Source organism: Elgaria multicarinata, chromosome 1, assembly GCF_023053635.1.
Source record: "Elgaria multicarinata webbii isolate HBS135686 ecotype San Diego chromosome 1, rElgMul1.1.pri, whole genome shotgun sequence".
Classification (NCBI taxonomy): domain Eukaryota; kingdom Metazoa; phylum Chordata; class Lepidosauria; order Squamata; family Anguidae; genus Elgaria; species Elgaria multicarinata.
The window spans coordinates 138,926,238-139,048,133 of NC_086171.1; the positions used below are offsets into that span (position 1 = coordinate 138,926,238).

At 41.6% G+C, this 121,896-nt stretch overlaps 3 protein-coding genes across 3 annotated transcripts; 2 read left to right on the top strand and 1 right to left on the bottom strand.

The window, feature by feature from the left end:
- The first annotated feature begins 52,213 nt into the window (after positions 1 to 52,213).
- DEPDC1 (DEP domain containing 1) lies at positions 52,214 to 69,582 on the top strand. Its single transcript, XM_063118051.1, has 12 exons — positions 52,214 to 52,261; positions 53,851 to 54,116; positions 55,010 to 55,160; positions 56,370 to 56,485; positions 57,620 to 57,750; positions 58,519 to 58,566; positions 59,897 to 60,037; positions 60,472 to 61,335; positions 61,852 to 62,024; positions 62,821 to 62,997; positions 64,477 to 64,662; positions 69,442 to 69,582. The coding sequence occupies exons 1-12, from the start codon at positions 52,214 to 52,216 to the stop codon at positions 69,580 to 69,582; spliced, it is 2,442 nt and encodes an 813-aa protein (XP_062974121.1).
- An 8,825-nt stretch (positions 69,583 to 78,407) lies between these two features.
- On the top strand, positions 78,408 to 95,213 carry RPE65 (retinoid isomerohydrolase RPE65). Its single transcript, XM_063137550.1, has 15 exons — positions 78,408 to 78,480; positions 79,901 to 79,983; positions 82,338 to 82,488; positions 84,412 to 84,519; positions 84,602 to 84,743; positions 87,978 to 88,125; positions 88,510 to 88,591; positions 89,640 to 89,772; positions 90,197 to 90,336; positions 91,279 to 91,408; positions 93,414 to 93,528; positions 93,674 to 93,768; positions 94,443 to 94,554; positions 94,829 to 95,023; positions 95,097 to 95,213. Exons 1-14 carry the CDS (start codon positions 78,470 to 78,472, stop codon positions 94,978 to 94,980), a joined length of 1,602 nt encoding a protein of 533 aa, XP_062993620.1. The 5' UTR covers positions 78,408 to 78,469; the 3' UTR covers positions 94,981 to 95,023; positions 95,097 to 95,213.
- Positions 95,214 to 95,688: 475 nt separating this feature from the next.
- On the bottom strand, positions 95,689 to 121,651 carry LOC134406235 (methylcrotonoyl-CoA carboxylase beta chain, mitochondrial-like). The gene is made up of 13 exons (XM_063137562.1): positions 121,620 to 121,651; positions 119,867 to 120,199; positions 118,431 to 118,627; positions 117,015 to 117,193; positions 114,767 to 114,847; positions 112,905 to 113,083; positions 111,597 to 111,789; positions 107,998 to 108,089; positions 102,131 to 102,287; positions 100,405 to 100,527; positions 98,907 to 99,055; positions 98,474 to 98,555; positions 95,689 to 96,405 (listed from the first exon to the last, which is right to left on the bottom strand). Exons 2-13 carry the CDS (start codon positions 120,193 to 120,195, stop codon positions 96,316 to 96,318), a joined length of 1,851 nt encoding a protein of 616 aa, XP_062993632.1. The 5' UTR covers positions 120,196 to 120,199; positions 121,620 to 121,651; the 3' UTR covers positions 95,689 to 96,315.
- Positions 121,652 to 121,896: the final 245 nt, after the last annotated feature.

Sequence of the window (121,896 nt, forward strand, 5' to 3'; positions counted from 1 at the left end):
TTTTTATACCGCCCAATAGCCGAAGCTCTCTGGGCGGTTCACAAAAATTAAAACCATCATAAAACTACCAACAGGTTAAAAACACAAATACAAAATACAGTATCAAAAACACAACCAGGATAAAACCACACAGCAAAATTGATATAAGATTAAAATACAGAGTTAGAACAGTAAAATTTAAATTTAAGTTAAAATTAAGTGTTAAAATACTGAGAGAATAAAAAGGCCTAAACAGCTCGTAAACTCTACCATGTCCCTTCCCAAGCCAAGGTGCACACGGTTCCTGCTAGCAGGCCAAGAAAGAGAAGACACAGATTAAGGGGGCAAGGGATAGACTATGAAAGCAGTTTTCTCGTGTATGTGTGTGTGTTGTGTTCTGTACTACACTGTACCATACTGTCTTCCACTGACTGGCATGTCAGTACATACCAAGCAAATTGTTGATAACTGAAAAAAATACTACAATTGTCCTCATATGAAATGCCTATATATTTTTGCTGATCCTGCATTAGTGCTTAAGATGGAAATCCCTTTTTCATAAAGTCTTCATCTTATTGTGTAAAGCTTAAACTTATCCACCAAATGATCAGTACACTGCATATGTAAATGCCATCAAACATCTTTAATTAAGTGTGTTTGGGGGTGTATGTGTGTGATGCTTCTCAAGGCAAGATCCCCCAGAGACATATGTGTAATTAACGTTTATGTCTATGTTTATGATATGTGATTTTATATCATGATTCATTTGTAGGAAAATATGAAAGTGAGTATTTGGAAAAGCATCAGTAATGCTCACCAGTGACAAATGTCCCTAATTCCCTGGTACATGGTTGAAGCTGTAACTGAATACCTGCCAGCGACATTTCTGAGCACATTTTTCTGCATTCTTAGCATTCATGCAGTCAGTTTTCCTATTCATGGCTGTCAATGGGAAGCATCATATCTACCCTCATTACGCAGAGTTGTGATTAAATCCCTCAATCAAAATAAAAAATGAGACTTCTGCTTTGAAGGAGCTGAATGTTGCCGTTTGATAGGTGGTTTGCTAATGCGCTTGGCTCAGAATACATTTTGGGAAAGTGTTACCCAACAGCCACCGTACAAAACAGTATACCGTAGCATAACTCTCAGATGCTTTATTATTTATGATTTCGATACTACTTTCAGTGAGCAAAATGCTTTTTATTTACGTTTTCATTTTATCCTTACAACAACCTTTTGAGAAAGATTTGACTGAGAAGCATCATCTTGTCTAAGGCCATCAAGTTAGAAATACACACCTGGATCTTTCACATTCAAATCCAACAATACCTGCAGTTTGGCACTGGTCCACAAAATCCCTTACAGTTCTTCCCATGTAGCTTTACAACAGCCCTGCAAAGTAGGCTAGCCTGACAGGTGGCCACTTGCCCAAGGAAACTAAATGAAATCAGTTCAGAAATACAAGACCCATTATAAGCCTGGAACTGCAAAATAGAAGATTTTGGTATAAGAAGTATCTTTCTTGTTTATGGCAAGTCTGTGCTATTCCAAAAATTAATCTATAGCAGGAAGATATTGCCTTTATTGTCTTACTGTTGGAGAAACCATGTTTAATATATAACACAATAGTATCTGTTCTGCTGTAGCTTTAAATTCAAAGGTTGGCATAGCAACAGATGTTCCCACATTGCTGTGTCTGCCTTCTGCTGCCATTTTGTTCAGGATCCCCGGTGACTTCAGGATTAACCGCCTCCACTATTTCGTTTCGAATAACTAAGTCAGGTTGGGAGTGGGGGTTAGAGCATGGAACACACAGCTGAAGCCTGGTATGAGCTGTGCACTTTGTATTTCGTAGCTGTTCTGCAGTTTTAAAGTATAACTATGTGCAATCCAAGCTATTTTGGGTAGCTCCAAGCTTCAGCATGAAGGCTGGCTTAGGAAACAAGCTGGGATCAGAAACTGTGGTGTGAAGTTGGCTTGTTCAGAGAATGTTCAGAGAAACCAGTACAGTTTGTCCATAATACACCAGTTAATTGAAGATGGAGTCAAATACTTCGTCTCTTCATCATGGCCATGCTGGTGGAAGGGGAGAGGGGAGAGTTCATAGATCTGAAGCTTCTTCATGTCCAAATGTAACCCTAAGGTATAGCTGGCCATTTTCTTGCTTCTCTAAGATGTTGGCTGTCCCTGAAATCATTCATTTCCTGGGTTTCATAATAGTCTTTGAAATGTGTTTTCTAGGAGCACTGATTTAACTAACTTGGCAGGAGCAGCACATTATAAATGGAACAGAACTGTGTAGGTTCCAGCATTATTAGGAGAACTCTAGTTCTAGGTACACAGAAAGCTGTAACTTAATCAGAGCCCCAGCAGGATGCAAACAAGATTAAAACTAACACTAAGCAGGGGTGGTCTGTCAGAGAGCAATCAGAATGTCATTTAAGGCCAAGGAATCAGTCCAGTTGAGGATGTGAAAATTAGGGATGTGCTCCGCTTCTAATCGGACCGGCGAATTAGAAGCGGAGCGGGGGGCTTCGCCTGCCCTTAAGGCGGAGGCGAAGAGGATTGGGGGGCCGGTGGACCGTGGCGAAGAGGATATAGGTGAAGGCGGATCCTTCGCCACGATCCGGAGCTCCGCCGGAAAGGTAAGTGGGGTTTACCGGGCCCTGCTGCTGTCGCTGTCGCCCATGCGGCGACGGCGGCAGGGCCCAGTACCCCCCCTCCTCTCCCTTACCTGCCTCCATCCGCGGTCCGTCAGCTTCTTCAATTGAGCCCGCGGTTCAACCAGGAAGTCAATTGAAGAAGCCAACGGACCGCGGACGGACGCAGGTAAGGCCCCCCTCCCCCTTGGTCCCTTACCGGGCTCTGCCGCCATCGCCGTCGGCTTGTACCTTGGCGTGCGTGTGTATCCCTGGATAAGCTATCATGGTGGCGAGTTTGAGGTTTCCAAAGTGCAAATTGACGGAGCTATCGAAAGGGGTGTGAATGGGGTGCCCGACTTTCATAAATTCCCCAAAAATCAGGGGATGATGGGACTGCCTTGAGTCTCGGCGTGCGTGTGTATCCCTGGATAAGCTATCATGGTGGCGAGTTTGAAGTTTCTAAAGTGCAAATTGACGGAGCTATCGAAAGGGATGTGAATGGGGTGCCTGATTTTCATAAACTCCCCCAAAATCAGGGGATGATGGGACTGTCTTGAGTCTTGGCATGCGTGTGTATCCCTGGATAAGCTATCATGGTGGCGAGTTTGCGGTTTTTAACGTGCAAATTGACGGAGCTATCGAAAGGGGTGTGAATGGGGTGCCCAATTTTCATAAATTCCCCAAAAATCAGGGGATGATGGGATTGCCTTGAGTCTTGGCGTGCGTGTGTATACATCCATGAGGTATCATGGTGCCAAACTTGAGGTTTCTAACTTTCACAGAAAAAAAGTTGTATACTTTTTTAGCTTAATGCAAGCCTATGGGGGGGGGGAAATGGAGCTCCGATCCGGATCCGGAGCTCCGCAGCGGAGCGAAGCGGACATAGGCGGAGCGGGGGCAGGGCGGAGCGGCCCGATCTGCAAATCGTGGATCTGGAAGAGAAGCGGAGCGGGGGGTCCGTGCACACCCCTAGTGAAAATGCACCGTTACTTCTGGAAGCAAAGAACAGGCATGATCTGGAGCAAGGTGAGGCAGAGAGTAGTGCGGCTGGAGGTTCCAGGGCCGGCCCAAGGCGTTTTGCTGCCTGAGGCAAAGGACAAGATGGCACTGCTCTTCAATGCACAGAAGCAAACTAGCTGGCAGCTGAATCTTTGTTCAACCCTGGTGATGGGATAGCATCCTTCGTCACACCTGAGTATTGTCATGGCGGAAGACTAAGAGCCCTTAGAGACTGAGGTTTCTAGTGGCAGCCATCTTAAAGAGGATCCAGAACCAGTTCCTGGATCTTTCACTCTGCCCTCTCAATCCCCATGAGGTGCCTCTGAAACGGAGGAGTGGATCTTAGACTCCTTCAGTGAGCAAGGCGGCCTTGGAGAACATTCCCCAACCAGCTCCTTACTCCCCAGACCTTCACCACCTAGAAGAAGCCATTGACTGTAGGAAAGGGCACTGGCACCACTTGAGGAGGTGGAGCGCCCAGAAGGACTCTCCTGACCTGTCTATAAAACACTGCCAGTTGCTTTCAGCCACTGCTGGAGTAAGTTGATAGATAGGACTCCAGGTGTTGGATTGCTCTCTGTGGTCCTAAACTCATTCCTGGTCTGGTACCTGTGGCGCTAACTATGCCCACCCCAGTTGCCTGTTCCATGTTGTGCCTCCTCACATGAGCCATTGCCCAAAGTTGGTGACAGAATTCGTGATGGAATATGACAAGTACAGCAGACAGGACGCATGGCACACATAGCTCTGTCTTCTTCTCGCCATCCTACAGCATCTGCTGCCTCTCGTTGTCTTGACTTTCTCTCTAATAACTCTGCTCTGGATCCCTTTCAATCTGGCTTCCGTCCTTTGCATTCCACTGAAACAGCCCTTACCAAGATCACCAATGATCTTCTTACTGCCAAGTCTAAAGGCCATTATTCCGTTCTTATTCTCCTTGATCTAACCGCAGCCTTTGACACGGTCGATCACGATCTTCTCTTAGATTCCCTCCATGACCTTGGACTCTGTGGCTCTGTCTATAACTGGTTTGCCTCCTATCTAGAGGGTCGCTCTTTCAGCGTGTCTGCTAACGGCAGCTCGTCCTCCTCTTTTCCCCTTTTAGTTGGGGTTCCTCAAGGCTCGGTGCTTGGCCCGTTGTTGTTCTCTCTATACATGCTGCCCTTGGGCAAGCTTATTCAATCTCACGGCCTCCAATATCACCTGTATGCCGATGATACACAATTATATCTTTCATCTCCAGAACTTTCTCCAGATGTTCACGATCGTATCTCAGCATGTCTTTCAGATATCTCAGCCTGGCTGCTTCATCGTCGTTTGAAACTTAACATGGCAAAGACTGAATTGCTTGTTTTTCCTCCTAAACCTTCTCCTCACCTCTCATTCTCTCTTACTGTCAACGATGTCACGCTTACTCCGGTCAAGGAAGCTCGTAGTCTTGGCTTTATATTTGACTCCTCGCTCTCCTTTACTTCTCACATCGAGGCAGTAGCTAAATCCTGTCGTTTCTTCCTATATAATATTGCCAGGATTCGACCATTTTTGTCTGTCTCTTCTGCCAAGACTCTCGTTCACGCACTGGTTATCTCTCGGCTGGACTACTGCAACCTTCTTCTCTCTGGCCTTCCTTCGTCTCACATCAGTCCGCTGGTCTCTGTCCACCACTCTGCCGCTAAGATCATCTTCCTGGCCCGCCGCTCTGACCATGTCACTCCACTTCTGAAATCTCTTCATTGGCTTCCAATTCACTCCAGAATCCAATATAAACTTCTCCTGCTGACCTTCAATGCTCTTCACGGTCTAGCTCCTGCCTATCTCTCCTCTCTCATCTCACACTATCGCCCCGCTCGGGCTCTCCGCTCCTCTGATGCCATGCTTCTCGCCTGCCCAAGGACCTCCACTTCCCTTACTCGGCTTCGTCCTTTTTCTTCTGCTGCCCCTCACGCCTGGAACGCTCTTCCAGAACACTTGAGAACTACAAACTCAATCACCGCTTTTAAAACTCAGCTAAAAACTTTTCTTTTCCCTATAGCCTTCAAATATTGAGTTTGTTCTGACTCTATACTGTTAGCTTCACCCTACCCGGTGCCTGTTTACACTTCCCTGTGCCTGTTTGCATTCTCCTTCCCTCTTTATTGTTTACTACAACTTATTAGATTGTAAGCCTATGCGGCAGGGTCTTGCTATTTACTGTGTTATCTGTACAGCACCATGTACATTGATGGTGCTATATAAATAAATAATAATAATAATAATAATAATAAGGTGTCTGCCTCACTCTGCCTAATGACAGGAACTAGAATTTCAGGCTGAAAGCAGCAAAAGGCTGGCCAATCCAGAGGCCTCTTGCTATCTATCAAAAAAAGCTGATATTTATTCCCAGCTGAGCCTGAGGAGTTTCGATATTTGAATATTCCACCGTGCTAAGCCCCACCTCAGCCCAGCTGGGCCCCCTAACTATAGTTCTATAACCTCTAACAAATCATCTACTAGAATAATGTTAACCAGAAAAATGAATTCAGCTGCTGTAAAATATGGCCCCCAAGTTATTGATCGACTCATGCGACACTAACGCTGTGCCAGCCGCACAAGCAACCAGTGCCTTTCCAAGGCCAATTGAAAGTGCTGGTTTTAAATAGTTTGGGCCCGAGCTACTTTGGTACCAGCCTCCCTGCGCTCTAAGGTCATCAACAGCGGCCTTTCGCTCCTCCCCTGCTGCCAAGGCTGGTTAGTATGAGGGGCCTTCGCCACAGCTCTGGAATCAACTTCCCTCCAGGGTTCATTAGGCCCATTCTTTGCAGGTCTTTAGGAAAGCTCTGAAGACTTGCCTATTTTCACTGGCCTTCCCTTTAGTCTGGACTGTTGGGTTTTACTGGTAGGTTTTGCTTTTTGGGTTTCATTGAAATAGGTTTTTATGGATTTAAAAAAATTGTATCTCGTATCTTGAATGCTACCTTCCTTGAGAGGATTCTATCCTTAAAGGTGGCCTAGAAGTAATTTTGGATGGATGGATAGTGGACTGGTAGTGCTTTAATGCAGAGAGATTGAAGTGTTTCACTAGCAGCATTAATCCCTACACATCTTGTTTTAAAGCATTAATGTGTACAGCATAAAGAAAAACATGTACTAAAAGAAGCAAATAACACTTCTAGACACGCAATTATGCCAACATATATGGGAAGGAAACCCCAGACCCATTCCAAGTATTTGACATTAGTGTGTGGCAAAATGTTCTTAGAGGACACATTGAAATTGTCATTTGTCTGCATAAGATATTAACCAGGTGCTTTATATAACATTGCCAACTTAGTAGACTGATCTTTTCATATTTTTGAATTTATCCCAGACATTTGCTCATCTTCATTGCAGCTATATACTTTTAGTCCTTTTAAAAACATGTAATATAAGGTCCTAAGGGAAGAATCCTTAGTATTCCAGTACAAAATAAAGCTGAGCCAAAATTATTTACTTTTAAAATTTCATTAGCACAGCCTCCCCTCTTATTTTTATGTGTTTTAAAAATTGCGTGGTCATGTTCCATGATGTTATCATTTCTTCCAGTGGTGCTCTGTGACCAGAAATACCCACCACCCACCCCAGGGAATAAAGCAGTGGGAGCAACCTCAGATACCCTATATGCTTGTTAAGTTGCAGTATTTTAATTGATTTGAATTATTGTATTGGGAAACAAAATATAAATTTTTATATTAAAAAGTGGCTTCTGGAAGAAAAGCATAAACTAGATAAGGGTCCAGCTTCCCCCCTACAGCTAGCCCATGATGCACTTTAAATTTGCCCCAACTACCTTTGCATGTACTCCAGGTATAAGGATTCACCTTGACCCAGGTTGGATTATGCCAAGTCAAATCTAGTTTCAGCCTTACAACTAGAGTGGCCATCTTTTTTCTTTTTTTTCTTTCTTTCTTTTTAAAGAGGACAGTCCTCTATTTAAGGATTTCCGGAGGACAGTTCTCTATTTTGAAGGCCTGTCCAGTCCAAGTCCAGGATAACGGTAAAGAATCTTCTGAAGGAAGAGCTGGGCCTTGGAGTTGCCCATCAACAGCACCTGGAGAGCAGACAAAGCACACTGGTCACCTGATGACACCCTTCCCTACTATAGTAAGATGTCTTGTATTTCTATTTAGATCATAATAATTATTCCTACATTTGCATCTATACACATTCATTAGCATATGAAAATGTTATGTAATTCATGCCCTCTGTTGTGGTGATTCATAAGCGGCCACCCTACTTATTTCAATACCAAAGACTGGGAGATAAGTGGAAATGAACAAAAGAAAATGGCAGAAAGCCTTAAAAGTGTGGGGTGTGGGGGGAAATTAGCATAACCTGAGTACTGCTCCAAAATTTTGTCCCTTCAAATACGCAGATTTTGATACCTAAAAGGGAGTGTAAGATTTCAAGTGGAAACATGTTGGCTCTCCACTTGAAAAGGGAAGTATGCCTCTGTCCCTCAGTGCATGGGTGAGATGGCAGTCAGCTCAAGCAGAACTAGGAATAAGGTTGTTTCTTTAGACTTCAGTCTCCTGCAGAGTGGGCAAGCAGGAACGTGGATGGGAAGGGAAGGAACGTATCACCCTTGCAGGAGAAGTTCAAGAGTCTTGTAACCAGGCATCGACTAGGCCTAGAAATATATGGTCAATTACCTTGAGCTGACAAATAAGACAAGGAAAGAATCCCTCAGGTTCTGTTCCTTGCATGTAAATTGGCCCAGCCTCAGATTTGTCTATCATTCCAACAAAACCAAATTCAAAGTAACAAGCTAAGGGATACTTACAGAGGCTGAATAAACATGCCCGATGTGTATTAACACTGCTGAGGTGTGTTTATTATTTCCCTATTGCTATTCAGTAACTGTGTAATGATTACTTTCCTATAACTTACTAAATAAGTAAGCAGGAATTGTTGCTAGGTAACAGAAGGCCCACTACATCACTGGTTTTTCAGGCACTATTTGACAAAGGGGGAAAAGCTAGAGAGTTTCACATGTTATCGTGTAGGATATGTGCAGTCGCACTTCACAGCCTTATGTTCAAACCACAAAGAATCTTGTATTTTTAAAGACGTTCATGTTGGTCGATGCTTTCATGCCCCACAGACCATTTTATTTCATCAGAGGGAGGCATAAGGTGTTATCCTGAGCTACAGGCATACTATTCCTTTAATCTTATACAAGTACAAAGTTTTCAAACTTTTTTAAAAATAATAATAATAATCAGCTATTACATCCACAAATATTCAAGTACACCTTTTTTAGTTTTTAAAAATTTGGAATATTTCTCAGTCAGTGTTTATTTCTTCTAGATGTTCCTTTTGCTTCTTAAACACAAGAAAACCAGTTCTACGTGGACATTATGGAGTACATGGATTCAGTATAGAGTGCCATCTAACTTTATTTTTTGTCCGGGATCATGTCTCTGTGAGCTTCCTCCTGTCCTGTTTTCCACCCTCTCTTCTCTGTTCCTTGTTACTATTTCCTCCATTTCAAACGTTCCCTTTTCTCATATTACCTTTTTTAAAACATACCTTTATGTCATTATTTACAATAAAAAATATTTTAAATAAATAAAGAGGTAGATAATTACAACACGACTCAACAATAACCCACCTTTGAATGACAACCCACAATTCAATGATTTAGGCTGAGTTCAGATGACACACTAATCAACGGTTGTTTCCCATTCTGTTCCTATTATCCCCCCCCCCAATCCCAGTTGATTAGCGTGTCATCTGAACTCAGACTTCGAGTTCCTTTTGATGGGGGGGAGGGGAATCACATTTCCTTACCGTTGGCTCTGAAACTGCATCTCTTCCACTTCTGTAACGAGCTCGAACTACACGGAGGGAGAGAGCAGGAAGAGAAGCGGCCACGTGACTTGTACCGTTTCAATGCAGTTTAATAGAACAATGCCCTCTAGTGGGCATTTTGTAATGGATTTTTTCTTGCACATGGCAAGAAATAGCAACATAAATCCAAAGAACTGGCTTTTCTGAGCCTATTTTTAAATCGCTAAAACTGGAAAATGGAGCAAGAGGCACACGGGAGTATCACTGCGTCATCAGAATGACCCATGAAGATCTGTGAGTGGCCAGTCACAAGCGTGCAATAAAACACTTGCCTGAAGAAGCTCTTAATGATCTACCTAGAAAAGAGTTATGCAATTTATGGCTCAACAGCAACCTACGATTCAATGACAACCCATACTCTAGTTCCATTTCTTCAGGTTCGTGATCTACCAACGAAAGAGATTAGTCTGCAGCAAAGTCTAGAAGAATTGCTTTTGAAGCCACAACATTATGGACGGTTATCTTCACAAGGGCCAGAAAAGGCCAGACATGAAGTGGGCTTACCAGCAAAGGCACTTATGTTCTTTCATACCTTCAGGTGCCTTTGAATCAAGTCACATATTCCAGCAGCAAATTTACTTGGACTTGTAATCTTCACATTTGGAGGCTGGAAATTAAAATGTACTCCTTTAAGATGCTGAATGCTACATGGTTGCTTCTGCAATCATATTAGAAGCCAGACATGTTTTAAGTCAAATGAAATCAATGAAAAGTATGTCTCTGTGTGCATGTGCATATGTGGGCATTATAATAGAAATAATGCTACTTTTAGTATCAGAAATGTGTTTTTATTATTCCTGGTGTTCCTACATATGCTACTAAAATTATTCCCTTTGCATAATGTAATGGGTGGCATTATGTAGACAAGAAAACATAGATTTTGGTGTGGTACAGATATACAAAAAGTATCCAACATAAGGCAGCAGCAACAGGAGTAAGAGAGGCTTATAGGTTGGTTGGAAGGCAGCCCTGATTACTAAATTGCCATTATAGTTGTCAGATCCCAATATGAGGTTTAACTGGTAATCCTAACAAGCCTAGGGTGGCCATATGAAAAGGAGGACAGGACTCCTCTATCTTTACCTTTATTGAAGAGGGAATTTCAGCAGGAGTCATTTGTATGCATGCAGTACCTGGTGAAATTCCCTCTTCACCACAACAGTTAAAGTTGCAGGAGCCCTGCCCTCTTTTGTATCCGATCATGTTAGGCAGGGCTCCTGCAGCTTTAACTGTTGTGGTGAACAGGGGATTTCATAAGGTGCTGCACGCATACAAATGACACCTGCTGAAATTCCCTTTTCAATACAACTGTTAGAGATACAGGAGTCCTGTCCTCCTTTCCATATGGTCACACTAAATAAGCCTGACCCAAGACATTTTGCTGCCTGAGGTGAAGGACAAGATGGTGTTCTCCCCCACTCCCAGTTCCACCTACAGAAGCCAACAAGATTGGCAGCTGAATCTTACTAGCAGTAGGATGACATCCTCCACTGTACCAGAGGACAGAGCACTATCTTAGGGCAAACAGAACTCTGCCCTCTGAAACCTTGCCCCCATCTTTATGGAGGCACTTTGGCACCACCAGGCGCCTAGCATCCGCACTTGCCTTTCCTCCTAGCATCTGTACAGGAAGGAAGGCAAGTGCAATTTTTCCTGCCTGGCGCCTCTTGAAAAGTTTTAAAAAATGGGTGGTGGTGGTGGAAAGGAACGGGGACATTCCTACCCCCTTTTTTTAAGTTAATGAGTTCTATCTGTGGAGCTCCACAGATTCATATAGGAGGGGGGAGGAAATAGGGGGAAAGGAACGAGGCAGCAGAGGAGGACGTGAGAGGGACTGAACACATCTCCTCCCTCTGGTTGCCTATTCCCCCCCCCCTTTGTTTTAATTTTATAAGTGCTATCTGCAGAGCTCCGCAGATTCATATAATTAAAAATAAAAACGGGGGGAAGGAACGAGGCAGCCAGAGGAGGACGTGAGAGGGACTGGAGACCAAGTAGCATCTCCTTCTTCTGGCTGCCCATTCCTCCCCACCCACCCCATTTCTTTTTATTATTTGTTTCTGCAGAGCTCCGCAGAGAGAGATCATAAAATTAAAAGGGGGGAGGAACGGGACTGTTCCTCTCCTCTCTCCCCCCATTTGTTTTTTTAAAGAAACATTTTTAGAGGCGTGGCACTTACCAAAAATGTTGGGGTAAGTGCCTGACTTTTTTGGAGCGGAGTTTCCAGGGTTTGCTCCCGGATCGCTTCACAATGGCGGCTGTGTCATATAGATGACTTGCCTCTAAGCAACCCAGGGGCAAACACTTGTGTAGATATGCCCCGCATTGCCACTCTGTAACATTTGCTGACCAAGACAGGAATCTATTGGCGGAGGGGACTGACTTACTTAGATATCAGCCTTTACCATTTTCATAATGCTGGGGTTTCATGTTTCTCCCTTGATCCAATCTCCTGGTTGTTTACATTGACAACAGCTAATTCCATAAGATGTTAAAACATAAGAAAAACAGACCCATGGTATAATCCGAATCTCTTTCTCAATTTGGTTGTTAACTCAGAGTAACCAGCTCTGTGCTGAAAACTGCCCTCCACATCATTCAGTGTGGTGGGGTTGCCTGTATACTATCCATACACTCGATTAAGCAAACAGATGGAAGCAAACGCGCACGAGACTAGTTCATCGTTTGCAGCCCTCTAAACTGCACCCATGTGGAACATTGTGCATGGTAATGTTTGTTATACAGCCACACGTTCACCTCTCTTTTTGTATATACAATACCTTTACCTCAGTTGTGTCCCAGATGGCTGCAAGGGGGTTGGTAGGTTTCCTCTCTCATAATACAAAGCATCCAATACATTTTCTCCTATACAAATTCACCAGTCCATAGCCTTTGCATCTAGGGGAAAAAACTCTTGTTTGTGTAGGCAGACTGAAAAGAAGGCTGTTAACTGAATCAAAAGCCATTCTAGGACCAGTCTGGTATAGTTGCTGCCATACTGCCCAATAGCCGAAGCTCTCTGGGCAGTTCACAAAAATTAAAACCATTCAAAGTCTAAAACAAGTATAAAACCATAATATAAAATACAATATAAAAGCACAACCAGGATTTATTAATACTGACTATTTGTTCTCTCTAATCAGACAGGTGATAATCTCTGTTTTGCTTCCTTCCTGTATGTGAAATCTATAATTAAAGCAGAATCTTCATTCAGCTTAACCTGATCTAAAAATAAAGAAGTTAGGGGAATGAGTGTGGGGGGATGCATATTGCAATTAGCAGCCTTTGGAATTTGAGAAGTGTATAAGTTTATCTTCAAAGTGGTTCGCATTTCAAATTATTTCAGTATTTTATTTGCAGATAACTGTTGCAGAAGACTCTACAAACGCTCGGATATCTATTTGTTTTCTTTAATTTTGGAAAATGGCAATAACAACAACAACAATAGATTTATTTATTTCCCTTTTGATCGAGGCGTAGAACATTGAATACAAAAATACTATAAAATACATAAAACTGATTAAAAATATCTAAAACTAATACATTATTAAAATAACAATCAGACATCTAAAATTCATCTGGGTAGGCCTGCCAGAAGAGATCAGTCTTTATGGCTTTCTTAAACTCAGAAAGACTATTACATTGATTAATCTCTCCTGGCAGGCCATTCCACAGTCTGGGAGCGGCAGAAGAGAAGGTCCTCTGGGTAACAGTTGTCACTCTAGTTTTGGCTCACTGGAGTAAATTCTTCCCAGAGGACCTGAGTGTCTGGGGCAGATTGTACAGGTGAATGTGATCCCACAGGTAACCTGGATCCAAACCATGTAGGGCTTTAAAGGTAATAACCAACACTTTATACTTCACCCAGAAACTAAATGTGTATGTATGAATGATTCTGTTCTTTTCAGATCTTAAAGCCTGTTTGAAGAAATTGGTTGGCTTTATTGTAAAGATATTGATTACTTGGGGTGGAGGTGGGGGCAGAATGTATACTTGATACATTTGTCCTGATACTTTAAAAGAACGGCAATATATTTCTGGTTGTTGTCTTTTAAAATATTAATCTCTCCTGGTCTATCATTTACTTCCGTAAGCTGGCATTTGGTGGTAAACCAAATAAACTGTACGACAGGGAAGAATTTGAATGCCATGCCAGCCAACCATTTGCACTGAGACACAATGATGTTATGCACATACGTTCTTCATAGATCTATATAATGGAAGCCTAAATAAATGTAAAGATAGATTTGTCAATCTTCATTACAATGGGCTAAAAGCAAAAGCCCCGAAATGATAATGGCCCTGCTGGGATTGCGTGCAGCACAATCCTAAGCATGTTTACTCAGAAGTAAGTCCTACTATTACTGCTTCCTAGTAACAGGGGCCATGGCTAGACCAGGCCTATATCCCAGGATCGTCCCGGGATCATCCCTGTGCATCCAAATGACACACAGGGGATCCCGGGAGCAGGCAGGGACGACCCCTCTATTTGCCTGGGATAATCCTTGGGTCTAGCTAAGGCCTGAATGTATGATTGCAGCTTTATAAAGCTACTTTTGCTGTCACTACAGACAAAACAAATTATGACTTTTCTTTGTATTGATGCTGTTGACACTGTTCTCGGTACTCACTCACCACAATTTGTACTAGTGTATTTATTGTTACTTAATTCCATGTTATTACTACTAACTTAATTTTAAATAAATTCCAAAAGAATACACATTAGAGAATACACCTGACTGGGAATGTCTCTTGGATGTGCTGCATACATAGAGGGTTCTTCCTGTTGGTCTTAAGAGCTAAAATTGAAGCAGACATTATTCCAATGACAACAGCATCTATCTTTGACAGGCTTTATCACAGGCCTGTCACAGTTGTGTAAAATATGTCTTAGTAAATGGCTGCTTTGTAAGCTGCTCTATTTAAATTATTCAGATGCTGTTACTATGGAAGCACAAGCTTTGTTTGTTCATATTGCACACATAGAATCTAATAGTCTTCAGTGTCCACTGAACTGTGCAAAGTCTCATTAATGGAACTTTATTGTGTGCGTACAAGGCTTCTGAATACTTTCACTGTTTTGTTTCATGTTGTTTGTTTTTGTTGGCACTTGCAGAGGTAGAGCTAGGCAATTTTAGTCCCTGGACTTCAAGGCCTTATTGGGGGCGGGGCTTTAGACCGCCATGTGAATTACTTCAGTTGGGAACATGCAACTTACATTTCTCTTTGTCTCCCAACTGCTGACCGTTCCATGCTCCACAACTGCTTCTACATTCCTGATACGTTAGATCACACACCCCACAAAAGAAACCTGTTTGCCAAAGTTCCCCCAAATTCTAGGTTTTTAAAACTTTATCAAAAATTATTCTCCAGTATCTTCTGACCATTTTGAGAGCAAGAACATTCAATTTGGTTTCTTAGTTTTCAATGTCCCATTAGTTACTGATACATGGGTGCTTTTGGCTAAACAGAAATTGACAATTTTTCAATATGGTGGCTTTTCCCCAAGCTGTTTTTTTCCGGGGTGTGTGTGTGTGTTACTTTCAATGGCCCCGTTCAGACAACACGCTAAACCATGCTGCTTAACCACAAAATGGTTAACGGAATGCCATTAACCATTTTGTAGTTAAGCAGCATGGTTTAACATGTTGTCTGAATGTGGCCAGTATGTTTATCACAGCTATTAAATGAACATACCCTTGAAGTTTAAAGGAATGCCTAGCAGTTTAAAGGAATGTGGGGTACCTCAGATGTGAATCAAAGTGCAAGCGAGGTTTACTAAATTTCACTACTTTCAAAAAACTGCACATTCAGATGCTCATCAAAGTGTGCATTCCATAGGAAGCAATGCTGCCTGTGCATCCAATATAAAGCAATAATAAAAATGTCACAGATCTACAACTCCATATTAATAATTACAATCTACAAACAGTGTAAAAGATTGTATAACTAACGTTGATACTACGGCATGTCTGTTAGTTTAAAGCATGAATTAACCTTTCAAATAAATAATCAAAATAAAAAAAGAGTCCTTTATTGGGGCGAGGGGAATCCAGGTGTGTTGGACTACAACTCCAGCTCCAGGATGCTGGGAGTTGTATTTCAACACATCTAGAAAGCACGAGGGAGGCTAATGTGCTTCTCAAACCAGACAATATCATAGCAAGTTTGGTTTTGTATCACTGAAAATCAAAGGCACTGTGCTGGCTGGGAATGCTGGGAGCACAGCTAATGAATACTGGGAGTAGTAGGACTTTTTTCTGTCTAAACATGCATGGGATTACACCCTAAGATAATTTCAGTGCAGTTACTTGGGTTGAAGTTATATTGGGATAGGGTTTAGGACCAAACAGCAACATTCAGAAACAATGTGTGCTGGAAGTTCCAGTAATGACAACGATCAACGCAGCCAGGGTGTGTATGTGTTATCATCACCACCTTGTCTTATTAGTATGTCTTGGTATAAATTGGGTGTGAAGGGCCCAGAGAAGGGAAAGGAGAGTGGAGAATACAGAAACAGGGATCCACCAGGCTCATGTCCTTCCAAGCATGTAGTTCTCTGTTCTTATTTGATAAGATGCTGCATGGCAGTAAATTGTGGGATGACAAATTTCTTGGTAACATCACCTGGCTAGATAGTTCAAGGCTGGATTAATTGCAATGCATACCAGATTTCCCATGCCTTTTGTGGGATGTGCTCTGTGGTATAAGATTTTTGAAGTTGAATATTAACACAGTTTAACAAAATTAGCAATTATTATTTAACTTCAGATCCCGGAGTAGCTCTATGTCATCTGGAGGACTAAGAGCTGAAAATGAGTTTATCAGCAGCTACTAAGATGTATGTAGAGACAACTAGGGGAAAAGCAGTGATTCCTTTGGTTTCAGACTTTTTAAAAAAGAATATGGTATACAGTTAAGATGTCAAAGCTGATCTCTTTAGTAAAGCACCATACTCATGGGCACATTTGATCAAAATAGATACTGTTTTGGAACACAAAGTTCCAAGATTGTGTTCATCTGCATGCATTTTTCCTCAGTGCTGTGAAACACTCTTTATATGTTTCGTCTGTAACTCGTCGCCTCTCTTTTTTTCCCTACATTTTTTTACAAAAAGAATTAAGCCAATTTAAATACTGATTTAAGCGAATCATAAATTCCAGCCTAAGTAACATGATTAGCAGCTCAATCCTTTGCATGTCTACTCAGAAGTAAATGCCACTGACCTAAATGGGACCTATTCCAAAGTAAGTGTGAATAGGATTTCATCCCAAGTATTTCATGGAGATTTACACATAAACATAGAGCTGTATAAATCAAATCCCTACATATGACTTATGTTTCCTTCATGTTCTGATTGCTAGATTTGCTTTTAGCCCTAAAATAACTGGGCACTCAATGAATGCACCTTCGTGCCTCCTCTTTCTGGAAATAGCACATATAATACATAAATACTTGAAAGGCAAATCAATACAGCATAACCTTATTAGGGAAGACTCCTTCTCACACATTTTAAATAGGCTGTCAAAAGTGCAGGCCTGAAGCTGCTTTCTGAATACCAATGAAAATCAGTACGTGAGCCATTTAACTGTATGTTTTTTAAAGGGTCAATTAAAAATAAAAGTACTGATAGCAGCACCATTTCTCTCTCTCTTTTATTAGGAATGCTACACATTTGTCAATTTCATTAGTCGCATCAAATATTTTGTCTTTGCCTTTTTGGCTTTAATTATTTCAGCTCTCAAACAAGATCAAATAATCATTCGCCAAAAACAATCACTGTGCTGCAGAGTGTCAGTGTTTTAAATGGTAATGTTTTATTTGCCTTTTCTTAGCCATTATCCTTGAGTATAATTGTTTTGATCACAAGACTGCATTTCATTTGTTGCTTGTTTGATTGATGGAAATGGGGCTGCAGCCCTTTCCGTCGGGTGAATAAGAATTCATCTGTACCAACCAGATAAGCTGTACAACCAGAAAGTTTGCAGCTAGCCAGAAAGTGAGTTAGGAGACTGGGCATTATGGGTATGCTGAGAGGGTCATCCCAAGCCAATGGGGGGACGGACGGACACAAAGCCTAAATATTGTTTGATATGGTTACATTAAATTTATTTAATTATATAAGTAATACATTAAAATATAATTGCATTCAAATTCATAGGTATGGGCTTGCTAATCATCCTAAATGTCAGAATAGGAAATGGCAGCACATTTTCATTTAAAAATAAATAAATCAGATTTAAGGGGGTTTATTTTGTGCTGGCAAAAGGGAGCAGGAGACGCATGGGAGATGGACGTCATCATCAAAAGGACCTGAGAACATCTATAAGTGGGGAGTAGTGAGTGTGCAATAAAACACTTGTCTGATGACACTCAATAACATTTGTTGTGGTATTTTGGATAATATGGAATAAAAAGCTGGAAATAACACTATGAGCTCCATCAGAGGGGAGGAAATCACGCTTTCCCACCATCGCTTCTCCGCCCTCACTTTTGTTGCTCAATACATAGAAGTAGATAGCAGCAAGTTCCATCTCTAAAAATAATTTGGACTTACCGGAATCTTTTCTTGTCTCAGGAAGAAGGCCAGATAGATCCTATCGTTCAAGGGATGTGAATGACGTCATGAATAAGATCATCTTCTTGTCTCACCGCTCTGACCATGTTACTCCACTGCTGAAATCTCTTTATTGGCTTCCAATTCACTTCAGAATCCAATATAAACTTCTCCTGTTGACCTACAAAGCTTTTCACTGTCTAGTTCCTTCCTATCTCTCCTCTCTCATCTCACACTATTGCCCCGCTCGTGCTCTTCGCTCCTCTGATGCCATGTTTCTTGCCTGCCCAAGGGTCTCTACTTCCCTTGCTCGGCTTCGTCTATTTTCTTCTGCTGCCCCTTATGCCTGGAACGCTCTTCCAGAACATTTGAGAACTACAAGTTCAACCGCAGCTTTTAAAGCTCAGCTAAAAACTTTTCTTTTTCCTAAAGCTTTTAAAACTTGATTTTGTTATGACTTTATACTGTTAGTTTTACCCTACCCAGTGCCTGTTTACCCTACCCTGTGCCCGTTTGCATTCTCTTCCCCTCCTTATTGTTTTATTATGATTTTATTAGAATGTAAGCCTATGGGGCAGGGTCTTGCTATTTACTGTTTACTCTGTACGGCACCATGTACATTGATGGTGCTATATAAATAAATAAATAAATAAATAAATAAATAATAATAATAATAATAATAATAATAATAATAATAATGAATAGGACCCGCAAAAATCCTTGAGTGCCCAGCAATGAGCGTGCAATAAAATGCTTGTCTGATGACACTCTATGAAGGTGGTATATGGAATGTATAATGTGTCCCAATAGTTATCAATGCACCAATACCACTATAAAGCAGTAGTGTAAATATAGCCAGATTTTTGTTAGAAAGACTATATTTGGTAAACCCAGCCTCAAGCTCATTTTTGTGAACCGCCCAGAGAGCTTCGGCTATTGGGCGGTATAAAAATGTAATAATAATAAAAAAAAGCTCTATTGGGGGGGGGGTTCTGTGTTTGTGAGCCTCGTGTGGCGCAGAGTGGTAAAGCAGCAGTTTCTGCAGCTGAAACTCTCCCCACGGCCTGAGTTCGATCCCAGCGGAAGCTGGTTTCAGGCAGCTGGCTCGGGTCGACTCAGCCTTCCATCCTTCTGAGGTCGGTAAAATGAGTACCCAGTTAGCTGGGGGAAAGGTAATCACGGCCGGGGAAGGCAACGGCAAACCACCCCGCTATAAGGCGAAAGCTGGCGTCCCTCCAAGAGTCAGTAATGACTCAGTGCTTGCACGAGAGGTTCCTTTCCTTTCCTTTCTGTGTTTGTGGATAGTTGGGTGTGGGTGTGTTACTAACATGGGTGTGTATAACAATTTGATTCCCATGTGAATGGATTTACTATTAAGGTTTCTTGATCAATACTCCCCAACAAAGAACCAATGATTTCAAAACAAATTGGGATTTGTTCTGAATAAAGTCTGTTCTGCATCCTGGCCAATAGTGTTTTGTGCAACACTGTGATAGCTTCCCTCTTGCCCAACCATATATTTCCCTGAGCAAAAGCAAAATGACCCGGTTAACATAGGTGCTTTCACAACCCGCCCATCTCTACTTCCCCCCCCCAGTCTAAAACTGTTTAAAATAATGCAGCTATTTAATTACAGCTGAGAAAACATTCGATAATCTCAATTATCCTATGGATGTGCATTAGAACTACTGAGATGATGCTATAGATTTAAAAGGTCTTATTTCTGATCAGCCTGAAATCTTCCAGCCGTGTAGATGTGCTAACTAGATAATAGATATGCTACACTGAGCTGAACACATCAGAAAAATAAATCTGGCTAGTCAGCAAACAGCTGCAGGGGATTTGCTAGGGCTTTGCAAGTTGCCCACCTCTATTCAATAGATTTATGAGATCAATGGAACTGTGAAGAGCATCTTAGTACAAAAAGGCAGCCGGGGGGGGGGGGGTCACACTTGACTCATTGACCAGGTTCTCATGATTATTGCAGGCCACTGTGGCTTGTTTAAGCCATGGTGGATTGCCAGCATGTGCCAGCTTGACTATTCAAGCTGCAATTGTGGTTAGTTATCTGAGCCCAGCATGGGTGGTTGTTGGTGTGGTTAACAAATCACCAAGAACCCATGCATGCATTGTTTTAGGGTCGTGGGTGGTTTGTTAACCATGCCAACAAGGTGCCACTTGATATTAGTCTCAGAATGCCAAAAACAAACAAACCCACCAGTGATCACCTAATGGAAGCATATTGCTTTCACAAAACACTATTGCAAACATGAAATTTCAATTAACTATACTTCATTTGGCAACATTCCCCTCAGAATGCTATCTCCTCCAGAAATGAGTACTTGACACCCATAATGGCAAAACAAAAAGAAAAGGAAGGGAGTGGAGGTGGGATTTACACTCTGCATAATCTTGATATGAATTGTTTTTAGGATCACATATGCTATAGAGAACACAATTGAGAATGCAAGCTATAGTTCACCAAAACAAAAGTAGTTCTACAAATGATGGGGGAATGAAACAGCTAAAGCTTAGGCTTTACCTCTCCTTTATCCACGATATTTACTGCCATGTTATGGAGTTAGAAGGGAGACATGGTCATGAAAGCCTGGATCATCTTCCCCACTCCATTTCGAAGTATGTACATTCATAACTCAACTTTTTCCTGAACAAGTTTGGTGTGATCATGGTTTCTGCCCTCAATTTATAGATGAGTTTCAGATAAAAAGAGGTTACTAGAACCAAGGCTATCCATGTTATATATCAAAATTGCCAAATACGTCTTCAAAAAAATATTGTTTTTTTTTAAAAAAAACCAACACTAATTATACAAATCAATGTAATTTATGCAGATTTGGGGGGGCTGTGACAATATCACAGTGCAATCCTATAGATATCTGTTCTTAAATAAGCCTCATTAAATTCAATGCAACTTATTCCAAGGTAACTGTGCTAAGCTTTCAGCCTTAATTATGTGGCAGCATTTTGACATTTTTCACAAAGGGTGCAATGGTAGCTATGAGTAGTAGTAAGGTTTGTGTGAGTGTACTAGATAGAGAAAGAGAGAGACCCACATACTTGCACACACACTCCATTCCATTAATATTTGACCTTTGAACATAAACTGTAATAAAAACTAGAAACATTTCTTTTAAAATTTGGGGGGGAATAAAATGGAGCTTTTAAAGATTCCATGTTTTCTGCCAAATATCCCATTTTATGTGAAATTCTGAGCTCAGAGAATACTATAAGATGAACAATCCTACCTTTACCACATCTGATTGCAACAGAAAAATCTGCATCATGTTTCATACTTTCCAAACCTCACGATCTTTGTTACAAATCTTGCACCCTCATGTCTACATTAAAGTGCAAATTAGGGATGAGAATCTAACCATAAAGAGCTCAGTTTATGTTTTTTAAAAAGTTGACTTCAGGAGCAGGATCCATGATGCTCTCTAAAGATCAGTGGCTTAAAAACGGGTCAAGTATGTTTAAAAATGTGACTGCAATGTGCAACTAAACACTGAAATAAAACGCACGTTTAATTTTAGTCTGTTTTGACCCACCGCATTGTTGTTGTTTTTGACAAAGATTCATTTTTATACCTCTGGGGCTGGCAATTGTCATGTATAATTTATCTTTTTCTGAAATGACACTCGTTTAAATGGTTGTACCTTGCAGAAACTGCTAGGGAATATGGATGCCTTTGGATTGACGCAGCAGCACCTGGGAAGCCAGCAACCAGCTTAGCAGTCAGACTACATAGCCTTCCATAAACTTCTGCACCTTGTGCTTATAATATTCCTTTCGTCTTCACTGATTTATTAATGCTCTGCTCACTCATAAGCATAACATCTATCTGTGGTTCACAGAGGGATAAATGAATTCTACTTTATTGGTCACTCGTGGCTTACTCAGGCATTTAAAAGCACTTCATAATGTTCAACACAAGATGTATAAAGAGGATCTATTCTAATAGTATTTATTTCACTCACTCTGCCAGACTCTATTTCTGTTTATACACACTGCTGATCTTTTATGCTTCTTGTTCTACATTTTACTCACATTTAATGCACTCTGAAATGTGAATGGTCAGGATTCTTTATTTGTTTACCTAAGGTGCTCTTACCTGTCACAGAGTAGCCTCAGATTAGCACACAAAATGTGCATCTCAGATTAACCTCGTGCCGAACAGAGATGAGGTAAAAAAATGGCCCTGTTCAGATGACACGCTAATCATAATGGTTAAGAGTTTTGAGGTAAACATTATGGCTTAGCATGATGACACATGAACCATGACTTAGTGTGCTGCGTGAGGCCTTAGCTAGACCTACCTGCTATCCCGCGACAGAGGAAGGAAGATCTTGCGTTGTGTTTAACGCGAGATCCCTCCTCCGTCTACATGTGACACGGGACAACCTCAGCAGGAGAGGCGTCGTATCTGCCATTTTTTTATTTTTTAAAGGAACGCTTGTGCGCTAAGTGTTTTTTTTTTAATTGGCTACTAGGAGGAGGGCTTTCTCCACTGTGGCACCCCGGTTGTGGAATGAGCTCCCCAGAGAGGTCCACCTGGCGTCTACACTGTACTCTTTTCGTCACCAGCTGAAGACTTTTTTATTGTCTCAGTATTTTAACACTTAATTTTAACTTAAATTTAAATGTTACTGTTCTAACTCTGTATTTTAATCTTATATCAATTTTGCTGTGTGGTTTTATCCTGGTTGTGCTTTTTATACTGTATTTTGTATTTGTGTTTTTAACCTGTTGGTTGTTTTATTATGGTTTTAATTTTTGTGAACTGCCCAGAGAGCTTCGGCTATTGGGCGGTATAAAAATGTAATAAATAAATAAATAAATAAATTAAAATTATTTTCCCTGCTCCCGCCACCCTACCCTCAATGGGCGCAGTGCACCTGAGTAATCACATGGAGCCAGGTCAATCCGCGGCACCTGGCCACACGTTCCGCGGTCTCAGGCTCAGTCTGGGACCGTGGAAAAACCGGGGCCAAAGAGAAGGGCTATATCCCGGGGCAAGGGAGGGATGATCCCTACCTGATCCCGGGATCCCCTGTGCGTCATGTGGATGCACAGGGACGATCCCGGGGTTTGCCCTGGGATAAAGCCCCATCTAGCTATGGCCTGAATCATTCTGAACCATAGCTTAGCATGTTGTCTGAACAGGCCCAATGAGAAATATCGTAAGGTCTTTTCCAGGAAACACAAGGGTGAACTAACCAATCTTCTTGGCCAAGGTTTCCTCACTGTGTACATTGTATAGATTCTACTACATTATAAACAGCAACTATGTTGAGCTAGCCTGAACCCAGTTCTACAATAGGAAAAATATTCATGCTGAGCACCATGGAGTTCCTGCTGTGTTTTACAAAGAACAACAACACATTGCTAACCCTTTGGGTTGTATCCAATATTGGTACCAGTTAGGATAGACCCATTACAATGAATGGGACTTAAGTTAGGCTAATATTGGATAGAATCCAATGGATACAATCCGAAGTCTAACAAAGTCTATGATACAGAACAAATAACAGCTAACTATCCTACTGTTACAGCTATCCCGTTTTTGTTAAAAGCTAATAGGTTTGAATATATGTTTTTATGTTTTACCTAGAAGTACGTCCCATTGAACTCAACGAGGGCGTATTTCTGAGTAGATATGTAAAGAGCTGCTTTGTTAGTGTCAAGTAACTTGCAGTCACTTAATATCTGAAAGGCAGAATGTATTTCTTCCATCAAAATTTAGTTAATTTAATGAAAATCTCTTGATTTCAAAACATTACAGAAGCTGGGAGAATCAAGAGTGTCACAAAATCCCAGGCAAATATCTATAGGATTGCATCCTTAATAAGAGCTCCTGATCTGAATGTTTCCAGATACGACAATCAACATCTAAGGCCTTGCTCTGAGTGCCTCCCCCAAGGGAGGCTGGGGGAGGAGGCAACAAGAGAGAGGGCCTTCTCAGTTGTGCTCCCCGACTATGGAATGATGGAATGAGCTCTCCACTGAGGTCCTCCTGGCGCCGACACTGTCATCTTTTTGGTGCCAGGTTAAGACTGCTCTCAATTCCCAGGCATTTAATGGCACATGATGGGCCATTTATGTCTGCCATTTTAAAATATTTTTACTGAAATTGTTTTTAGCTGTTTGCTTTAAATGTTGTATGTCAAAAACATTTTTAGACTGTTTTTATTATAATGCTATATTTTGTAATGTTGTTGTTGTATTTTTATTTTCTTAAAATGTATTGTTGTTTAGGTAGTGGTGGGACAAACCCTAAATTGGGAGAATATCCAAGTTAAGAATATTTTTATTTAGTTATTTTTAAACTACAGCATGTGTTACCTCTGTCCACTACTGCATCATTTTTCCTTCTTTACCTTGTTCTTGGAGTTATCCAAACCAATCGGGTAGTGAATGTGATTAGATTACAATGCTAGATAGCCAGTCAAATTTGGCTGCATGCCAAGAAGACTGCTTATCCTTATTTAAATTAAGTATTAGCCTATTTCTGTTCTTGTACTCTGGGTAAAGGCAATTCAGTAGCATGTATTGAGAAAGCAGATAACAATCAAATGACAAACACCAACAGAGAAGATCTCTCTTGCTTTTCTGTAGGATGTTCAACATGATGCAGAAATACATGTGGGGCATTACATAGTATGTCATTTTGCAAAGAACTTTCCCATGAAACTGATAGCCCCACAATTTATTAAGTGCAACACAGTGGTAAGTTATGAGAAGGAACTGTATAAAACAATAATATTCTCAAAAACCTCACAATCTACATCCTCAGTATTAAGAAGATTCTGGACAAACATTTCAATGCATCTCCATCCGAATCCCTTCCTGTCAGCCTAGAATACTGTTAATTCAAATCATACGTAAGCAAAACCTCTATGGCAGTGAGGGTTCAAGGCCTACGACTCAGCCTGAGCGTCCATCAAGCAGCAACTGTCAGCTTACAGCAGCACAGAGGCCTGCGAAATAATTTTTGTTTAGAAGACGGAGATCTGGGGGAACTATTAAAATAATCCTCCTCTTCTTTGCGGAATAGGGCTCGCTGTGTCATACTTGAGTGGTGTATTAAAGTTGTTAACATTCTGCAGGAAAATGCATTAAGACTTACATATCTCATTGAAGTAGTTCAAAAAATATATACAGCACTGTTAACAGCGCTGAGTTTTATACAGTTTCTATAAATAAACCTAAGAGTCATATTGCTCCCTTACAACATTAGCCACTGGAAAAAGAAGTCTTTATTTCAATTGCTCTTTATTCCAGTGCAACATCAATGCGTAGAATCAGCCATGTGTATTTATGGAGGACAGTTTCTATTTTGCACTCCTGGGCTGCAGTCTTAAACGTGCTTACTCTGGAATAAGCCCATAGCAAACTTACTTCAGAGTAAACATGCATAGGATTGTGCTGATGACTGCTCTCAAAGGACATTAATGTTTTATGTATTTTGTACCCAGAAATAGAGGCCCACTATGATGAGTTTGCCAAACATTTTGAGGATAAAATCATTTACCTTCCTGCTGACCTGAACACCACTATTGATACAGTGTCTGTTGAGTTGTCCGGTGGATTCTCTGGTTCTGTGTGGTGGGATTAGTTTCAGTTGTCAAAGCCTGAGGAGAAGGGCAAGGCACTTGCATCTGTGCGACCACAACATGCTCTCTTGACCCATGCCCATCATGGCCTCTTTAAGCTAACTGCAGGGGACTGCCTGGCTGCATCATTGTGTGGTCGTCCACTCTGCCTTGAAGGTAGTAATGGTGCAACTACTCCTGAAAAAAAAAACCTTCCCTTGATCAGATTTTTATACTAACTGTTGCAAATAGCCCTTGTTTGGCTAAGGTGCACAAGAGTTGCAAGTGCTCTTGGATGAAAGTGATTATTTTGATCCATTCCAGTCTGGGTTGAGGTGCAATTTTGGGACAGAATTCTTCACCCTGAGGGATGACCTTCTTCGGAAGAGGGAAAAGGAGCGTGCAACCCCTGTTCATTCTTCTTGGTCTCTTAGGGCTTTGCTAGACGGAGGTTTCAACCCGGGCTGACCCCAGGCTCACCTCTGTGCGTCCAGATGATGCACAGGGGATCCCGGGGTCAGCCAGGGCTGAAACCTCCTTCGGCCCGGGCTAACCTGAACCTCTTTTGGCCTGGTATTACCTGCGGCCTCGGGCTGAGCCCGAGACTGCGGGCGTCCAGCTCGTTCTGCCACTTTCCCCGGCTACCGTGCTTACTCGCGAGTAGCTGGGACAAGCGGCGGAACCCGGGCGAGGGGGGACTCATGGCTGGGGGGGAGTGGGGAGAAGGTTTTTTTTGTTTTTTAAGGGCCTTACCTAAGCAGGAGAGTTCCTGTGTCTGGCCCCTTTAAAAGAAAAAATGGCGGATGCGACGGGGCTTTGCTTTCCCCTATCGCATCCACGCCTAGCAAGGCGCAACAGCCCGTGCTACTTGTAGCATGGACTCGCCACTTCTCCCGCACGGATTAGGCGGTAGGTCTAGCAAAGCCCTTAGTGGCTTTTGATACCATTAACCACAGTATCTTCTTGGAGTAGCTCCATGAGTTGTGAGTTGGGGGCACTGTTTTACGGTGGATCAACTTTTACTTTTACTTACAGCAGGTGTAGGGCAACCTCAATCTGGGTGTAGGGCCCGGATTGCCCCCCAGACCAAGCCCAGCAGGCTGGATGAAAGCCCCACCCCTCCCATGCAGTCATAGGCACTGTGATGCCCACTTGTTTTTTTCTGTGAAGAGAGAGGCACGGAGCTCCATGCACCTCTCTGCATGGAAAACAACTCGGTTGGCATTTGCAGGAGCCGGCTCCTGCAAGCATGTCCAAGTGCCTTCTTCCTACTCTGCTCACATTCTGATCAGGGCGTGAGGAACTCAGCTGGTGTTTGCATGAGCCAATTTCTGAACACCATTGATACATGTTCTGAACTGGTGCCTGGATGGGAACTAATGAACTGAAGCTGAATCCTAACAAGAGAGAGGCCTTATGGGAGAGTTGTTCCAAAATCCAATAGTTAGGATGGAGTGGCACTCCCTCTGAAGGAACGAGTACATAGTTTGGGGGGTGCTCCAGGATCCATATTTGTCACTAGAGGCCCAGGTGACCTCAGTGGCTCAGAGCTCCCATTAGCAGCTTCAGCAGGTGCACCAACTACACCCATTCCTGGATAGGGGTAGCCCAGCCACGGTGATCCATGCACTAGTATCATCATCGTCATCATCCTTATATTATGTTGTATTTTAAAGTGAACCACTTAGGGCTTTTAATATATCAAGCAGTATAAAGATATTATTTGTAAAATAAATAAATAAATGTTAAACCCATGCCCTCATCCAGTCCATTACTGCAGCCAGGCTCTGGTCCAGCGCCCGCAGCCTCATCTGGCTCTGAAGAGAAGGGAAATTAGAGTTGTATGTCAGCTGTGTACTTACGAAAACACCCTCCGAACCTCCTAATGAGCTTGCTCAGCAGGTTCATATAGATGTTAAATACTATGGGGGATAAGTTGGAACATAGCAGGACCCTGAAGCAACATGCCCAAGCACTTTGCCAAACAGACATTTGCGACTGGCCTAAAATTATTAATATCTTTTGGGTTCAGCAACAGTTTCTTCAGGAATGGTCACACTACTGCCCCCTTTAAGGAAGCTGAGCCCACACCCTCTCATAAAGATAAGATGAATGCCTCCTAGATGCAGCCAGCTGTCCCCTCTTTGCTAGAGTTAATCAGCCATGAGGGCCACTGGTCAGACAAACATTTCCCAAGCAACAAACAAACCATATAGGCCCAGATGGTGCTTGGAACACCTCCATGGGTTGACCCGTAGCAACTGCGAAGTCCAAGTTGTGGCAGATACAGACAATTTGCCTTGCAAACATGCCAAAGGCCCAAAGCATGCCCCAGAGTGTTCCACGTCATCAGCATTACTTACAAATATGAACATTACTTACAAATATTAATATTATGATATTAACCTAGTTATTTGTTTATAAGCATATACACATTACTTAAGAGGAAAAGAGGAAGCTGCCTTATGCAGAATCAGACCCTTGGTCCATTCAGCTCAGTATTGTCAGCACTGTCTGGCACCAGCTCTCCAGGGTTTCAGGCAAGGGTTTCCCAAACATCCCTGGAGATGCCGAGGATTGAACCTGGGACCTTCTGCATACAAAGCAGGTGCTCCGCCACTGAGCAAGAGCCCTTCTACACTAATGACATCAACACCCACTGTTCAAATTCAAATGTGCTGAGAAATCTCTTTTCCGATACATCAAGATGAATCTTTTTATTTGTCCAAGATCTGGCTTGCAGGATGGAACTGCTTAGGGGTACAATCCTATGCCTTTTCAGACAGAAAAAAAGCCCTACTACTCCCAGAATAGCTGGCTGGGAAATGCTGGGAGTTGTGGGACTTTATTTCTGTCTGGGCATGCATTGGATTGTGCCCTAAATGTGACTGCAATCCATTTATTCGAAACAAAGTGAAAACAAACAAATGCAAAAAGCACCAGGAAGGAATCTACACATCGTTGTGAGGGCGCTTGCATGCGCCCCCAGTGTGCCCCCACAACGACTGTGCAGACCTAGAAAGAAGAGACAGAGGAAGAGGCAGAGGAGGAGGAGGCTGGGGAACCGGCCGCGTCCTTGCCGCCGTCGCCGCCTCCCCGCCGGCCTCCTGCTGCCGGGGGTAAGAGCCACCCAGGTCGGAGAGCTCGGCGGAAGCGGAAGCCGAGCTCTCGCCACTTCTCCCGCACGGATTAGGCGGTAGGTCTAGCAAAGCCCTTAGTGGCTTTTGATACCGTTAACCACAGTATCTTCTTGGAGTAGCTCCATGAGTTGTGAGTTGGGGGCACTGTTTTACGGTGGATCAACTTTTACTTTTACTTACAGCAGGTGTAGGGCAACCTCAATCTGGGTGTAGAGCCCAGATTTCCCCCCAGACCAAGCCCAGCAGGCTGGATGAAAGCCCCACCCCTCCCATGCAGTCATAGGCACTGTGATGCCCACTTGTTTTTTTCTGTGAAGAGAGTGGAAGCGGAAGCCGAGCTCTCCGACCCGGGTGGCTCTTAGCCCGGCAGCAGGAGGCCGGCGGGGAGGCGGCGACAAGGACGCGGCTGGTTCCCCAGCCGCCACCTCCTCCTCTTCTTTCTCGGTCTACACAGTCGTTGTGGGGGCACACTGGGGGCGCATGCAAGCGCCCTCACAACGACGTGTAGATTCCCTCTAGGAACCCTAAAAGGTATTATTGACAAATTGCACAAAAATGTGGTTGAAGTGAATATATTTGAGTCCAGTACAGATACAAGGACCTCAGAGGAATTAGAAATATATCAATGGAATTGGGAATATGCCATTTACAAGTATGTAACTTGTTTCAAACACTTCTTCAGGAAAACATGAGCATAGAACCACTGGCCCAGGATATCAATCCTGTCCTCTGGAAGGCCATGCCCCTCCCCCCACATTTGGTGGTTGAAATGCCTCTCCTAAAGCTTAGTTATTGGCAGTGAGAGCGTTAAGCTAAAATATTTGGGTATTTTTGGTATATGGGCCTCACCCATCATGTGATCCCCTGAGAGCTTCTCCAAAATGGAATTCAGCCCCAAGGCTGAAAGAGGTTCTGCAACCCAGGTCTAAAGGACCTCCATAGCAAGTCAATGCTACACCCACTTGTCTATCCCTCTGCATATTAACCAAAAATTCTATCCAAATGCAATTAGACATGTTAACACCCTCATTAGACATTCCCTACAAGAGGTTAATTGAAAACCAGTTCAAACCCATGAGAACAGATGATTAAAAGACCTTAATTAAGATTTGGAAATCTGGGGAAATTAACCAATTGAGACTGCATTCTCACATAGGAACCTTTCATGTGTTTGGTATCTTCAAAAAGTAGCCCAAACCATCTAGATCTGATTTTTGTTCATCCAAATGAGAACACAATCAGCTTTGCTGTTGGAACAATCATTTCTGGCCACATCATTACTTGGAGCGATGAAGATAGATTATGCCAATTGACAGAAATGCAAGAGAAAATGATTGAGGGGCTTGAGAGATGTGATCCATAAGGAAAGACTAAATGCTCGTTTAAGCTGTCACCAGTATACTCAAATTCTTGAATGAGTGTCTAATAGAAAGCAAATGGGACATGATAGCATCTAAAAATATTTTAAAGGTCCTAAATAACTAGGATGGATGGTTCTGACCCGTAATGGGAAGATGATGTAAGTAGATGCACTTCTTCCTTGAAAGAAACACACTGGTGTTCATGTTGCCTGTTTTTATATTATTATTTGCTCTCCACTTTGAGCAATGAGACACTTCTGGGGCAATGCAATTGGAGTTTAGTTTCCTTTGACCAAGAGAGCACTGGAGATTTCTGTGTCTGCTTTATTTACAGATATACAAGCAGACCATGGCGTAAGCTCCTAGAGCAGGCAGTAGTTCTTCAGACAACAACTTGCACAACTCATACTCCTAGCTGCACCCCAGTTTCAGCTAACGCCAGCTACAAATCCATACATCTTTGGGCTCTTTCAGACAGGGGGAAATCGCCTTTCCTTACCGTCGCTCTTGCTTCCTGCTTCTCTTCCATGATAGGGAAGAGTAGAATCACACGGGGGAGAAAGGGGAAGCCAGCAGCAACCATCCAGCCCGTTCCTTTTAGTGGGACAGTGCCTTCTGAACACGGCAGGAAATAGCAACAAATAACGCTACAGCTCAGAAGAAGTGTTTTCTGAGGATTATTTTATAACAAAAAATGGCAGAAGGAGCAGAAGGCAAGCAGGAGATGTGCAGGAGGATCACTATGGCCCTGTTCAGAAGACACTTTAAACCATGGTTTTAACCACAGTGGTTAAGCCAGAAAGCCAGGCTGTGTTCAGAAGACACCTTAAACCACGGCTTTAACCACGGTGAATAAAGCAAAAAGCCTTATTTACTGTGGTTAAAGCCGTAGTTTAAGGTGTCTTCTGAATGGGCCCAATATCATCAAAATGACACGCAAACAACCGTGACTGGGTAGTCACGAGCGTGGTATAAAATCCTCGTCTGAAGAAGCGCTTAGTGTTTCACTCTCACCCCAGGGCAGATCACTCCTCAGCATGCCATTCCTGGCCATGGTCAACATTGACACAAAAGAGATACTGGAGGTAAGGGCTGGCTGCTGAGCCTTGTGGGACAGATCTTCCAGCAATCCTCAGCTGGTCTTCTTTCCCAGGCTTCTCTGTAGGTCTGCTCTCCCTACCTGAACATCTTTACCTGCAGCATCCTTACATTATACCTCACCAAGTATAATCACTCGGAAAAAGAATAGCAAGCATTGTTTGAATTAACTGAGCCAAAGTTTCTCATATTCATAGATTAAATCTGATTCTCAAGTAAAAAGTATAAACATAAGGCACTATAGGATGTAGCATCAGTCTATTCCATTATAAGAGCATCTTCTGAGATTTTTAAAAAGACAAATTAGATAAAAACCCAGAATTTTCCCAAAGGAATGGATATTTTATAGTGGATGAGTAGACCAGGAGGGACCAGTGCCCCTTTCTACTGCTGTGATCCATTACTCTGTGGCTGGCATTAAAAGGCCCTGACTTGCAAGCAGCTGAGGTTTGTTATAACAAATTACAACTCATTATTGAAAACGTCCTTTTAAAAAACAACACAATTACATAGTTGTGCGCATGATAATTCTATTATGAAAATCTTTAATGGGGGTCAAATGCCTCTGCAATTTTAAATGTATAAAAATTCCCTCAGATAGCTGATTGTGGAGGTGGGGGGTTCCTTAAAATTTCCCAAATTTTTGTGCCCCCACCTCCCAGTAATGACTTGAACAGGAAGCTTCACAACATAAAGGAGGTGATGGAAGGAAAATAGAGGGACTGTGATGTTTTTTCATCCTCACATATAAGAGTAGGTGTTGGGGGGGGGGCATTTTTATCTTCCTGCTTTCAGATTTCTGTTTTCTCTTTCTTGACTACGATATCCTACAGAGAACCAATGAAAGGTATTTATAGCATAGAACACAGTAAGCTTGTTGCTAGGCCCTTTGTGCCTATGAAACATAAACTAGCATCATGTGGCCTTTGTACAACAGCCTTGGAAACAACAATACAGTCAGAGAGGACTCCAATTTTAGGGCGCAAACATGCAGCTTTGATTGTTATGATATTACTGAAATGAGGATGACTTATTTTACATTTGCAGGACTTTTGATATTTATTTGTTCGTCTGCGTGCCATCTGGATGAAATGCTGGTATATAGGCAGACAATCTGTGAAGGTCCAGCCGTCCAAAGCGGTACTAGAATTGTGAAAGCTTTTAAACTGCTAGAGCATATTATATATTCCAAACACCTCCTTTAATGATGTGCAGCTTCATTGGTTCAGCAATTCATGATTATATATTCCAACTACTTCCTTTAAGGATGTTCAGCTTCATTGATTCAGCAACTCCAGATTTTCATGTCATTTTGGGTCGTCTCCAACCACTGTGGTCCTCAGCACCTTCTTCCTTTTTGGTAATTACCAAACATATTAAGCACCTTCTCTTCATTGTAACAATAGCTGCAATCCATTATGCATTCCAGAACTATCCCAGGGAAAATCCTTCTGGCCATGTTCAGAAGACACTTTAAACCACGGCTTTAACCACAGTGAATAAGGCAATAAGCCTTATTCACCATGGTTAAAGCCATGGTTTAAGGTGACTTCTGAACAGAGCCATTAAGGCAGCGGGACTGTTCTGGAGTAAATGGAAACAAAAAAGGAAATATGCTGTAGGAAAGGATGAGTTACTCTTTCACTACATCCTTCTGCTATCGAAGAATTCTTATTTATTTATTTATTTATTATTATTTATTAATTACCGCCCAATAGCCGGAGCTCTCTGGGCGGTTCACAAAAATTAAAAACATTCAAAGTATAAAACAACAGTATAGAACCATAATATAAAATACAATTTAAAAGCTCAACCAGATAAAAACAGCAGCAATGCAAAATTACAAATTTAAAACACCAAGTTAAAATTTATTTATAGACTGTTAAAATGCTGGGAGAATAAAAAGGTCTTCACCTGGCGTCTAAAAGCATATAACGTAGGTGCCAAGCGAACCTCCTTAGGGAGCTCATTCCACAGCCGGGGTGCCACAGCAGAGAAGGCCCTCCTCCTGGTAGCCACCTGCCTCACTTCCTTTGAATTCTTCTTTTTAACATTTTACCTTTACTTGGAGCCTCACCAGACGGGGGGAAATCGCATTTCCTTACCATTGCTTTGCCTCTTGCTTCTGTCCCACAATAGGGACAAGCAGCCTCTGCTTTCTTCACATGCAGAAGAAAGAGGAAGCAAGCAGTGACCACATGGCCCATTCAGTGGGTGTTTTTATCGCTCAGCTTCTCCTGCACTCAGCAGGAAATGGCAGCAAGTATCATTACAGCCACACACAAAAATCGGATTTGATGAGGCTCATTTTGTGAAGGAAAAAAGAGCGGAAAGAGCAGGAGACACACGGGAGGAACGCTGCATCGTAAAAAATGTCCCATGAAGAACCATGAGTGGCAAGTTGTGAGCATGCCATAAAATGGTCATCTGATGACGCTCTTTATCTCAACAAATGTTTAATGCCTCCAAACAAACATTACCTCAGTGCCATTACTAGCTAGTGTAGCTCAATTAATAGTCCTGTTGAATAGGTTTTCATGGTAGCTCTATTTCTTTGTACTCATGTTTGTATGTATGCATGAATGTGCATGCATATATCTGTCAAATGAGAAGACACTTCATATATCTCCACTTCATGCAGATCCATCTGCATCTCCTTCTAATCCCCTCCCTCTGGAGGGAAAAGTGTATATCCTGGTCTAGGTTATCAACTTCCAGGTGCTAGAAGACTCTGCCATATCGCTATTCTAACTACATTGATGTATGCATTTTAACTGTAAACAACTTTGGGGACCGATCTAGGCTGAAAAGCAGGGTATAAATATATTAAATAAGAAGTGAAAGTTAATGCTACAAGAAATCTGTTAAACTTGAAGAGGCAACAAGACTCTATTTTCTCCTGTGCTGATCCTGATGAGAATCCTATGGAGCAAGGAAGGTCAGCAGCAGTCTCAGTTCCAAGGAGCTGCTGACCTTCCTTGCAACTTCCACATTGCAACTGCCTCTGACAATGTGTGGGGCCACACTGAAGCCTTCTTAGGCATTAAAATCCAGATCTCAAGCTTCACCCATTCCTGGAAAAGTGGAATCCCTTAAAGGGGCAGGCCTCTTGGAGCCTAGCACGCCTGGAGGTTCCCTCCAGCTAGTTGTCGGGCTGGCATGCAGGGTTGAGTCCCTGGTGGGGAGGAGTTCCTGGCATGGTTCAGGATCCAAGGATATGGACTCAAAGGGGCCCTGGATCAAATTCTGATTTGACAGGCTCTGGCTTAAACCTGGCCATGACTGTAGAGCCTGACTTGGTTCTGGTTGACCCTTTCCTGCCTGGGCCAGAGTCCAAGCCCAGACTGCCGCTCCAGGTAGGGACCCTGGCATATGTTAACATTCACTGGCAAAGTACAAAAGAGACTGTGCCTTTGTTTGTCTTTTGAGTCAATCTAATGCCAGGCAAGAGCATTGTAAGGGTTCTAAGGAAGCTGCCTTATACAATTGATCCTAGTTCCGTGTTGTCTATCTATACTGACTAGCAGCAGCTCTCCAGGCTTTGAGATGGGTGTCTTTCCCAGCCCTACTTGGAGATAGTAGGATTTGAACCTGGGACTGACAGCTTGCAACACATGTGCTCCACCACTGAGTTATGGCCCCTCCTTGGAAACCTCTAGAATCTTATTGCTGGTAGCAACAGGCTGATCTGAAAAGGTCTCATAGCATTTGCTGATATCCCTTCTCCACATTTGACTAGCTTACTGAAGAATGCACCCTAGCATTTCCCTTTGCACAACTACTAGCTATTTACTGCCACTTTGGCTCCTCCTGCTCCTTTTGGTGGGGGTCTCTTACATACCTCACTTCCCACAAACAAACAGAGTATATGTGGTGAAATAAGGGCCAAATAGATCTTATAGTGAACACAGCACTGCCACGGAAAACAGCGGCCACATATTTAGTAGGGATGTGCTCCTCGAACCGGAGAAGCAGGAGCTGAGCGGGGGGCTTCGCCTACCCTTAAGGCGGAGGCGAAGAGGATTGGGGGGCCGGCGGAGCGTTGCAAAGAGGATCGAAGTGAAGGCGGATCCTTCGCCTCGATCCGGAGCTCCGCCAGAAAGATAAGTGGGGTTTACCGGGCCCTGCCGCTGTCGCCCATGTGGCGACAGCGGCAGGGCCTGGTAAACCCCCCCTCCCTCCTCTCCCTTACCTGCGTCCGTCCGTGGTCCCTCGGCTTCTTCAATTGAGCCCACGGCTCAACCAGGAAGTCTAGGCAGCACTTGCGGCCCAGACTTCCTGGTTGAGCCACGGGCTCAATTGAAGAAGCCAAGGGACCGCGGACGGACGCAGGTAAGGCTCCCCTCCCCCTTGGTCTCTGCAGATAAGGGAGAGGAGGGAGAGGGGCCTTATCTGGTGCCACTCCCCTCCACTGCGGAGCTCCAATTCGGAGCCGGAGCTCCGCGGCAAAGAGGAGCAGGCTATGGGCGGTGCAGAGCGGGCCGATCCAAAATTTTCGGATCGGCCCGCGGGGCGGATCGGGGGGTCCGTGCACACCCCTAATATTTAGCTCTCCCACTCCCCCTAATCTGTAGTAAAACATTCCCATCTTCTGATGTCACTGGGTTCTGTCTGTCTCCATCCTAAATAATTGGCCGTTGCTGGCAGGAGACAGAAAAACACATCATGTTGTATATGGTTATGTTTCAGAGGAGAAAGAGAGACAAAACATGCTGCTGTCATTATGTAAACACGCAATTCACATTTAAGCATCTAATTGGGCACCTAGCCAACATTTTGTATTTCAGTAATACCCCAAGTTACATCGAGCTCATGGAAGATTGACAAGAAATTAAAGATTGTCACATTTTCTTTTCCTCATGCACGTATTCCCTTCATGGGGAATACGTTTTACAAAGTATTTTGCATGTTTTACAAAGGGGTCATTGTTTCACAACTGTCATACAGTTTCTGCATTCCTTTATTTACCATAAAGCAGGTAAACAAAACTGTACAAGACTAAGGCCTCAGTGAGGAAAAATCTAGCTTCTTCAACATATTATAAAATGATTTACAGAAGCCTCCCCTAACCGGGGGCCCTCCAGATGTTCTGACCACAACACCCAGCATTTCTGACCACTGGCCCTGCTGCCTAAGGCTTATAGGAGCTGAAGTCCAAAACATCTAGAGGGCGCCAGGTTGGGGAAGGCCAATTTATGGAATGCTCTTTAAACATTTTAAGCCACCTTTGCCACATCCATAATTATCATTTACAATGCACACATTGCTCCTACTACACCTTCTAGCAGTCTACATATTTAGTTCTATTTATGAATATCATATGCACCAAATATACTAAGAGCACAGTCCACCAGTCACATCCCCAGCAGAAGTGCAGTTGAAATGAATTGAACTTGAGCAAGAGCATAAATGTGCTCCAATTTGCACCACACTCATTCATATACATAGGACTTCCAGAAGACGAACTGGTTTACAATGGGTTATGACCTACACCACCATTATACAAACCACAGTTTTCCGAAAGTCCTAATGATTCATATTCACTCTTTATATTCCATGAGACCTAGATCAATATTTATTTATATGGCAGGTCTTTGGTTCTGCAATATTTTAGTGTGCCCAAGAAATTGCCATGAAGATGAAGAAATAAAGCTATACAGATAGAGGCTGTTTTAGTTCTCAATGGATCCCATAGAGTTCTGTGGAGTTAGTCCCACTTCAAGACCGGCCCAAGATATTTTGCTGCCTGAGCTGAGGGAAAGATGGCACACACCCCTCTCATTCCATTTACAAAAACTGACTGGACTGGTAATTGAATCTTTCTTGAACACAGGCAGTGGGACAACATCCTCCACTCACCCACCTTGAAGGCAGCGGGCTAACTTAGGGGGTGCAAAGCAGGCCACTCTCTCCTCCAACACCTCACTGCCACATCACAGCATCTGCTGCCTTAGGCAACCCCCTCACTCTGCCCAGTGGTAGGGCCCTGGAATGGCTGCCTTTCACTCCTACTGAAAAAGCCTGGTGGTGTGTGATGCACCCACCCTGCTGAAACTAGTACTGGTTAGTACCTAGATGGGAGACCACCTGGTAGCTTCATGTACACAGCTTTGAATTCCATGATGGAAGAAAGGCAGGATATAAATGTACTAAATAAATTACAAATAATAAACACATTACTGCACATCAACAATACGGGAAGATGAGACCTATCCATCCCACTTTATAGGAGGCAGTGTGGCACAGTGCACAGACACATGTAATGCCCCCACACAATATACTTCATACCCATGCTGGTTGTCACAACAGCCATTTAGCTAGTTCTATATAAATTTCATCCCTCTTTATCCAAAGATTGATTAGTTGAATGTTCGCGTAATGGACAGTTCAGTACTACTAGCTAGCTCTCAGGTATAACAACATCTGGCAAAATACTGTTTAGCCAGACAATTTGTTAAGAGTGAATGATTAGAACCTGTAACAAATGGAGAGATGACCCAGAGTATTCTTGTACTGAATTAATGTTTTACAGCTTTTAGGGCCTGTGTGGGCTGACTGTTCTACTGAAATGTTTTAGTGCCATGGAAACGCTGGTAGATATTTTCTCTTAATTGCATGAATGGTTGACAGATAACAGTGCAGCACTATGGAATTAAGCCCTTGATTGCCGATGAATTGTGCCCAGAGTAAGGATGAAGCAGGGAGCAGAGAGAGCTGAACTCCAATCTGGGATGAAAAAAAGCCACAATGTTATTGCAAATGTAGACACTGAAACGCTTTGGCCACTCTTTTATCTTCTCCGTCAGTTTTGTTTAATGTTATTGATTTCGATATTGCATATAGAAAGAAATGATTGACCATGAATTCATTAATTGCTGCAAAAAATTATCTGGGCCGAATACTGGAAGAACGTGTCCCTCTCAATCTAAGAATGTTTGATTGTTTGGATATTGCTGAAGTGGACAGGTTAATGGGAGTGGAAACACAGAACCATTGGAAATTCGTATGACATTATCACTGCAGATAAATGGAATCGTTTGATTCTTCATCAAAATAGTCATTGTGATTATATGAATCTTGACAGAATGCTGTTTTTGACATAATTAGAAGAGGATGTTTATTATGGTTGTTTTCTTTCATGTATTGAATTTGATAGCTTTGCAATGGATTTTCTACAATGGAAGCATCATCATCATCATCATGTCGTCCTAAAAGATAGCTTAGCAACGCCAGCAGGGATAGACTTGATATTTTGCCGAAGTAACCCAGATTGAAAGCTTGCTAACCAAAAAGGGAGGGAGATAGCCTTAGGAAGAGGCCAATGCACATAAAATACTGCACTGCCAGTTCTTTCCCAAGTTTGGGTATGTCTGGCACTCAGAGCCTCTTAAGGAACCATAAAGAGCCTCTTAAGGAACCGGGATGCATGGGAGTACTTCACAATCAAAGCACATTATAAGATGGAAAACTTCTGTCCTTTGCATGCAATTCACAGTGATTGCACAATATAACACTGGTGTGATAAAGCTCACAGACACACACACCCTTTGGGGATCGTGTCCCTTCCCAGGAGTAAGTAAAATTTTGATGATGTAACAGTAATTGAGGATAAGCTTAGACTTTTCCATGTAGCTGGAGCAGAGTTTGCAGCTTCTGGGCCTTGTTTTCCAGCAGCCAAACAGTGGTAGAGATGGAATCCAGCTGATTGGACGTCGTTAAGGTAATGGGAAATGTGACCCAACCTTTTGACAACTGCTCAGGGGAGGAGTTGAACATTTCCAATGCAACACAAGCTTTCAAAAACTCTATAGGCATGCTATCGCGTTCCCATCCTTCCCAGTGAAATTTCCCTTTCTCACCTCCAAGCAGGAACCACCTTTTCTCACACACACTTATTTCACTGCCACCAGGACCCTTAGGGCTCAGAACCAACCTTTACACAATTGGCTCTCTGTGGGGACACACAGACTTTATGCTTTGACCTTATAGTCACCCTTTATAACCTGCCCTTATGCAGCCATGAGCAGTAGGCGTAGGATTTTATAAACAAGGAAAGTTTTAGTAATTACAATAATAAGTCGATGAATAATAAAAGAAAACCAATTCTTAAATAGCCCTATCAATATATGTTCTTTCATCCACAATACTCCAAAATCACTCTCTCAAACAATCCCTGCACAATCACCACAGACCTCTCTCTCTCTCTCCTAAAATCCTAACTCTGATCTAAATCCAATCTCATCAAATCCCTATCTCTGTTCCCTTTCTGCCTCACACAGGGACAGCACCTGGTTTTTATGGCACACACACTTCACCAGGTCCTTCTCAGCCAATGAGCTCTCACTTGCAAATCCACCACTCTCACCCTAGAGATATTAACCAAACTATCTATATAAATAAAAATGAAAAAGACCGTACGTTACTGTCGTTATATCTCCGAAAGTTCTTCACCGATTGCTTTGAAATTTTGACACAGCGTTGCGTTCGAATACGCGAGCGTTGTTATGTAACTATGTTCTATATGGGGTCAAAGGTTTGTCTTAAAATCGAAGAAATTGGCCTCCTCAAAACCAGTCCTGCTGATCATTGTGACATCGCCAACCAGTAGGCCAATCCACTGCCTCTGCCTCCTCTCCTATTTGCATATTCTCTCGCAATTGGCTGAGTGAATATAGATGTCACACCTGTGACAGTTACACGTTCTGAAGAAAGGTAACTGCCATGAGTTTCCAGTAACCTCCTCACCGTAAAAACATGCTTTTATATCTCCGAAAGTTCTTCACCAATTGCTTTGAAATTTTGACACAGCGTTGCGTTCGAATACGCGAGCGTTGTTATGTAACTATGTTCTCTATGGGGTCAAAGGTTTGTCTTAAAATCGAAGAAATAGGCCTCCTCAAAACCAGTCCTGCTGATCATTGTGACATCACCAACCAGTAGGCCAATCCACTGCCTCTGCCTCCTCTCCTATTTGCATGTTCTCTCCTATTTGCTCTTATAGGTCATAGAAGCAACAATCTTGACAGGACCTTTCAAAGGTGAAGATGTCCTAATTCCTCGCATTCCTATGATTCCAACAGATATGCCATTTCAATTTAAGAGATTGCAATTCCCAATTCGATTGGCGTTTGCAATCACCATCAACAAAGCTCAGGGCCAATCTTTAGAATTGTGCGGTTTAGATCTAGACACAGATTGCTTCTCACATGGACAATTATATGTTGCGTGTTCTAGAGTGGGCAAACCAGACAATCTCTATATCTACACAGACAATGGAACAACTAAAAATATTGTATATCCACAAGCATTGTGAAATTAAACATATTAGAAACATCCGCTTTGTCTTTTCTTTCTTTTCAATTTAACCAGACTGAGCCACAGCAACGCGTGGCAGGGTACAGCTAGTAGATCTATAAAAAGAATACAGTTATAAACATAAACTCAGTATGTACATTACATGTACAAACATGTAATGTCACACATGGCTCTGTACTTTCCTTGAACAAGTTCCCTAGCAAATTAAAGTCCCCCAGGAAGCAACCAGAACACCGATTATTTATCACATTGCCCCAGATCAAGCAGCTCATACTAGCTGTAGTGCTTGGCTGAATGCAGAGGGGGGAAATATCATTCTTTATACTCAAACCACATTGCTTAGCAACTAAGCTAAAAGGAATTTCTAAGGCTAAAACAAAAGTCCAAAGGTCTTCATGAGGCTTGAAGTCATTGGCAATTGTTCAGCTTCAAACTCTACCTGGAAATGTAAAGATTCATGTAAATACTGCATGAATTTGTCTGAACATCTAGTAGAAGAGTGTTAACTCCCTGAGTAGCTAATGCTCAATTTGAATTCAGATTATTACAGCTCTATCAATTCTCATGCCTAACTATCCCTAACAGCAATATTAATGTCCCAGGAATGGTAATGTTAACATTAATGGGAGCTATTCACACACATCAAGGGGAGAATTATGTTCCTTAGATTGCAAACAGAGCTCAGTTTAGGGACAAAACCTTCTATCTAAGAGAGATCACCGATACTTATTCTCAATACCCCTCAAATGGGGCAAAATATATGTAACAGTCACCATGAAGCTTCACTCCCCAGAAACTGTTCTCTAACTAGATGGATGTGGGTAGTTTGGCACACTTCTGTGGCATGACTCAAATCTGCTTTGATTTTATTTTCTCTTCATTACATTGCTTTTACCATCTTCGACATTTCTCATACTTCAGATTCACTTGCATTCTAAAATTAGTCCATCAAAAGTGGAACTGGGGATGGGGTGGGGTGGGAAGCACGCATCAAAACCAACTTAATGAAAAGTGCATATAGCATACATTTTCATAGCACTGTATAAAAGCTTAAATAAGCACCTTGCCGATAAACAATGCAGAAACAACAAAGAGCAGTGAGAATAGAGAATATACAAGGAGCAGGTTAAAAAGTACCTCTTCAAGTAATTTTTAAAGCTGTATTGAAAATATCAGATAAGCTGAAATATGAAATGGGCTAGGTAAGAAAATACCTGGCATATGCTCCCCGCCCCAAGAGTCCATCGCCTCTTATACTGGAGGATAAGAAGGAATTTTCAGTTACAAAAGCAGGATGGGAGAGGATGGTTTGCTATTTGTGCTTTGTGTCTTAATTCTCTGATTTTATGAAGCTAGTGATCAATGGGTGTGAGCTCTGAGCCTGTTTATGTCCTACCCCCCACCCAGCTGGTGGCTCCGATGTCAGTTGGATGGTGAATCCACTCCAGGTTTCAATCAGAACTCTAAAGGAGCTATCCAAGATGCCTCCTTTAGAGTGCTGACTGGTTCTGACTAAAACTCAGAGTGATTCACCACCCCACTGACTTTGGAGCCACCAGCCTCCACTGTTCCCCCACCCAGTTGCTATAGAGCTTGCCAGCAATCTGCTTTGAAGGGTGAGGATAGTGCTATCCTAATTCACCACCTTTCATCGCTCCACAAAGCAGGCCTCAGTAAAACTGCTGCTTAGGATGTAAAGGATTCCTTACATCTGGGGTGGGCAACCTCAAGCCCTAGCACTGCAAGCAGCCCTCTACTCATTTCAAAGGCCCTCTGCAAGCAATCACCCCACACCTCTGGCAAGGGTGATCTGTCCCTCCCCAGGCAGTCTGATGGATGGGGAGGAAGTGGGGGAGAGAAAGAGGGAAGGGTGTCAGAGAGAGAGACTGAGAGAGACAGAGAGAGAGAGAGAGAGAGAGAGAGAGAGAGAGAGAGAGGTGTGGCAGAAAGAGAGAAGAGGTGGCCCCTGTCTGCCAGCACGTGTCCCTTGACAGCTTGCCCACTAAGGAATGTGGCCTTTGATAGAAGAAATCGTTTCTCCGCCTCTGCCTTACACGGAAGCACCTCTGGGACAGTGGCATGCATACTGTATTTCTTCAATTCTAAGACACACTTTTTCCCCATATAAACATCTCTAAAAACGGGGTGCGTCTTAGAATCACGGGTGCGTTTATTATTTCTTAGAATCAAAGGTTTTTTTTTCTGTTGGTGGTACTGAAATTACTGTATTTCTTCGATTGTAAGACGCCATCGATTGTAAGACGCACACTAATTTCAGTTCCACCAACAGAAAAAAAAAAAACCTAAGAAACACCCGCGATTCTAAGACGCACCCCATTTTTAGAGATGTTTATATGGGGGGAAAAGTGCGTCTTCGAATCGAAGAAACAGGGTAGTGTGCGTCTTAGAATCGATGGCGTCTTTGAATCGAAGAAATACGGTAATTTGGATGAGTTGGTTTGTGGGAATATAGGAGGATGTACTGAAGACAAACCATTGGGCTAGATATAACTTCTTCTCCTGCATCAATGTCAATCCCAGCTCAATGCAAACCTCTGCTAAATTCTTAATTCTAATGAGAGTCACTACAGCCTAGAACATGACAGAATTTAGGGCTTGGGTTTAGATAATCTAAATCAAGAGTAAGCAACACACACACCCCACCAGACCCAGCATTTTTGCAGAGGCCCCTACCCCCACTGAATTTGCCACTGCAGTGGCAAAACATCCAGAGATTTTGGAGGATGCATATTGTCTGGAAGGCAAATTCTGCTGGTAAACAAAGCACATGCTCCCCCAGCACCTTGTTTCCTTCTAAAATGGTGTGTGTGTGTGTGTGTGTGTGTGTGTGTGTGTGTGTGTTGGGAGGGGGGTACTGCTGGTGACATGGGCAAATTTAGGCAGTAGGGAAAGGGCAATATGACCCTGAAACCCCTGGACCTTTTCCATGCCTGGGACATGGAAACACAAGGCCACTTTCACTGATGATCCCTCCACAAAAACCCACAGCATCAGTTTTAATCCTTGCTTGGCTACAAACTGAACAGGTGAACATAAGAAGAGCCATGTTGAATCTGACCAAGGATCCACCTAGCTCAAGACTCAGCTCTCACAGTGGCCACCCAGCTGTCAACCAGGGACCCACAAGGCAGTGTCTGCATCAGAGCTCTATCCATACAAAAAAGCATATAATAAGTATATAATATTTCTAATCCCTGGGTGCCAGCTTCTATTTCTTGGAGGTAGCATTCAGTTTTCATGAAATCCCTGCCTAGGGCTGTTCCTGGTCAACAAAACAAAAACAATCCAACGGCTGGGATTTTTGCTCCCAGGAGTTTTTGCTCCGAGGAGTTTTTTCTACACAGCGCTGTTAGTTGCCGTATCTACTTTCAGTATTGTTGCAGAATTGAGATCCAAGTTCTACACAAAGAGCTATTCCTTTCCTGCTTTTCCACTACACAACTTCTAGGTGGTGCTGTACTATAGCTGAGTATCACAATTAGACAAATAAGAAAATACCTTTTCTTTCATTTTCAGAAATAATACCCCATTTCCCTTGCTCTAAAAAACAGCAGGGAAAGTGCTCTTAAAAAAAGAAGTGAAACTGGAGGATCATGTCATCATCTAAAGAACCCATAAACAAGGAATCACGAGCACACAATAAAATGCCTCACGTAGAAAAGCTCTATTAGCGCCACTTCACACATTGCAGATTAAGAGTCTGAAGCCATTTTAACACCACGTTAAATGGATAACTTACACAACAGTCTACTGAATAATTCTGGAGTTCTTATCTGGAGGATAAGAGGTTTATAAAACATTTCCCCATTTTTTCCACAGTCATATTTATTTTCTGCGATAATCCACTAATCCTTGTGTGGAGGGCCATCTAAATGAGACTTAAATGAACTGTACTTCAATTTATGACACTATGCACTCCACTTAGAATGGGTATTTTATTTCCCAGTGCAGTAAAGGATCATATTCTCCCTACATCTCTTGCAAGAGGACTTCCCCATAAGGCTGTCCAGAAACAAACTTTTTGTAAGTTTTCCTACTATGACAGTGCAAAGCTTTTGATTAAACACGTTGAAGAACAAAATCCACATTTTTAAAAAAAAAATCAGGAACAGCAGGAGAAACTGATTCAAAGCCAAGAGAAAAGCAAAAGGATTATCTGGACATATAAAACGAGAGCCAGGAATCATACAATAAATCAACCAGAAATCACAGGCTAAGTAATTAATTACTTGGAAGTAATTTGGTTCTCAGGAGAAAATTGGGTCATGGCTATTCTTCACCCAAACGTTCTACATTTTATAATGGTTGGTTAGCATTTAAGACAGTGCATTTTAAGTGTCCAAAGTGGCATGTGCTCACACATTATTTCAGTCATCCTTCCAACAACCTTGTAATGTAACCTAGTGTGATTAACCCCCATATTGCAAAGGAGGAGCAAAGAGAATAGTGACTTAATTAAATCCACCTAACAAGTCCATGGCTGAGGCGAGGTTTTGAGGTGTGCTTGGCTCACGGCTCATCTTTTTAGCCTCTGTATCACACAAGCTCAGCAAATCCAAAACTCTGAAGTAGAACGCAGCATACATTCTGCTACGACAGCTAAACCCCAGGCCGCCATTCCATTTTAAGAATTATTTTCTCGAAGATGGTTATTAAACAGACAAGCGTGATCCCTGTTGAGCTACCACACGACACAGTCTGCACAGAGATAAAATGAAGCCCTTTAGGCATTACAATGTCTAACAAGTTGAATTTATATGAACAAGATGTTTAATTATGTAAAATTATGTTAAAATGGCTTAAAGACACACAAAAATCTCTTGTGTACATTTCTTTTCTAATGAAAAACAACTGTTTTCGTTCATGATAACAGCTCATCAGAACAATCAAAACCCATCATGGACAGAATTGGTTTGAGCAGAAATGGGACAAGAGCCAAGAATGATCATTTAACCCCCTAAGACCCTGAAAGTATTTTCCATTGACGTTTCTTCAGGAGCTCACCTAAAAATAGCAAAAGCTTTATTATAGCCTGAATGCAATAATAATAGAATGCTGGTAATTAAAAAAAATGATTCAGATTTAATAATATAACGGTGCAGCAGTGGTGCTATGGTTTTAGCTAAATGTCATTCAAACAGCTCAGCTCCTGAAAAATCCATTGACATGCCTAAAAAGAAATTCAATAGCACCACCGTGTGGCAAAAACAAACACAAGAAACTCCTCTTTGGTGTATCCTATTACTACCCATACTTACCCAGAAGCAAACTCTCAGATTTCAGTCAGCTTACTCCCAAAGAAGTATGCCTAGGATTGCATCCTAAGGCAGATTGGATTCCCCAGGGAGAGGTCTGCATGGAGACTTCTAAAAGGGAACTGAAGTGACTAGGCTTGGCTTGAGCGGGGCGGCCTTCTCACTCTCAGTTAAAATAATCAACATTTGCTGAGACTTCGTTCTGGTCAAGTGCTAGTGACCAGGTTTGGATGATAAGGGGTAGGTGGGTTGCTTCCTCTGTCCCTGAATGTGCCGGTCATGCAAAAGCCTTACTCTGATTACCTACGTCACATCTTGGGCTGCCGTGTCATCTGAAAGCGGTGTGGCGGGGTTGACTTCTTGTTCACCCTACTGCAACTCCACAACTTGCAGTAGGAGTTGTGGGGTGGGTGAGAAGCCACCCCCATGACCCCGGTGTGATCGGGGAAATGCTGGTGTCATGTGACAAGCACGCAGTGGGACAGGGAAACATTCTATATTGTGTTGTCCCCGCAACCTCCGATTGTCAGAACACAGCCATTGTGTTGAAGGGATGTGGGTGGCCTGGTACAAACCTGTAATATGCCTCCCACCTCCAGGTCCCTTCTCTGTTCGTAAGTCAGACATGGTAGTGGCATGCATATATACACACTTTATTTATTTATGCTTTATTTATTTTTGATACTGCTCTACCACTTAATATAATAAAATCCCTAAGCGAGGCACATGCAAATACTAAAATCTCATTTGAAATACATTATTAAAAAAAACAACACCTATTCCAATTACAATAATAATACAGAGCCATACAAGGAGCAATAAGATGGAGCAGCATGATTAATTACAGTAAGTTACAAGCCAGGGAATGCCTGAGTGAGTTAGTGCGTTTTCCAGAGGCGTTTGAAGCATGCCATATTTTCTGCCTCCCAAACTGTGCAAGTGACAAATGCACTTAAAACAGTGTTAAGAAGATAAGAAGAGCCATGCTGCATCAGCCCAGCTGTTGAACAGGGACCCACAAGCAGGACACAGTGCAACAGCACCCTCCCCCCCCCGTGTTTCCCAGTAATTGGTGTAGATAGGGTTACTAGCTCTGATACTGGAGGTAGCACATAGCCATCAGAGCTAGTTCCCCATTGCTTGGATCCTGTGTCAAGACATGTCAAAAAAAATTGTCTTCTATGCACACTGGAGATCAGAGGCCTTGCTCATTTGCTCTCTGGGGGCTGTAGATTCTATCAGCAGCACTTACTTCCACTAATCCTTATTAACAACCCTCTTGGACCTGAAAATATACACCTGTTCACCTCTACCCCATGCTTGGGTGCCTGTGACTATGATAACTCTGGGTGTCTCCAGACGGAGGGCTACCAATGAGAAGGAAAGGAAAGGAAAGGAACCTCTCGTGCAAGCACCGAGTCATTACTGACTCTTGGAGGGACGCCAGCTTTCGCTGACGTTTGCTTGGCAAGCCTTATAGCGGGGTGGTTTGCCGTTGCCTTCCCCGGCCATTATTACCTTTCCCCCAGCTAACTGGGTACTCATTTTACCGACCTCGGGAGGTTGGAAGGCTGAGTCGACCCAAGCCGGCTGCCTGAAACCAGCTTCCGTTGGGATCGAACTCAGGCCGTGGGGAGAGTTTCGGCTGCAGAAACTGCTGCTTTACCGCTCTGCGCCACACGAGGCTCATAATGAGAAGGAACTGTGCAGTTATTCTAACTTTCTTTCTTGGGGTGCAATCCTATGTAGAAAAAGTCCTAAAATTCGCTGGCTGGGGCATGCTGGGAATTGTTGGGCATTATTCTGCCTAAACATGCATGGGATTGCACCATTAATTATCTGTGGTGAGAGGAAAGACAAAAGCAGCAGTGGGAAAATACACCAAAGACAACCTCATCTGGATCCCACCCCTGTAAAATTCTGTGAATGTGGCAGAGCAATGGTGCCATAAAACCCTCATATGGAAGCAGCCCCATTTAGGCTTACATGGGGCAAATGCTAATATATCTGGTGTTATTTCTTCCCCCGGACTTAGCATTTGGTGAGGGAATTAAATCTGTTGGGACTACTAACGTCCATCATAATCTTTCTTGCATTTCCAACAATGATCAAAAAGAGCTTTTCCATCAGATTACACTGACTGGTTTTCCTTAGATTGCCGTGTCTTTGAGCATGTTGTACAATTTACTTCCTTCAGTCATCACAGTATTTTTTTAACTTAATATATTATTTATACTTTTAAAATCTCTGGCAAAGCATAACTTGCTCCCAGGGCTGGCCCAAGACATTTTGCTGCCTGAGGCAAACAACAAGATGGTGCCCACTTCTACTCCAGGTACAGAAACCAACTGTACTGGCACTTGAATCTTACTTCAACACTGGCAACAGGATAGAATCCTCCATCACCCCCGAAGGAAGCAGGCTAGTTTAGGGGATGTAAGACAAGCTGTGAGGCACACACAGCTTTGTCCTTCTAAGAGACTATAGAATGGCCGGGGATTGCCACTGCTGCGTTAGGCAATTGCCTCACTCTGCCGAATAATAGGGCCAGCACTGCTTGCTCCCTCAAATTCATGTGCTCTGCTTGTAAGACATTATAAGGCAAGCATGAGCTAAATTGGATATGGAGAATACTGCATTAATACAAAGTTAGTTCTTAGTCAACTTTAAGGATCCACTCACTCCTACAAATAACATAAGAGGAAGGTTCTTATGTGACTCTTCTCCCACTGTTGTACAGTCCTTGTCCAAATCCTTGGATCATTTGTCCAAATATCCTAATATAAATACATTCAGAAACAGCATAACAAAGCTTACTAAGGTCCACACTGTGCTAACAGGTTCAAAAACTGGCAACTTTTGAGAAAATTAAAGAAGCTCTTGACACAACCTTCAAAACTTACAGAAATGTCAATAGCTGTCTATCCAATTATGATCAGAGTCTTGAAGCCATCACCTACTAACATTCCCAAATCTGGCAGGAAATGTATTATTCTACCTGATGATCAAGGGAAAACATCTGGATTCAAATCACGTATTGCGGTCAGTTACAGTAACTGAAAAGTCATTCTTATTTAAAAGCGGGACAATGTATTGAGAGAGCTTCGTTTTTTATCATCTCACAGTTGAAAACAACAGGCATCTGGTTAACCGCAGGTTGAAAAAGTTTCTGCTTTCATTTTCTTAATAAGAAAAATGTATTGCCATCAGTGAGACAGGAAGGATAACACTCCTGATCCAAGTGGAAGTAAGATCACATCCAATTAAAGGATGACTCAGAAAAGACTGAATTGCTCCCTAAGATGTACAGAGCTTGAAGATTCAATGTTCCATTTCCTACAGCTAGTTGCAATGGGATGTTTGAAGATGTTGGAGGGGTCTGTTGACTCCATTCACCTGAGGAGAGTAGGGCTGCCTCACAGCAGTGGGGCAGGGATATAACTGTTACCCTTGGGTTACTAATTTCCCCTGGCTTCAAACAATGTGCTGGTTTCAAATGTCTCCTGAAGGTTAGGGAAGTGGCTGAAGATGTGCAGCAGGCATCATGGATACACTGGACATATTTAAATTAATTAGTATTAGTTAATGTGTTTAAAAAATAAAATAACACCCCCAGGTGCACACCCTTAGGGTCTCCTTAATATGCATGCCAAGTTTCAGGTGTCTAGACGGTTTCGGGGCTTGGAGCTATGGCAGTGAGAGAAGGACAGATAGACATACATCTTTTATTATTACACTTTCCTTACAAAGAAGAGGATATTTTCAGTTTTAAAGAGAGATGTGCCCAATACTATCTACAACAGGAGCAGGGAACCTCAGGCTCAGGGACCAAATTTAGCCCTCCAGGATTTCCCAGATAGCCACGCCTCCTTCCACTAGCCCCACCCCTTTCCCCCAACCACCAGTCGTTTGGTAGTTTCCAAGCTTTTGCACGGTCCCCCCACCCCCATTCTAAAAGTTGAAATGCCTCTCCTAAGTTTAGTTACTGACAGTAAGAGCTTCAAGCTACAATAAGCTGGAACGTTTTGTATTTGGGCCTGAAATGTGGCCCCTGAAGGCTACTCCAAAACTGAATTTGGCCCTCAGACTGATTGAGGTTCAACACCCCTCGTCTGTGATTTTACTCTGATGGGTAATAGTTCTTCAGGGTCAAACGGTTGCTTTTAACTGGAGGTAATGGGGATTTGACCTGGGACCTTCTGTGTGCAAAGCACATGCTCAACCACTTCTTACATCCCTTCCCGGTTACATTAGCTCCAGAAGTCAAAGTATGAGTTTATTCTGATGAAGAGCTATGTATGCAAGGGAATTTCGAGCCAAGAGCAAAGCTGTGAAATTTAATTCTGCCAGAAGAAAGAATTCCGGTTTTGGTCTACAAAAAAATCAATTAAGAAAGGCACTAACAAAGCAGTGATTGCCTAGGGACTTGGCAATCACTGCTTAGTTAAAAATAATAGATTGTATTTCTACCCAGACAACACTAATTACCCCTTATCACACCATTTTTAATCCCTAGTTTGTGCATGCTCAATAATGTGTCCTGTGGAGAATAGTTGGAAAGGCCAAGAAGCTAATTTGAATGTTTTGATTGAAAACTCACTTGAATGCTTGATTTCTGACAGGTGGGGCAATTAACTGAATCTGCTTTATCATCCTCATTTTAAGACACTTTATTTCTGAAGATTTTCTAGGAACGGAAGCACTGTTTCACACACACTGTCTTTCTTGGGAATATAGTTTTCATTCAAGTTAAGTTCTCAAAACATGTTGCAAACTTTTATAAAGAGCTTCATAATTCAGAAGTAAAAGTACAACTACTGGAAGCTAAACAAATATTAGAAACATAACATTCTAGCTAGCATATGCTGAATTTGAATACCACTAGATCTTGCATTCGATTCAATATTAAGTGTTTAGCTTTAGCCCATCATATATTTTATCTAATTTCTGTTTCTTGATTTTATACATGAGCCACAGCACATTAGTGTGCTGTGAATTCAGGGACAACGTCCTATAGAGAAAATGGCACACACAGACTGTACAGAAGGGAACTTTAGAAGTCAAGGTCTATTGTGTAAAACAAAAAAATACTTCGAAGCATGCAAGCAATTCCCTCTCGTTAGCAGAACATTTAAATCCTAAAATTAGATTTACGTAAGAATGGCTTCACTGAACATTTATTTGAACAAATATTGCCCACTTATAACAACTGCAATTCATTTCAAAAGGCTTTTGTGTGTGTGTGACCTTTTTTAAAGAAGTCAGCCATGAGTCTGGGCAAAAGTTGGAGACCAACTTTTACTTGTCAGAAATGGAGAGAAAAGAATTTCTGGTTTAACGGACCAAGAACTGTCATTTAACATTTTTAAATAAAGGGCTTGCTCACATCTGTATCTTATTATTGCTTCTGAAGAGTCAAGGACTATCACCAGTTGGTTATTGAACAGCCCAATGCCACAGAAACGTGTTCTATTGAGTTTAGCTGACCTCATTCCCCGGTGTGAACAGGCCTGATGTCTTTCCCTACACCCTAACAGCTGGGACTTATGCCTGCCTGGAAAACACTATACCATTTTGTCACTAACTGCATCCACAATTTTAGTGTGCAATTGCCCTGCCTCATTCATGAAATTTCGTATCTTTCTTTCCTAGATGACGAGAGTTTGTGGCCCTCCCATGTTTTCTCCTATCTTTTTTTCTCTCACCCCCACCCCCCCCCAAAAAAACTGTTGAGGGAAAATCGAAATAGCAACTATGTCTTTTGAATGGCACCATGAGCAGTCTATCTGAAAGCATCCACAATGTGTGATAGGGAGTAACAATCCATGCTAAGCCATAATGGGTGATCATTACTGGGTGGCTTAGGAAAGAAAGCTAAAATAATAAAATTCTCAACCCAACCCACCCCGCTGCTTGCAGGGGGTGGCGTTTCCCCTAAAGTGTTTTGTACTTCTGCAAACCCTGGAGTTGCCCCAAAAAGGCAACTTCAAGGAAATTTTAGACACTCCCCCCTTTTCTCTTCATTTTCCCCTACGTGTTCACACACAGTCCAGTCATTCAGTAGGGAAGTTCTGGAGATTCCCATCCACGCTACTCTTTGGAAAGAGAAGGCGAGCGAACGCATCCAGCCCGTCTCTCCCCTGCAGCCCCGCGAACCTTTTCCTGCGACCTTCGGAGTTACGCAGACCTGCCGGGCTGAGCGAGGCGCCCCTTCCGCTCTGTTCCGTGTGTGTATCACGTGCTCCAGCGCTCGCCCAATCAGAAGGCCCGGGGCGCAGTTCAAACCGTCAGGCAGGCGGTTGGTTGGAGCGGACGTGCCGGTGTCGCTCGGCCTGGGCTGTCTCCCACCGGCGGGTCGCGCGATGGAGAGCCGGGTGGTGTCTCCGGGTCCCTACCGCGCCACCAAGTTGGTAAGGAGGGCGGAGGGAAGGGGCTGCGGCCCCGGGTGGGAGATGTTACAGGAGTGGGACGAGAGGGAGGGCGAAGAGCCTTGAAGGGAGAGAGGAGGGGAAAGAGTTCGGGCTGTCAGTCGCCTCGTTTATACAGAGCGGTGCGCTAGCTAGCAAATCCGTCGTGTGAAAAGTCGTCCTTGGGGGATGCTGCACACGCGACAGAGTTCAGGAGTCAACATGCAGCTTGTCGGACTCTGTGCTGGAGGTGGGTAACCCGGCGCCCTCTAAATGTTTTGGACTACAACCTCCATAAGCCCCAGCCACAATTATCAAAGTTGATGGGAACTGTCGTCCAAAAGCATCTGAGAGGCACCAGGTTGTCTGTTCCTGGTCAATGCCATAGGTCTGTGCGTGTTACAGTCATCACACATGCAGGTTTTTTTCTTCACGTCTGTATGCTAGTAAGTCACGCCTGTTTGCGACTCCTACAAACACCACATGTACATGCAGATCATTCACACACGTTACACACAACTGTACACAGGCTGGGGGTTGTTTCCTACCCCAAAGTAGGTTGCATTTAGGGGCACTAATAGAGTGATCCTGTACATGCCTCCTTAGTAGTATGTCCCACTGAGACTTACTGCTAGGTAAGCATTTGCAGCCTAAACGTGATTAGAAAGTTCCCAAATCCATTGTTATTGAAGTAGGCAGTCTTAATTTGATTTGCCCATTCCCCTAGGAGTGCATGCTTAAGATCACATACACAAGGCGACGGTTAATCCATATTGTTTCCAGAGAGTTAGTTGTGTTCATCTGTTGTATCAAAAATAATAGCCTTGTGGCATCTGAAAGACTAATGAATTTACTATGGTATAAGATTTGCGGACCACAGACATGTGAAGGTTGTTCCATATATGTTCAGGAGGGGACAAAGCTGTGAACAATAAGGAATTGTCACTATCTGTTATTTCTTGCCTTTCATTTTCCTCTGTATATAAACCCGCCCCACTATGGCTACATACACATTTCTCAGGATAACATTTAAGAAAAGCTTATACCATAATAAATGTGTTGGTCTTTAAAGTGCCGCAGGACACTTTGTTGTTTTAATCCACATTAGAATCACTTACATGCCTGCATTGACAGGGCTAATGTGCAGCGAGTGTTGATAATAAGTGGTGCTACGGCAAAACTTTAGCCTGTATTGAAGAACTAGGACTTTGAAGAGATCACATGACAACCTCTTTGCACACTTATAGAATCCATGTTTCAGAGCACCTTTATAGTACTGTGAATCATCATTTAGTTACCCAGTAAAGACCTTTTAACTGGTCTGGCTTACTTGCAGCTGAGGTGGTTAAAAGGTGGATTTTGAGTACAATTTTGACAGTCTTTGCAGCTGAGGTGGAGATTCCACCCTGCATTAGTAATTCCTTGATACGTAGCAGAAGGGTTTTTTGTACTTCTGGGGGTTTGTGCGTATATGATAGGGAACTTTATAATCTCATAAACTCTGTTCCAAATTACAGATTATGGTAAGGATTTTGTTGCTGTCTGGGGAGGGGGGCATTTTGAAAACCTACATGTCACTTCTTGCTTTGCAGTGGAATGAAGTTACTAAGTATTTTCGGGCCGAAATGCCACGACGGAAACACAGGCAACACTTCAAAAAATATGGGAATTGTTTTACTGCAGCAGAAGCAATTGACTGGCTTCATCAATTACTCAGGAATAACAGAAATTTTGGTCCAGAAGTTACTAGGCTGCAAACTATTCAACTGTTAAGGAAATTTCTCAAAAATCATGTGATTGAAGATGTAAAAGGAAGATGGGGCTCAGAAAATCTGGATGACAACCATAATTTGTACAGGTAATATGCTCTCATACAGTCAGCATGTGGGGGGAAATGGATTGATCAGAAAATCTGGATGACAACCATAATTGGTACAGGTAATATGCTCTCATACAGTCAGCATGGATTGATCGAATACAAAAGTTCAATTGATTTCCCTATTTTTGAGATTCCACAAAAGTAGCGTGGTATGAGTTTATTCATAACTTCCACCTTTAAATAACATATGGAATCGAAAATTAGCTGAAGTACTACGTTGAAAATCTAGTTGTATGATGTAGGGCTGGTTCACATGATCAAATTAGTCATGGTGATTTCTATTAATTCCTGGTGTATGCCCAGTGCCATTTCCCTAATTACATCCGTGTCATCTAAACCCAGGTGGCATGGTTTATTTGAGTGGGGAAATACCCGCAAATAACTAACGGGCTTGTTTGAGGAGGAAATAAATAATTTTCAAATAACAGCCCATGGGTTATTTGGGGGTTATTTTGCCTAGGTTTGGATGACATGGCAAGTCGCTCTCAGGCAGATAGACAGGGAAATGGTGCCTGGCATGCGCCAGGGATTAAAGTGAACAACTGTGGCTTATTTAAGATACCATAACTTGTTTTGATCATGTGAAATAGTCATGGTGCTCATTATACTTGTAAAAATACCAGGGACAGTGCATTTATACTGGCCTGTTTAAATCCCAAAATACTTCTCTCTCTAGCTTACAGTATCTGTATGTGGCAGATGCATCTACATCAATAATTATTAAATTTATCAATTGTCAGTAAATATTCATGCTTTTTGAAATATTTTATTATCTTGGAAGGCAAACCTCTCTTCAGCATAGCCAGGAAGCTAAATTAATGTTGTGTTAAACTGATATATTGTAAAGTTGAGCTTTTATGTGTGAATTATAGATTTCCTTCAGCTTCTCCAGTTAGAATACTGCCACGTCGATGTCCATTGAGTGAGAACACTGATAAAATGCCTAAAGGCACAGAAAGTACATTTAAACTACGACATTACTCCAAGAGGACGCCCAAAAAATATGAATTTCAGGAATGTCAGGTAAATTATTCCTAGCTAGCATTTAGCTCATGTTACATTTAGCTAATATTAATTCACAGACAGATGCACTGTGCACTGTGTGTGCATGATACATTTACCAGTCAGGTTCCTTGGCAACACATAGTTGAGTCATCAGTAAATCTGTTTAACCACAGACAATTGGATATTTGCTTCTGAATCTGCGGGGGAGAATTCCTACTCAGAGGTGACAACAGTCCCAACTAAACCCAAAGTATGGATGAAAGGGCTCATCCCATTCTCGACACCTACCCATTTAGACTAGGATATCCCAGAGAAAAAGGTTAATGTCCTACACTGAGTGTGAAGTTAGGGGGCTATCCAATCAAATAATCACAGGAGTCAGAGTTCAGCAGATGGGTATCTTCCTCTTTGAATGTGGAAGAAGTGTCCTGCTCCTAGAGTACCTAGGACAGGGGTGGGGAATCCCAGGCTATCCTGGGGTCCCAATCCAGCCCCCTAGGGTTCCCTATATGGACACACACCCCTTCCCTGCACACTTACACACATTAATTGATTGGCGGTTTCCCAGTTTTTGTACATTTTTTCCCAGTGTAAAAAGTTAAAATGCCTCTCCTAAAGCTTAGTTACTGATAGTAAGACCCTTAAGCTACTAGCTTCTCTGACATTGAATTCAGACTTTACGCTAAAAGAGGTTCCCCAACCCAGCCCTAGGAGATTGTTTCTGTAAATCACCATCCTTGCCCTGGGATTCTACAGATTGAAAACCAGTGTGTGATGAAATATCTGTCTGGCTAATATCTACTTGGTGCCTTGTTTTTTTCATTTTAAAAACCTCTTGACTCAGGCTAGAAGTTTTTTGTTGTTTTTGTTGTTTTTTTGACAAGGAGAGGTCCTCTCTAACCAACTCCAAATCTTCCTGATCTGAGTGATACGGTAGTATTGCTTGCAGAAATGGTGCTGTGCTGTGTGCCGGGAACAGCTTCTGAGCCCTGCATGGCCATGCAGGATTGCTGTTAGCAGGATTGCTGTGATAGCAGATTCTGAACTTTCAATAGACTTACTGCTTTGTTGTGGGATGAATGGCCACCTGCCCAGTGATTTGAGTGTGGAAATGAGCACTAGCAGTCTCCTTCTAACCGCCAAACTCTTCAGTTATTAGACAGCCTAAATGACCCTGTCCCAGCTCTTGAGCAAATTTATAACACATTTGTTATTGGCCCTTTGTAGGAGAACATAGAAAATATGAAAAGTGAAACAATGGAAGAGGAGAAAAGGTTGGCATACGGCAGGCAAATAACCCAAGCAGACACTGAAGAAATTTGGAGAAACATTGTTTTGATACAGTGAGTATATGTGTGGTCCCTCCTATCATTTCCCATTGTACCAAAGAGCAGAATTTTTAGCTTCTGGGGGAAAGATAATTGTGCTTCAAAGCATTCTTTCAGTACAAATCTTGTTAGCAGAGCATTTTGACAATTGGAACTTGCAAGCTTATATAGCAAATAGTTGCAGTTCTAAACATCAGTACACCTACTAAACTGTAAAAAATACAGGTACATTTTAATAACTTGCCCTATTAAATACGGCATGTATTTAGAAGAAGGAACTACTTTATCATAGAATCATAGAATAGCAGAGTTCTAAAGGGCCTACAAGGCCATCGAGTCCAACCCCCTGCTCAATGCAGGAATCCACCTAAAGCATCCCTGACAGATGGTTGTCCAGCTGCCTCTTGAATGCCTCTAGTGTGGGAGAGCCCACAACCTCCCTTCCATTGTCGTACTGCTCTAACAGTCAGGAAGTTTTTCCTGATGTCCAGCTGGAATCTGGCTTCCTTTAACTTGAGCCCATTATTCTTGAGCCCTTTAACTTGAGTCCATTATTCCAACTTGTGTTGTCTCTGAAATGTTTCATAAAACTGCTCCTGGACTTTGAAGATACCTTCTCTCTGACTTCTTACAGCGTTTTCCTGTCTGCTATAAAGAATATCTCTTCCCTTCAATATTCTTCATATTCTACACGGGAATTAGTTTTGGACTGGAGTAGGCAATCTTGAGCCCTCCAGGTTTTTTAACTACAAATCCAATAATCCCTATCCATTGGCCATGCTGGCTGGAGTTTATGGGAGCTATGGTGCAAAACATCTGGAGCCACCAGATTGCCTTATCCCCCTGACTGGACATTATGTTGAAAGCCAAGGTGGATTCACTTGACCACCCTTCCTCTACTTTTTTTCCTTCTACGTTTGAGATGCTTTTTTATTTATTTATCTATTGTCACCCAATGATGAAGTCCGCATGAAACATGACATTGACCACAGGCTATCTGGTATGAACAACATTGTAAAAAGATCATGTTGACCATTTCAGTGTTACTCAAGCCCCAAGATATGTTGAATCTTGACACAATCCTGCCTTCTAGAGAAACTCCAAAAGCAATTTGCTAATTTATGGCACTCTGCTCCTTTCTCCCCACAGTTTGCAAACTGTTTTAGGTATACCATCATTAGAAGAGGTCTTGCACCCAGCACAAGTAGTTCCTCGGTTCATAATTTACAACATGACTAATACAAGTAAACGTGGCATTGTTCTTCTACATGACAAATCAGGCAAGTTATGTAATCTTGTTTTTAAAATATGGGGGGTGAGGGATTTCCATAAACACAACCAAACTAATGTTCTTTTCTCTGGGTGCTTCCAGGCAAGGGTTTTATTTTATTTTTCTTTGTACAACCCCCGCCCCCCCTCCTGTTAAGGTGGAATAAATGGAGTCACTGCACAATATATCCTGATCGGTAGTGCTATGAACTCTTCCTCTGAAAGCACTCTGGGAATATTAAAATCTAAAACCAAAAAATATTTTCTGGGGTGCTGCAGTGACTTCAATAGAACTTCTAGGTAAATATGGTTTAGCATTACATCCCAATGCCTAAGGAAGAAGGAACAAAGTTTTTTCCAAAGTCTCTTTGGAAAAATATCTATATTGAAAAGCAGGTGAGAAGTAGAAGAAATAAATTAAAATAAATAGAGTTTAGGTCAAGAACTTGTACCATTTCTCAAGCTGCATATTTTTAATCTGCTTATCTGTTAAAAACAAGTCAGTGTGGTACAGTGACTAGGAAATCTATGTTCAAATCCCCATTCAGGTATGAAGCTCATTAAGAAAGTGGCTCTTGGGTGAGTGGATAACTCTCGGTCTGGCCCCCAATGTCACATGGTTATTGTGAGATTTAAAATGAAATATTAGTATCTTCCCATGTATGCTGTTGAACTGTTTGGATGAAGGATGGAATGCAAATAGGATAAATAAATGAAGTCAGTTCTTGGGAATGAGAATGAGAACTGGTAAATATTATTTTTTTTCCCCTTTCTTGCAGAAGACCTCCCTCACTGGGTGCTATCGGCTATGAAGTGTTTAGCGAACTGTAAGTTAAGACAAATGTTGTTTGAAACATCGGACGCTCAAAAAACATGTTGAGCAAGATAGGAATGATATACTGATGACATCTACCGTATTTTCCGGTGTATAAGACGACTTTTTAACCCAGGAAAATCTTCTCAAAAGTCGGGGGTCGTCTTATACGCCGGGTGTCGTCTTATAGGGCGGGTGCTGTAACTTCCGCTCGCCTTCAACCGAAGCCACGGGCTCCTGAGCTCTGTGTGTGTGTGAGAGAGAGAGAGAGAGAGAGAGAAAGAGAGAGCAGGAGGGAGGGAAGGAAGGAAGGAGGAGAGCGAGGGGGGGTAGGAGAGCGAGGGAGAGAGGAGAAGCGGCTCAGCGAGCAACTCCTGACGGAGTCTAGCCCGGCAGTGCGCCACAGACACAGACTCGTAAACCGGGAGAGAATGAGAGCGTGAAAGCAGCACCAGCCTTCCTCAGCTCAGGCAGCTGCTTCTCGCCAGCTGCAGGCACACAACTAGAGCAGGGAGAGGAGAGGCGGGGAGGGGATCCTCCTATCATCATCAGTTCCAGTTTGGTTGACAGCTTAGAAAACAAACAGCATGGCAGCTCCCATGGGTTTATTGTCTTATCCTTCCTTTCAGCTTTAGAGTGAATTAGGAAAAGTTTAATCCACTTGCACTGTTTTATGTTTACATGTTTGATGACAAACAGACTTATGTTTATAAGTGACAGTTTTCCTGCTAAGTACCTGCATGTCATAAGCATTTGAATTAAAATTACCATATTGAAATCAAATCTGATGGTTTTTTTTTAATTTTTATTTGGTGTGCGTTGGAAGAGGGGTAGTCTTATACGGCGAGTATATTCCAAACTCTGTATTTTAACTGGAAAAGTTGGGGGTCGTCTTATACGCCCAGTCGTCTTATACGCCGGAAAATATGGTATTAGGTTCTTTTGTTCTGAGCATCATGTAATCTGATTTTAGAAGAGGGCTATGAAGAAAATAGAATAAAGGCCAAAAAGCCAATAAATGAGAGAGAAGTAATGGCAGCGTAGTTCCATACAATGCAGAGCTGCACCACTTAAAAGAATTGCCTTGGTAGATCTTGTCGAAGGTTCATCTAATGCCATATCCAGTAGTGTCCAGCCAGATTAACTGTGGTTAATTTTAATTTTTTCTACACATTAGGAAATACAGTTCTATTTGTATAATACTTGATATACATAATAATTAACGTAAGGTTTTTGCCAAAGCAACACAAGGCTTTTCCTCTTATTGTTTTTTGTTATTGTTGTAATTTTTCAGGTGTCGTTGACATCAGTATTACCGACATTTCTTTCCTTTTGTGCTTTAGGGCCTAGAAATAATGACATGAGCCAGCCAACATACACGGGTTTTGAACGAGATGTATTCAAAACAGTTGCTGACTACTTTCTTAGTCTCCCTGAACCTTTGCTTACTTTTCAGTACTATGAATTATTTGTGAACATCTTAGGTATGTATATAGTTTGGTTGGGATGCCACAATGTTTGACTGAGAAGTGGACTAAGATGTCATGAGTCAGCCTGTATATCTTAATTTTCACTCTGGGCATCACAATTTTCAGAGTGAGACATGGCTGCCTTCTTGGAATAAACAATCCTCTCTATATGTTGAGGAATTTTGGTTTTGCGTGCGAAAATAAAGTAATCCTAGTCTTTGTACTGAAGGCTGAACGTGGAATGATCTGTTATGTGTTCTTAATCTTGCATATATGGGCTAACTGTTGCATGTCTGTTCGTGAATATCTTCTGACTGAGCAAGTGTTATTTCAACATCACTAACATTGAAACTCGATTTTCTCTGCCTTGACTTTTCTTATTATGTTGCTTGTCTTGTTTTGTCCTGTTACACTGCCTGCATCTGAACTTGTATTTCATTTTCTGATAGTTTTGTGTGGCTACATCACAATTCCATATAGATCCAGTGGGAAATCTGGTACCCGGAATGACTTGGAGCTTTCAAAAACTCCGCATTTAAACTCTTTCAAATCAACTGAATGTCTACTGCTAAGTTTACTCCAGCGTGAGACTGGCAAAAAAGATGGATCTGAGACTTCTGAAACAGTTTCTAAAACGTGCACAACTGGAAAAGGACATGCTATAAAGTTGCAGCACTATAACGTGGCTTGTAAAAGGGGCACTATTCACCAACTAGCAGGTGGCAGCTGTCAAAATCTTTCAAGACTGAAAAATGAACAAGCTCTGCCTCTCAAACTTAAGGCAAGATGTTACTCTTTGGAGGGAATTGCAGAGACTGCCTCAAGCAAATGTTGTAAAGATGGATTAAAAATGCATTCTCGAGCTGAAATTCACATGATGCCATTCCCAAGTAATGAAAACCAACTGTTGCAATCCGAGTATAAGCCAGACTCTTTGTTGGATCTCTGTTCAGATCACGTTAGCCAAAAACAAACCTCTGGCACCAAGAGGGTTTCTGCATCAAGTGTTCCTGACCGAGAGCTGTCTAGTGCTAACTACAAATCAAAGCCACTTTGCAGGTCTCAGAGTTTATATGGAAATCACCATTCCAGTTGGTGTGGCATCCATGCTCCAGTTGCGGAAATCACAGTGAGACCATATCCAGTAGTTCCTTTTGGCCAAACCCACCAAAGTACTACCAGGGAGGTTGCTGAAATAGGGATTAAGCCTGGGGGTTCTGATATGGCCATCAACAAAAGGCTCTGCAAAAGCACAACACAACTTTCACAAAGCACGTTTTCTCCCACCTCCTTTCTGTTGACTGGCACATCACGTAAGATTGCTTTCCAGAGCATGTTGTTTTTTGTTTGTTAGTTTTGTTTTTGGTTTTTATAAACTAACTAGTTTATTTTCTGCTTTTTTTTGCCAATCCCAGGGTTTTAAATTATTATAAACAGGTTTAACAAGGTTTGTCAAAAGAGATCATATGGCCTGGGAGGTTAAGTAACTTTTAAACTAATATTTTGCAATGCAAGCATCAGTATCTTCTGCAGTGCATGCTAATGCAGAGTGTGTGTTCTCCTTTCAGTGCTTTGATATTTCTTTAATTCATCATATCTGTAACTAGTAAAGTAACTTTCTCATCTACACAGGATCTAGAGAAGAGAGAAATTGGATGATAACTTTAAATCACTAGATTAGCCTCCCAGCACCAGCTAGATGACTCACATAATTGAATTATAGAGCACGCTTCAGTTGGTCTTCATTTTGTCTAATAATGCAGGTGAAGTTATTAACTTTTGTAGAAGTTATAGAGGGTAATGTCTCCCCCTAATTCTTGATTCCCTAGATCTCTTGCAACCTCATTTAGAAAGAGTTGCCATTGAAGCACTGCAGATCTGCTGCCTGTTGCTTCCACCACCAAATCGCAGAAAACTTCAACTCTTAATGCGCATGATCTCTCGGATGAGTGAAAATGTGGATATGCCACGCCTTCATGATGCAGTAGGCACCAGGTCTTTGGTAAGATTTTCTTGCATGATTGAATTGTATCTGCGTATGTAAAATTGGACCTAAAGTCTCTTTTGTAAATAATATTGCAGTCCTTGATCTTCCTTTCTGCTCTGTCATTATAATGATTAAGGCAGTCTTGGCAAGAATCCCACAAAATTAATAGCCTGCAACATTTGAATAGGCTGGTAGAGGATAGATGGAGAACTTGGTCCCGCCTGCTGCAGTTAAGAACATAAAAAGAGTCCTGCTGGTTCACATTAGGGTCCTGTCTAGCCCAACTTCCTGTTCCCAACAGTGACCAACCAGATGCCTATGGGGAAACTAAAAAGCAGGAAATGCAGGCAGTAGACCTCTCCTGTTTTTGTTCCCCACCAACTGGTATTCAGCGGCATGCTGCCTCTGATCCTGGTGGTTGCATATAGCTATTGATACCATTGATATCAATAGTTACCATTGATAGCCTTTTCCATATTGGTAAAATCCCCTTTCAAAGCCATCTGAGTTGGTGGCCATCACCATATCTTGTCATAGTTAATTCCATGGTTAAACTAAGTACATAGTTAACCTATTTCTTTACATGGGGCGGGGGGCTTCCTTCCTCTGGCAGCACACTTGGTTCTTATGCTGGGCTCAGAGAAGAGAGGGAATGCACACACACACACACACACACACACACACACACACACACCGCCACCAGCCCACTGCATGCAGTTCCTTGTCATCTCTGGCATATATGACTTGGTAAGGAATGCAATACTTGGCACAAATCTCTTTGTTTCATAACAGCTCGTTTCAATGCTTCCAGATGATACAGACATTTTCACGATGCGTACTGTGCTGTGAAGAAGAAGTAGACCTCGATGAGTTGCTTGCCGTAAGATTAGTTTCCTTTCTAATGGACCATCATCAAGAAATTCTAGAAGTCCCAACCTATTTACAGGTTGCAGTGCGAGACCACATAGAAACATTAAAAAATACCCAGGTGAGGAAAAGGGTTAAAGCATGTCTGTTACTCTTCAGACAGAAGCTCCTATGATCGAGAGGTGTAACTAGTGAACTTGCTGTTTTTTTCATCAGCTTTAGTTTTGGAATACCCTCTCCTAAGTTACCCACTTAAGACTTTTACTTAAAATGCAGGGCTTGGCAGTTTCTAAACAGGATAGTGTCGGCGTGCTGTGCTATTCTTACTCTCACACTATTTCCTTCCTTATATAGACGTGATTGCAAAGACATACATATATGTGTGGATGTAAGTGTGTTGGGGCTGTGGCAGAGCATGCAGAAGGTCTGGTTCAATCCCTGGTATCTCCAGTTAGGACTAGGAAAAAATCCTGCCTGAAACCCTGGAGAGCTGCTGCCAGTCAGTGTGAGCAATACTGTGCTAGATGGACCAAGGGCCTGACTCAGTATAATAAGGCTGCTTCCTATGTGTACATGTAGATTTGCACATGCGGTGCAATATCTGTACTCTTTCAAAATCAGTTTGCAATGCAGTACAGGCGGGTTTCTGCTTGGCACAAAGACAACAACAAAAAGGCAAAGCCACCCATGTCCAGAACCATCTGACAGAATCACAATGACTTGAACATAAAATTGCCTGGTTTCAGATATATTGTACTACACTGACTGTCGGTCTGATGAATGGGGGGGGGGGGGGGCGGAAACAATTTTTAAAATGCTTTTTGACAGCCTTCAGGTCATGTGTGAGATAATTTGCTGTCTGGCTTTTAATAGCCAAGCATCAGACTTGCTTTAATATTGTCTCAAATGACATTGTTCCACCATTTCTTCTCAACTCTTCATGCACTTAGTTGGGCAATCAGAGGTACAGTGGCCTGCAACAAAAAGTGGCAGTGTGAAGCGCTCTTGTTCAGTGTTTCTGCCCTGCCCTTTTCCAAAAGACTCCATTCCATTCATCCTTCCTTTCCAATGGTCAGCCAGTATTCCAGGACCACTGACCATGCTCTGTCTTCATTGTACTATTTTGGGGTCTCCCCTCCCTTTAAAAAAAACAAAAAAACTTATTTTTTACTTTCTCAAACCCTGGGGGTCCCCTGAGCCTGCTGATACCTGATTCTTGTGTGTAAATAGTGCAATTTTGGCTTTATAAGGATCCTCACTCGGCTTGGGAGCATTTGATGATGATGTTGCGTATTTGGTGGATACTAATGAATTAAAGGTTAATACCACTACACTAGGTCCTCCTAAGTTTAAAAAAAGGGGGGGCGAGATGTTGCTGTTGTTTTCTTGGGGGTGGGGGTGGGGTTCAACACTGTAAGCAGGTCATTATTATTATCCCCCTATTACAAACGGAGGGTTGAGAGAATACTGGCTTATTGAAGGCTCGCTCAATAAGTTTCTAGCTCAGATTTGAACACTGAGCAATTGCTGTTCACAAATGCACTGCACTAGCACAGGTTAAATTGCCAGGAACCTCTTGCTACCCTGTTTGTCTTTGCAGATGGAATGTCTAGATGAAGAGCTGAGCACCATATTCCCAACTTACTCCTACTGCAAGAGGATAACATCTCAGGAATTTGATGAACAAAAGATTTATACTTCTCAGGCAGCGGTTGCGGAGCTTTTGGAAAACATTATTAAGGACAGAAAATTATCTCTGAAAGACAAGAAGAAAAAGCTGAAGCAGGTAATGGAATATACCTTTAGTAAAACCTGCTTAGACTTCATTACTGAGCAGAAGGTCCTTTGTTGCCGTTGGCACATCCATGCTGGAAACCCCTCTGTCTGGAAATAAATGCTTGAGTGGAGAATCCGGGACTGTTTTCATTTTAGCTCTGTCTGTGTTCCAAGGCTGCTCCAGCTCCATTTGATGTTGCCACATTAGCTATAGTGATGCAAATGGGGCTCATGCTACAACAACTCTAGTGGCATCTCATCCCTGGCAAGGAAGGCAGAGCTCTGTCCCAAGTTGCTGCTTTAATCTTGTTGCTAATAACTTGGGATTCTGCTGGGGCAGGGTTTTACCTGCACATCAGACTTTTGTTGAGGTGCAGCTGGCTGTTCCTCTCTGTCCCAGAAGTCCCTTGCACAGCTGCAAGAGGCAGCAATGCTCATTATATGAGCTACTATCCCAATGAAAGTTGGACTAACTTGCAGCCCCGTAATGGAAAGAAATAGCACCTTTTTACATGGCTGGAACCCCCGGCAACAGTGTGGAGAATTGGATTATTGGCCTGCAGTGATTGGCAATTCATTTTACAAACTGGATGTGCATTATTATTTATTTATTTATTTATTTTTATTTATCATATTTATACCCCGCTCCTCAGCCAAAAATGGCTCTCAGAGCGGCTTACACTTAGCAAAAAAGACAGTCCCTGCCCTCAGGCTTACAGTCTAATAAAGACATGACACACAAGGAACAGGAGTTCAGGAGGGAGGGAGGGGGGAGGAGAGAGAGAGAGTCCAACAGGAGCAGGCCATGATGTTTCTTCTGCCTGCTCCTGTCCCCTTGCTCTTTCTTCTTCCCCACAGGGCCAAGATGACAGTTTGCCCTGTGGGGGTGGGGGAAGAGTCCAACAGGAGCAGGCCATGATGTTTCTTCTGCCTGCTCCTGTCCCCTTGCTCTTTCTTCTTCCCCACAGGGCCAAGATGACAGTTTGCCCTGTGGGGGTGGGGGAAGAGTCCAACAGGAGCAGGCCATGATGTTTCTTCTGCCTGCTCCTGTCCCCTTGTTCTTTCTTCTTCCCCACAGGGCCAAGATGACAGTTTGCCCTGTCATTTATTTATAAACTGGATGTGCTTGCTGGTTGTTGTTGTTGTTATTATTATTATTAATAATAATAATATTAATAGGGCAGCATAGAACACTAGAGTTTAGTCACATTTTCTCCCATTGCACCCAGCCCGATGCTGTGCACATTAACTTGAGAAATAACTCCCACTAAGTTCAGTGGGACATATTTCCAAATAAGTTCATAGGATTGTTGCAGCCTTGAAGGGGTTGAAGGTTGGTAGCCAGTTTCTGCATCAGCCCTCTCCTTTGACATTACTAGTACTCTGAGAGAAATCCTATGGCCCCTAGATGGCATCTTTGGATGTGGGGGCATAGATGCTGCAGATCTCCTCCAAGGCCGAAGACAGAGCTGCTGTGGATCTCCTACTCTGCTCCTCCTAGCTGCTACAGAAAACTCTGCAGCATCCCCCTCTCGTAAAGTCAGCGATGCAACCTGGGGAGGAAATGGGTGTGATGGAGGCGGGCCAAAGGGCAAGGAGGGGAGGAGCCATGCAGCTGCCAGTTCCAAAGGCGGCCTCTCAGGTCCTGTCCCTGCTCCCAGCAAGGGGAGTGTGTTAGATTGGAGCCCTCCATCCGATGGGCATGTCTCCCATAGTGTTGTGCCCTGAAATGAACATCTTTCATTATGAGAGAGAAAAATGCATATTATGCTCAATAAGTAGTTGTTTTTCTCGGTGCTTAACTTGGTTTATTCGAGGTCTTTGGACACAGTTTATTGTAATCTGCTTTGTGGTGAAGTGCAACCACTTTGGCAGAGCTGAATACAGAGGATTTCTGTTCTTCCGCAGAAAACCGTTGGGAAATTCCTCTGAGCAAGCTACTGCACAGAACTGTACTTGTCCCAGAACTAACTAAGCAAGTCTTATGACTGGAGCCCAGCTCTGAACAAGCAGCTTTTAAATGACCACCTTGTTGTTGGTACTGTTCTCTGTACTCTTCTCTTGCAGTCATGCAGACTTTGTGGGGCTTTGAAATGCTTCTTAACTTCAGCCAATATTTCAATAGAGTGAAGCTATTTTATTCTGGTTGGTTAAAAAATAAACACCTTAAGCCAATATTTTGCAACACGGTCAGCCTTTAAAAGTCTGACGACATTTGCTATCGTGATTTGATTTGCCCTAGCCCCAGAATGCCATGATTAGCCAGTTGTGTCTGGGATACACAGCTATATTGGCTGATGCCTCCTCGGTTCTTCAGCCATAAAGGTCAGTCCGTTTCATCACTGATGTAGTTAGATCCATTCTAAGTTGCTAGGAAATACCAGAGGAGTGTGTTCAGCAAAACATCAAGGAGTAACGGGCTGAAAGGGAGGCGGGCAGGTTGGTTGGTTTGGAAGCTGTCATCACAGTTGGCACTGAGCCACATTGAAGAGCATCCATTTCTCCATCCACACAGTCGTATTAGCTTTTATGGATGCCTTCTGTATGCACTATTTACAGGCACACTGCTGCGTATAACTATGGGTATGCAAAATGCATCTGCTCTTACGCAGTTTTATATACAAAGGAGACATGGGCACAAGACCCCAGTAGCCCATTACCGTAGAATAGAGGAGAGGACCAACCATTGTTTCTCTTCCAAGTGCTGGCAAAACTCTCTTTCCCAGCCCTGGGAAGCTTCCTACTTGGAGCCGGTTGAATAAGCATTCACCAGCTGCCAAAGAAGGCCCCAGCAATACAACCGCTTTTACACATGCCTAGTAAGTCGGTCCCGGCTCCAGTGTTCTAGTTGGATCCCTCTTGCCCCTGGGAAATCGCTGAAAACCAGACTTGCCCATCTCCGTGGACGTAAGCATGTCTTTTGTTTTTGTCAGTTCTCTCATTTCGTTTGCACTTGCATCTTGCCAGTGGGCAGAGTCTCAAGCGCAGTCATGGCAGAGCTGTTCGGATGATCAGTGAGCTATGTGGGGCCTTTATAAGAAGAGCATTTGGGGGGCTTAAAGAATTGCATGACCAGAATGGGATAGACCGTGTCATGTTTCAAGGCAGTGGTCAAAGGCAATACTCATGTACCCACCTCCACTTTTTGCCTTCTCCAAACATGGGCTACTTGTAGTCTTTCGTAATTCTTCATTAAGAACAGATAACCTCAGCTGTACCTAAGTCTGACCTCTAGTCCCTTTATTCCTTCTCCTTGAGGCTCTGCTTGTTTGCAATGCATAAGGATGCTCTAATTTATGGCCAATGTACCCTTGGGAACTTTTTCTACTTTTTAGAAAGGTTGTGCTTATAAGTAGTCAAAGGCTGCAGAAAGCATATAATACGATATAAAACCTGTACAGTAGCTGATCTTAAGAAGCTGTGGGAGCCAAAGGACATTTAAGAAGAGACCTGCTGGATCAGACAATGTGTGCATTTGAATGACTGCAACAGGGGAAGAAGCCATCATGGCTGTTCCCCTTGCTACCACGAATGCCATATGAGTGACCACCATTTGCATTATTTGTCACACTGTTGCCTGAACCTGGCGGGCAGCACAGTGGGAGGGGACTTTGTACCCAACCGACAACTTTACTGCACATTGTGTGTTGGAGGGTGGGTGTGACACACACACACCCGCTGTGCACCAGGTTGGGACGATATGGCAACTTATGCTGCAGTGCAGGGAATACTGCAGATGGAGGTCATGTGCAGTGGAGGAGCAGTCACAATGGCTTCTAACCCACTATGATAGTCCAAGCGTCCATTAATACCACAGTTGTTTCTGACAGTGGTTACCCCACAAGCAGATCATAATATCAACTGCCCCACCTGCCGCTTTGTTACCTAGCAACTGGTATTCCAAAATATACTGCTTTTGCATCTTAAATGTTTCATTTAGCTTTGAGAAATCTGTCTGAATTTTTCTAGTTTAATTTTAATGCCATCCCGTGGCAGTGAATGCCATAATTAATCATCAGTGTTTCTTTTGTCTGTCTGGCATCTTGTAACAATCAGTTTCATGGGGTGACCCAGCGATTTAGTATTGTGAAGGTAGGGAAGAATTCTCTCTCCATCTGCATAATTTTATAAACTTCAATCATATCACCCCTTCATAATGATTTTTTTCTTGGCTAAATAGCCCTAAATGCTTTAACTTTTCCCTATAGGAAAAGTGCACCAGCAACCCTGATCATTTTGGTTACTCTTTTCAGTACCTTCTCCAGCATTCCAATTCCTTTTTAGAGATGGGCTGACCAGAATAGCATATGGGTATTTCAATTGTGGCCACACAATTGATTTATGTAAGAGCTTCCTTATACTGGCTCTTTTATTTTCAGTCCCTTTCCTAATAATCCACAACATGGAATTTGTCTTCACCGACAAAGTACATTAAGCTGACATTTTCATTGAGCTATCCAGCACAATCCCAAGTTCTCTAGTTGGTCACCACCACTTTAGACATCATTAGTGTGCGGGGGCGGGGGGTGTTCCAAGGTGCATCCATTAAACTTCTCTTGCCATTTTGTTTCCCATTCACTCAATTTGGAGCCATTTTTTGGAACTCTTCACCATCCTGTATAATTGGGAGTCATCAACAAATTTGGTCTCCATGCTTGTCCCTGACTCCAAAGAAATCAGGGCTTGTTACCTGACCTGACTAGAAAGCACCTATTTCAGTCAACCACTTGTTCCAGCATTAGGGTTTAGCTAAGTTTAATATAAATAATTTGATTATCTTGTTTCACAGTTCCAGAAAGAATATCCCCAGATCTATCGGAACAGATTTCCGACCACAGAAAGTGAAGCTATCTTGTTTGAAGACAAGCCCACCATCAAGCAGCCGATGCTCAGCTTGCGCAAGCCAAAGTTTCGTACCATGAGAAATTAATTTTAATTTTTGAGAACTCATTTCTTTGTTTGGGAAATGTATATTCACAACATTTAAGTGAGCGGGTATGTACAAATGTGAATTTGGTGAAATCTGCCAGAATAGGTCATTTCCTTACCTTGAAATGACAACAATGTTTACAGAATAACCCAACAATTGTAAATACTCTGTTCTTTTTTTTTTTTGTATAAACTGAGTTGGGTGAGATGCAAATGAAGGCAACAATAAATAGATGAATAGCCAAAAAGAAAGAAGAGTAGTAGTTAGTACTACTGAGAAAATAAATCACGTGCTTTTCAGTGTTTTTCGATACCACAAAATGTGTTCATTTTCAATATATATTGTATGGGTTGTTTTTTGTAAGTAGAGGTTTTGATGAGTTGAAAACAAAAGAAACTTGCAAGAAACTTGATTGGATATGCAATTCTTTTTGCATTTTGCACTTAACTGTAAATTGTATTTCGTGTCCAAAGATTGTATGTTCAGTTGTTTAAAAGGCAAGGCAACACACAGCTGAGAACATGATGCATGAAGCATGGTCATGACATTGTATAGAAGATAGTCATCACAAAGCTGATCATTTCTGCACAAGCCAAGCCTTTCAGAGACAAAAGATTATATTTCTTCAAGAGCCATAAAAACATTCTTTTATTGCTTATACAGTTACCAATGAAAGTATGTTGTACCTGTAGTCTTTTGAAATAATTGAAAATGTATGGCTACTGGTCACTTACTTAATTCTTCATGCTAAAACTTGTCCCTGTACTGTCTTTGTTCTTTTTCTTTCGATTCAGTTTGCTGGTCAGAGCCAGATGACGTTAGTTGAACTTAAATTGTGGCTAACTTTTCACATTGGTTTCAGAGGTATCTAACTTAATCTGGATCCAGCCCATTGTGTTCTGTAGTAAGACTAGGCTGCCCAGATTCTCCCCCCAGCCCTACCTCTTTTTATGTATAAACATTCTAGGACTTCTGTGTTGACAAGTATGCATGTCAGTATTTAAGTTAATTTCATATTTAAAATCTTATCAAAATATTGTTCCATAAATCCTGCCCTAATGCTGGTAATGCAGTGTCTTGTTCAGAAGGGTGTTTCAGAAAGAGTGTGTCCAATTGCCAGAACTGAATATTAGCTGAAGGATTTGTGAGTTTAGAAACTGGACACAAAGTTGTAATTCTGTACTTGATTATCATAGAAAGGGAGCCAGAATAAGGAGTATATGGAACTCGGTGCTATGCACTTTCTTTGATACGACACACAGTGTTTAAATGATCTTTCTAAATTATATGAGCTACATAAAAGGATGCAACAGTAGATGGAAGACCCCACCTTGTGACTGTATTTGATAGCTCATTATAGGCCAAATCACAAGACCAGAGATGCATTCGGTGCATTGCTGTAGTCGCCCCACGTTAAGTTTTTGTCACAAGCTTTCCGCACAAGGGGCAGAATCCCACACCCCCGCTTATCCCCTTACACCCTGCCAGTTCCATTCCACTTGCGCAACAGCAGTTTAGCGCTTCTGGGGCAACCCAAATTGATTGTTTCTGGAAGGAGCCAGGTTCATGGAGCTCATATAAGGGAGCTCTGCCGACCTGCCTCTTTCCAGAAACAACTGTCTTCACTTGTTTCAGGGCTTTCCCTAGAAGTACTAAATCTCCCGTCTGTAAACAGTGGATCTCCCATCAGCCTCTGCCTACTTGTCCAAAGGTCAAGAATAGTGGAAGTTGTAATCCAAAACCCCTAGAGGGGCATCAGGTTGTGGAAGGCTGTGCAAGCAGAATGACAGTGGTAGACACAACCAGTATGTGCCTTCTCCCGCATAGTGCATTCTTCTGCCCCTAATGGTGCGAAGCAATTGTCAAGGAGACGGTTTTAACTCTATGAAATGAAATTAGCAGCTAGGTTCACACAACACACCAACCCACATTCAGTGACTGAGCGTGGGTTGTTCGTTGAACTGTGGGATAGCATGTCCGAACCCAGGACTTTTTCCGTAGGATAGCTTGTTAAGTGTGCATTATTGCTTATTTTTCTCAAACAAGCCACCTTGAGGGCCCATGGTTGGTTATTGGGTTGTTCAGGATGGTTAACAAGCTACACTGCCTGAGTTCGGACATCATGCTAACACATGGTTAAATGAACAACCCACAGTTCAACAACCCACACTCAACCACTGAGTGTGGGTTAACATGTTGTGTGTACCCAGCCAGCAAATTAAAATTCTCTGAAACGATCTGTAGAGCATATACCTGTTAAACTTTTGCATAGAAAGAAACGTCTCTTACTTTTATTGGGACACACATATACACACACATAGGAATATAAACACACACACAAAGAGCCATTCCTAATTTAGCAAAATCTGCCTTACAGGATTTTATGTTGAAAAATCCCAGGATTCTACAAACTAGAGTAATTCTCAGTTTCTGGTTTGGTTTGAATGTCTGCAGGAGAAGAATTGTAAAACAGTAATATTGTTATAGAAAAAAATCAGTAATGCAAAAAGTGGCTGGAGGTTACTAATATTGGTGTGTGTGTAAGGAATTGTGCCGGCTATGAATTTGTTAAAAGGTGTTATGTGGGGGGGAAAGGGGGGCATCAAGTGGGTCATTTTTCAAATTTATATTCAGAGCATTGTTATTTTAAAATAATTTTGTTTTGAAATTAAAAAAGACAGTAGCAGTGGTTTTTAGATTGTCCAAGGAAGGTATTTTGGATTATGTCCAGAAAACAATAAGAGTTTAAAGAATGAACATTGAAGAGGAGGGCAGGTTCAGAAGCGAGGAATTGCTTACATGTGAAGCTCTGGGTTGATATTTTGGCATCAAAATATTTTGGCTTTTATTATTAGAATTGTTTTCATCGTGGACAGGAAAAAATACTAATCTGAAGAGAAGTTCATTTTGTTACCACACTTTTTATATTTTAAGTTGTTTTTTCTCCTTTTCTAAAATGCTATTTTAGAAGGGAGGTGAAAGTGAAAGAAAGAAGAAATTAGAAGAACAATGCCTTTGAGCATGTGCAGAAAGAAATTGTTCTTCAATTTTTAAAAAAAGTTCTAAGACAATTTTAGAATTAATATAACTAGACTAAAACAGCTCATTGAAAGCTTGTCTGTGTTTATTTAATGGGTCTAAACGTCTGAGTTTCACTTTTGCAAATACAGAAAGAGAAAACTGCTGTTCCTTTTCTGTGTAGCCAGAGAACAGAAGAAAACAAATGGAGAAAACTTCACTTTAAATCTGTTTGAGTTTGGTAGTCCTAGACACTTTTATTTCTTCCTCCAAATTTATTGCAGTTTTAAAGAATAAAATACGTAGTAATGAAAAAGTCTCCTAAAAAGCATAATTGTTTAAGTTGTTTTTATGAATATTTACTATGTTATATTTTAAGCCTTACCAAAGCAGGGATAAGGGGTTTTCGTCTTTACTGGATTAATAAAACAAGGTCAATCAAGGAAAAGTTATGACCACCGAAATAAACCATCTATGATATATGTTTCATGTCTTCTGTATGTCCATCTGTTTTGTGCTATAAGTCTGATATGTTATGTTAAAATGGCCATTTTATTGTTTTATTGAAGGCTTTATTAGCTCTTTAAAAATTCATTAAAATTCTTTGCATATATGTTGTTTGCTGGTACTGATTAAAGCTTTTTTTAAGGATCCTATTTAACAAATATATTCCTTTTTTTAAAAAAAATTCTCTGAACGGTTTCACGCCCTCTTGAACTCTCTCTTCAAAGTTCTTTTCAACTTTCCCTTACGGTACTTGTTGACTATCGGTCTCGTGCCGGTATTTAGCCTTAGATGGAGTTTACCACCCGCTTTGGGCCGCATTCCCAAGCAACCCGACTCCGAGAAGACCCAGTCCTGGTGCGCTGGGGGCCGCTACCAGCCTCACACCGTCCACAGGCTGTGCCTCGATCAGAAGGACTTGCCCCCCCCCCCCCCCCAAGAGCGGTGCCGGGAAACAAATATATTCCTAACATATGTCTTGCTACCAATGAGTTGGGCCAATTAATTTATTTTTATATATAATGGTGATTTTGTGTTTTCATAATAAACAGCACATCTGTGAATACGAATCAAGAAAGAAAAAGTTTAGTATTCAACTCTTGAAGCCTGGATCTCATGTATTGACAACCAAGAGTATGGGTTGTTGCTATGTGCGAACCCTGCACTATGGTTTATGGTTTACTAATACATAGTTTGTTGTTGGGTTGTAAACTTTGGGTGGTTCATTAACAACCCATAGTTAAATCACAGTGCAGGATTCACAGGATCCAACAACCCATACTCAACCCATACTATGGTTGTCATTACATGCAAACCAGATCTGGTTATCTTACCACATATATACACCGGTGTTGCTCCTCTATTTAATTTCAATCTTAGCTAATTTGGGATTTTATTTAAAAAATAACCCGTATTGTATACAGTATATAATAAATGAAAATAAAAAATCTCTACACATGACATGATACATGCTTATATGCTATTGAAACCTTAGTTGTAATGTATAATATAAAAGTTATGTAAAATAATTACATTCTAAAATTAGAAGACAAATACATTAAAAGGTTAATAAATTATGAGTTTATAACTATTGGTAAGTGATAGCCATGTGTTGAGGACATTTGGCCAAATTTGTATGAGATCATATGGTTTATATGTATACGATATTTCATCTAATCTTATTTTCTTTCATAAAATAGGCATATAAGGTGCTGCGGGCTGCCCAGAAAAGCTGGGTGCGAGGCCCACTGGGAGTCCACTGGACTCTGCCCAGCCGCTCCCCCCCCCCCATTTGCCTGCCCACCAATCCACAGGACATACCTGAGTCCTACATATAAGCCACCCAGTCTCCCCTGTAGGCTGCCCACCCCCAGCTGCTGTCCCCCCACCCACCTGCCTGCCTTCCGCAGGACTTAACAGGCCTCCGTGTGAACTGCTTTGGCAGTGATATGTTTCAATGCTGCTGCTCCCTCCCAGCCACTTCTCCCACCCTGTTCCCAGCTCCATTTATTTATCCTGTTGCTTAGCAACACCAAGTTCCCATAGCTCGAACGTCCAGTGTAATAAGTTCCATCCACACATTATTACCATAGCTGCTTATATAGACAGACATTGGTTTTAGATACTCCTTTATATTTCTGTTGGGGAAGGCAATGGCAAACCACCTCACTACAAAGTCTGCCAAGAAAACGTCAGCAAAAGCAACCGTCCCTCTTGGAGTCAGCAATGACTCAAGTGCTTGCACGAGAGGTTCCTTTCCTTTCTTATATTTCTGTATGGGATATATGAATTGCCTTGACAGTGACACCATCATCAATTGCCAGAAAATTTAAAATGACTTACATGAAATAAGAACATGATGGTCATAAGCAACTGCTTCTAAAGGCCGCCTGGTCTGAAAAATGCTTGCAGCACAAGACCTCATTTTGGCAGTCAAATAGACAGTTGAAACAAGATACAGTATGTTGGTTTTGAACTTCCAAACTGAGCATCAAGACCAGCCAGTTAGTGGTTGTCATGAATGCCAGTATATACCAAGAAGGAAATGACACCTTTGTCTGGGAAGCAGGGACTTAGTCAATACTTTTATATTGTAAAAGTATTTACACTATATATTGTATTTAATATTGTATTTTATATCATGTTTTTATACTTTGTTTTATACTTTGAATGGTTTTAATTTTTGTGAACTGCCCAGGGAGCTTCGGCGATTGGGCGGTATAAAAATGCAATAAATAAATAAATACAGCTGTTAAATGTACCAGAATCTTGATGTGAGACCTACTGCTCTGAGGAACTGACCTGGTTTGGATGACATGACAGTCCACTATGAGTTTCTTAACCCTTGGGGCGCTGCAGTGCGTGCCATCCACCGTTATGCATGTGCAAGCCCCGGCCAGGGGTTGGCATGCCATGCAAACCTGACTGGCCGGTCTTATTTGAGGGTTAAACAACCCTCACAAAACCCATGGTTTTGTTTTATGTTTATGTGAGGCTTGTCTAACCCTCAAATAACCCCCGCTGGCCAGGTTCAGAGAACACAACGCACCATGGCAACACCCAGCTGGGGCTTGCATATTCGTAACACCCAGCACATGCCTCAGCTCAGTGCAGGTAAATTAACCCACAAAGGGTTGTCATGTCATATGAGCTGGCCAATTGCCCAAAGCTAACTACAGTTAATGCATCAGTGGCTGGTGTTTTTTCTTTGACTAATGGACAGAATAGAATGTAAGCTTTTTTAAAGGGATAAGTATAGTGCTGCAAAAGGACTCTGCTGTAGTTGTAGCACTGGATAATCAAACTGTATCAGCTCCGTTGAATTTTGACTTAACTGCCAGATTTTGACCTGGCAGTTCAGTCTTGACCTAACTGTAGGGTGACCATATGAAAAGAAGGACAGGGCTTCAGTATCTTTAACAGTTGTATCATAAAGGGAATTTCACCAGGTGTCCTTTGTATGCACACAGCATCTGGTGAAATTCCCTTTTCATCACAACAGTGATGCCCTCTTCTATCTGGTCACTATAGTATAGCTGCAGGAGCGCTGTCCTCCTTTTCATATGGTCACCCTACCTAATGGCCAGTATCCAGATTTTCCCCAGTTTATACCTTATCTCTCAAAACAGCAACCAGCACATGGCAACAATGAATTCAAGGAAGTACCCACATGCAAAAAGACTGGCACTATTTTATGGCGGTATTGAAGTGCACTGATAACTGTTGGGGCACAATCCACATCCCATATACCGCTGTCGTCATGTTATTTTCTGCTTTTTATTCCACATTCGTACTGATTTGACACAAGGGGCTTGTCTAGACAGGTGTCTAGACGCGGTAGCTTCGGAGTGGTGACAGGTGATCTACATGACACAGCCTCCACTCCGAAGCAATCCAGGGCCAAAGTCCCAAAGCTCCGCTCTAAAAACAGTGGGGCACTTACCCCAACTTTTTTAGCTTGGAGCAAGGCTCAGCGCCTCTGCAGACCCTTGTTAAAAAAAAAATCTTTTTTTAAGGGTTGGATATTCTACAAGGGAGGGAGCATCCTGTTCCTCTCTCTCCCCCCCCATTTAGCTGTAAATCTGATCCTTCGCATTTACAGCGTTAAAAAAAGAAAAAAGAACTAAAAAAGAAAAAAATATTCCGGCAGGCCTATCCAGTGGAATTTTAAGGATGTTTAAATAATGTATATAATGTTTTTAATTCAGTTTTATGTATTTTATACTTATTATTGTTCCGTGCCTTGATCCAAATGGAGAGGCAGGTAAGAAATAAAATTATTATTATTATTAAACAGGCCAATTTTTTTTAAAAAAAACCCTAACCTTGGAAGAGGGGGCACGGATGCTCCCAGGTGCCCCGGAACTGCCGCGTGTGTGCTCGGGTGGGCGGGCACAGCGGCGCCCACCTGAAAGTCCACAACTGTGCTCCCACTGTAGATGGTCGGAAGGCGTGCAAATGCAGCGGCGCCTCCCCCGGTCCCGCAGACCTGACGTTGTCAAGACGAGGGCAAGGTGTAGATTTAGCCTGAGTGACAGTGGTAGAACAAACAACAAAGACAGTGTTAGAAATGTTCTGGGTGGCTTTGGTGGCGAAGGGGGAACAATTAATAGTGCGGATATAGAGACCATAGCAAATAAGTTTATATTGGAAACCAGCTGAATAAAATGATTGAAGGAATAATTGCAAAAGCTTTGCAATTTTTCAAATCTATAATAGAAATTCTGGAGGTATTTATTTATTGAAGTATTTTTACATCAGAAAACAAGATGCATCAGAAAAGATGTAAGCAAGAGGGTGTAATCTTAAATAGAAGAGGGGCTTGAGGAGGCTAGATTACCCTATCGTAACCATTCAGTAAGGTTTACAGTTTCCATTTATGGCAATGGGCATAGGAGCTGGCAAAATACAACAGTAGACACTAAAGCCTCGCCTCAGATGCCATGTCTGTCTTCATTCCATATTCCTAGGGTCCCCCTTGAGCTCCATTTAGACGGCCTTCGCCGGTGAATATCGTAAGCTAACTCTAGTCTTTTTCTAGTCAGCATTAAGGCCAGATGATGTATGTGAATAGTAGTCTCTGCCACTAGAAACGATATTACTCTAAATAGATTTCGTGTTTGATTAAGGTGTTGTTTGTATTGTTCCCCAAATATATAATATTTTCAATAAAACATTTTTCAATAAAACATGTTTTCATTAAAACATTTTCCTGACTTGTGGGATTGGGGAGTTGTTGCTTTTTAAATACGTCTCTGAAAAAGCATTGTTCTGTAAGAATGTCTAGTTTATACACCTGAGAAGGAAGCATTGCAGGATACACAGTGATAAATTCACAATTGACTTCGGTAGCTACTGCCATCTTCTACGTTGTCTTTATCAGCGCCTCTCTGTTACATAATCCAGGATGTCTATGGAGCATATGCTGCACTGGGAGGCAGCAGATATTTTCTTGACTTTTGGAGCCAGCAGTGTGCCCGGGGGCCCATTCCTGTAAGCTGGACGTTTGGGTAACTGGGCAAAGGGTTGATGCCAAGGAGAGAGCACGTTACAGGCTGTGTGACTAGAGTCTGCTCTTGTTTCCCTTGTTGTTTCTTTGTAATCCACTTCTGCATGGGGATTTAGGTCTCTGGAAAACATTCAAAGACCTTTGAACAGCAGGACAAAATCTCGTAAAGCTTCAGGAGGATTTGAGTGGTGAAAGATACTTCTGTTCCCTGGGGTCCAGCTGATTGGCTCGGGTGTCTCTTTAAAGCTATTGCTCCTGTTGGTAAGACCCAACGTTCATATAAATACCCAGAGCACATTTCTGACTGCTGTACTCTGCATTTGGCTCGGAAAATCCAAATCCTTTCTTGGGGAAAAAATGTCCAGTCAGTAAGTATCCTCTAAGATTTTCTCCGCATAGGGATTTAAATGTTGACTAAGCAAGTGCAATGCAGACACCGGATGTTTGCAGCTGGCATATTTCTCAGAAGGAAAGACGGCAGGCCTCTTCCCCTGCTGTCATCGGTGGGACTTGTGCAATATTGTGACAAGTATCCACAGGATGTCACAGGGGAAAGCTAGCCTGAAAAACCCAACAGGCAGCACTGAAGCTTTGGCACTCTTAAGATGCAACTAATGCCATGCTTTTTTGATTGTCGAAACCTAAACCCATTATATAAAAAGTATGTTCAATTAAACTTCATTGGAATGGTTGGAAAGTGACTTCCCATGCTCTCAAAGGTTTGTATGGTGCTTCATGAGATTTGATACCTTTCTTTTTGAGCCGCAGAGCCCCATACCACAAGCCCCTTTTGCACCTCCATGTTTTTCAAAGTCAGTTTGCCATGGGACATGGAGAATTGCTGTTTGGGGGGAAAAAACTGTGTCCAGAGCTCTGCTGGGCTAGGATAGCTGGACATCTGGTTTACTGGATCATGAATGATACGCTTGGGATCCAGCAAGGGAGCATACCTGTGCTGTGGCGAAGGCCAGGATTGCAATGTTTTTGGAAGGTAATGACTGGCAGATACAGGGATGGCAATGTGTACGTCTAGTCCATATTTAATGTAATTCGGACCTGGGGAAGAGACAGACTTGGCTGGAAGAATGTTGTGTGCAAATTCTGGTTTCTGTAAATATATTCATCTCCCTTGGCTACAGTCTGCTCTAGTAAGTGAAAATCGGGACATATCTCTAGCAGAAACACAAACCATCGCATCTTGGCTAAACGAGAGTGAGTACTAATTGTTTTCTGGGAATGGCTGCAAGTTCAGATATTACACTGACTTATTGATTTATTACATTTATTATTATTAGTAGTAGTAGTAGTAGTATTACTACATTTGTATCCCACCTTTTTTCCTGCAAAGAAGCCAAGTGGTGCACATAATCTTCCTCCTCTCCATTTTTATCCTCACAGCAACAACCCTGTCAAGTAGGTTGGGCTGAGAGTCTGCGACTGGCCCAAAGTCACCCTGTGAGCTTCCATGGCCAAGTGGGGACTAGGACCAGTTCTTCTGACTTCCAGGCCAACTCTCTAGCCACTACACAACACTGTCTTTTGTTCATTTGAGTCAAAACAATCCTTATCCAGTGAAAAGCATTTTTCTAACCAGTACAGGCTGGTGTGTCTCACTTGGATAGCTCCTTTAGACTTCTGACTGGTTCTGACTAAACGCCAGAGTGGATTCACCCACCCCACTGATACTGGAGCCACCAGCCTTCACTGGTTCTAGCCTTCCAATAATTGAGGAAAACGTTCAGGGAAATACTGAGTTTCTCCCCACTTGGCTTTCTTAACACCTTTCAGAGTTGAGCACCCAGCTGGTGGTTACAAGAAGCTCTTTGAGACCGTGGAGGAACTGTCGTCGCCGATAACTGCTCATGTCACAGGTTCGTGCATTTCTAATGCTCTCTTTTCACACTGCCTCAGTAGGATTCCCTTCACAATGAGCAACCCATTCCATTCCAAGGTGTTTCTGAGGGAGATAAATGGGTGGAATTTGTCACAGTCAGAATCATTTGAGGGAAGGAAGGATGAGAAACCTAGGCCATCCTTTATTGTCATGGTAATTTATTTAATTCGATGCAAAGATTAAATTTCCATAGCCAAACGCTGAAGCTGTTTTCAAAACTCAAAATATCATATTTACTCCTTGCGTTAATCACTAATTCTGTGGTAACTCAAGCTATGCATAGCTGAGCTAATTAGATACTATTAAAGTCAACCTAGTGGACCATCCTATAAGCCAATAGAAAAGCAATACCGTTACAAAGCAACAAATTGCTGGAGCTATCATCTTCCAGATGCCACCCAAGAATGAAACTTACAAACCTTCAGCCCCTCTGACCTTGGCTACAATATCCTAGTTATCAAATTCGTACCTGAGCAACACTGCTTACAAATTTCCCCAGCATGTCAACACAATGACAGGATTTCCTCTGGGCTGTTTCTCATTTCACAGGCAACTTTCTTTCAATGGTTACGGAAGCAATTCCTGAGTAAAGTATAAATTTGCTTAGGTTTGAAAAGCTGGCCATTTGGAATCCTGTGTTGTTGTTTTAATGTTTTAAGATTAATTATCCTTCCAAGTGAATTTCACCAGGTATTGCATGTATACAAATGACACCTGCTGAAATTCCCTTTGCTATACAACTCTTAAAGATACAGGAGCCCTGGCCTCCTTCCCATATGGTCACCTTAACCAGGCCCCCATCAATGCTCAGATGGCAACATTTAACACCAGTGGAAGTTTCCGAACTGTCTTTCAAGGCAGTCCCATGTAGATTGCATTAAAGTACTCCAGGCTGTATGCCACTAACAAACAGACAACCAAGACAAGGTCAGATCTCTCCAGATAGAGCTGCAGCTGGCATCCAAAGCTGGAAAAAATACACTGGTGGCTACCACCACCACCTGAGCTTCTCTAATTAGTGCCGAGTCCAGGTGAACTCCCAAACTGTGCACTTGCTCCTTCATGGGGAGCACATCCCTATCTATGACCAGTTTCAAACCTCCATCCAGAATACCTCAATCTTGTCTGGATTGAATCCAAGCTTATTTACCATCATGGGCATTTGTTCTATGTAGAGAAACACCTCAGGCTCAGTGCTTTCTCCCTATATCGGGTGAAGAACCCCAGCCCATGAGCCCAGTCTAGCCCACTGGGCTTCCAATTTGGGCCTGCAGAGCCTCCTGGGGTTCCTTTCAAGCCCCTCTCCTCAGAGGAATCCTACCCCTGAAGAGAATCCCCACTGTGCTCTCTAATCTGAGATGCAACCGGGATGTGAGCCATGATGGTGCTGCTTTGCGCGGAGAGTGGTCCCCCAAAGCAGATGCTGTTGGGCACTACACAATGCTCCAGACCTGGCCACCAGGAAGAGCAGCTACTCTTCCCATTGGCAGCCAAGTCATGTCATGCAGCGCCCGGCCAAGGACTCCGCCTGATTCCAGAGCACCGGTCTCCCCTCCCTCCTATTGCTGCAGGCCACTTTGGGAGGGCTTTGGCGATGAAAGGCAGCCGAATTATTTATTGGACGTTTGTGTCCAATAAATAATTTGGACACAAACGTCAAAGTTATTTGCCTACTGAGGAACTTGGCAGGGAGCATTAAAATCCAGGTGCTCTGGGGGCCCCACAAGTAGGGTGACCATATGAAAAGGAGGACAGGGCTCCTGTATCTTTAACAATTGCATTGAAAAGGGAATTTCAGCAGGTGTCATTTGTATGCATATCGCACCTGGTGAAATTTCCTCTTTATCACAACAGTTAAAGCTGCAGGAGCTATGCTGCAGCTAAACTGTGACCAGATTTAAAAGAGGGCAGGGCACCTGCAGCTTTAACTGTTGGGATGAAGAAGAAATTTCACCAGGTTCTCCATATATACAAATGAGACCTGCAGAAATTCCCTTTTCAATACAACTGTTAAAGATACAGGAGCTCTGTCCTCCTTTTCATATGGTCACCCTACCCACAAGTGGTCCATTCACAACAGAGGGTTTGGCGCACCTGAAGAGCTTGGCCCCATCTTGCCCCTCACAAACACAGCGATGGTGGAGATGGAAGGAATAAGTGGAGACAGAGGCAAGACCCACACGCACCCCTCCACCACCGTGTGCCACTCCATCAGCCACCTGCCTCATAGCCTCCTACCTCAGCTGCTAAGGCTTAGCTGAACAGAATGGGTGCCCTGATTTCCTTTCTTTCCTCAAAGTTTGACCAATCTTTTTGCTGTCTTTGCAACAGGCAGGATTCCAGTGTGGCTCAAAGGCAGCCTCCTCAGGTGTGGCCCCGGATTATTTGAAGTGGGCTCTGAACCGTTTTATCACTTATTTGATGGCCAAGCCCTTCTTCACAAGTTTGACTTTAAAGAGGGGCATGTCACTTATTATAGGAGGTAAGAAGCACCCATCCATCCATACATACACACACACACACCCCTACCTCCTTGGCTTACTGTGCTCTGCTGTTCACAATCATGGCCGATGTGAGATCTCTCCCTCCAGAGAATTCAATTCTGCACCCCTTTACCTCTTTATGTAAGCCATTCTTTTCCAAAACTAGTACACATCTGGACTGCTTTCCTTCTGTTAAAATGGGAATCAGTGATCTGCCCCACAGGCTTTGGGGATAAAAAGACCTGTAGACCATGTTAAGCAATGAGTGAAGGGAGAAGCAATTAATCATACCTTGGGTGCTGGGATTTCGGCTTCCATGATTTATGACAGGTGTGTTGAGGTCTGAATTAAATTTCAGAGAAGTTCTCAGGGCCACATTCCAGTGGCTGATGGGGACAAGGGAAAGGGGTCAGAAAAGACCAGCTTTACCTTAAAGCTCTTCCTGTCAGCATTTCAGCTTTTTAGAATGGGGAGAAAACTGTGCAAAAGCCAGGAAACCTGCAAGTCATCAGTAGATGGTTTGGTGGTAGAGATTCATTGTTATGGACCCCAATGGTCTAGTCCCTGCAAGCAACCGGGCAGCTGCATTCTGCACCTGCTCATGCTTCTGAGCCATCTTTAAAGGCAGCCCCACTCAGTGCATTATGGTAGCATAGGGTGACCATATGGAATGGAGGGCAGGACTCTTGAATCTTTAACAGTTGTATAGAAAAGGGAATTTCAGAAGGTGTCAATTGTATGCATGCAGCACCTGGTGAAATTCCCTTTTCGTCACAACAGTTGAAGCTGCAGGAGCTATACTAGAGCGACCAGATAGAAAAGCAGGCAGGGCTCCTGCAGCTTTAACTGTTGTGATGACGAAAGAATTTCACCAGTTGCCGCAGGCATACAAATGACACCATGGTTGGTAGAAGCTGAGAAAAAGGCACCCCTGGTGACTACCATCACCTCCCCTTTATAGAGCAGAAGAAGAAAAAACCCCAAGCTACGCATTTTGTCTTTCAAGGGGAGCACAATGCCATCCATCACCAGTCTCACAGCTCCATCCAAATCAGCAGGTTTCCCAGGCCTCCATCTTATCTAGATTAATCTTCAGCTTGTTTGACCTCATTTGCCCCAAATCTGCCTCAGGACACCCATTCAGGGTTTTCACAGCTGCTGTGTGACAAGTTGGAGGAAACGTGAGGTAGAGTCACACACCATCTGCCTATTGGATTCTGAAAGGGATACAGCACCAGTGTCACATATAACCATGTGACCCAGCTAAACCAACTGGACAAATATGGCCTACGTTAACGGAAGTGGCGCCTGGACAGCTTTGGGACAACCACACTGGTGCTGGCAACAAAACACTGCATTCATTTATGACCCTTGTTTTAGTACCACCACTATCAGAGGAACATTTGGTGGGGAAGTGGGAGAGGGCCTTCTCGGTGGCTGCTCCAAGGCTCTGGAACTTTCTGCCAAGGGAGGCTAGGTCGACTGCCTCTCTACTGTCCTTTCACCAGCAAAGACGTTTTTATTCAAGCAGGCCTTTGGCACGTAAGCTAAGCTGTCGCAGAAGGGTTTTTTAGGCACAATCCTATGCATATTTAGACAGAAATAAAGCCCTACAACTCCCAGCATTCCCCAGCCAGTTGGCTGGGGAATGCTGGGAGTTATAGGATTTCATTTCTGTCTAAACATGCATGGGATTGTGCCCTTAATTGGTTGGAACAGTTTATTTATTTTATTGTATTATTACTTGTGTTTTTAATGGATTTGGTTTTTATGGCAAGTTTTAATGAAGATTTTGTTAATCTCGATTTTATTATTAACTGCCTTTAGTGTCTTTGGGGGGGGCAGATTAGAAGTTAAATAAATAAATAGGTAAATAAACAAACAAACAAACAAAGGCACTCCTTCTCTTGCTTCCTTCACAGGTTTATCCGGACTGATGCCTATGTCAGGAATATGACTGAGAAAAGGGTTGTAATAACAGAATTTGGCACATACGCTTACCCAGATCCATGCAAGAATATATTTTCCAGGTGAAAACAATGTTTATTGTGGGAAGCTAACCCATATTAGCAGAAGAAGTGATTTAATTCTCTTGTGCCTTCTGTTTGGCAGATTCTTTTCCTATTTCCAAGGTGTAGAAATTACTGATAATGCCCTGGTCAACGTGTACCCTGTGGGTGAAGATTTTTATGCCTGTACTGAGACAAACTTCATAACAAAAATCAACCCAGATAATCTGGAGACAATTCAAAAGGTAACATTTTGATAAATAAAAGGCAGAGATGAACAGGTAACGGAAATAAACATTGGGTGTGCACAGGAGACCTGTGTGATCTAGAATATCTAGACAGGGCACAGTGAAGTGAGACAGTTTGAATGGAGAGGAGTATCCCTGCAGATCAGCTCTGTGGCAGAGCTCCTATATACAGTGTTGTAACGGAGCCAGGGCATGCAGGGATGACGTGCCAGGACTTTGGGCTGAGCAGCGACAATTACGTCATGCAGCACCCCACTCCGAATTCCCTGATCCCTCTGAGTTTAGCTGCAATCCCCACAACAGCTATGGGGAAATGGATTTTTCCAGCTGCAATATAATGTTGTGAGCTATCACAATGCAAAGTATTTGGGGATGGCCTTGGTACTGCATGGACATTTATTTTATTTTATTTTATTGCACGTCTATCCCACCACTTTTCCTTCAAAACAATCCTGTACATAACCCTCCTCTATATTTTATCCTCACAACAACCACCCTGTGATGTAGGTTGGGCTGAGAGTCTGTGACTGGCCCAAAGTTACCCAGTGAATTTCATGGCCAAGTGGGGAACAGAACCTGGATCTCCTGACTCCCAGTCCAACACTCTAACCACTACACCACACAGGCTCTCAATTAAGACCTGTTACCTTTGTAAAAGACCCATAGCTCTTGTAAAAGACCCACACAGCTGCCTCCATTTCTGGATTCTCCTCGAGGACATGGCTATGGGAGCAGTTACTTCAGAATGTATCACTGCCTATATTACAGATATTTCTCCAGATCAAACTGTCATTCAGATGTTGCGCAACTGCAATAAACATTTTACAACGGACATGACATCAAAATGCACGGTGTCAGTATGCAAACAGTGATACTTTGGGGCTTATGGTAGAGCCAACTGTCATTCAAATGGCATTTGTGACTAGTAGCACTTGTGGGGGCATTCATAATGACATTTATAACACAGTAAATTGACCATGTCCTTTTTATTGACACTGTTATTGATTTAGAGCTGCAGAGAGTCTAGCAACTTTAGTGTTTGCTATAAATATAACACACTTAGTACCAATAAGCACACTTTCTCATTGGTGGTACCAGAATGCTGTCGCTGAGAGATGAGAAACAGAGATACTTTAGCACCCATTCACACATATTTTTCATACATATTTTTGTGCATGGAAAACTACATAATAATGTGTTAGGTCCTGTGTTTTTATTTTGCCGTGAGGACATGTGTTGGAAAGCCAACGGGCAGCATACTTGTGTCACACTTGTGTCAAAATGAAACATAAAATCACCATTGGAGCCTAGTGGCTCCAGGGGCAGTGAATTCACTCCAGGTTTCAGTCAGAACCAGCCAGAACTCTGAAGGAGCTATTGAAGGTGTGTGGATAGCTCCTTTAGAATTCTGACTGAAACCTGGAGTGGATTCACTGCCTCATTGACACTGGAATCACCAGACTCCTCTGAGAATCATAGAGTTGGAAGGGACTTTGGAGAACATCTAGTCCAACCCCCTGCTCAGGAGTCTGCAAAGGAGGATGCAACTGCAGCATCTCTGACAATGGCCATCCAGCCTCTGCTGCTACTCATCTTCTGCACACCTTCATTATAATATGTTCCAACATCCCCATTCTGTCACTAGTAACAGGGTTTTAATTACCATGTTAAGAGAGTTGGACTTCATAAAAACACCTTTTTTAAAAAAATCGTATTTGTTTTGAAGCTGTAGTTCTTTGAGAGAAAAACAAAAATTGTTTGTGCCTAGTGTCAGCATTTCAAAAGCTTTTCTGCTAGGCAAAAGCAGTGCCATTTCCCCATTGCCCCTTCTGTATAAGCCACAATAGGCAACGTAGATGCTTTCCCATATGTGTGTGTGTGTTTAATGCCTTTCTAGCAAATATTGCAACTCTAAGGTACGGGCTGGATGCACTCATGTCTGGAAGAATTGTTGCCCTGTGACCAGTTATCCAGGATGTTAATCTGGCTTATCATCACGAGTCCTGCTGACCTGTATTGAAAATAGCTCTATTGAACTCAGTGGAGAGATCATTGCTCCCTGTATAAATGTATCTAAAATGATTCGGAATCAAGCTTTGGATGCTCTTCTTCAGTTCCAGCTCTGGCAAATGACTTACGTCAGTTTCTTGTTTTGAATTTCTAAGTGCAACAAGTGGGATCTGTAACAAAACCCTCAGAGCTCATGCTGTGTCTTTTCCACATGATTCCATTCTGTCGTTGTTCCCCGCAATGGCCCCCTTGCTCAATGAGTCTCCCTTTTCATTGCCAGTGTCACCAGCTGCTACTGTTCCTGGTCCTCTTTCTCATCGTTGCTACCACTTCCTTGCTTGACAGGCAGGGAGCCAGTGAGCAAGAGTTTTTCTACATGAGGCATTTATTGCAGATTCATGATTCCTTACTCATGGTTGTTTACAGGTTCTTTAGACAATGTTGTAGTCTCCCAGTTTTGCTTCTGTTTTTAAGAGCACTTTCCCGGCTTTTTTTTTTTTTTTTTTTTAGAGCTGATATTTTTTTCTGAAAGTGAAAGAACTTCTTGTTTATTGCCACTATTCCACTACACTACAGTACCACCTAGAGGTTATGTACAGAAAAGCACTTTGTGTAGAGCTCAGGTCTCAGTTTTGCGATGAAACCAAAAGCAGATACAGCAATTAATAGCCTCAGGTAGAAAACCTCCAAGAAGCTCCTTTTCACTAGCACTGTTGTCAAAGCCACAGCAAGAGGCAGGTGAACAAGCAAGTTGCAACAAGAGCAACTCCAAGAGGCTCTTGTGAGTGGACCCCTGCTGGGATATGGGCCCTCAGCAGGCACCCACCATGACTACCCTTTGACACCAACCCTGCTCGCCCACTCAACCCAGTCAGCCATCATTCTGCATCCAATGGCCATATTTAGTCCTCATTGGGCTGTTTTAGGGGTTTTCATCCTACTACCATCAATAATTAGGTCTATTTTTCTCACTTTTTGTACTTCTTTAAACCTCAGCCCCGCCCTCTTCCTCCACCCCCCAACCTGCTGGCATCTCTTTTTGGTGCATGGGTGTTGCCATTTTGGCTACTTAAGGATAGGCACTCGGAGAATGAGTATGAGATATATGGGGAAATCACAAAATAAGCCCTTCAAACGCTTGCTCTGTGTCCAATATGCAATTGCCCCTGACAAACGTATGGATTTCCCCCAAACATGTCACCTCTCTGTTGTGTTCTCCAGGTGGATGTCAGCAAATATGTTTCGGTCAATGGGGTCACAGCACACCCCCACATTGAAAATGACGGGACAGTTTACAATATTGGCAACTGCTTTGGAAAGAATTTTTCCCTGGCCTACAATATTGTACGGATACCTCCCCTGAAAGCAGGTCTGTTTGCAACCAAGCAGCATTGTCTAGACACTTTAGACAAATATGGTGACTCCTCCATATAGTGGTTAAATCTACCAACTTGGCATTGTGCTCTACTTTTTACTCTTCTTAGGATTTCTATAGTTATTCCATCTCTTACCTACTACTTATATCATCAGAAAATATTTATTGTTGTTGTAGCAAAACAGATAAAAAAAGGGGATGTTCTCTGATCTATAAGAGCCCCAATGTTCAGAGAAGCAATGCATATGTTTGAAAACAGAATGTTTGTTTCTTCATTTCCAGTACCAGTTTTTTTGGTCTGGCATGCAATTCTCATTCATTGGCTTGTGCAAGAGAAAACCAATCGCTGAATTAGGTACTGTCTTCCTTTTTTTTCAGATAAGAAAGATCCAATGACCAAATGTGAAGTGGTAGTTCAGTTTCCTTGCAGTGACAGATTCAAGCCTTCATATGTGCACAGGTAAATTTCAACCTCTTATACAAATATGAATATATGACCTTAAGCTATGTTTTAATAAAAGATAATCATTCATACAATAATTTGAAACAGCAATTTCTAGCTGAAAATTCCTTGCTCCATGTGTAAAAGTTACAGCTTTTTGAACTCAGTTGATGTTGAGCTTTTCTACATGAGGCATTTATTGTACACTCATCATTTCTAAAGATGAAACGATTTTTGCTTCTGTTTTTGAAGAGTATTTTCCTGGGGTATTTTAGAGTGGAGAAAATGGAGTATTATTTCTAAAAGTTAAAGAAAACATTTTCTACTTGTGTAATTGCACTGTTCTGCTACAGCACAGTCCCACCTAGAGGTTATGTAGCAGAAGAGCAGGAAAGGAAAAGCTCTTCATGTAGAGTTTGGATCTCAGTTCTGCAACGAAAATGAAAGTAGATATGGCAGAGTAACCTCGTGTAGAAAAGCTCATTAACAGATAACCATTATTTATAGCAACTACAATGGAAAGTAATAGTTAAAGTACAACCTACATATATCTACTCAGAAGTAAGCCCCATGGAGTTCAGTGGGGCCTACTTCCAGGTAAATGTGCATAGGATTGCAGCCTTGGGGTTCCAAACACCTGTAACTGAATGTTGCATACCAGCCTTCCTCCAGATGTTTTGGACTACAACTTCCAGGATTCCTGTCCATTGGCCATGTTGATTGGGGCTGATATTGCTTTATTTAAACATTTCTATACAGCTGTTCACAAATCATCACAAGGCACTGTGCAAAGAACCTATAAACAAGCAAATAATCTAAAACATACAAAATTAAAACAATAAAACAATACATCAAAATAATAAAATACAACTGTGAGCTGGGGCAAGTTCAAATCAAACAGCAGTTACTAGAATTAAACACCAGCAAAAGCCTGGGTAGATAGGAGTTGAAGTCCACCATATCTGCAGGGCACCAGGTTGGGGAAGCCTTGTTGTATACCATCACTTTCATATATGTGAAATGCTGTTTCACCTGACATGCAACCCTCGACTATATTTTTGAACAGTTTTGGGCTGACTCCAAATTACATCGTGTTTGTGGAAACTCCTGTGAAAATTAACTTGCTCAAGTTTCTTTCTTCATGGAGCCTTTGGGGAGCCAACTACATGGACTGCTTTGAGTCAAATGAAAGCATGGGGGTAAGTGGTCCTGCCCTGTGATTTATTTGTTTATTCGTTCAGTTGCTTCCGACTCTTTGTGACTTCATGGACCAGCCCACGCCAGAGCTTTCTGTCGGCCGTCGCCACCCCTAGCTCCCCCAAGGTCAAGTCTGTCACCTCCAGAATATCATCCATCCATCTTGCCCTTGGTCGGCCCCTCTTCCTTTTGCCTTCCACTTTCCCTAGCATCAGCATCGTCTCCAGGGTGTCCTGTCTTCTCATTATGTGACCAACGTACTTCAGTTTTGCCTTTAATATCATTCCCTCAAGTAAGCAGTCTGGCTTTATTTCCTATAGGCCCCCAAAATATATATATTAGGATGGCATGCAACAGTAGATAGAATGTTATTGTTTCACACCATTCAACAGTGTTATTTGGGTGGGCGGGTTTTGTTTTGTTTAGGTCTGGATGCATGTAGCAGACAAGAAAAAAGGGAAATACCTCAACATCAAATACAGGACTTCACCCTTTAACCTCTTTCATCATATCAACACCTACGAAGACAATGGATTTCTAGTTGTGGATCTATGCACATGGAAGGGGTGGGTACTGTTGTGAAGGCTACATTCAGGTGATCCTCCAAGCCAATTTTTCCCAATCTGGTGCCCTCCAGATATTTTGAAGTACAACTTCCAGCATTTTGGACCATTGGCCATTCTGGTGGGGACTGATGTGTCTCAAAGTCCAAAACATCTAGAGCGTTCAGGTTCGGAGAGGCGGCTCCAAACCATAGTTTGGAGAATTAGGAATGATCCCAGTGCTTAAATGCTCCGTCGTCTTTTTCCCCTCACATGGATGCAGCTTTAAAAATTACTTTTTGGTTTGATTAAACCATCACTTGCTATTCTGTTTAAATGCAACAAACTATCATTTGAGCAGACCAAGAAGTAATTCACTTAGATGCACACATGAGAGGAAGAGAGAGAAGCAGCACGTGGTTGGGTGGATTGTCTGAATGCAGTCCAAGTATTGAATTCAAATCACTGTGTTAAAAGCTCTGAATGAGCATCTAGCATTTATCAAACAGATGAGCACCAAAGGCTGTCAGCTTTTTCTTTTATTTAAAGAGTGAGAAACAGAGTAGATTGTATGCTCACATGTATACTAATCCTGCACTGACAAAGAGATTGGCTGAAAGAATGTAGGATTTTAATTCTAAGCCCACAGATATAGAAAAGTCTGATTTCTCTGGCTCTCGTTTCTAGCGATTTAGAATTGCAGATTAAAGGCTCTGATCCAATTCTGCTATAGATTTTTATGCCTAACCTGCTACCAACTTTAGAAGACAGGTAATGTGCATGATTATGATGATTTGTAGCAATGTCTGCATAATAATTCCTCATTCATGTTTTGGTGGACCAGAACTTTCAAGGAAATTTGGTCCATCTCTATATTGTTTCTAGGGTGCCATAATGACAGCCACGTTAGATCCCACTGACTGCTTCTTTTACTATTTAAATGCTGATGCATTTGCCTTTTTACAGGTATGAGTTTGTTTACAATTACTTATATTTAGCTAATTTACGGGAGAACTGGGAAGAAGTGAAGAGAAATGCACAAAAAGCTCCTCAGCCTGAAGTTCGGCGATATGTTCTTCCCCTAAATATTGAGAAGGTAACTGCAAGAGTTTAAAGTAGCTCCATTTCTCTGAGATATCAAGGCCTGAACCATTTCTTCACAATCTTATTTAGACGTTCTCACTTTTGATTGCACCTGGTTTGCCCTGATCCCAAGTATTCTACAATATATTCCAGAATAGTCCTAAACAAGAACCCAGTTATTATACTTTGATTAGAAATATGAATCTGTTGCAACAAAGGAACAAAAAACTTCAACCTAAACCTTAGGGCTGTCTCTACACTCTATTAACACCTACAGTGGCTGTGCAGTGGCGCTCCATTATTTATACAATGCAGCCACATTGAGCTTGTCTCCCAAAACTGCAGGTTTTCAAAGTGCCGATTTACCATGACTTTTATCTTTGCTCTCAAGTGTTTTAGAGCATATAGACACCCGACTCATTTTTGATTTGGGTTATCTATTAGGCATAAGCACGGGAGTGCAGGTAAAGGGGCCGGCTTGACCAAGGGAACGGCTGCCGGCGCAGTGGTTTTTCCTGACCGGATAGCCCACATTCCCTCCTGCCCTGTCCAGCATTCTTGATTTCACCCCGCAGCAGCAATGCTGTGGGCTTTTGAGCTACTTCCAACGCAGCATCGTATAGACACACCCTTGGCACTTACATCCCATATTGTTCATGCAGGGTTTGTTTTCCCAAAAGCAATGTTTCACTGATGAATTTTGGCAAGGATTCCAAGGGTGGATTCACACTACTATTGTAGAAAACCTCTTTACAGTCACTTCTCAATGGAAATTCACTAGTAGCTCCAAGACCACTGTATATTTTTATAACTTCCATAGAGGTAGCCATGTTAGGCAGCAGTTGCATAGAGGGTCATGACACCTTAAAAGTAGTAGATTTAGTAAAGCATAAGCTCCCAAGGATTTTAGTTCAGGTCACAAAAACTTATGCTATTAAAAAAAAAAAAGTTAGCCTTTAAGAGCTCCCAAGCCATTTCACTAGATTTTATAGGTTGTAGTTTGAGGTGTGTTCAGAAACATGCAGCTAAAAGCATTAAAGCAAGGGTGGACACCCTTTTTCTGCCAACAGCCACATTTCCTCAAGGTAATATAGGAGGATGCTGGCAGTGGCCAGAGCACCCCCCTTCTTCCTCTCTCTAACACACACACACACGAGACATTCATTGCTTCTCATACATGAACCTTATTCCTCCATTTTTTCTCACACGTCCTCCACGCCCCCATCCATCCAAACTCACACACACAGGAATGTACCCTATTCATCCATCATGATAAATGGTGTTATTTATGGCCCAAGGTTTTGACTTCAACACACTGTCATTAAATATTAGATAAGATGTAGAAAAGCTTTATTTTGGTTGAATATTAAACTTTGCTACTTGCAGGATTATGAGATAGGTCAGCTGTAACACTTCAGTTCAAAAAAGCCAGATATAAGTTACAAGTGATTTTTTTTTAAAAAAAAAAAACACAGCTTTCAGGCTGTATTTTATGGTTTTGTCATGCCCGTCTTTCAGTGTCACTGAACAGAAAGGTTGGTTATACCTTATTGTAATAAATACATCATGAAGTGCCTGTCACAATGGCATGGAAAGGTAGCTATTATATAGCAAAGATCTCTGGTGTCCATGTAATGCATGCAGTGAACACAGAAATACATTGCTCTCCTGAGCTGTTGGCGAAAGCCAGGCTGATCAGGATACGAGGTAGTGAGTAGTTTGCATTTACTGCTACATTGTCATCAAGTGCACTTTACATTTCCTCATAGGACTGAGTGCCAGTTATTTGATTATGCAAGAGAAAGCAAAAGGGTTGATCTTGGAGACAGAATTAAAATAATGTATTTGATGACCCAAGCATTAAGAATCAGGCTTGCTCCTATCTATATAAATTGAACCTGGATTTTGATTATAATCAAACTTTTGGGAGAGTGGGTAGAATTAAAAAATGCCTCACCTCTATGACTCTTGTAAAGAATCTCTCTTATTATTATTTTTATTGCCCTTTTTTGTTCTAGGCTGACACGGGCAAAAATTTAATCACATTGCCCAACACAACAGCAACTGCTGTTCTGCACAGTGATGAAACTATCTGGCTGGAGCCGGAAGTTATTTTTTCAGGGCCCCGTCAAGGTAAGATCTTTCTTTTCTTTTGTCAAAATTTTATAATTAAAAATACATTTTTTAAAAATAAGATCAATCTCATCCAGAAGCAACCTAGTTAGAAAATGCAGAATGAATTACTAATCCATGTAAATGGGTCTGTTCTGTTTTATAGCTTTTGAGTTTCCACAAATAAATTATACAAAGTATTCTGGGAAACCCTACACATATGCATATGGCCTTGGATTGAATCACTTTGTTCCAGATAGGGTAAGTATTACATGCTGTTTCTGAGCATTGGGCCAAATCTAGTCAACACAAAGTTCTTATTCTCTTCACACGCTAGGTAGGATGATACATATTCAGAGTGTCAGACTTCTTCTAAAGCTCAGCTCTCACTTTTGATATGGTAAAGTCACATCAAAGTGACTTTCTCCCTACTGGTTTATCATATATTTGTAATATCTCATATGTGACAATGGGTCAAGGTTAGTTTGGGGCTATTTCACGGTATCAGCAATCGTAGCACATTTGTCTCTAAATAGCCTTAAATCAGGGTGTACAACCTCTTGGTCTCAAGGGCTGCATGTGATGCTGGCTCCGGGCCCTCACACATCTACTCACATCCTAGCCATCTTGATACAGATTATTTTCTTTGCTTCTAGGAACAGCGGGGAAAGAGCAATCTGTATGAAGAACACTGGGGGGAGGGGGAAGTGAAGTCCTCTTCCCCTGAAATCCTGATACAGCATGCGCTTTCCTCTCTGGTAGCAGCAGTAGGATAACAATTACCTGTATCCAGATTGCTGGGAGATTGGGTGGCGAGAGGCTAGCCCCAAGGATGGCCACAGTTAATGCCTTGGGAAGCCACACGTGTTGTATCCCTACTATATATTCTAAACAGAAACCAACGAGTCTGTATTCTCCCCTTAATCTCTTTTCAGCTTTGCAAAATGAATGTTAAAACTAGGGAGACTTGGGTATGGCAAGAACCAGATGCATACCCTTCTGAACCAATCTTTGTTTCTCACCCAGATGCCCTGGAAGAGGATGATGGTAATATTATCATATCTTTATCAAGTCTATAAAAAAAAAATAGAAATCTATCCAGGCTCTCTTTAATTGTCAGCCATGTTCTAAAGATATACATGTCTGCCAAGGAAAAAAAACACCTGTTTTGTACCCACCACATTCTCCAATGGAATTAGGAGGAAGATATTATGGTTTTGATTGATTTACATTTCCAACTTTCTTAGATGAAATAGTGGAGATATTTTCTAAGTACTTGGTGCTCCTTCATTTAGGTAACTCATATTTATTTTTGGTTCAGGTGTTGTCCTGAGCATTGTCATTAACCCTGGCAGTGGACCAAAACCTGCCTACCTTTTGATCTTGAGTGCAAAGGACATGAGTGAAGTTGCCAGAGCAGAAGTGGACATAAATATCCCCGTTACTTTTCATGGCCTTTTCAAAAGAGCATGATTGTTGCCTTCCCTATACCTGTTATTCAAGTTTGCCTTTTACTGTTTTACTCTGTACAGCACCATGTACATTGATGGTGCTATATAAATAAATAAATAATAATAATAATAATAAAGTATAATGGATCTAGCTACAAACTGAACTAAAAAGCTAACTGCCAGTGATCTATCAAATTAGTTTACATTTAAGTGTACAATGACAGAATTTAAGCATGCTTTTGTGAACCTCATGTACTGTAGATAAAATAAATGGATATGATAATTGTCCATATGTAGTATTGCTAATTCAATAGAGGGCGTTTTAAGTGAAAAAGAGCATCAGCAATACACTGTCAAGCAGTCTTCATATGATCATTCTGTGACTTGGGGACTCATGAATGAGACAGGACTCAGTCTCAATAGCTTTTAAAGCCAACGGATGGGTGCAGGGAGACTCTTTAATTTTAAACACATTATGCTCCACTATGAATTTTAAAAAAACAAATAGTGATTCAGCAAACAAACTGGAAATTACAGCTTTGCTAGTATGATGAATTATTGTCTTATACTTTTAAGACAATGGATAATTAATAAACTTCTCTATACTTTTTTTTAACCTTTCCCCTCATTTCAGAGGAAAATGGCTTCTTAAATTGTATCTTATAGGCAATAAGAGATAATTCAGCAATTTTTATTGAACAAACGGTAATTTTTCTCCTTTTAGACAAAGGTAAAATTACATGAAAATTATTAAAGTTCATGTGGGTGCACATATCTTAGAGAACACATCTCCTTCTACTGACCTTATTCTCAGCTTTGACCAACTAATCTAGCTGTTTTCCTATGCGAACTCTGTGAGAGGTGAGAACTGTTGTGGTTAGAAGCAGGGCCTTCATATCAATTGGCCAAACATTGTGGAGTCATCTCCCCAGTTTGTGCAGCTGCACCTCTTTCTGGGCCTTTCAGAAGGTGTGTCAAAGTGCCTGTTCCCTGTCTAGCTTGCAGATGGTCTGGTTAGTCCACTTGGGAGGGTGTGGTTTGTTGCTGTTCTTCTATGTTTCTGTATTTAAAAAAAATGTTTTGAACTGTGGGGGCTGTCTAGAATCTTGGAAAAGTAATAAAATCTGTGAATAATAATTCATATTCAGCACAAAATACCTACATTTAAAGTATCCTACCAATGGAGTAAAGACAAGAATAGAAACATGGTTGAGTTGAAGAGATATATACAACATCTCTTGAAGTTCAGCTACGCTTTCATATTTTGATCTCATAATGGTATTCCTATTACAATATTAAAATATGAATGATCATAATTTGTCATCAGCATAATGTTCAAATCCAGTTCTTTATAGGCTTATATTCGTATGACAGGAAGAGAATACTGCTGCAGAGACATGGTCTGATATTTCTGCTGTTTCATAATTCTTAAACATTGTGCAATAACCTGTCAAAAGAGAAAGACAACATCAATAATAGCACTTTGAACACAGTGCTTCACATACATTATTTCAAAACAAACCTGCAAAGTAGGTTAACATTATTATCTCTAACTGCCTGAGGCTGAGTGTGTTTATTTGTTCATTCATTCATGCCCTGACTTTTCTCTGGAAAGTTTAAGACAGCCTTCCTCAGTATCCAGATCTTTTGGACTTCAACTCTCACCAGCCCCAGCAAATATGGCCAATGGTCAGGAATCCCGGGAGCTGAAGTCCAAAACATCTGGAGAGCACCAGATCGGGGAAGGCTCCATCAGTAATGAATTCTATCCAAGGTCTGCTCAGGTATTATCAATGCCTTGGTGCCATATTTCCCTGGCAGGGCCAGCAGTACCCTTGATCTTTATAAATCTAAAACACAGTAAGCAGAGTTGAGGATAAGGCATGAAGGGGAAGGCCTGTGAGAAAGGAATCTCTAAGTTCATGTCACATTATTCTCGGAATATTCAAAACAAAGTTTATTTGTTCATAGGCAAGAAGACATGGTTTACAGATGGAAAACAAGCATCAGCGTACAGAACATATAGTCAAGAACAAAATAAACAAACTTACTACTATCTTTAGCTACATCAGCTCTAATCTTGGGGTCACTTCAAGCAGACATAGGGCAAAAAGTAGATCTTGGACTTCAACTCCCACCATTCCTGACTCCCCAAATTTGACAGAAGCTTCTGGGAGTTGAAGTACAAAATATCTAGAGATCTACTTTCAGCCCACCACTGATTTAGAGGCTAGTACAACTACATGTGTGGGGGACAAGGACAGGGTTCGATCAAATCTACCACCTTCTCTCTCTCTCTCTTTCTCTCTCTCTCTCAGGCTAACTGCCTACTCCCAACTAGATCCTCCACTGTTTCATGTTCTACTGCAGTAGTAACACCTGCCCCTAAAGCTCCTTCTCTCCTGCTCCCCCGCCCCTTTGTGCTTGTCACTTCCCTCCACTGGTCTCTGTCAGATGCACGTGAAGGTTAGACATTGAGCGGGATCGCTAAACATGCCAATGTCAAGACAGAGAGGGGACTGCCTGGGTAAACATATGCAAATTTCAAGGCAGACTGCTAAAAATATGCAAATTTCATGGCACAGCAGTAAAATGGAAGGGGAAGTTGTGAAAATTCAAGGCAGAACAGTAAAAATGAGGGTGAAATTACACAAAATTCCTAGCAGCAGACATTCACTGCGGTGCACTTGTGCAGAACCAAAAATTTTAAAACCTGAAATGTTCGGGATACTCTCCAGCGTCCTTTCTTCACAATTTCTAAAAAAATATATTAAAATCCATCCTGAAATGGAGGGCGCTGTGAAGGGATATGGGGTGGTAACGCTAGCAAAATCATGAGGAGTGGCAGGGATTTTGATCCTCTTGCCAGGTGACTCTCTAGCCATGCCCAACCCAAGATCAAAATCACCCTGCCAGGTTTGGACATCACAACAAGCCCCCCTGTGAACAAACCACCCTAATCAAACCCACTACAAGCCATGGGTTCTCAGGGTGGCATGTTTGCAAAGAACAACCCACATCAGAAAAAATGCACGGAGTTTGAACAACACGCTAAAGCCACTCTGCAACCACCCGTGCTCACAACCAACATGGCCTAGCGTGATATGCAAACTAGGTCAATGAGTAAGAAGTTACCATCCTTTGACTGAGTGAGGATGAAAGAATAATCTAAATCCACTTTGTCTTCGAGATATGAGTAAATAACTGCAATCCCAAGCAGGGATACACTGAACTGAGGGATTTACTTCTGAGTAAACACACTTATGATAGTGTGTTGCATACCAATTCTTTTCCATTGTACAAGATGTTAGGAGAAGGAATAACAAGTGTTGGATGATTCCATTTAAGCTAATTGGACAGATAAATGAACTGCAATGATAGAAGTAATACTATTTAACAAGAAAAATAAACAGTACAATAAGTGATCATAAACAAATATTTTTGGATAGGTGGGCATGGGAAGGCGTAGGTCCTGAGCACGTTTTATAAGTTTACAGTTAGAGAAGGAAACCTACCTTTCTTGAATGTTGAGGTAGGATTACACCATCATCCCAGATCCTGGCAGACGAGTAAAATGCACTACTTTCTTCCTCTAGTCTGGAAATACAGGAATTTCAGAAAGGTAAAGGTAATATTTCTATTTTCTGATGCATTTAGGGAGTTCCTACATAGACTGTGAATGGAATGGAATAATAACACAATACACACATTTTTTCAGGAAAAATATTTATTTTTAAAATATTTATTTTATTTTTATTTAATAAAATCTGAGTTTAAGCTGAAGACACATATTCTGTTTCAAAAAAGAAAAATCACCAGTATAAAGACAAAGCAAAGCAACTTCAGAAATTTGCGTTATAAATTTAGAAGTAGTATCCTGAAATTTAAATAAAAATGTCAGTACCACTAATTCAATCCTGATTTTGAAGCTTTTAAAAATGCACTTACTTTTCCTTTAATAGTGTTAAGTCTACTTTTGCTCCTGGGCAATCATCATCCCAGATCAATGAAAATGTGGGGAAATGTCTTCCATCCACAAGGGCAATTCTTGCATTAGGCCAGAGGAACAGGAAGTTTGGATCAAAGGACCTCCCACACTAGAGGAAGACAACACAAGGCCAAAAGAATCCATAAATTAAAACGCACCTTTAAACCAATTGAACAAACTGCCCACTGATGGGGAGATATTAACAACACTTGAAATACTGTGGAACACGATCATCTAATTTTAAAACACCAATTCCAGGTTTCCGTTCAGACTGATCCTTTGGAGTTGTGGTAGTGAGAAAAGCACAAGCAACAGCCTGAGCCTTTACAATGATGATAGCATCATATTCTGACAAGTATGGCAACTCCCTTGCAAAACAAAAGCCACACTGGAACTTACTATTCAGCTGCACTTTTATGCAGTTCTTCTTCGAGCCATTGCTGGTGACCAAACTAAGTGTTCTTCCATCATCTTATTCTCCACACTAGTGCCCAAATGTACTAGCACTAGGAACAGGAAGTTTCTGTCCTAATAGCAGGATCAATGAATGCTTCTCACAGATACTACTTTTCCAAAGACTGAGCACTAACACAGCACTGGTCTTAAAGATCAGACAATTTAGTAATCTATATAAGGATGCTATTGATTGCATCCTTTGTGATTATAAGCCCCCAAAGTCGGAAGCCCCCAATCATTCAATGCAGGACGCACCCTGCAGATTTCACTACATGGGCTTCAGAGGGGGAGGCAAGGAAGCTGGAAAAGGCTCAGGATATCCTGGCCTTCCTAGTCTTCTCCCCTCCCTTCCAACCAGAGCCCCTGTTTCCTCTTCCAAGACCACTTTTCCAAGTGAAGGGGGAGGGGAGGCAGACCTCCAACTCCCCCTTCCGAGGTAGGAGCACTGCCTCCGACATCAGAAGGGCGAATCTGAACAATCCTATGATCCCTGTGATGGTCGCCCAGGGACCATACGATGGCTCTCTAAGTTGCTCTATATATACAATCCAACTAAAAATCACATTTCCACGAGGAATTCAATGTCTAAATATGTATAGGATTGCACCCTTAATGACTGCATAACAATAAATTCTGGTGCTTCCAAGATGACACATAAAAGTGATTGTTATAACTCAGTTTTCAAAGGCAAATTAATGAGTGATATAGATGCAAAGTCTATGCTATAAGATTCATCTTATGAGGTAACAATATTTGCACAAATATCAGAACAACAGGACCTGTCTAAGTCTAGATTCTGTGCCTGGTCTACACAGCAGTGCAATTCATACTTAAGTCAAATACCAGCAGTGATTCTGTACCTTTTTTCACTGCCTGCAGACTGCTCATTAGTTAAATAGTAGAGCTTTGTACGAGCTTTGTGGAGTAAGAAGAGACAAGTCATTCATCAAGAGCGAAGTCCTGATGAGCGAACATATTGGTCATCCTATAGAACAAGCTTACCATAGCATAACTCTCATTTCCATAGCAGCCACCAATCACAAGGGTTATCTTGGGGACAGGAGCACAAGCAACAGCAGCCATCATGGAGGCTTGTGCCTTTAATCTATTAGTATGATCCTCTGCCTAAATTAAAATGAAAAGGTGTAGTCAGTTACTATTTTATTTTTAGAGATTCTATTACTTCCTAGTCTGAATATATAAAGGATCTGAAAATCCTATATACAAAGATGGAAGCAATTAATTCATTTTCTCGCCAATGCAAGAAGGAAGGTAAGAATTAATGTTGGATTTAATGCTAGAAACTCACTGCTAGAGTCTATTCTTCTTCAAAACCTTCTATTCTTCTCCAGAACAGAGAACAAAGCTTGCTGTATATGCACATACAGAAGGGTGGAGCTTTACAAAGAAGAGGTTTCGAGAATGGCCAGCCCACCAGCCCTCCTCATGAACCAAACAAAAACATACTACTGGGAAATACCGAGTTCTGTAGGTAAAATAGGTAAAATTATGGATCACTGTAAGTGACATAAACTTCTCTGAACTTCACATAAAGATCATTTTGCATTATAAAGAAAAGTTTTGTCTAAAGCCTACAGCATGTCCAGATGGTAAATTATTGAGATCCCAGCTTACCACTAGAGCCACTGGGAAAAAATAATTTCTTTTTTCTTCTAGATTAGCTTCTTCTTCCTAACTTTTTTGGTTCTGAAGGCTGTATCTGATGTCTGCTAGGATGGCTTGAGTTGCACATACATGCACACATATACATACTTGCATGTACACACACACACCCTTCTTACACTCCCCCGCAGCAACAGATCTTGGTCTTGCAGCAACAGCATCAAGCTACTGAAGAGCGCTCCTTGACCCAGTCGACCTAACACGATCAACAAAAAGAGGAAAAATCGCTCTAGGAAAAGGCTCTCTGGTCCCTGCCATTCAGCAGGATCCCCATTCCTAAAGCATCCCGGAAAGTAAGCAGGAGTCTTCAACCACTGTTTCCTAAGATACCCTAGGAATGAGGAACCACTTAGCTGCTTTCCCCCACTCCCTCTTGGGCTGCAATGTTCCTAGCAACTCTAACCTTCCAAGATGGCTAAAAAAATCTAATGAAGGAATTATTTCCTCATATAAGATTAATCACAACAACTAGCTTACCACCTCCCTCACCTTGGGCTGCCCCAGTGAGCCCGTCCGCCCCCACAGCTCCTGTCAAGCATAATCTTTTAGCAGCCACCTCCCTCAGATACTTTGCTTCCAACCAATACTCATTCACTCACTTTCTCTCCCCCGCAACCCCATACATACTTCCAAAGTGAAAACATCGAGGTTTACAAACTTTCATTCAGGGGCTCCTTCCTAAAAGGTATGCAAAGGAACCCGTGAATGTTGCAGGGGATTTGTGGGTGTATGGTGGGAAAGTCAGTAGTGGTGAGCAAACTATCTTTCAGAGAAGTTTGTCTGCCACTACTAATCTTATTGGAGGAAACTTACTAATCTCCAGAGAAGTGAAAGGTTCCCAAAAACACACTTTTAAAAGACTGTTTGCCCTAGATCACCTTCAAGTTAATTCCTTGCACAGTGTGCCCTGACTCCTAATCATCATTATTGGGACAGTGGAGGCCCAGAATGGATTAAGACCTGGCCAGGACCATATCTTTAGAACAGAAAATCTGCCCCTCTTAATTTATGGCCATTTGAATGTGCTCTGTATTAGTTGCCTTACTTGTGCAAGACTGGTTGGCTCTGCTGCACATGGAGCTGTATTCAGAACAAACAGGATTGGAATGTTTCGTTGGCTGCAAAGCTGTATGAAGTGGGAACCCTTTAAAGAAGCATCACGGGTCAGCTCACCGTTGTTAGCTACTATTCCAACTAGCTGTCTGACAAAAATATAAAACACTTTCTGTAGTTTAAGAGTACTGGAAACATTGAGATGAAAACAGTAAGTATCCTATATGTATTTTGTACAATGGCTTTATAATATCATCTTAGAAGAGTCACTTATAAATGCCTTGCACTTCTTTCATTTCAAAGCTGTCCAAGGTTCTCATAAATCTAAAGAGCCTTTCTTTACAAGTAAAGGGCACATTCACTCAATCAAGGAGCTGCCTGATTTCCTTCAGTTCTCCCCTATAGTTACAGCGCCCCCTCGTGCCACATCCCATATTAATCTGGAAATTCCAGGACCCTCAGAAATAGCTTTTGCAGAAGTGTAGCGAGCAGCAGCAGCAGGCAGGAGAGCTCTATGATAGGGAGAGAAATGCTACTTGTGCACTGTTCGCTATTCTGTTTTTTACACATATTCAATTCTGCTTAACAAAATAAAGAAAAATTGCTTCTATATCAGACACAACAGCCTGAAACATTTTACACAAAGGAGGAGAAGCCAATATATAATCAAGAACTAGTGGAATCCATCCAACAATTAATTGTACATTAATAACATATCTTATTCCACAAAAGCTTTAGTGTATTCTCTTGCAAAACAGTCTCATTGTGAAATAGTGGACCACAAACTATGTCTGGGCTTAGCAGCCAAAAAATATTCCTACTAGCCAGCAAGTAAATGTGCCAACAAACACATGCAAGGAGTCCTTTCTTTTCCACCCAGCAAGTGGAAGCCTGCCCCTCCCATAAAATTAAGGAAAATGGCTAGTAAAGCAGATGGCATTGATCCCCATAAGTCTGAGTCCCCTGTAAGTCTCTTTCTATATATTAAACATTGCCCCCACTTCTCTGGCAGGCCACAACCCGATACAGCAAGCATCTGTTTTCAAAAACAAGGTTAAAAAGGCTTGAAAGCATAAGCTTGTTGCAAATGGAGTGGGGAAAGGAAAAAAAGCTTAGGGAATTAAAATGTTGTCACCCTTACAGACGCTTTAGAATTAATTTTAGATAATTTTATGGCATTTTGTATTTGTGTTGTACCCTGCCTCGATCTAGAGGAAGAGGCAGGTAATAATAATAATAATAATAATAATAATAATAATAATAATAGATAATGATATGTAGATAGAGATTTCAAATTGTCCTTCGCTTTGTCCCATCCAGCCCATTAATTAATTAACAAAGAAAACTTTCCTTGTTCTTAAAAAATCTAGCTGCACTTAGAATGAAATGGCACAGGAGCTTTTTTACTAAGAGATATTTGAAAAGAATATATTCAGGGTTGGAAGCTGGGGTTAGTGGCTGCTGAGTAATTTATTTTTATTTATTCATTTATTTATTTGTTACATTTATATACCACCCCATAGCCGAAGCTCTCTGGCGGTTTACAACAGTTAAAACAGTGAGCATTAAAAAGTATACAAAAATTTAAAAACATAAAAACAACAGCATAAAAACAACGGTATCCATTTTAAAACAACAGTTCTGATGTCTGTTAAAAAACAAACAAACTTAAGGAGAGCAAGAGACTGATTGGATTCGCACGACATGACAATCCACCATGGGCAGCCAACCAGGGTTGGTTGCCGTGTCGTTCAAACCCAGAGCGTTTTCTGTGAGGTGGCTTCTCTTTCAGGAAGAAGCCATGCTGAGAACCCATGGCTTATTGTATGGTTGTTCTTACCCATGATGGATTGTTGTTTCGTCAGAAACTGAGATTGATTTTATTGTGAGTTGCACTGATTGGCTACAGAGCAGCTCAGCAAGCATGGCAAAAAGCCCACACTGCTCGCTTTTTGTGATCTCGCTAATTACTGCCCTTACATCAATGCCAAAATGGCACTTTGTGAGGACCATCACTCATTTCCCAGCATTTTCTTTAAAGGAGTTGTGAAAATGGGAGGGGGAAAGTTAATATCTCCTTTTCTGGAGCAGCTGGAGACTTGGGGTCACTGAAACAGAGATATTGTATGCCTCCCTACTTTTTTTTTTTTTTTGATACTCTTAGTCTCTTTGGCCTCCCCACCCCCATTTCCAGTGCTTCTGAATTGTGCATCCTTTGTTTCCCTTGATTATTTCCCCTATGGTCCTTCAGTACGTATGAAAATTAGACAATAGGCAAATTGCCTTGTCAGTTTTCTTGTATATTACCTATTTGCCTCTGGCTCCCTTTGACAGCTGAAACATACAAGGAAATTGACCTAGAAAGACTATACATATTAGACAGCCATGAGATAATATCACATCTTATTACCTGATCCACTGAGGGCTTTTTCTCATTTCCCTGCCTTGAACTTAACAATAACGATGTTGCCAACAGACACAAGAAGTTTGGGGCTGTTTCATAGAAGAAAAGATTAAAGGGAGACATGATAGTAGTCTTCAGATATCTGAAAGACTGTCATGCAGAAGATGGAGCAAAGTTGTTCTCTGTTGCTCCACAGGGCAGGACTAGAACCAATGGATGGAAATTGCAGAGAAGTAGATTTCAGCTAAATATTAGAAGAACTTCCAAGTGATTAAAAGCTATTTGACAGTTGAAACGACTGCCTTGGGAGGTGGTGGTCTCTCCTTCTCTGAAGGCATTTGCTTAAATGGATGGATGGCCATTATCAGGGGTGCTGTAATTGCTTCCTGCATTGCAGAATCTGCATTGAGCAGGAACTGGACTAATGGTCTCTTCAAACTCTTAATGTTCTCCAGGTTAAACGTATCCAGCACTTTCAACTATTCTTCATAGGACCCTCACCATCCTAGTCATCTTTCTCTTGATGTACTCAAGCTTTAAATGTCCTTAAAATGTAGCACCCAGAACTGGACACAGTACTTCACATTTCAATTGTATTCTAATGATTGGCTTCAACCTTTCTCTGGGTCATTGAAAGTGTTTCCAGAGGAAAGGGAATGGGCTGTAGTACAGATTGCATACTCTTCCTAGAGTTGACTTTTTGCACTGTGGATGGGCTCACCTCCTCAGCCTCGCTTCAGGAAGGCCCTTTCTTCTTGAGAAAACTGAGGACGAGCCAGTAGAAGTTTCTAAATGCTTCAAGAAAATGGGTTGGATTTAGCAGACAAATGTCCCTGATCCAGCGTGAAGTTACTGATAATTAATCAACATAAAAAGTGTTCCAATATAATGGGTAAAATCCAACGTTCCACTTAGAATGGAGACATGAAAATGAATAAGCTTTAAGTCAGTCATGATTAACTTAAGTCCCATTCATTCCAATGGGTCTACTCTTAAGTAGGACTTATACAGGATTATTATTTCAATTTATACCCCGCCTATCTAAAACAATTAGGCGATGTTATCAACTTTCATCAGAAAGCAATATTAAATTCACATAAAAGGAATTATGACAGTCACTCATTATTATATTTTTCACACATTATGATGTTGTGTTAGTCACAAGCTCGGCTGCCTGTAAAAATATTTAAAACAACATCTTATCATATTTCCTTAAGTCTAACAATTCTGAGAAGACAATTATTATTATTATTATTATTATTATTATTATTATTATTTATTTATATAGCACCATCAGTGTACATGGTGCTGTACAGAGTAAAGTTGTAATAATAAAGTTGAAGCCAGTGTGGTGCAGTGGCTAAAGAGTTGGGACATCAGGTTCTAGTCCCCACTCTGCTATGGAAACCCACTGGGTGACTTTGGGCCAGTCACAGACCGTGCTGAGAGTCTGTGACTGGCCCAAAGTCAGCCAGTGGCCCACCTCACAGGATTGTTGTGAGGATAAAATGGATTATGTACGCCGCCTTGGATTCCTTGGAAGAAAAATTGTGGTATATAAATTCAATAATAAAAAAATAAACATACAGATTTGTTTCTTTTCATTTCACAAGAGGAAGAAAACTTTTTGTGACTGATGTAACAAGTTCAAAGAACTATAAATGTTATTGGCCAAACTCATCTGAACTCATTCTTGTCATAAAATTTCTTAAGTTTACTAAGTTAAGAAAACAAGAATATCAATACAATAAAAGGTCATTCACCTATTGCATTATTTTCTCAGAGAAGTCTTTAACTGAAGATTAGGGAAAAAATCAAGAAATTACTGTTTATCTTTCATATTACAGCTGTTTTACTCAGAGGCGGTGCCATTTCTGGGGGGAACTGTTGCCAGATTATGAAACATTGAAAAATTATCTTTAAAGTGATACACAGCATTCCAAGTATATATGACGATGAAAAAATGGAACAGTAGAATGACATTTTCCATTGGGAACTCTGTTAATTGCATGATGAGGACCAGGGCCATGCTGCTGACCCTGCCAATGGGCATGCCACTGGTCCCACATCCTGAAAATCCATGTTAGTGCAGATGTCTGCATGGAGGAAGCAGGCGGCTGCTCATGGGTGGCCTTCCTCATTGAAGAATGTGGACATGCAGGGGGCGTGGTGTGCCTGACAACAGTGCAGCCTCACTTCCCACATAGCATGGAGCCCCTTTAAGTGATGAGTGCTTGAAGAAGACATAGGTCTCTACAGAGTTGAGGTTTGTATGAGCAAACCTCAACTCAGATGCTTAAGTATAAAACAATAATCTAACAAGCAATCATTGTCTGTATTGGTAATGTTGCACATTGTGCTATCCATTTACAGCTATAAAAGCTCAGACTACGCCAGCACGTTTTTTTGAGGGAGTGGCAAAATAAATTCTAAGTAAGAAATGAATATGAAACTTCTTTATTATTCTTATTGTGCAATATTTTCAATTTACTTACAGCAGAAAGCAAAATACTTCTGTCCATATTCTCAGTGGCATAATTTGTCTTGTCATAATGGAAAAAGCATCTCAACTATCACATTTTCATCTCAGAGGAAATCAAGGAGTTCAAGTTATAACATGCTTTATTAATCCTTGCAAAATGATTTGCTTTCTAAGGCTGTTGAGGCAAGCTTAACATTAAGAGAAAAGGTTAGGCCACTAGAGACTTTTCTTTCAAATACAAAATGGCCTTTAAATATTTATTTCAGCTTTTGAAAGTTTTGAGTGTTTCTAGAAGCTAGTGAAAGCGGCCTTATTAACAGCCCAAGAGAATAGGGTCTGTTGCTTAGCCATTCAGCTGACAGAACCTATAAGGGTTCTTCAGGCTTTTTCAGGCTGTATTACAAGCACTTACTAGTCTCTTGGTCCTAGACATAGACATTAGCTTAAGGAGCTATCTGTAGAAACTGGGTCTAAATTAGCACTAGTTCAAAACGGGTTAGAACAGGGCTGGGCAATTTGTCAACCTCCAGATGTTTTGGCCTACAACTCCCACCATCCTCCACCACTGGCTATGCTGGCTAGGGCTACTGGCAGTTGTAGGCCAAACATCAGAAGGGCAACAAGCTGACCACCTTTGGGCTAGATGGCATCAGATCCTTGCTGAATGGGCTGCGCTGGGAGTTATCCAGCTGCAGGAAGAAATACTGTGCATTGGGGGAAACTGATTACCATTCTGAGATTGTATTTAAGAACTTGTGTTTGCTGCACTGTTGGAGAACACACTGCCTCCACTGAGCTAACGTTTAAAAAGGCCCACAATTTGGCAGAACCCAACTGCATTATATTGTCAAGTTGATCTCAATAAAAGGAACTAGTTCATTTGCTTAATCAAGTAGTCTTATTTTAAACACTTAACTGATCAATAAAAAGGGTTAAAATAATTTAGTTCATTTGTTTTAATCTTCACTCTTACCCTTCTATGTAGGCAAATCCTGTTACTAAGGTTGTTCCATAATTAGCTTTGAATTCCTGGAACTTGCTGCCGTCTATCATACGACTCAGAATCTATAAAAACATTGTCAAGAAAAACGAAAAATCAGTATTAGCTAGCTTTCTAAAAAAAAAAAGTTTCTTTAGTCAGAAATTATGGCTTGATATTGAAACGTTATATTAGATCACAATATTTATATGCTCAAATCTAACAAAGTATCTCTACCTATAATGCGGAAAGTATGTTTGTGTCACATACGTCCTGGAATGTTTACCCACTTCCACATATGGTACTGCCTTAATGCTCTTTACCCAGACAAGTCTTTGTGTACATGGATTAGAAAAAATCTAAAAACATGAATTTGGGGGTTTTAAGTATTTTTAAAGAATTTAATAAAACCTAGGTTTACGCTTACAACTCTCAGCATGCCTTGGGTGGAAGGCCAGACTTATTGGCCTTTGGTGGCCACTGTGATTCCTAAAGTCAGTCAACCCAATTCCATATAAAAGGAAACAACCCACATAAATGGGCTGCATCCATTTGTGGGAGCCTCCTCCCACCTGCCGTGTGTGGTTTTAAAATCATAACTAGATACAACAGCGTGTCTTTGAGAGGCTGAACTCTGGACATGTTCAAAGGCACCCCATCCAGATATCGCTGTTTTCTCAGAAACTGAGGGAAGCACGCAGACAGCCTTCACCCTTAAGAGGGAGGGAGAGGGAAAAGGAAAGCACTCTGCGCATGCCGAGAAACAAGCTTGATGAAGGGGGCAAGTGCCCAGCCCAGTCCTTCAGTACAGGCTCCTGATGAGAGCACTTTGTGGGTGAGAAGTGCAGGCTAAGGCAGTCCCAGCAGGACTTGGCCAGAGTTGTGCACGTCCACTAAGAGCTGCTTACCTCCTCGGCGATACGACGCCTGGACGCTCTGTCAAAGAGCAGCATCAGCAACAAGAGGAGGAAAGCACCTCTCAGAGAAAATAGGCACCTGAGGGCTGCCAAAGGCATGCTGGGAAGTGTAGTACTGGTTGAGTTATAACCGGAGGGGGGGGAGCAGCATAAAAAATCTTATCAAGTCAAAAGATCTTGGAAAATATGTATTTTTTTTAAAAAAAATCACTTGGCACTTAAAAGCCATTAATACAGTCACTAGGCAAGTCTGCCTGGGAAAAAAATCTTTAAGCAAAGTGCTACAAGAAGGCCCACTCTCCTACCACACCTCAGATGAGTTCAAAGATTAACATGTTATTCAAGGTGCTAAGCTTGCACCTACAACTCCCAGCATGCCTTGGGTGGGAGGGAAGACTTATTAGGCTTTGGCAGCCATCATCTGAAAGTAGCTCGCCATCCTGGGCCTGAAAGGAGAGCACCTGGGACTGGCTGGGGCAGAAGGGAAAAAGGTCGCAGCTCTGGGTCTGTCACCGATAGCAACGATCAAGCTACCCGTGAGTCAGTCAGCCAGCTTCCTCAGAGAGAGAGGTGGGGGAAGAAACTAATTTAATTTGTTTTAAAGTTACCTCATATGCCTAGGACTGGCCTACCTTGCAGGGTTGTCATGAGGGTGGGAGAGGGGAAAAAGAAATGAATTTAATTTATTAAAGGTTTACTCACAGGCCTAGTACCAGCCTGCAATTTTAAGATGATTACCTCACAGACATATAGGCCCGAGCAACACCAGGTAGAACCTTGAAATTTGGCAGGATGATAGGTCTGGGTGTACAATGTACCAGAAAAATGTAAAAACATAAACTTTTGGATTTAAAGTATTTTTAAAAAAGAATTTAATAAAAAACTGAGGGTTATGGCTACAACTCCCAGCATGTCTTGGGTGGAACTCCCAAGAGTCTTCCCTTGCCACCAAACTATGACTCATAGTCATGACCAGTACAAATTGCTATTATTCCTTTAGGACATTCCATAAATAAAATTTCTTCAGCAGGAAATATTGAAGATTGCTTTATCCTCTATGTGACTCCATAGCAGCGGCATGTTATAAACACTATTCACGCACCAAAGCAATGCCGGGCATATCAGCTAGTTACCTATAAAAATATGAAGTGAACATTAAAAATGTTCTAAGATGGGCTGGTCCATGAAGTCACGAAGAGTCGGAAGCGACTGAACGAATAAACAAAAAACAAAACAAAAAAAAGAGAGAGAGATGTTTAGGTATCAACTATATACCTAGAGCTAAGATCTTTTTCTAACACGTCACCTCAACCAGATAGCCACATCTAGAAATACTTCTAAAATTCAACACCAACACAACAACTTCCATAGGGGTGTACAGGACTGGTCTCAAGGATAGCCATGGACTTGAGGGCCCACACTCCAGCAGGAGCTCGCCGACAAAAAACCCTAGAGTTACTCCTCCACTTCACCTCTGCAATGGTGAATAGTGAATAGCTGCCACAGCCTACATGATCACTGCCTGTCAAACAAGCAAATAGTAGCAATGATGAGAAAGAGGGTGAGGAGCAATATCAGATAATGCTTTTGAGTAGGTGGAATCACAGAGGGAGGGAGGCCATAGCAGGTGAATCTAGTGAGGTATCCAGAGCACCGCCTTGTCCAGTTTTCTTGGATGAGTTTCAGTTGGTACATTGACAAGGTGCTTGGACAGGTTCATGCAACCACCTCTGTATTGGATCCTTGCCCCTCTTGGCTAATAAAAATCCTCACTGGACCCAGAAAATCTTAGTAACTACAAGCCAGTGGCAAAAGTTACATTCCTGGGCAAAGTCCTTGAGCAGGTGGTTGTGGGCCAGCTCCAGACACTTTAGGGCCCTTTCTAAACCTAAGGATTATCCCAGGAAAATGGAGGGATCGTCCCTGTCAGCTCCTGACCCCTGTGTGTCATTTGGATGCACAGGAATGATCCCAGGATGATTATCGGGATCCATTTCAGTCGGGTTTTAGGCCTGGTTTTGGCACATAAACAGCCTTGGTCACCCTGTATGATGATCTATGTTGGGAGAAAGATAGGGGGAGTGTGACTCTGTTGACTCTCCTTGATCTCTCAGCGGCTAGTCTGGGGCAGCAAAACTAACAAAAACTCTCATAAGCATCTTACAAACTTAAATTTATTATAGTCTAAGCTTTCCCACAATAAGTCCACCTTATCAGATGCATGAAGTGGTGATCGTCAGTTCTCTCTGTGGTTAAAAGTATGGTTATATGTATGAAAGATAAACTAATAATAACAGAGTGATTTCAAAATAGATTTAGTGCTAAATGTTTCAGGTTCCATATTTTTACTTAAGATTGACTGCATTCAGAATAGATCTAGAGCCTCCTTGTTGCTTTGCTTTTGAGTCTCTTTACACCTACCTCTCTTTCTCTCTCTCTCTCTATATATATATATACATATACACACACACACACACACACACACACACACGTGAATGGAGTACAACACTTCATGCATCAGGTGAAGCAGACTTACATAAATGGCCCAAGCAAACTAAGAAGTAAAAGAACAGTGGTTTAACTACACACTTAGGCTGTTTGATCCCATTTATTTCAATGGGATTTATTTTAAGAAGCTTAACCATATTCAAAATTGAAATTGGAAGTTTTCCTTACCAATTTTATGTGTAGAGTGTAGCTATAATCTTGTGGTGCAAGTCCCAGCAGCTCATCAGCATTGTACAAGGGATTGTCAAACTCTAGAGTCTCTTCTAGAGGAATTTCATAATTCAGTGTTGAAATAATATTTCTAACACATTCATATGCTTCTTTTTCTGAAGATGCAAAATGGTCAACACAGCCACTGACCCTGAGAGAAATTTCACAAATATATGTGACAACAGGCATTTTTTATTCCAGAAAAGACATTAAGAAGACTAGTGTCTGAAAGAAACTATTTCTACCTTTTGTATTATAACTATACTGCAGGAAAAAATAGTATTATTTTATTATTTTTCTTATATTTCAATACAATGACCAATAGAAGCATAATAGAACGGCACACCTCTAACAGTTTCACAACATTGTAAAGGGTGCTGATGACTAGCTTCTCTATAGGACATGGCAGGGCATACTTTAGGCTTGTGAGATCTTTGGTTTGGTTTTTTCCCATAGAATCATGAGATCCTAATGGAACTTAGTGCAAAAGACATATACTTAGAATGAAAGAATTATGGATCCAAAAATTTGCTTTGAGTAAAAGAACTGAATGGAGTTCATAGTCTTTTTATACAAAAATCAACTCTAGACCTTCAGCACTATAATTTAGGGTGGGGTAATTTTGTTGCTGCTATGGTTAAATAACTGGGAATCAGAAATCTTTACCAATCTATGGCATATCATCCAGAGATCTACTAATAGATTTAAATCTTCTTCTCACCATCCTTGTCATCATTCTCTTGCTGCTCCAACCTGGCAATGTCCTTGGCAATATCTGTTGTACATTTAGGTATAATTCCTGGCCTGAAAATAGATGCTGGACCTTAGCACAGCACAAATTAAGCATGGTTTCTGTGCTTCGAGATAATTCTAGGCAAACTTACAGGCAAACTTCAGTGTAAGAACTTGAATACCTCTAAAACAGGGATAGGTAACCTGGTGCTCTCTAGATATTTTGGACTGGCACTTCCATAATACCCATCCATTAGCCATGCTGGCTGGGTCCATGGGAGTTGTGGTTCAAACATCTGGAGACAACCAGGTTGCTTACCCCTGCTCTAGAACAATTTTGGCCCTTTCTACACCTAAGGATTATCCCAGAAAAATGGAGGGATTGTCCCTGCCTGCTCCCGGGATCCCCTGTGTATCATTTGCATGCACTGGGGTGATCCGGGGGGGGGGGGGCGAGGCAGGTGTAGGCAGGGCGTATGAGAGAAAGTATGATTCAATAAATATTAAAAGCTGGGAAACTAATATTATACCTACTTTGAGTGCAGGTTGGCTCCTCCCAGTTCATCAGGATGAATGTCTTCTCCTGTAGCAGCTTTAACTAAAGGGGGCCCAGCAAGGAACATTGTACCAATTTTATCTACAATGACTGTTTCCTCTGCCATTGTAGGAACATAAGCACCTCCTGCAGTACAAGAGCCACATACAACTGCCACCTAGGGAAAACATCAAGGTATAGGTAAGGAGAACAGACACAATATTTTAACTTCTGTTGTAAATTCTAAAGATGATCACAGTAATATAAAGCAATACTACTGAAAAGCAGCATTTATTTACTCATCTCAGAAAAATTCTAAAAGACAAAGGCCCCATTCAGAAGACACCTTAAACCATGGCTTTAAGGTGTCTTCTGAATGGGCCCACCAGAGTCAAGATTTTTATTTTAGGAAGCCACAAACAACCCAGAGTTTACAACACAACTACAAACCACAGGTTCTCTTCCTAGGTTCTCTTCCTCCTTCACCTGCTCCTTCCTTCTATCCCAAAGATATTTGTGTCATTGCAGTACTGGCATGTAAAGAGGCCACACTGAACTGCCCAGAGAGCTTCGGCTAGTGGGCGGTATAAAAATGTAATAAATAAATAAATAAATAAAAATAATAATACATTTTTGACCACTCTTCCCCACTACCTCTTCAGCTTGGCAAAACAACCCATGAGCAATCCAGAATTCTGGGTTTGCATGTAACCACAACCCATAGTTTAAACAATTGCAATACAAACCATGGGTTCTCTTTGTGGGTTGTTTATGGTTAAAAACCCTAGTTCTAGTTTCGCATGTAATGATAACCTATGAATCAACAAACCATAGTTAATTAAAACATGGATTGTATTTACTTGTATACTGCTTTTGGGGAGGTTGACTGATGTCGCGCCTGCTGCACCAGCTGCTGTGAAGGGATGGCAATATCTTGCCAGTGTAACATGCCACAAGGAGGATACTTAACCCTAATCAGGCACAACCACACAGGGATCTTGATGTGAATTGCTATTAAATCTTCCTACAGGCTGCAAAAAGGAATAGTTCTGTACATGACACACAAGCTTCATGAGTCCGTTACTAAGAATAAGATGAAGATACTTAGATTAATAGAGTTGGAAGGGGCCTATAAGGCCATCGAATCCAACCCCCTGCTCAATGCAGGAATCCACCTTAAAGCATCCCTGACAGAAGGCTGTCCAGCTGCCTCTTGAATGCCTCTAGTGTGGGAGAGCCCACAACCTCCCTAGGTAACTGGTTCCATTATCATACTGCCCTAACAGTCAGGGAGTTTTTCCTGATGTCCAGCTGGAATCTGGTTGCCTTTAACTTTAGCCCTTTATTCCGTGTCCTGCACTCTGGGAGGATCGAGAAGAGATCCTGGCCCTCCTCGGTGTGACAACCTTTCAAGTATTTGAAGAGTGCTATCATGTCTCCCCTCAATCTTCTCTTCTCAAGGCTAAACATGCCCAGTTCTTTCAGACTCTCCTCATAGGGCTTTGTTTCCAGACCCCTGATCATCCTCGATGCCCTTCTCTGAACACGCTCCAGCTTGTCTGCATTCCTTTTGAACTGTGGTGCCCACAAATAGACACAATACTCAAGACGAGGCTTAACCAGTGCTGAATAGAGGGGAACCCGTAGCTTGCACAATTTAGAAGCTATACTTAATGCCTAACTATAGTGTTGCCTACGATACTGTCACAGCAAAAAGAATGTTGGTGCAAAACATAAGATACTGCATGACTGTTCTGAAAACACTATGAAGTGTTCTGTTCAACAATTGTACATTATTATTTTTATTAATGTAATACTGGAAAATATGTTTTAATAATGTACCATTAATGCAGTATTATACCTGAGGGATTCTCAATGCAGACATCACAGCCTCATTGTAGAAAATTCGGCCTCCATGGAATTGATCAGGAAACAGCTCTGCCTGACAGAAGAATATGAAAGAAGGAGAGAATTTCAGTATTACAAAAATTCAAACTCAACTGTTAATCTATACTTCAGATTCATCACTCAAAAAAATACCCACTATAATCTTAGGGCCCATCCATGCATAATGGCAGCAAATTGTGGCACAATCCATGATTTTCCAGGTTGCATAATCAGGTTGCATAATCAAACTCCAATCAGCTAATTGTAGGTTGTTGAGTAATGAGCAAACGGTTGGTTATTTTCAAGAAATGACCAACACAAATAATCAACATTGTGCAGATTTGTGATTTGTTGCTATGCCGAGGGCAGGGTGATGTTGCGAGGAGAGACTCTCCTGATGGAGAGACTCTCCATCTTTGGCATAGCAACAAATGGGGAGGCAGTGTGGAGGGATACCATCCCGACAGGCAATGTTTCATTCCACAACACCTCCTTCCCCAGCAGGGCCATAGCAACAAGAAAAGGGGTGGTCAAGGGGGGGGAGAGACTAATAGTCAACCCTGTGGGCTCTGTGTACACCATGGTTGAGTATTAGCATGTCACGTTCAACATGACATGCTAATACTCAACTGTGGAGTGGACTATGCCCACAGGGTTGACTATTGTGTCGTCCAAATGCAGCCGAAGTATCTGGTTCACATGTCATGCAACAACCTACAACCAGAGATTGATTATGCAAAGCGGAAGTAGCTCATGTGCAGCATGCAACCTAGCAATTCATAGGTTAATTAACCCACAATTTGTTGCCATTACTTCCAAACAAATCTTAGAAAGGCATTAGCTTTTTCAAGGCATTTCATTTGTTCTTTTTATATGCAATAACCATTCAAAGCTAAAACTATACATAACTGGCTGTGTTGTGCAAGACAGAAATTTACATATCTTGGCTATCTGGAAAAGCATTCTATTCAGCTATGAAGATCATAGGACACATCTAGGACAAAATCGAAAGAACACACTAGCTTGGTCTCAGATTATTCTGTGTAGGCACAATTTTATCTTTTTTGTTTTGTCATCTTATTTCAGCCCATTTTTAAACTCGGATTTAAAAAGTGGTTTTCTTTTACCAATGGAGTTTTTCTTGGGTGGGGAAAAAAGACTACTGAGTCAAAAATCTATATATGAATTAATGCCAAAGTGATAAGGACTTAAATTTTCATCCCTTTACTATGTTCTCAAGTACTGCAGAGGTGACCTGGTTCACATGTCCAGACAATGGTTTCCTACACAACAAGATGAAGTAATTGAACTATTTTGAACTGAGTTGCCGTGTGATTAGAGGCAAGAAGGCATGCTGATCTTTGCCACTGCTAGAGGAACACTTCAAGGTTGTATCCCTTCACTCTCAGGAAGAACAGCATGAAAACAGAAGGACAAGCCTGCTTCAGCTATTGGTCAGAAAATGAGCAGCTGCCAGAAAGAACTCTGCTCCAACTTCCAGTTGTCATGGGATTGCAAATGCAAGAGGAATAACACTTTGGCCTTTGCTACTGGCCAGAGGAACAATGGTGTTGGGTAAGTTCTTTTGAATTGTTTAACAAGCCTCCTTGGAGATCATTTGATTGAAAGCAAATATAAATCTTTCAAGTAATATAAAATAGTATGAAGCTGTTAGCAGGTGATTACTGTAACAGCAATGCCATTTTGTGTGGTCCCTCGGTTCTGCGTATTGACAGTTTTAATATTCATGAGAATCCCATGATACCCCAAGTAGTTGACTGATGGTTAGGAAATTCATTCCAATAAAAAGAAGCTACAGCTCTTCCATTCCACAAATAGGCAGATTTCAAGGACTGCAGTTTGCGCTTCTCATTTTTTTCCTTCTTGCTTCAAATTCTGTTGGCAAATATTATTATTTTTAACAAACTGGAATAACCACTATTTCTCTGCAAATCTTGTTTTATTTTTGCTTCCTTTAGAATTCTCAGTGCATAGTTTGATATATTAATCATCTTTCTTTGAGAAGAATTATGACACTAATAGCCCATCCACATTCTGGCTTTCATTTTCCTATTGGACTATGAGTTGTTTGTTCAGACAGTATTTTTCTAGTATACAAATGTTTAAAGGGCACAGAAGTGAAAACTAACCATAACATGCATCAAAGAGAATAACTTTTCAACAGATTAAAAAAAAAAGAATTCATCAAATGTATCTTTTACCTGAAGAGGTAAGAATGCTCCCCCGCTGTCCACAAGGTAAACAGATGGAAGTCTATTTTTAATTGCTATTTCTTGAGCTCTTAGTTGTTTCTTCACTGAAATAGGATAAATAGTCCCACCTTTCACTGTTGCATCATTTGCTATGAAGACACACCAGACTCCACAGATTTTTCCGATTCCTAAAATGAAGTTCAAACTAACTGTTGTAAAGAAGATCTTCCAAAGAGAAAAAATGTCATGGTACAAGTGGTCTAAATTATCCCCATAGAAATATTTTACAATTGTACCATGAATTATATAAATAGAGAAACATTCTAGAAAAGTTTCCTGCAGCATATGGTAATGCCAAGAGAGTCAGTAAGAACACAGCTTGACCTCCTGGTTTATTTGCAGTGTTGGTAGAACATGTATAATAAATGAGAATTGTTTTAGAACTAAGCAGTGACAAAACTGGTAAGTCCTTTGGTATTACTTTTTTCAAAAACTGCAAATAAATGTATTACAATTAGATTATCAAAGCGTCCCTTAAGCTCAATATGGAACCCCATTACATTCTGGTGGTCCACTGCAAACTAATTTTGTCAACTAATTAAATAATGTAGTTAATTAATAATCTGCCTTTTAATTCATCAGTCCATCAATTAAATAAAATAAATCTGCATATTACCAAAACTTCAGTGTGGGTACTTTGAGGTATTACAATGTAAGGCAATCTTTAATACTTTTTAAAATTATGTTTCATTACAATAACATAGAATGACCCAAACTATTCTTAAAATAAATATGTTCTTAAGTCACAGCCACACCAATTAGCTGACTGAATCTTTAGTTAATTAGTTTACCAATTAAACTAATGAGACACACTCCTGTTGCAAACTCATTAAGGTAAAATTTACCCCAATATAGAGGACTCCCAACATAATGGGGCTGTTCAGACATAAAGGTAGCATTCGGCAGCAAAGTGCAAAAGTCTTTTCCGGGTTTGCAACAACAATCTGTGAATGCCCCATTTGTAGGTTGTTAGTGTGATGTCTGAACCTAGACACTGCGGGTTATTCAAGGGTTAAACAGCCCAAATTAACACATGGTTTGCTTGTATGTTTTCTTTAAAGGTGACTTTTAAATCTTTTAAATCAATTAATCAAGAAAAATCATCCTTGATGTCTCCTCTCATTCTATTTTCAGTATTAGATCTTTCAATAGACACAGCACCAAAGATATTATTTTTCTTCTTTGTTGATGGCAGGTCAACTCCCGATAGGTATGAACAGAATAGAGCTATGCATGTAGGCTGCTATCATCATTGTGTATTATTATTGTGCATTATTATTTTTGTTTTTCATTATTATTATTATTATTGTGCATTGTTGTTGTTATTATTATTATTTAATTATTATGCCTTTACACAAAACCTACCAGTGAGACATCCTGCAGCAGGAACATCACCGTAAGGCATATCAAGGCCTGCAAAAGGGGAGAGCTCAAGGAAAGGTTCATCATCAAGAAGCATCTTTATGCGTTCACGAACAAGCAACTTCTTGTTCCTCTCAGTGTGACGTAATACCGCATTTTTTCCTCCTCCTTTATTGACCTTCACAAGCAACTCTGAGTATCTGATATCAAAATGAAAAGCTCAAAGGAGCTCAAAAACAACTTTTGTTTCCAAAATCATAATGAACAAAGAAAGTTAATATAGTGAATATATTAACTACCCTGCCATCATATTAATGAGACAATAGTGCTACTGCTATTTAAGTGGTGGGATGACGGTTACATATAGTTCACTATATTATTGAAAAGCCAGCAACAAAGGAAAAATTAAATATTATTTATTACATTTGTATACCGCCTCATAGCCAAAATTCTCTGGGTGGTTTACATAAGATTAGAATTTAAACTGGAGATGTACACAACAATTCTGGGGAAATGTTATGACTTAAATACAACCTTGATCCTGTAAAAACATGTTTGTTTAATGTGACTATAACTAGAAACTTTAAAGTATATATTTAAGTAGAGAGTTTAAAGTATATATTTAAATAAAGCAGGTTCTCCACTACATTTATTCAGAAAATATGAAATATTTGAACTATCTCTGACCCAAAAGTAAAATGCTTGGTCTATTTTCTATTTTATTGTAAATTCTCTAATAGCTCTGTTGTGATCATGGTGATGAATCCACAAAGCTATGACAATATGTGCTATTTGGGTTTTGGCTTCCTCAAAAGATACTAAGGAAATTAAATTGAAAGAACTCATGAAAAGTCATGCCATCACATTCATGATTTTTCTTTCAGCTCATGGTGATAATTTTGAATAAAGCCCTTTGGGCTGCTTCCATATGGTCTTTCAGGACCAATCCATAAAAGTAGTGAGTCACTTTCCTGCCTGAATAATGATTAACTGAAATAACTGTCAAACATTAATTCTCTGGGGATTGAGAAATGCATGAGTTACTATATATGTCACTGCATTCAAAATGTAATGTGAAGCAAGTTTTATGAAATTCTCACACATATGTAAAGCATACAGCACAGCTAACCTTTTGAAAAAATCAAGTTAGATGTCTTTAAGTTATTTAACACTGCTCTAAAACTGCTCAAATACCTTTCCACCCTGTAAAGATAAAGATCTGTGTGTGTGTATATATGTATATAGTAAGAAATTATTCAAAACCTTCTGGGAGGCAGGAGAAATAACATTTAATAGATTTCAAGTGTATAGATTATTAGGAGTCACAAGCCTCACCAGATATCAGCGGAATTACTATAGATACTAAAAATGCTAATGCTACCCCAAATTAACAGATACACAAGCAACTAATGTAGGTACATTACAAAAGAATTAATTACCTCTGAATGCAGATCTCACTGTTCTTTGCATTGCTTTCAAATACATGTCTATACAGGGAAGGGATGCCGCCATCTAATACTGGGAAGGTTTTTGTGTGCTCTTTATTTTTTATTTTGAAGCTCACAGAAGACGAGTGTATCATGTTACATGGAACCATGTTGACAGATTTTATTCTATCCCTGAAGTTCAGTAGGTTCAATATTTGCTGTCTGCCCATGCTAAATTCCTGGCACTTGTTTTTGGAAGTTCGGAATAATGGGGAGCAGGATATAGACAAAGAGTGTCGTGGATATTGGGAGACGAGGGTGAAAGTGATATGGTTCCACATAACCCTAGGATAGAATATATCATTTTTTAAAAATGCATACCCCGCTTGACACCTTAATTCATACAAACATAAGCCAATAAATATCACAAGGTAAAATAATCTAGCATATATCTAGAAACATTTAATCAATCATTCAAAATCAAGTACAGATGCAAATGTTTTCCTAAAGCAGAAGCCCTACTAGTCAATTTAATTCCATTTCAGCAGTTAGAACATAAGCAGGGGCACGACAGCCCTAAACTATACATAACCCCTTGCAAGGTGCTTGCAGACTAAAGGGTCCTAGGGCTAGTAGTAAGAATGCAAGTGCATCTACTCCATCTTTTTTTTCTTAACAGATTTTCTGCAATAAGAAAAAAGATGGAAGAAAAGGTGGGAAAACATGTGAGGATTAAAAGTGAATGAAATCATCTAGATTTGGATCCTTTTGCAATAAAACTATGTGAATGGGGCAGGGCAATGACATGATAAAATCCTCTTCTGGAAGCACTCACAATCTCTGGCATAAAAAGTAAGCCTTCAAGGCATATTGTGGGGAGGGAGGCAATTAACCCTTTCACTGCAAGGAAGTGTATATAGCACCGCCAATATATGTTAAACCATTTTTTAATATTGTATCCGAACTATTTCTTGGTATTTTTTTCTTTAAACGGACTGTCTCAACTGGTAAATTAAAGAGCCCAACAGCAAAAATGTTATGGAGTGAAGATAAAAAGCAAGTCTTGCAGGGGCAGAAGTAGCAGTATTAAGTCTGTTGTAGCAAAAAAATAACAGTCTTGGGCACCTTGAGACAAAATCCAATACATGTTTAGACAGAAAGAAAGAAAAAGCCCTACAATTCACAGCATTCCCAAGCCAGCTGTATAATAAATAAATATTATTTATTTATTTATTTATTTATTTATATAGCACCATCAGTATACATGGTGCTGCACAGAGTAAAAACATGGGATTGTGCCCCAAGTAATTTTAAAACAGGAAATTGCAACTGTCTCTGTAACTCATACATTATGGGTGAAATCCTATGCACGCTTAGACAGAATAACTTTTTTCCTGCCTGAACGTGCTTGGAATTCCGCCCTTAGCCTTCGAGGTGCCGCAAGAGTCTTTGTGGCTGTTGTTTTCTCTCGCAAGGAGATGCCTGAAGGGGGCGCTAAACACCTCCAGAAACGTTAAAACTGAGGCAGTGAAGCTTCTTTGAGGGAAAGAGCTCGGTCAATTCACAGCAGGCGACGGGCCTTGCCCGCCGCTACTATCCGGAGAACGCCTCCTCCGGCTTCGCCCGCCGCTAAACGCTTTTAGGATTAGCGTTTAGGTGCAGACTGACTGACAACCACTTCGCTTTATAACGCCTCCTCCCTTCTCTCCTCGGCCCCAAACTTTCGCCCACCCGCCGGATACACCGGAGGAAAGCTTGACATTACCGTCCCGGCCTCTCCCAGAAGCCTCGTTCCGCTCCAGCAGCACGTGACCCGTCTTCTCGCGACGGGACGGGCCCTCCCCTCTGGACTCTAATATACGGCCGGAAACTCCTCCCCCTCCCCCAGTCCAAAGTGCGCATGCTCAATTTCTTGCCTAGCCGCTTTCTTCTCTGCTGGATTGTTGGCACGTGCCATGGTCGTTCTCTAACTTTCGGGTTTGAACAGGATGAACCGTGGCTGTAGCGGCGCGAAGCTCTGGTGGGTCGCTCCGACGAAGTCA

Coding starts and splice junctions, on each gene's coding strand:
- LOC134406235 (XM_063137562.1), bottom strand. CDS start 120,195: ATGTGGAACCATATCACTTTCACCCTCGTCTCCCAATATCCACGACAC. Junction 117,194..118,430: donor TGCTGCAGGATGTCTCACTG/GTAGGTTTTGTG, acceptor ACTTCATTTTAG/GAATCGGAAAAATCTGTGGA. Junction 98,556..98,906: donor TTAACACTATTAAAGGAAAA/GTAAGTGCATTT, acceptor CTGTATTTCCAG/ACTAGAGGAAGAAAGTAGTG.
- RPE65 (XM_063137550.1), top strand. Junction 88,592..89,639: donor AAGCCTTCATATGTGCACAG/GTAAATTTCAAC, acceptor ATTTTTGAACAG/TTTTGGGCTGACTCCAAATT. Junction 93,769..94,442: donor ATCACTTTGTTCCAGATAGG/GTAAGTATTACA, acceptor ATCTCTTTTCAG/CTTTGCAAAATGAATGTTAA.
- DEPDC1 (XM_063118051.1), top strand. CDS start 52,214: ATGGAGAGCCGGGTGGTGTCTCCGGGTCCCTACCGCGCCACCAAGTTG. Junction 62,025..62,820: donor CAGTAGGCACCAGGTCTTTG/GTAAGATTTTCT, acceptor CAATGCTTCCAG/ATGATACAGACATTTTCACG. Junction 64,663..69,441: donor AGAAGAAAAAGCTGAAGCAG/GTAATGGAATAT, acceptor CTTGTTTCACAG/TTCCAGAAAGAATATCCCCA.